The sequence below is a fragment of the Harpia harpyja genome, chromosome Z (assembly GCF_026419915.1).
Source record: "Harpia harpyja isolate bHarHar1 chromosome Z, bHarHar1 primary haplotype, whole genome shotgun sequence".
Lineage (NCBI taxonomy): Eukaryota > Metazoa > Chordata > Aves > Accipitriformes > Accipitridae > Harpia > Harpia harpyja.
Window position 1 is genome coordinate 90,122,958 of NC_068969.1, and position 112,215 is coordinate 90,235,172.

At 39.9% G+C, this 112,215-nt stretch overlaps 2 protein-coding genes across 4 annotated transcripts; one reads left to right on the plus strand and one right to left on the minus strand.

The window, feature by feature from the left end:
* Positions 1–798: 798 nt before the first annotated feature.
* On the plus strand, positions 799–79,854 carry PDE8B (phosphodiesterase 8B). Its single transcript, XM_052775844.1, has 22 exons — positions 799–1,181; positions 36,205–36,264; positions 41,098–41,288; positions 42,607–42,666; positions 44,408–44,465; positions 49,508–49,596; positions 53,435–53,513; positions 53,935–54,075; positions 55,803–55,891; positions 56,552–56,612; positions 61,360–61,402; positions 64,241–64,318; positions 65,224–65,300; positions 66,538–66,702; positions 67,508–67,553; positions 67,993–68,128; positions 69,795–69,993; positions 70,955–71,172; positions 72,184–72,319; positions 75,337–75,504; positions 77,091–77,220; positions 77,736–79,854. The coding sequence occupies exons 1-22, from the start codon at positions 870–872 to the stop codon at positions 77,849–77,851; spliced, it is 2,652 nt and encodes an 883-aa protein (XP_052631804.1). The 5' UTR covers positions 799–869; the 3' UTR covers positions 77,852–79,854.
* WDR41 (WD repeat domain 41) lies at positions 79,686–106,912 on the minus strand. Of its 3 annotated transcripts, XR_008233348.1 has the most exons (15): positions 106,795–106,912; positions 102,789–102,904; positions 99,182–99,262; positions 98,689–98,737; positions 96,711–96,842; positions 96,309–96,371; positions 95,651–95,762; positions 94,203–94,265; positions 92,862–92,972; positions 91,350–91,534; positions 88,244–88,365; positions 87,169–87,257; positions 85,355–85,488; positions 84,356–84,793; positions 82,755–82,937 (listed from the first exon to the last, which is right to left on the minus strand). XR_008233348.1 is itself a non-coding variant. In XM_052775841.1 (14 exons), exons 1-14 carry the CDS (start codon positions 106,843–106,845, stop codon positions 82,785–82,787), a joined length of 1,461 nt encoding a protein of 486 aa, XP_052631801.1. In that variant the 5' UTR covers positions 106,846–106,912; the 3' UTR covers positions 79,686–82,784. The 3 variants fall into 3 exon arrangements, 2 of the variants coding, with proteins under 2 accessions (XP_052631801.1, XP_052631802.1); XM_052775841.1 differs by lacking the exon at positions 84,356–84,793 and having other exon boundaries at positions 79,686–82,937; XM_052775842.1 differs by lacking the exons at positions 84,356–84,793; positions 99,182–99,262 and having other exon boundaries at positions 79,686–82,937.
* Between the last annotated feature and the right edge of the window lie 5,303 nt (positions 106,913–112,215).

Sequence of the window (112,215 nt, forward strand, 5' to 3'; positions counted from 1 at the left end):
ACTAAAATCTTGCAAAGACTTAAAAACCGCATGTTTAGCTTTACACCTCATAGGTAGTTTAACTGAGGTCAATGAAACTATTCACTGTGGAATGCTAAGAAGGTGTGTAAATCTCTGCAGCATTAAACATTTTGCTTGATTATCTCCCCAGGGACTGGAAACAGGGATTGGCAGCTGTCAGACATATAGGCTAAAACAGCAGTTTGTGTCTTTGAATACTGGCCTAATTGAAAAACAGCATTAAAAACTGTGGAATAATCCTGACCTTTTTTTCCTAACTTGCAGCGGGTGCCGTCCGGCTCCGAACTCCTCCCTGCAGTTCCCCCCAAACAATTGAGATTTGCTCACTCGTGGCTAAGAAAAGTGGGCTCGTTTTGACTGTCAAAATAAGTTTTTTAAACTGCTTTTTAAAAAAAAGGGGGGGGGGGAGAGAATTTGGCACAGCTGGGGGGTGTCGTGTACGTGCAGAAGGCTTGAGAGCAGACCCTCTGCCCGGCTCGGGAGGGGGCTGCACCGCCGATGATGCTGCTGCCGCTTCTCCTCCTCCTTCTCCTCCTCCCCGCCGGCTGAAGGACCCGGTGGCCGCAGGCACCTCGTAAGACGCTGCCGAGGAGGGGAAGGGGCTTAGCAGGTCCGGGGTCCCTGGAGGCGGCGCGGGGGGATGGGCGGGGGTGCCGGGGAGGCGCCGCATGGGCGGGAGCGGCCGGGGCAGCGCCACCGGCGGGGGGTGGTGCCGGTGCCGGTGCCGGAGCCGGCGCCGCCGCGGGGTGCGCGGCGCAGGGGCGGCGGCCCCGCAGCCCGGGCGGGCGGCAGGTGGGAGCGGAGCGGGCCGGCCCGCCGGCGGTGTAGCGGGGTGGGGAAGGGAAGGGATGGGCTGCGCCCCCAGCATCCACGTCTCGCAGAGCGGCGTGATTTACTGCCGGGACTCGGACGAGTCCAATTCCCCCCACCAGACCACCACCATCTCGCAGGGCACCGCCACCCTGCACGGCCTCTTCATCAAGACAGACGCGGCCGACTCCATCCCCTCCGTCCTCGCCTACCAGAGCCGGCAGCAGCCGCCGCCCTCCGCCGGCCCCCGCCGCAAGGAGCGCAGGGAGCCCGGCGTCTCCGCCCGGGCCAGGGCGACCCGCTGCTGCGGCGTCGAGGCGGAGACCCAGACCAGCAAGGCCAGCGTCAAGGTAAACCGCGGCCGCTGCGGAGCGGCTCCCCGGAGGGGCTGGTGTGGGTTCCCCGCCGGCCGCGGCCGAGGGAGGACGGAGCCGGAGCGTTGTCGTCCCCGTCCCCCCCCCCTCCGCCTACCGCGGGGGAGGGAGATGGAGATGATGCTTCGGCAGGCGGGATGCAGCTGCGAGGAGCGGTTGCCCTGGTGCCCACTGACTCACCGCAGCTGCGGCGGCCGGGCCGGGCCGGACTGGCACTGCTGCGGGGGGGCCGCCACGCCTGCAGCCCCCCCCGGGGGCGGGCGCCGGCCGCCGGCCGCCGGGCCCTTCGGGGTCCCTCCGCCCCGCGCCCGCAGCCCTGGGGTGGCTCCGGCGTGCCCCTGCGCTCAGATCGCTCTTGGAGTCCCAGCTGCGGGGGGAAAGGGTTTGTTCCGACCTGCGTGGCTGAGGGCAGGGAGCGGGCGTCTGGGAGAGGCGTTAACATGCCGGGGTAAAATCTCGCCCCCCCCCCCCCGCTCAATTCTCAACAGCAAAAAGCCCGTACTTGCTGTTGGGTTTTCTTCACCCCTTTTTCTCCCGCCCCCCGTATCTGGTTAATATGAACTGCTGCTGCTAGGCGTGGATGTTCAGCTGAGAACCGAACCACTGTGGTTTGCACACGTAGGCAAACACACCTTGCCGGTGTAGGGCTAGGGGATACCCCCGGCAGGGGCGGGCCGGGGCTGTGCCTGTAGGGTCATCTCACTCCAAATCTGGAGGCTTGGGTCCTCCTCTCAGTGGCTGAGGCAGGCACTGCTGTACCCTGCTCGTCAACACCTTCCCTTAAAGTTTAGCCGTTAAGAGAGAGATGATCGCGCTGGGTTTCTCTCTCTCTTTTTAGTATCAGAGTAGATTGTTCATTAATTTCCCTGAAAGTTTTCCAAGAATTAAATTTTGCTTTGTTGCCTCATTCCAAAGTTTATTATCAAAACAAATGCTGTCATGATCCCAGCTGCACCTTAAGTCACCTTTCTGCTGTACTACTAAAGGAGGGTATCATGTCATAAAGTAATTCCATGGGCTTAAATAGATCCTGGTATTTTGTTAGACTATAATTAAGAAAATAAAAGATTACATGATCTTCTTCTATAATTTAAAAAAATCCAGAAATCATATAAGGTAGACATAAGTGAGAGAGACCACACAGAAGAAACCCCTACCACGACAACCCATAGCCAGTTTGTTTGTTCAAATGCTGAGAAACTTGCAGAATTGTCTGTGATTACATCGGCTGTTTTACGCACTCAGAAGCAGAACCTGCATAATCAGTGATAGGGACAAAGTCTGAGCAGGACTGGAGTAAAAAAATTACTACATTTCTTGGATTTGAGGATTCTTTTTTACATTTCAAAGTGGAATACTTAAGACGAAATACAAGGGTTTTTTTTAATGTAGAAGAGAGCAAAATAGAAATTCTTGCACAATTCTTTGAGATTTGAAAAAAAGATTTTTTTTTTAAAGTGGTAATGCCCTTTTCTGTTCTTATGAATTGTTTATTATTTGTTATTACATCATGTGCTCTTATAAACAAATATATTTGTCAACTTCCTGGTTATTAAAAGTCAATGTATTTCAGATGTTTTTGAACTTTATAATTGACACTAATATTATTTTTTGATAGTTTCTGTTCTTTTGACAGTTTTAGAGTCACCAGCACCTAAGGAAAATGATGGGGGAAGTTTAATGAAAAACTGCTTCAGTGATATAGTAGAAATGTTTCCATTCTTACAAGAATTAAGATCTGTAAAATACTTTATATAATTTTTAAACTTAGTTAGAGCCTTCATTCTTGCTGCTACTTGGGGCACGGTTTCCTACAGGTTAATATCATACTTGAGTATTTGTCTGACCAAAGCAAGGTTGGAATATTACAGAACTATCATAAAGGCAAAATAGTACTTGGTACCTAATGAGCTATAAGAAGTGGAAAAGTAGGGAAAGATGGTTCTCCAATAGTACATGATAACAAGATTTATTTCCACAGAAGTTCAAAAATGAAGAAAAATATTAGTTATTTTGGTACAGAAAAAGTGTCTAGTAGTACCACATGGTTTTAACTGCTGTAGTGCTTGGTTGCACGTATTAGCTGCGTTGAAACCTCATCTAACTGTATTTAGGGGACAAAACAAATACACAGGTCAAATGGCTATTAGCACTATTGTATATTAATATAATATTCCAGTTGTGTAACTGCTCAACCAACTTAAACCATGCTTCTTTGTTTGTCTTCATTTTCTGTTCTAAACTATTCTTTAGTTCTTTACACAATCAAATATTGCATTATTTACATTTGACCGTATCTTTATACAATGTTTTAAAACTTATCCATACCATAATATTAAACTGGCATTAAAAGAAATCAACCTATAATGATTTCAACCTGACACAATTCAAATAAAAGAACAAAAACGATCCCATGTCACTTAAAATATATGGCTTACCTAAACCTTACTTTTTAAGTCCATCTAATCTGTGTATTCATTAGGGTGAGGTCAGTGTTACAAAGACATTTTTTTTGTTTCCTTTTCTTCTCCTTTCCTTAAGAAAAAGTTCTGACTTGTTCAGAGCATTCAGATGTGTTGTTCGCATCCTGCTCACACTGGTTATGAGTAATCATTCAGCAGTTCTAGTGTGTGTGTGTTTCTTTGTGGATCTCAAAAGCGTGGTAACAAATATCTACAGGTTACCTGATAAAGATCTTAAGTGGACTTGTCAAGTATTATAAGATGCGTCTGCGCCCTAATTTGGAATAAGACCCACAATTTCTAGTGGCCAGCCATATGCTGTGTTACTAAGGTGCTTGGGCAGAAACACTCGAGTAAAAACCAGACATTCCTGGCCCACATTCCCTCCTTAATAAAACCAAACAGTATCACAACAGTAAACAGTATTAATATCTCAAATTCTACACCAGCTTTACATAAAGATACAAGGCATTTAGCTTACATCACTGAAACATAACATTGAACATGAGATGATACTGAGTTTATAACAGCTGCTTGACCCATTGCTCAACTACTGCTAGTTCTGAAGTGCAACAGTACCAGCTGTTCAGCAAGAAGTAAACAGCTTCTTGAACACTTCCTTGGAGATTTGAAAAAATAATAAAAGTTTAACTTATTTATGATTACAAATACATCGTTTAATTATGGCCAAATACAAATCTTAAGCAAAAGTGCACGCATAGATACACTTCTCTTGAACATCTTCATACTTAAGCATTAGCCAAACTTAAAGACTACAAGAACAAACAAGTTTTAAGGCTCCTGTTGCTAACATATAGCCTAGTGGGAAGAAAAAAAAGCCCTCTGCAGTATTCTATTGATTATCTTATTTTTCTTCTTGAAATGACAAGAACAGCAGGTGTAACGGTTTGGTTCTTATTATGCTGTGTTCTTTATGAAAGAGAAAAACCTGTTTATGAACTTTTCTTCAAAGTCAGTCACACTAGGAACAGGTTTTGGCAGTTTTCAGGCTTTTCTATAGCAAAATAATTATTAGAAGCAAAGCTCAGAAATAAGAAGAAATACAATTGGACAGTATCTCTTACCACTGTTGGACTGTGTTAAATTCCAAGGTGGGAGCATTGAAGAGAAGGATGCACCCCAATATGTCAAGCACCTAGCTTTTACTTTTTTTTTTTTAAATCTGGAGGAATAGGGAAAAGGATGCAGCTGCCAAATAAAAATACAAAGTGCTATGGAGAGCATTGAGAAATCCAGGTACTGAGAGAGTTGCATCAGATCCACGGGTCCTCGAGAAATGCAACCGTAAGCGTTGCCTTGATTTCAAATACAATTCTTCTCTTTAAAGCAGTACAATGTATAAGAAAAGCCACTGTACTTCTGGCACTTCTTGTTTTGTTTGAAGTGTACTGCTGTTTAACTGGCTGCTAATATGTTCTGTAGAACATGGAATGTACCAGATTTAGGGTAAACTTGGAAAATAAACCTCCCAACTCTGTAACTTAGTGTGATGAAGGTCCATTTCACAACTCCATAGGACAGCTAAGACATCAGAGTTCTCTTGAACATACTCTGAGGCTGCAAAGCTGGCAGAAAAACTTTAGGGCAGGCCAAAAAGTGTTGAACTGTGTTACAGTGCAGAGTCTTTTTAATTTAGGCTAGCTGTTCTCTGAGAGGTGCTGACCTGAATAACTCTTACCATAAAGAAAATTGCTAGTATAGAAGTGCTTTTCTTGGACTAAGCCCAGACTTCCTAAATGAAGACACTAAAAGAACTTTTGCAAAGATTTGCTGCTCCATATCTGACCTTTCCATTCCTCCTTCAAATGGTACAGGTAAACTTCAACAAGCACTGTGGTTGTGCTCTTAAGCAATGCTAGCCAGGGGAAGTGTTACAGAATGGAGAAAACCATTTCTTCAGAATATAATAAACCACTTGACAAAGGAAACAGAGCAGCCTGGTAGATTAAACTTACTTGGTATTGAGTCACACAACATTCTGGACTTCCAAAACTGTTCTGGGTGATAGGCATTTATATCATTAAATGTAAAATGCATCCTTCCTCCACCACCACCACCACCACCACCACCCCTCCACCCACCCCCCCCACCTTAGTTTGTATAGGAAAAGAGAAGTGTTGGGAGTTGGAAGCTTGTAAAAGAACAATGAGCCTCAACCATTTAGGCATTGAGAGTCAACAGGAGTCTCAAGACCCCTGCACCCCTCTAAGTCCTCCAGTAAAAAGTTATTTTGGAACATTTGCTTTCAGTGCCCAAAATACCAGTTTTAGGTAAACTGAGCATTAGTAGCATCTGTTTTCTACTTTGTACTATTTGCTGTGCACAAAATGAGACTCTGAGGTTTTACCTTCTAAGGAGCTTAATGTGGATCTTGTGACAATTTATAATACTCCATGATCGTGCTGAATGCAGAGCAGAGGGATTTCAAATAAAACTGACCACATGGCTGAAAGACATAATGCAAGCTGCAAAGTTGTGCCATATACCCTGGAGAATAGTGCATGCTGTTAGGATGCACAGAGAGATTTCAATTCCTGCAGCTGAGAACGCTCAATGATCACTAGGGTGTGATAGAGAAAATGGGCACACAGTTTCCCATTCCTTTACTTCAGGTGAGGAATAATCTAGTCATCTATCGTACTTTACGTAGTGGTGTAGACAGCAGAGTAACCGAGCAGGTTTAGGTTGTGAAACTAAACATCACACCTGCTCTGCGGGTAGTCTAAGAGAGAGGCAAGGCTACCAAACATCTCTTGTAGACATTTCCTTTCAGCTGGCTTGAGTGCCCCCTCTGCACCTTGGACACCTGTCGCATTGAGATGATGGGATTGCCCTATTTGCTGTAATGAGCATTTAAGCACCTGACTCACAAAAATGTTTCCTGTTCCTGGTGGGGGGTACTTCAGTTTCTCCAGGAGTTTGTTATTTCAGCCAGGTTGCTGTACCTCTTCTATGTCCATGAGTTCCTAGATCAGGTAGTTGTACCAGGGTGGATCATACAGCACAGGCATTCCTGAAGTAAGGAGTAATGGAAGTGCATATTTTCAATAACTTGGGAATGTTCTGTGAAGTAGTCCTGAATTTTGTGTAATGATATGTGAAGCCTGTAGAAGTTAAAAGGAGTATTGTTTCTAGATCCTAGTGATTTCTGAAATGCTGTGTGCTCATGGGTAAGCTTGTCAGATTAATGCAACCAGAGATGGAGACATTCATAAGCCCTAGTCCTATATGCAAAAAAAAGAAGCAAAGTTGGGAGTTTCATTTGCTGTTTTGTTTTGTTTTTTTAATTAAAATCTTCACAGTACAAGGCAGACGGGCTATTTGCGTGACTACTCTATTCTCATTTTGAATTATCTGTGTGTTCCCTCAAAAGTGTTGTTGCTTGAAAATTCAATCCAGGAGAGTAAGATTTGCTGAAAGTGTAAGTAGTGGTGTGAAGGGAAACCAGAGATGGAAAAGAAACCGTGCTTTGGGTTAAATTTTCCTCTTGCACCAGCTGCATTTCTGCCAGATCTCAGGGTACTTTACTTACCATGTAGAACATTCCCTGACTGTATTTCCTGTCTGCATGTTGGTCACTCCTCTTATTTTTTTGAAAGGTTCAAGTCTGTCTCAGTTACAGGGTTTTTCAGTGTAGCCCAAAGTGAAAGATGGATGGTGTATATGAAATTTGTAGAATTATCTTTAATGTACATGTAACTTTTCTAAAATTGTCTTTAGCAAAGGCTGTACATACCTATGTGGTTGGCAGGAAACAGCATGTGACCTGTTATGGTGTAGCAGGGTTTAACTCTTTGGGGGGAGTGTTGTCATGGTAACCAAACAGTATTTTCTGGACTTCAAGGTAAGTCAATGGTAGCAGGATTATGGCTTCAGAAAATCATCAGTCACCTTTACCAATGTAAAGGCTGTGGAATGCAGCATGTGTGTTTGAAATGTATCATTTTGTGGTTGAGGGCACGAGCTTACAGTAACGACTGCCGCCTGATGATCTCTTGCGTAGTACCGTCTCCCTCTGGCCCAGTTTAGTAGGTGCATTTCTAGCCCAGTAAGTCACCAACCTTGCAGGGCAGCAACAGCTGACTGTCCCCTTGCTTCTCTGAGAGCATCTTCTTTGGGGCAATTCTCACAGGCCATAAAGTACGATGAGCTCATTCGGTGGGAGCTCCCATGACTCCCCCAAAACACTGGTGCTTTTGGCTTCTGAAACTTGAGTTACCCTTCCTTTTGTGTGAGGAAGAAGTGCTGTCCAGAGATACATTATTAGTTCTGAGTAAGATGGCACGCTGCACAGCCTTCTGCAGATAACTTTCTTCGCTTGAAAGGACCATTAGTCCATTTGCTCATGAGCTTTATTTTTCCCTTGCAGGTCAACCATTTGTGCCAACCACTGCCCCAGCCTTCAGCTTCCAATTATTTATAAATGTCTTTCTCACCTGTATTGTCAGCTATAAAAGAACAAAATGTATTAGAGACATTCTGTTCCTTTAGACTGACTCTGTGAATAGATAGTTACTCTGGAGAATTGTTAAAAAAAATCCCTGTACATCTCTACCCACTGATTTGGACAGCCAGTGCCAAATATTTCGTATCTTGAATACAAAAAGGGTAGAGCTTAGGTTTATTAGTCTCAATATTAAGCTCTTAATACTGTGAGTTACTCACTTTGAAAATACAGAACTAATTTTGATGTAGATTTACAATTTGTTGATCTCTTGCCCTAGATTCATACTGCATCTGAAGAGGCAGTTTGCTTTCTAAAAGGATGGAAAAACTGGGCTCGTGTCAGTTGGTTTCATAGCATGGAAGAGTGGAGCCGGATTTGCAAAGATCTGGGCCGCCTGGACTCCAGCACACAGAATTCACAGAAAATGCAGTCAAGTGTGAGCGTGTGTATAGATGCTGTGAAATTGTGCTTAAATAAGAAATCCAGAGAAACAACAGTTAGCTGAGAGACTTTGCATTAGTAGGGTCAGTAATGTCCACTGCAAGGTAAGGCAATGAGCTGAAATGGGCAGAATGGAGTTTTGAAGCAATGTAGCTATTGGAAAACAAGCTATTCAACAGCTATTTATAAGCCTAGGATAAACTTTGCTCACAGCCAGTTTGCATGTAGTGCTGTAACTTGTTAGATTTAATTACAATTTATTTGTCTATATTTGGAGGGGTGAAGTCTGTTTCCTTTCTCATTTTATGCATGTTTTAATCAAAATAGTGATATACTTACCAGCGGCATACATTTTAGTGCTATAAAAAAAAAAAAATCAGCTTAATTAAATGTGGAATTGGGCACGAGGTCTCTGAAGTTAACTTTGGAGCTGCTTCCAGCATTCCATTTTCCCTTTGCTCTTACATCAGCCATTTTCCCACGGGGACAGCAAAAGAGGCTTTCTTTTTCCCCCTTTGCAGATTTGGAAGGCTGTCTGAAGGCACTGTGAACTTGAATGTTGTCAATGATCGTCATTTTCCTGCAGTTATGTTTAATAATCATTGTGTCCATTTATGAAAAGCAACTTATAAAGCCATTGTGCTAGCCAGAAAACCAAGAAATCTCTTTTAGAAAAGGAGGGGGGAAATAAGGCTTTAACTTTTGTGTGTGTTCATTTCCAAAGTGAATCAAATTTCTTTTGAAACTCAGAGACCCTAGGGTAGGTGGTAATATGGTGGCTAGGGTGTTTTCTGGGGAGGAGACACCCAAGTTCAGTTCCCTGTTTTGAAAGAGTCTGAAGAGGTTCTTCCATGTGAGTTCACTGCCTCCTGTCTCCTGGACTGTTGGCTATTGTGGTTTTCTCTTCCTCTTGGCTCTGAGACCGCTTCCCTGAAATCCATCCATTCCAAAGAGTCCCACCCTGATGAATCGCTACTTCCTCCTGTCGCAAAGAAAGCCACTTCCTAAACAGCTGTTTAATTATATTGGGAAATAACACAAGCTGTCAGGAAAAGGTGGTATGCTCCATTTCAGAATAAAACCATTCACATGTATTAAATGGTTCAAGCTGTGCTTTTGTGCCAGACAGTGTTGTGACTTGTGGAAGAGCTGAGTAACTGCCATGTCAAACACCTTGCTGCGGCTTTGTTTCAAGCTGCTTCCCTTTGTCTTAGATTGCAAAGTGAGGGAAGCCAGGATAGCAAGACATCTCAAAAGTTTTGATTTCTTATGTTCTCGTGGATGTGGTCAGTGGGTCATGGACATGGTGCAATGGGCTGCAGCTGCTGGACAGCGCTTCTGTCCCCATGGAGATCTGGACAGCTGCAACAGTGCACTGGTGGAAACCTGGGAAATCTTTGGCTACCTTTGTTCTGGAGGTTTTTGGAGACATAAAAAAGGTCATCTAGAGTACTATGAGGGTGCAGTGGATGGTTAGAGAAGAGATGGATGAAGTGAAGAGCTGAGATGGGCTAAGCAGAGTGAGACATCATTGTTCAAGTGAAAAGAAAGTAATCAATCTAGCCTAAGTTGGGGTTGTTGTGGAAGGAGCATCTGTTATGGGCTGGAGGAGGCCAGGACAGAAACTTAAGCCAAAGGGAGTGGGGCTGAAGGGGCGTGTGGGTAGAGAGGTGTTTTTGGGAAAAAAAAGATTTGTCTTGATGGCACAGGATGCCGATGACACTTGGAAGTCTTGAGGAAATGTGATGTCTGAACCTAGTGATTTCTGTCCAGATCTTATAGTTACACAACAAAAATGTAGCTTGCAACTCAGTGCTAAGAAATTTTGTGGATTGTAGCAATCATCTTGAACATGCTATTTCTGGAGTTTATTTGTGGTACTCTTAATGAGCTTCTAAAACAATTCAATCATACATTGGTTTCACTGCAACAGGAAATGCATAGATGGTGTTCTGTGTTCCAAAGTTGTAGTAATGTATCCATTGCTGCCTAAAGTCACCTAATAGTCTTTGCTTTTCTGTGGTTTTATTTCCCAACTGTCATGGGTTAACCCCAGCCAGTAACTAAGCACCATGCAGCCGCTTACTCACCCCGCCGCCCCCACAGTGGGATGGGGGAGAGAGCTGGGGGAAAAAAAAGTAAAACTTGTGGGTTGAGATAAGAACAGTTTAATACAACAAAAAGGAAGAAACTAATAATGATAGTAACAACAATAATAAAATGACAATAATAAAAGCATTGGAATTTACAAAACAAGTGATGCACAATGCAATTACTCACCACCCGCCGACTGGTGTCCAGTTAGTTCCTGATGCACCCCCCCCGGCCAACTCCCCCCAGTTTATATACTAGCCATGACGTCACATGGTATGGAATACCCCTTTGACCAGTTTGGGTCAGCTGTCCTGGCTGTGTCCCCTCCCAACTTCTTGTGCCCCTCCAGCCTTCTTGCTGGCTGGGCATGAGAAGCTGAAAAATCCTTGACTTAGTCTAAACATTACTTGGTAACAACTGAAAACATCAGTGTTAACAACACTCTTCCCATACTGAACCCAAAACGTAACACTATACCAGCTACTAGAAAGAAAGTTAACTCTATCCCAGCTGAAACCAGGACACCAAACCATCACAACAGCAGAGGACTCCTTCTAAATGTCTGTAATTTAATATCTGAGAGCAAGAGAGAAGTATCTAATGTTTATCTAGACAAATTGAAGACTACTAACCAGTCTGTTTGCCAGTGCAAGCTCTATACTCTTGAAAGGAGAAAAATTCTTAGCTTCACACATTTTTTCTCCTTGTCTGGAGTACTGCTCCAGACAAACCATGCTGGTTTGTGTGGTTTCGTGACAGTTGGGGAAGAACTCTGGTAGCTAAATCAGTGCTTTTACTACAAGACAGGAAAAAGAGCTTGCTGGGAGGGTCTTGTCCTGAAGGGAGCTTTGACAAAAGGGGGGAAAAGAACTGCCCCCCGCCCCAAACCACAAACAGACCAAAACCACCCCCAAACCAAAAAAAAAATCCATGAAAACAAAACCCCACCAAAACAAAACAACAGCAACAAAAACCCCCAAACCACCAAGCAGGGCGTAACAATCACAGTTGTTGTAATATGGAGATAATTCTGGTACAACTTTGTGAAATGACAGCATACGCTCCTATATTCCAGGCCCAGATAGGATTTTGCCAGGAGAGGACTCACACAGTGTATTAGCTCTGTGGGTCTGGTGCATGGGAATAAATTTAATCTTCATGGAAGTTTTTTTCTTTCAAAAGTGACTTTGTATAAATGTTGTCACTTTATTTGGTGCAACAGTGCATTCTGGCATTCTTCCTTGTTTCAATGTGACAGAGCTACTACTCTGGTCCTTCAGATGGGCTTGGAGTGAGCAACAGAACTTGTTTGTTTCTCACACCATTAATAGACTGAAAATCGTGTGTTTGATAGATATTACTAAAGACTCAAGCTCAAGACAAGAGTTGTGCCAGTCTTTAAAATATATATATTTAAAATTTCATCATTTTAATTTAGATTCTGTGCATCCTTGTGTTAGAGATATCAGACTTTTTCTTTCAGGTATGAAGCCAGCTGTTTAAGAAAGTGAAATATCATAAAATTATCAATAACATAAAAACTAGTGGGACTGATCAGTGTTACACTCAACCAAAAACGTGAGTATATTGTATGACCTCTGGTAAGATCCTGCAGTGAATTAGATCTATATGATTCTCTGTGGGGTTTGGGCCCTCACAAATGTATGCGGAACAAAATCTTGTATTTCGGTGTGTTGCTGGGTTTTATCCTAATACTTACCATTTTGTCCCAACACATGCTTACAGAGTTCAGGAAGAAAAACTGGCAGGTGGTGAGAAACTCTCTTAAAAAATAGTTCAAACCAGTAGTTTTAGACTTTGGGCTTACATTTGTTTGTTTCTTTCCTACCCTATCAACTTGGAAGGTTCCTTTGTTGTCTGTTTGCAGATATGCATTAACTAGAACAGCCGATGCACATACAGATCTTTTTTGGCCCTCTGGCATTTCGGTGGCTTAGGGACCATCCATACAGTTCAAAGAGTTCAGTAATGAATCATCTTCAAAGAAGGGAATCGTTTTCATGGGTTCCACCAGATTTATACAAGAGGCTATTTTTAGATCAAGGATTTTTTTTTCCCCTTAGAGCTGTAAGACATCTGTGGCCTTGCCTTAGATTTGAAAGATTTTTCTGCTGTGCTGAAAGTAACTCCTTTAGGGCCGTGCTTTCATGTTCACTTTATTGTTATTTTTCATTCGATTGCAAATAGTCTGCAGATAGCTTAAAATCAAAAAGGGCTCTGTACTTCTGTAGCTCACATGTAAAGTCTTATCAGAGAATGCTGTTTCCTTCATGGTTAATGCAGACGGTTGCCTGTGAAATGATGACCCTTAATTACCACGCTCACGCTTATTCTCTGGTTTCAATACGTAATGCAGTTTACCTATCCAAGTCTGAGGTATGTGTATGTTTACAAATTGGTATTTTATGATACACATACATCTTTGGTGTAGAGCATGTTAAACAGTAATTGAGTAGAGAATGTCTTCAACATACCCTTGTTTTATTTGGGAACTCATGTAGTATAGCTGCACAGGGTCCACTGGAACAAAATGAAGGAAAATGGAGGCAACTTACTCACAGTGGCAAGGTGTTTCAGTTTGTGTTACTGATGTTGTAAAATGGATACTAGACATACATGCAACATATATGTACTGTTTTGCACTTCCAGCCCCAGTGCAGAAATGTGCAATTCATACATGTAGTCTGGTAAAAATGGCCAAATTCAGAAGTCACCACTCCATATGTCAGGATGAAAATCTTGCTCCTGGAAAGACTCCACTGACATCAGTAAGAAGAAGATTTGGCTTTTTTCGGATAGGAAGACAGCAATGGGCAAAAGGCTATTCAAATTTTCTGAAAATTTCCCCATGTTTTATTCTTAATTCAATAGAAATAAATGATTGGGGCCTGAAATCTCCTCTTCTGGTTAATGGGCTGTCAGGGACTAAAACAGCTGGCAGCATGTCTCCCACACAGGCCTTAGCTATTTCAGCTGTAGCTAGTAGTTGGGCTGGGCAGTGCTGCTTCTTCAAATGCCTCACTCCTAACTTATCAGGGTAAGTATTCAACATTCCTTGATGAGTGAAGGAGGTAGTGGGATGGCATAGGTGCAACATACCAGATTTGCATCACTTGGAGATGTTGGCAGTGCTTCTTGCCACCACTCCCTTTTGTTGATCTGCCACTCTCTCTCTTACAGGATTTTTATTTTTCACTCATCCTTTCAGCATAGAATCACTGAAGGGTATAGTCTACCTTCTTTGGATGATGGGCGATCCTTTTGTATGTTTGTATGCAGACTTGGTGTATGCTTGTCTGCAGGTTGGGTGAGTCATCTTCTGGTGTCTCCCCTCTAGTTTTGATTGTTGGTTGGGTTTTTTTTTCCCATTTGACCAGTTGCAGAGGTGTTGCCATTGCTGAGAATGGGATCAAAGCAGGATACATTTCAACGTGTGGACTTCTTGGTCTTTTTGGTCACAGTTCACATCCTGTGTCTACCAGCTGCCAAGTCTCTTTATTCATTCTTTGATGATCAGTTACGTTCTTACTCACTCTGGAGGAGAGCAGTTCTATCTGCCTATTCCAAGTATTGTCAACACTGATGTGTATCTGACAACAGTAGGCATATCTTCTGCTACCGTGTATGCCATGGACAGAAAAAAATCATGGCACAGTTGTGTGACTTAAAACAGTACTTTCATTGCTTCCTGTCACAGGATTAAGCATAAAACAGGAAAGATAGTCTTCTGTGCATCCTCTCTAAACTCCTTCCAAACTTTTGCTGCTTCTCTGCTCAGACATTTGCTTGGCAACTGACTTGTATGCTGATGGGAAGTTAGTGGGAATTGGATTTCCTGCTGATTTGGAAATGTCACTTCAACAAGAGAAATATTTCAAAGATATAATTCTGGAAAAAATGTTTCAAGTCAATCAGAACTTACTATAGTCTACCTCAGATTCTGGTTATGTTTTGATAAAAATGTCCACCTGATTTACTGCTTCTTCAAAAGGCTTTACTTCTAATAAATGAAAATTTTCTGGTGGCTGGGAAGATCCAGCTGGAAAATATCTAACTGTCTGGCAATGCTAACTTCGATAACTTCATTTCATGCTGCAGTTGGGAGGTCTAAAGATATGTTACCATGGAGATACCCACAGTAGTTTTAAAACAACTTTAAATTACTATAGCTTGAGGGCTAATGATTACAGCAACATCAGCTGTAAAACACACACTTGGAGGCCGGATACATGCTTCAGCAGCTGGCTGCACTGACTACATGTAACTACAGCCCAATGATGTATGCTTTTGAGATTGGAAGCATAGGACCAAGATCTCATAGTTCCTGCCATGACACAACCAGCCTTGTACTAAGGGATCGGACCAGATACCTAAACACCACAGTTGTGCCACTATTGCAAACGACAAGTAGGTAGCCTTGGACAACTGGATCAGATCTACAAAGGCCCAGGGACTCCACAAATGGGATTGCAGTGCTTGCTGCTGCTCTTCCTCCTCATTTGGTAACTGACTTGATTTTTTTTTTACTTTTTGCAATGATGTTTTTTGCACCTTTGGTAGAATTTGCACTGTTAGATCAAAATTCAGGGTGAAAAAATAAAATGAGTGATTGTTGACTCTTCTTACCATCAGCCATAACATGATTTGTATTGTTACAGATTTGGCTTCACTGTCTGTTTAATGCTTGCAGATGTGTTTAGTAGGCACATATGGAAATGGAAAATCGTTCCCTTTGAAGGAAAAGATGAAGTGGAGCACTAAGGTGAAGAATTTAGCAAGCTATCTTTACATAAATATGGTTTCAGACTTAGTTTGCATATGAGTCCAAATCAGTCAAAAGAAGCCAAGCAAGGTTTTAAATTGGACTAGTAGGCTGTTACTTGATCTGTTGTCATTATGTTTCTTTTCATGGAGCACCTAGCCATATGAGGAAGCATATGAATGAAATGCTTACCCGATATTACTGTCAGCAACAGAAAGGTAAAGTGAATGACAGTCAATTGTGTGTGTTCTGCTGTACATAAAAATTCATGGAGACTTCTGTACTGCTTCATGCTGTACACATTTCAGTGATAAGTAATAATCTCAGATGGAAATGTCTGCAGTCTACCTTTCAACAGCAGCATAGACACTATTAAACCAAGCCATCTTAAATAAGATAGACGCTCTTGCAGCTGTTTCATTTTCTCTCAATTAACCTTTTCACTAGAGCTCATTTATAAATCCTTGCCAAGTAGTGTGTATTTATTCTATTTCTGTACACAGTTGCAGCATCTTCACTAGTCTTCCAAGGATAATAAAACAATTTTTGGTGGGTACCAGAGAAATTACTGTGTTCATAGTATAATCTAGTTACTTGAACCTGAGTAAAATTTCATTGCAATTTATAGCAAGTCTCTTATGCAACACAGAAAAACTGAATTAAAGTAACTGGCATGCATGAGAAATGGAGGAATAGTTCTTATTTTCTGTGAACATAGGTTAAGTTTTCTATTCTAACATATTTTCACTTTCTTAATCTGATAACAAGATCAATAGCTACAAAATCGTAAGTTTTATTACATGTAGAAATAGGGTAAACATTTTTCTGATCTGATATAGGCAAAGTCAGTTTCAGACTTCTGTGTCCCAAGTTCTGAGATGGCCTGATGTCTTTAATGCTGTGGCTTTTGCCTCCCCTGAGATGGCTGGCTGCAGAGAGAGTTCCTGCTTTGCAATCAGGATTCCTGCACCACCACAGATGTTGTCCCAGTGTCACCAAGTGGGAGCAAGCTCCTAGCTGACTCCTCCATGGCTGGAAGGATAGTTCCCAATCCAGAGATGAAGATGCCACTCTGGAGAAAAATGGGAACTGTGTGTAGGGTTGCTTTTAGTTATCCTCTGAAAAATTCCAAATATATATTCCTTAGCTGGCTTCATGGTAAGTGTTTTGAGGCCATCATATTTTAAATGTGGTAAGAGTGACTGAATAATTTAAAAATATTTCTGCATACATCATGATTGAAATTAAAAATATTAGGGAATTACTTTTTTTAATTTTTATTTTTAATGGCAAAGGATATTTGTTTGAGCTGTTTCATAAAGTAAAATATAAAAATGCCAGTTAATGCAAATGTATTTCATTAGAACTTACAGGAAGAACTGTATGTGCAAATATATATACCTCTCTACTGGAAGCTGCAAGAGGAATTAAAACACAAGAAACTTCTAAAACATGAAATATTAAGCATAACCCAGCACTCAGACTTTTAGGGGAGAATGGCAATTTTTCAGCATTTTGTATGTGTTCATTGCACATTTTTTTGAAAATTGATGCTGAAATGGGTCAACAACGCACGCTTCTATAAAGTCCCTACAGTTCCCATCACTAGCAAAATGACTTCTCACCTTCTTTCTCATCTTACTGCTAACTTTTTGGGGGGCTCCTTTCCTAAGGTCTTCCTAAAAACAAATTATCCTAATTTGGATCTGAGAAGCAGCATCCTCAGTTTCTGTAGGGAAGAAAAATCATTGGACAGGATGCACGTAGGTGGTATATCAAGGCCAATTTTCTTTTAGAGTACATGAGGCAAACTCCCATTTCAGAACATATCTCTCTGCAAGATGAGTTCACCATGCTGACTGTTAAATTGCTTTAAAGGCTATCAGAGCTGTTGTCTCAGACCTACTGTAGATTCAGGGATATGTTGATTCACACTAACTTTGAAAATAGGACTTTATCTACTTTGAGGACTTAAAAATGGCTTTGCTTTATTTTTAATGAAAGTTTTCTGAGTAATCTGTACCTGATATTCGGCAGCTTCTGTGAAAAACATAATGACTGCAAATTACAGAATGTGTCAGACTGTGCCTTGCTTTACAGCTATATATACAAAAAGGAGGTAGTGTTCCATGGAGCACGTAACATGAGTTCACCAGGACACTGAAAAAATAAGTGAAAGAGAGATCTCTTGAGAACTAATAAATCAAAAGTGACGTCTGTGGTTTTCGGAAATCTCTGAGGCCTGTGGTGGGCAGTGGATGCAGTCAGTATCATACATGCTTGCCCTGGTCTTGTATGTGTTATCCAGTGTGGACCATTCTCAAGAGACATGATGTTAGTTTGGTGGCTTGATCTGACCCAGTGCACCTGTTGTTATGTGTTTGCAATCCTGGCCTCCATTGAAGCCTGACTTAGCAAAATATTTAAGTGCACGAGTAGAACCATCCAGCTTGACTGGAAAAACCACAGCACCAGTCTGACTTCACATTTCCACAGGGTCATTGCACTCAGAAGAAGTCTAAAACAGCCTTGGGGTGGTTATAACCTGTGTCTGGCAGCTAATTATAGAACAGTTGGTTAGCTCTGTGTCGCTACAAAGATCTAAAAAGGAAAAGTGGTATTTCCCCAAGAAGAACTGCATATGTGAAAATTTCTTGTTCCCATAATGTTAGGTGGGTCTGAAGACTTGGGGCCTAAATTCTGTAAGGAGGAGTGCTAATGTATTTGCAGTGCCATAACTGCATCAGTGATGCTCCTGTTTTACTCAGTGCAGAGGCTCCAGCTATCTGTACTGTGTTATCACTTCATCACAAAGTTTCTGCAGATGGGACCAGTTAGCTAGTCAGACTGTTTTATGTGTGCCCAGTAATGGGCTTTTCATGTTCAACAACTGTAACAATTACAGACATTTCATTACAGATGTATTTTGTTAGGAGGCCTCCCAGCCAGACGTCTCTCATTTACTTTTGGAGAAGCATTTAAACTTTGATGGTAACTTGCTATGTGAAGTAAAATGCAATTTCTGGAGAGGACTTTTGGGTCAGAGAGCTGGCCCCTGCAATTACAAGAAGCCACCTTCTATAACCCTTTTAATTTCATCAAAGCCTTGAAAAAGTTTGCTTCTGGTCCTCTCTCACTTTACTGACAGGAGTCCTAAGCTGTCATCTCTGCTTTTTCTGTTGTATTCAGCTAAGAAGCTTCTAACATATAGCAACATGTATAACTACACAGTGTGGCACTTCATATTGTTTGAATTTCAGCCCATTTCTCTGACTCCTGCCCTCAAGGTTCTCTGCTACCCTATCTACCTTGCAGCTCTTTTATTCACCCCATTTTCTGCAGCTTTTTTAACAGCTTTGCCTGTGGCATCCCAAAAAATGCCTTTCAGCAGCCTTGAACAGGACAGGTTTATTAAATTTCCTTTCTCTAGAAGATCACTTTTATTGTTTTATACTTTTTTATCAGTGGTCATATTAGGGTGACCCAGTAAGTTTTGGTATATTTAGTTGCATCTTCTGTTCAATATAACTTGATGTTGTTATTCTGTCCATATTCTTCCAACTCTGGCACAGATTTTTAACATGAGTGCCAGTATGATGGGCCTATGATTGCCCAGATCACTTTCCCTGCTTTCTTGGCAGCTCCTTTCCCCCAGCATATGTCAATCAAGTATTTCTCAACTTCTTTGAAAACTGAATGTGACTCAGCAAGAAATTTATAGAAGTTACTGTTTTCTATATTCTGACATGCACTTGTGAAAAAATACAATATTAAGAGGAAATACAACATATTTCTCTGCAGAGCCCATCCAAAGACAGTTGTAAAATAAAGAGCTATATAAGAGAGGTATATAACAGAGAACTCCGGCAATATATTTTTCTGTTGTAATTGCATGGACTGTAGTGTTAGATTGTGAATAATTTATGCATAACTGTGGAGCTGTATGTGATACTGAGTCTAATCCACTAAAATGAAGAAATCATGCCTTATAAAATCTTTGTTGTGAAAATTTTGTCAGTGAATTGGAACTAAAATCTTTTATGACTTTCAGGGGCAGGATTTCTAGACAAAGGTGGTTGGAAAGTGTCAGTGTTGAACTGTCCATGTGATCTCTTGGAGAGGAGATTAATATTCTCCTACAGTTTATGATATGTATATAGCTCCTGTTGCTTAATAGTTGCTTAATTCTTTAAAATGCTGAGCATTTGGGCCGTGATACCTTTAACTGTACAAGAAGCCCTTTTTGCCTCCAGTGATATTGCTCATAAAATAAAATTAAACAGATCGCTGAGCGGAGGCAGTGGTACACAGAATTTAGCTTCTGCAATATAAGGTGCATTGAAAGTAGGCAGCTGTAACTATTCTTTGGGGAGAGAAGGTGTGGCAGTTAACTGCATTCAGAGGCCAGAACTTCTGCTTTTAATTCTTCAGTGTGGAAGTTCATACTGTGCACGTGCAGAAGCCATGGGAGATCGGTTGCGGAGACATTTGCAGGAGAGTTTTGTTTCACTATCTGTGGAGAATGTAACTGTAATTTTTTTATCCTCTCAGTATTGTGTTAGTAGTGAGTTGCATAATGCATCCTAATGATGGACAATCCTAATGGTGGACTAAAATGACTATATTCTCTTCAAATAGATGTCAGTACATAAAAACTGGAGTAGCAGTAAGAGCTCCCTGTAGAACATTGGCATGACTCTTGTAATGCTGGGTCTAGAAAGTGGCACTTAAATTTGGTGGTGCTTCTCCTTGTTAAGACTGGAATAAATGTCCAAAAAAGAGTCTTTTTTCCAGAAAGCTTTTAATGATTTCCCCCCACACTGTGGAAATAGTGATGAGTAATACCAAAATGATTATTGCTTATTGCGTAAGTAATAATTTGCTCCGGTGCAGCAGGCCAGCTGAAGGACTATGCAATGCCTTCTTTCCATACTTTTGCAGAGCTTATTTGGATTGCAGCTGTATACAAAAGTTAAACCCTAACATAAGTTGCTGATCGTACCAGCATTTACATGAGTGAAGTAAGGGCAGTGAAATCAACATGGCTGCATTCAAGTTTGTAAGACTGGGTAATGAAGTTTCCAGGGGCAATTCTTATTTTGTGAGGTATGAATACTTCAGGTACATCTAACACCCACTACTCTGTTTGTCTGGGTCAGAGCTTCTCCTTCCTCTGACCACTTCATGTGTGCCACTATTCCACCTTGTATAAATACTGCTTCTACTCTTCATCTGTATTTGGGTAGGTCTTATAGGATCAGTCAGCCCTTATGCCCTATTATACCAGGTACTATAAAAGTGAGAGGTGGTCTTTGCCACTGAGATTTATAACCTAAATAGATAAGGCAAGCTTCTTAAACACTTCAGTGTTGAATGACAAAATATAGAGGGTCAAAATGCTGGGTTTGGGTAACATCCAGGTGGCTCGGTTAGTGACTCACCAGTGGGCAAGGCACTGTGCACGTCCCAGAAGATGATATCCAGGTGTCAGTATTAGAGTCTTAGATTCACACACTACTGCTGCTGTCTGGATTATCTGCAGTGGCTTTGTCAAAAGTAAAACAGAAACTTAAACTGAATTATATGTGATCAAGAATTATTCAGTCAGCATGAGAGCCTCTGAGTTGTTTATTTTGATGAGAATTTGGGTATGATTTTTGTTGTCTGCACAATTTTTAGTGTGAAACATGGCACAGACTTCCACATTGATAATTTGTAGCTGCACAATAACAGGTGGTGTTGAGCTGGAGGCTTTGTTACTGGAGGCAGCATCACTCCTGATACTTGAGATGGTAGGGTCTGCTCTGGGAATAATTCTTTTATCTGTGGGTTTCTGATAAAAGGATCAACAGCAAAATAGTTAATTTTGACATATTTAAACGTTATTTTTTGATTTTAGAGTCAATATTAGATGGTAATGGAAAAACCGCACGTATGTATCTGTTATCCTGAAAACTTGGGAGGATTTACTTCTTGTTTTATTGGTGGTTGTACTGTGCATTTGCAATTTGGAGTAGTTGTTAGGTTTTGGTTGGTTTTGTTTTTTTTTTTTAATGGAGTTTCTAGGTATAATTCTAAGACACATCTTGTGGGTGCTAAAATTTTAATTAAAAAGCCAAACTAGTTGGCTTCAGCTGCCTGTCCCCAGACTCGAACAATCAAGACAGAAGAACTACAAAGCAAACACTGTCAGGCAGTGTGAAGGAGCCCAGGAGAGAGAATATTGTCTTCGAAGAAAGTAAGGAATACCCTATTCTTTACTAGAGCTTATTTTGGTATTTTTGTAAAATGTAGATCAAAGTTCACAGCTGAGCTTTTTCTAAGTACAAGACAATTCAGAAAACTTCAATGATTAGCACTCATCAGAACATCTTTGTTCTGTTTTGTTTTGTTTTGTTTTTCTGTGTTCAGCAAGAGGAATACAGTGTTGGTTTTAGGCTGAGATAGTATGTGGGTGCCTTACAGTAGCTGGAAAAGGAAGATATAAGCAGACCTTGTTGAACCAGGAAGAAATTCTTTCCAGCTATGCCCAAATGGGATAAGAAATAAGAAGAGGTGATACTAAGCCAAAGCTCTGATCGTGGCATCCAACATGCGTCTCTGAAGAAGCAGCCTGCTAACCACTCCAGCTTAAGGTTGATATTGATAGCTAGTAGTATCTGCGTTGAGTAATGTTGGAAAAATAGGAGACTAAAAATATAGTGCATGCCTTGGGTCAAAAAGTTGTCTTCCTTTTAACCCTTGGTGTAGAGTCCGTAATGCCTGTGTGCGCAGTTGCAAACCGGTATTTGAGGTGCTGCTTCCAACTGCTCTCGGACTATTGAGGGTCATAATCTTAGTGGTTTTGAAGGCAAGAGAGAATCTGTGAGTTCAGCTCAATCTTAATTTGTTCACTTTCAGTAAAACACTGTATAGTTTATGTTAGATAAACTGTGGAAGCCAAGGCAACTAAAATTTTTTCCTTCAGTAAGAAACCGGGTAGTTCATCTACTACTGCAACAGCAGTGTTAAAATAATTGAGAACACCCTTTCTTGTCAAAATCTCCCTGAACTAAAATAATCCTCCAACAAGCAGCAGCCAAAGCCAGTAATACATTGAATGAAGAGTAAGGAGACAGATTCCCCTTTTCTAGTAAAATTAGACTTGTGGAAAATGCCTGAATATTCAAGTATTAAAATATTTAACTTCTTCCCTTGCTAATTTCCAGGAGGAATTTCAAATATGATAACTGTCTTCCAGCAAACTCTTACTGACGTCACAGAGCCCTGGAAGTATGCCCCCCACAACCCAACACAGAAGTTGGACTTGAAATTTGTTTTGGCAGTACCTTCTGTGTGAGGTGGAGGGAACTGAACAGTCTCTAGAGCAAATGCTGAGCTGGCAGCCCCTCAGGTGTATGCAGACAACCTCCAGATGTTTTTTATTAGTCAGTCTTTGGAAGGCAAAGTTAATTTTACATTTTAAAATTATTGTTTGATTGCAGACTAACAGTATGCTTCATAAGTTATGAGTATTTAGCTAGACCAAGAGCTGATGGAGGAAGATCAGGATTATTTAGCTAACTGCTTGCTGCAAATTAATGTTCTAGCTGTTTCCATTCATACTTATATGAGCATATTACCTGAATATTTGAGTATTGAAAATCACTTCTTATCTTTTTGTATCAATATTAATAGCCATGCCCAAGAATTGATCTGCTATATTGAACCATAGGTCTACCAGCCCATTATCTTGTCTTGGGCAAGAGCAAAGAGCCTTACGCAACAGACAGAAAAAAGGGCAGATGGAGCGGGATCTCTCCCTGGGCCTCTCTCAACCTACAACTATGGGGCTTCTGAGTTCAGGTTATGTTCCTACTGATGTGTTTCACAGCAACACAGGGGCCTACCTTTAGTAAATTTTGTTCAACTACTTTTTGAAAAGCACCCCTTCCAGTGGCCTGATAATTTAAGTGAAAGCATCATATTTCTTGTATTGTGAAGACAATTGATGAGTCATTCTTCATTCATCTCTACACCATTCATGATTTCATAGATGCCTATTCTGTTCCTTAGTTACCTCTCTTCCTCACAGAAGCAGTCCTTTTAGTTCTCCGAAGATGTCTTGGAACATCTATGATTATTCTTGTTGCTTTCTCTTTATTTTTTTAGTTTTGGTTAACTTGTCTCAAGGAAAACAAAAGATGATGTACAGCACTGAAGGTGTGAGTTCATCATAAATTTACATGGCAGCATAAAGTTGTTTTGTTTGGCTCTTTGTTCCTATCCTCACATTGGTTGCTTTTTTGACTAGCTGAACATACAGAGATAAAAATAAGATTAATTTTTAAATCTTTCTGTGTCCATAGTTTTGGATTTTGCTGTCTCCTAAGCACCAGTGCATGTATTTCTGAAACAGTTCAGGCCTAGTTGCTGTGCTTTTCCCTAAGATTGATGTAAGGAGATTTGACTGGATTCTCCAGTAATGTATGTGACTCATGCTCTTACAAAGCTGAGAATGGACAGTAATGACACATGGATTTACAGAAAAAGGTCTCGCGATGCCAAGATCCACAAGTCTTGGGCAGATTCTGCTTACTTTGACAGATGTTTGGAAAAGTTTGTTTTTCCTATGCCTCTTTACACTGCAAGGACATTAACATAACTTACCTTCCATGCGTATTTAGTGAAGGGAAATGTGTGCGCTAAGAAAATAAATACACTTTCAGAGAAACTTCTGTTGACAAAGTCAATATTCAAAATAAACCCGATGTCACTGGAGGCTGCATTCTGTAGTTGGTTTTCTTTCCACAAGTCTAAAAATGTTGCTGTTTGTGACACGAGTCTATCTCTTTACTGTCTGTGTGCTGCTGGATTAAAATGTGGATGTGTACTTTTCTTAAATAAGTCCTCATTTTTGAACTTGCCACAATAGTTATACTAAGAGCTACTGAAGTTTCATGTCTTTGGAGGAGTCCATGGGGTCTGTTCAATGTTCACTTTTAAAAGTATTTCAAAGTAAAATTTGTTTGTCTGTTTTCAAAAAAAAATGTGCCAATTTAGTCTGAATTTACTCAATATTACAAGTAGGAGAAAGGAGTGAAATAAAACAGGGCTACTTTATGATAGCAGGTATTTCTCTTACACAGTAGTTCAGAAGTTAAAGCACTTGGCTAGTCTATGGATTTTAATTCCTTTCTTGTCAGTACAGGCTGGGAGGTGATTGCCTGAGCAGCAACCATACTGAAAAGGGGTAGGCAAAGGCATGGTTGACCTGATCTAGCATTGCGATAGCACCACTTGGATGGACTAGATCACCTTCAGGGGTCCCTTCAAGCCAACAGTTTTGTGATTCTTTACTCATTGGTGTTTCGCTGAGCATCTCTAGATGTTAGTCAGGGCCTTCTTCCTATTCAGGTTCTGAGTACCTGGGGGAAGGGGAGGAAGTTGTCTACTGCTGTAGACCCTGAGGCACTGTAGATAGTGGAGAAAGGTATGCTCTTAATTTATGTCTCATGCTGCTTTGTGAGCAGGAATACCTAGTAAAAATACTACTGAAAATCGATGCATTAGTTTTTTGCCATGACTTAACCCCCTAATTAGGAAAAAATGCTGCAGGGTTTTTTTGCTTTTTGGATGTTTTGTAGATTTCTTTCCTTTTTGAACAAATTAACAGCATCTGTGGATAAGGAGCTGTTGTCTTGAAAAGATACCTTGTCACAGCCAATTTGGTTTCTCAAATTTTTTATTCCTATGGTATAGAAATCCAGCCAATTCTAAGCAAATATACCTCTAAACTTCTACATAAACACAAGAATAAGGAACCTGTAATACCTAAGAGTAGCTTAATTTAAAAAGGAATAAATACTTACCTTTAGCTTTCTCATCAAAACGTAGGAAATAAGCTAACTATGCTGTATTTTTCTTGTTTCTGTAGACTTGCATGGAAAACATTAAGCAGAAAACCCATTAAGGAATTATTTTTTTCCTTAAAATCAATACTGAATTTAGAGTGAGAAAGATAGGATGCGTCAAAGATAGAATTTCTTGAAAGAAAAATGTTTGTTATTAGACTGTGATGCAGCATTTTGTAATTTGATGTCTTCCTGGTGTATATTTTACTTATTAAAATTAATTTATAACATTTTTGTTATACTTAAATTTTTTTATGTCATTGGCATAAAAGCTTCACTGACAGCGAGTACACCGATAATGATAACTGTATCGTTTGAGACTGTGCCCTTCTCAAGCAACGTGAATAGCTGACAAGTCATCTGAACCATGTCTCTGGGAATTGTGCTCTTGAACAAGAGACACGTGTGGTAGTAGATTTGGGCATGTGGGCCATTTATTGGTCTGCTGTAGAGAGGAGGTAAAGGAGAAGGAAAGATTGCTAGGACCCAGTAGGTATATTGATCCAGGAGTTCATACGAAACATAAATCTGAAATTGCTGAACTACTAACTAAGGTGTGTCACCTGTTCTTTAAACTGATCTCAGTGTCAGAGGAGCAAAAATAAGGTAACGACACGTTAGTCTTCCTTAGAGGGTACCAAAGATCATCTAGGAACTACATTCTGTTTCCATACTGGGTAAGGCACTATGTCTAGAGATAAAACATAGCACAAGTAGATGTGGTAAGTAATTGGATAATATGACGTGCTGGAGAAGAATTAGCATAGCTTTTTCTGTAAGGAAAGCATAAGCTGAGATGAGCTATCAACATTGAGCTTAGGTGGTGTAAGGAACAGTGTCCCCCTGTGCTTGCCCTGTTTTTGCATTCTTCAGTTTGTCATCTGCTTTTGGCCACTTCTGGAGACAGGGTGTTGGGCCAAGATTGCTTGGTCTGACCAAATTTTAGTTGTTCTTCACAGAGGTTCTAAAAAGGACATGGGAATGCATTTAGAAACCTCTTCAGAGATTTGTGGGTTTTTATTGAGGGACATCCTAATCAACTGTGTTCAACCAACTGTAACTTGAACACAAATCTATTTTGTGCTAAGATCAAGAACCAGAATCATAGTACTGGTCTTAGTAAGATCAATGTGCAGATCATGAGCCTTGAATCCACTTAAGAAAAACGGGGGGGGGATTGTGTGTACAAACCTGCAGGATTGCTTCCAGATTCTGTTGGAAGCCTTAATCTGTGAGTTATAGGAATAAAAGGGAAGTGATCTACTTTTTATGGATTGTGGGCTTTTTGTGGCCTATCTTCCCTTGACAAGTCTCAGAGGAGCTGCTGCTATGAGCAGAATTGAGGACTGATTGACATGGTAGTTTGTATGCCAAATTTAACAAAATAATGGCCAAACTAATGTCTTTTCTATTGATTTTTCTACTTCCTATTATGATAATGTATTCATAAGGAAGCCGCTACCAAAATGTGAACAGAATGCAAAAAGTCCTAATATAATATTCTGTCTTCAGTTATCATTTTGTATCAGGCATACATTTATTATATTAGAGCTCACAGAATTATTTTACAAGTGTCAGCTTGCTTGTTCAAGAGGTTGCCTGAAATTGCTAGCCAGTTGAGATGGGTACATTTTGTCTTTCTCAATTATTTTTCTCTTAAGGATGATCCAATTTTTGTGACCTGTTTGTGCTAGCTGCCCTTTGTTCCCCACTCTGTTCCCCATGACTTTCAGAGGTTTACCTGCATCCCATTGGTTTGTTTTTCTTCCCTTACCACTGATTTTAGATTGAAACAACAAGATTATACTATCACTACTGTCTGTAATTGCTTAAAAATAGATGAATTATGTTGCAGGGGGGAAAAGAGTGAGAAAGAGAGAAAAACCAAAGCTGTGTTTTTGAATACTTAGTTTTCTAATTTCTAATTTGAAATGCAAGCCAAGAAACCATGTAGAGTGGAATGAGGATGAAGGAAGAAAGATAGAAATCTTAACATCAGTTCCTGAAGCTGACTCTGATCAGACAGATCTTTAGCTTTGCGCAGAAGCAGTTATAGGAGCAGACTCTGAGAACCAAACTCAAAAAATAAGCATCCAATATATTACTAACTGTGTAATTCACAGAAATTCAACTTTAGCCATTTGGTCCTTAGACTGTGAAGTGTTTATGAGGACTTCTGCTTATCTCCAGAACTGCTGCCAGTGTTAGCTTTACTACGATATGCGGTCTTGGCACACACATCACACTGAAGAATATGTGGAGTTCACAGCCAGAGACACTTCTATGGCAGGTCCCCTGAAGGACCCAGTCAGGGTGGTATTCTCAGAGCACATGGGAAATGCAGGGACAACATTGGGCTGGTGCATCTGGTATATGATAGTCCATGCCCAGCCAAGCTTGGTTTCAAATGCTTCTCTCCCAGGTGAGTGCTCCCCCAGCAGCTGAAAGCAAGGTTGATGGGGAAGAGGGAGGTGGGAAAGGAAGTTAGACAGTGCTTAAAGCTCCTTTTCAGGCACAGGTCACTGCAAAAAGGAGTGCAAGGGTCATGGGTGAGGGAGAGAGTATGCAACAGGAGCCTGACTTCATCACCCAGAGGTGAGCGTGGTCATGGAAGGGAAGGCTCTTCTTCCCCTTGACTTTCTCCCTCTCCCTAACAAATTTTAAATTCCCTTGTGTGCAGTGACATAGCTTTAACTGGAGGCATTGAGAGGGTCTCATCCCAAGTCTGCTTGCTTTTGGGAAGCAGAAGAACCAGTTGCAGGTTTGTGAACTCTACCCTTGAGCTAGGTGCATGAAAGTACAGCAGAGCCTGCCAAACCTACGTGTCTTTGTGAATTTGGGTCCAGTTTATTGCCTCTGTGTGTAGTGTTTTCGTGCTACGTGCCTGAGGGTGTGTTGTCCTGAGCTGAGGATTTGGCCCAGTTGAGTAGTTGTATGTGTGATAGCTACATAAGTAGAAGACTGTTTTTTTTCCCCAAGGGAATTTTGAAGTTTATTGCTTGTCAACAAAATCGCATATAGTATCTGGAAGAGGAGAACCCATTACAATCATGAATTTTGCTTACACATGTGGGAAGAATACACTCAAAACTACACAATAAAATTTTCCTGACATATAGATAAGCTTTAAGTGATTAAATCATTAGACTGGGGAAATGCTACACTGCATGAGTTAAAACTAAGATGCAAATATATCGCAGACCTCCTAAATGAGTGCTAAATTAATATATTAAGGAAAAAAACCTATGCTTATCTTAGACTTTCATAGTGAAACTGTTTAAAACTCTTTTTATGGAGTATGCTTTAAAAATGGTTTTGATTTGGGGTTTTTTATAGCATTAACTTATTTGAGGTGCCACATTTTAAATAACACTTTCTTAAAAACAGAAAGCATTCTGAAGTTAAACTGAAAGTTTTGCAAAACAAAAAGACCTGAATTCCAAACAGTCAGATCACACTTGCTTCAATCTGAAGTTGTACAATTATGGAGAGGAGATTGTTTTCAAAACATTCCAAATTCCTTTAAGGAGAGCTTGGCTCTAATTGTATTTTCTACAGTAATAAGAGATGGACTGATTCCTAAAAATGTGGGAAAATACCACTTATTTGCGAGGTTTATAAAAATTTAGGGCTGTACATTTAGTATATCAATATTCTGAAAAATTTTGGTTCTACTTTCCATCCTATCTTAAAAAAATTTTCTAATCTAATGCTTTATGCAAAGTATGTGTGGATGGTTTTTTTGTTCCTTTTTTTGCTTTTATTTAAGATAGACATTTCATTATGGTTTTTTCTGCCCAAGGAAATGTTAAAGTGAGATAATAATTCTTAGTCAAGAATCCAAATATGCAGATACTATTTGAAACAATAAACCTATAAAATAATAAAAAGTACTAGCTTTTTTTGAATATGCTGGCCCTGGGTGTGTTTGCTTTTCAACAAAGCGCAAAAACCACATCCATGACTATTGCTTAAAAGACCAGGACACCACTGTGGAAGGGCTGCCTTAGAGCAGCCTGTAGCTGTTAATGGAGTATTAACAGGGACACAGATGAGAGGAGTAAGAGTATTGTAAGAGTGACACCGTCATATCTACAAACCATCTAAACACTTGAGGGCATGGCTTTTGGGATTACTTTTTGTTGTTGTTTGTCAGCATTGCAAAAATGCAGGGATCTTGAAAACTTGGAAACCTGAAAACTCAGCTGCACAGCCTGACATCCCAGACAAAGGGAGTGAGGATAATTCACATAGGGGTAAGAAATAGGCTGAGAAGAGAGAAGACACATTTATTTACAGCCCTCTTATTTTGTTTTCTCTTTTGCTTTCATCTGCAGAGAAGATTTTATCTGTGCTTTCTTCATCCTTCTGCAAGTTGAATGTAAACTTGGCAGGTTTTCCTACATCACAGCTAAAGAGAATGATGCTGTAATAATTTGCAGGCAAGATAAGAGAGCTGGATGAAAAGACTGCAGGTGGTTGTGAAGGAAAGGTCACATTTTATAGATAATGTAGAATAAGCAAGATTTAGAAAGAGCCAGGGTTGGAGGACTTAAGAGAAGCTCAAGCGGATGATGACTTACAGATTGTGGGTGTGAGCAGAAGTAGGTTGGTGGCAGTACTCACAGCGACTGAGAGAAGGTTGCAGATAGAGGTTGATGGGGCAGACACTGATCTGGAAGGGAGGTTTACCTGAAATGACAGCTAGACACATGCATAGAGAAAAGCTGAGATTTCTGTTGCTGAAAGTGGAAAGAGGTCTGGAGTATAGAGGTATAGATGCAAGTCCTTAGTGCAGCTGTGTTTCTGGAGCAAATAATTTGTTTCTTGTGATCAAGAAAAAGAAGAAAAGAACAGAAGAAAATCTGGGTTTCCTATTCCAGGTAAATGGAATAGGAAAGGTTGGTATTTCTAAGTCAGTGATACATGTGGAGGGAAAAACAACTCAAGATCTTTGCCACAGTTAGAGGATGTTCTATGGAGGACCTTCTGAAGGTGTGAAGAGAGAAGTAGACAAGGTCTTAGGGTGGAGGAAATTTCTGAAAGCCAGTCAGACTAGATTTCAAACAATAAAATGTCAGTGGTGTGAAAGGCAGCTGGTGGGGGCATGGAAGAGGACTGTGGAGTACTGCTGAGCTTTGACTCTAAAGAGAGACATTTAGAGACTTCTATTTGGCTGGAGTGCAAAGCGAACGTGAGTTCAAAATAGTTAAGGAAGGAAAGGCATGAGACTCATCTCAGGCTGAAACTGAAGCCTGGTTACTTTTGTGGTCTCCTCAGTAGATGGCACACAGCTGGTTATTTCCATGTTGTTACCACAAGTGGAAGCCTGTGTAAAGGTTACTGATGCATTGAGGGTCTGCATTGGTCCTGGTTTCTTGGTTGCAAACACACCAGTTGCTGGTTTTGAAAATATTTGGGATTTATACAAAGCTTATGTCATACATGTCATGAATAGGCTAGCTCTTCAAAATGCATATGCATCTTTTTTTACCAGTTTGTATGTATCTGATGGGTCAGGCTTCTTTTATGGATGCTTGCAGAGTTTGCAGTGGCTAAGTCAACAACGACAAAGCCTTATTTCTTCTAAATGGTATGTGTGTTCGACCATTATTTTCAGTTAATAAACCAGCATGACCTTACATTAACCTTAGAGTTGAACTATCCAACTCTTTCAGGCTCCCCTGGGCTCCCTGGGAAGGTGGCAGCTGGCTGGTGTGAGGGGAGCAGCTTGTAGAGCAGAGCGAGTTGACAGCCCTCTACTGGGAGCCAGGGAAATGCAGGGCATGAGCAGCTGGGACAGCAGCAGCACAGGTCAACTGGAAGGCACAGCAAGGGGATAATAACAAAAAAAACCAGAACTTGACAGCAGAGGTGGCAGAGCGCGGTGCTCCCTGAAAGGGAGTTGGGACAGTAGCTGTACTGGTGGCTGGAGAGGATGAACAGAGGCAGCCGGTCAAAGGAATGAATCGAGGAAGGATGGTGTCTGGAAAAGCCATGAAGGTCAGGCCAAAAGCCATCTAGCTCAGGACCAAGTCTCCAGCAGGAGCAATGTGTAGTGATCTATCCCATTTATCCTCCCAGCCTTTGCCAGCTTGTCATTTAGGGGCTTCTTGAGTCAGAGGTGGCATCTTTGTGAAAAGACCTCTTCATTTTTCTCATGTAAATTTGTCCCTTCTTTAATGCACACAAATTGCTAGACAGGTCAAGTGATATTCCCTGTAACGGTTGAAGCTGGCAAAGAAGCATGGGGAGACTCCAAACAGAGAAAGAGCGGCCAAGTGTTAAACTGTAGAAAAATGCCCGTGGATGGGAGTTGAATGGATCAGAAGTGTTAAAAAAGTAAAAGAGGAGGAGAAAGACTGGGATATAGTTCTGCTAAGAAAGACAAAACAAAGAAAAGAAGGGGAAGAAGAAAGGGACAAAATGTTGCTGAACAGTGGAAGAGGAGCTGGACACCCTGGTCAGGTGTGTTGTAGCATGAAGAGGAGCAGGACAACAGCTCCAGGACAGGGATGTTGGAGAACAGCTGTGGGCCTTGCATCTCATAAGGGAGTTTAAGCAGGGCTAAGACCAGTGTTGAGGTCACACATGGTTGTAATCCTTTTCAGGACCGCAGTTTGGCCAGGAAAAAAAGGGAAGGGATTTGAGGTTGAAAATAGTGGTATAATTGAATATGGAAATGGTACTAGGCAAATGATGGGCTGAGGTATCAACCCTCACCAGCGCTGTAGATGGGGAAAGTTGCACTGGAAAGAAATGAAAATGAGCCCTAGGAAAGATGGGGAGATGGAGCCAGGGGAACACAGAGGTGCAGTGAGAGCTGGGTCAAAAAGACAGTCCTGTTACCCACTTACAAAATAAAAGGGACAAAGGTCTGAAAACATACTACAAAGGTGAGGGAAGGGAAGCATCAGTGTGGGAGTGACTAAAGTGGAAAGAAGATATAGCGGGTAGGGAGAAGGAGCCTTTAGAGAAAAAGGTGTCCTTAGGGACCTTGGCATCTGTGCAATGCTTCTCAACTGGCACATCTATCCTGAGCCTTTCTAGGAGGCTGAACTCACCAACGCCTTTGCTTCACTGCTTAGTTGGCTCTAGTTGCTGGTGTTGCTCTGGAGCAATGAAGAATTATTAAAGAAGATTTTGCTGTACTAATTAGTCATTATTTTTACAGCCATTGTGTTACTAATTATTGATGATACACACATTGCAGGGGCTGTAAGTCTGCAGGCATATGGGGGGGTAAAGATTTTTGTATTGGTGATTTAAAAGGGTGGAACTTTAATGAAGTGTTAAGTACATTTTGCTTAATGGTACTGCTATGATAGTGAGGTAATTGATGATCACCGATTTACATAAAAACATACAATTTAAAAAAGTACCATTGACATTGTCTTTAATTCTTCAATTACTATCTGATTCCTGTGGAGACTGCCTAGGTTAGAATGATACTGGAAATAATACTCAAATGTTTAAAATGTTAAAACATTTCTTCACTGTTTTTAAGCTTTTGCTATTCCCAGATGGTTAGTTTATTTACGATTCCTTTGCTTCCAACCCTGTGTCTGTTCCTCTGCTCACTGAAATCAGGGATTTTCTCACTGACCTCTTTGGAACCAGGCTTGTCTCCACATGTCCAGAAAAGTTTGTCATAAGCTACTATATTAATTGATTTAGGTTTCAGATCTATTAGCAGTCCTTCCTGAACACTCAATCAAGTAATGAGAGATTTATTTAAATTGGAAATCATCAGCAATCAGATCATAGAATCATTTAAGTTGGGAAGGACCTTTAAGATCGAGTCCAACTGTCAACCCAACACCACCACGCCCACTAAACCATGTCCTGAGGTGCCACATCTATGCGTTTTTGAACACCTCTGGGGATGGTGACTCCACCACTTCCCTGGGCAGCCTGTTCCAATGCCTGACAACCCTTTCAGTAAAGAATTTTTTTCTAATATCCAACCTAATCCTTCCCTGCTGCAACTTGAGGCCATTTTCTCTTATCCTATCAAGATACTCACTTAAGCCAGGAAATGAGCAGAGGTATGGTCGTGGTATCACTAATATGCAATGTCCACATGGTCAGATTCTTCTGGGAGTTAGGAAGATGTTGAATTAGTTCCTTCAGGCCAAGGAGAGATCTGTCAGACATTTGTGAAGATCAGGCACTCATGTCATTATTCTTGCTGCCTCCTCGAGCTGTGTTTTGAAAGGGAAAAGTGAGACAGTCACTTGTACCCAGAGGAATTTGGGCATATGAATCCAAGGGACTGATTCAGCTTGTAAAACAACACTCAGAACTCCAAGTCCAGAAAGGAGCATTTCAGACATACTTTTTGCTGTATCTGATGAGATTGTTTATTAATCATTCCTATGCTCAAGTTCGTTATGAGACTTAATTTGAGGGTCCCATCTGTTTTTGTGCATTTGTATGAGTAATGAAGTTGAGCAACTTAGGGACTTAAAGGTTATACATGGCAATCTTTCAGATATAGCAGCACCTTTTCTGCATCCCTGTATGGTTCTGACCCCTATCGTGTCTGCATAGAGCAGGTTGGGGACAAGTTCACCTACACCGGGGCTCTTGCTTTTTCTAATCCTCCTGAAGCTTTCCTACTATTACCAAAGGCAGGAACACCCTGAAACTGAGAGGGGAGAAGAGGGAGAGACCCTGATTTATAGGTCTTTCTATTCAGGTCTTTTCTATTCATGAGGCTAACACAGAAGCAGTGGGGTCACAGTTGTGTGGATTTGTTGCTGTTTTAAAATACCCAGGCTAAGAGAAGTGGCTACCCTATAAAGGAATCCCTGTAAAGGGACTGATAGACTTGCCTGCATCGATCTATGTCTTAGACACAGTTATTCCATCTTGGACAAAACAGCGTAATTAAAGCTGGATGTCCTCTGAAGTGGTAGAAAAGTGGAAGGCATTCATTTACAATGTCAGTTCCCTAGTAGCATTAATAAATGGATAATAAAATAAATATCTGTGTCCTAACTGTCTTTTGTGAAGGATCCCAGTCTCTTGATCAATACATTCTGGGACATTTGGAGCTGCGCATTGTAAAAAAAGAAGCTTTTGCACTGATACTGACCCAAGTCTGTGTTTGTATTCTTACAGATTTATCTAATGAGACTACTTTAAAACTTTTTTTTTTAAATCAAAGGGAATAATGATAAAAAATATATTTAAGATTTTCCTATATAATACTATCATGGTGTGAATGTGCTGTTTTTCTTCTTTGGTGAGGGGGAAGAGAGGTTGGGAGCTTTCAGAGGACTGTTTCTCTAACTTTACTCATAAGTCATGGTTGACGATGGGTGCTAACTTTCATTTCTATTTTGATACGCTTACTGGCATTGTTACATTCTGCTATGGCAGGAGCTCAAGTGGGAAGTGAAGATTTTGTGTGAGAAAAGGAGAGGTTAACTGCACTTACATTGGGGGCAGTTTTTGCTTTGGAAAACAGTGGCAGGCTTTGTAGTTTAATCTTTTGGAGTACTGCCTGTTACCACCTTCTGACGTACATTGTTGGGCTGAGAAGAATCGATGCTCAGTGGTGCATGAAAGTCCAACATGTCAGTTGTAGCTATACATAATACCACTGTCTCTCATGCAGGCAAGGCTGTTAATACTTAACACAGTATTGTATTCTCTAAGGAAAAAAGCTGAATATCGGTAACTTAATCCATTTTGAATGTTTATACACATTTCTTTGATAAATACTAAATTTAAGAATAAGGTAATACCTGGACAAAAGGCTCAAACTAATGAGCACCGCAGAGCAAAATGCTGCAGAAGTAGAGCACCAGGATTTCTGGAGGTGTGTCGAGGAATGGTCCTGGGAATCTGCCTACATTAGGGTTTTGTTCAAATTACGAGTCTTGCAGGGCGATTGCTTTAACTTGCCTACACCAGGCACATGGGATAACTGGTAGCAGGAAAGCAGAGAATCTGCCCTTTTGGAGATGCTAACTTGCAAATAATCCTCCATACGCATGAGGGGAACAATATTTTAAGGGTTCAGAGACGCTTTTCCTTAAGTACATGCATCTGTGGGAGGACATGTGTTTGTATTCATTCAACAGTTCAGTTGCTTAACAACCTTCTGTGGCTAATGGTCTGAAGTGAAACAAATCAGTAGTGTGCAAAAGTGTATTGAAATGTATCAAGACACAGAAAGTATTAAGATAGTCCAACTCCTAGGAAATAGGGCAACAAAGCAGCCACAGCCAACGTCTGCTGGGTTTCTTGCAGTAGCTTTAAATTATGATGTGCTCTCATGCCTTCTGCAAATGTCATGGCTCACATGGTAGCAATGTTTTTTTCCTGAAAACTAAAGGCTATGGGTTCTGGAAAACAATTTTAAATCTGCAATCCAAACAAGTTCTCTTGTCTAAAAAGTCACTTTTTTCCTAACCAAACCAATTAAAATATTATTATTGAATATATGTCACAAGACCTTTAATACAAGTTCTGTATTACATTCAAATGAATAAGGAAATTTTTGGCCAGAAAAAATAGCTTTCTGTAGTCTTAGGCAAAACACAAGTCCTTCCATGTAACAAAGGTACTCTGTTGGGGAAAAGGGGGAAAGGAAGTGGTGTTTCTTGTTTCCTTATTTAAAACCCTACAATTTTTAACTTACAGGCAAATAAAACAAAATTAGGAGTTTGGTAAAATATGTTCATAAATGATACACTTCAAAGCAACTAAATTAAGGCTGCTAGTCATATGCCTGCCTGCCTTTGAGAGTCTTTCATGGTTCTGTTTGATCTTTCATTCTTGCATGTAAAATGCTATCTTGTTAAGAACCAGACTGGAAAAAAATATCTGTGTTACTCTTCTTTAGCAGGCTTCAACTACAGAAGTACAAATTGGGCCCATGAGACTGACACAAGATCCAATTCAGGTAAGATGCTCCTTCAGTTTCTTGATACAGTCAAGTCAGTGTTAATGGGTGAATAAATTAAGGTTCAACCCCTATAGTTAAGTATAATGTTTTCATTTTACTTGTGCAAGGACTGTGAGATGGATAATTGGTGTTTTGGTTTATCTGATTGCTTGAGAAGAGATCTACAAGTAAATTAACTTGGTGAACAAGGTGCTTAGATTTCCATTAGCATCACATCATTCCTTTTATATATCCTGTCAATAGGAGTGTGTGTGTATATGTGTTAGCAGGGGAAAGAGCTGCCCCTCTGGATGTTAAAAACTGTTCAGTTCTGATATACCAAAGCAGAGAGCTCCATTAGAAAGTTTAGGTACTTGTCAAGTTTTGCTGGGTTTTGTACAACAGGACAGACACCTGTGCTCTTACAGGTCACCAGTCCAAGAAACCACACCACTTCCAACAAGACAGGTCAAACTTCAGCTTAACTAGCAACAGCTCTCACACGTACTTGCTTCTGTTTCTGTACATTTTGTTCCTGTGCCAGTAAACAGATGCCAAGTGTTATTTTTTTAACTTATGGTGGGTGTTAGAGCTCTCAGATGATAGCAAATTAGTCTTAACATTGCTCTAGTGATACAGCATTCATTTGAATTAACTTTTTGGGTCACTTAACTCTGTAAAATACATAGACATTTAGTCACCAGTCACCTTTTCTGTTTTGTCTGGGGGTTTTTTTGCCCCTATCTGGCTATGAGAGGGAAAACCTACATGTGGAAGAAATGCTGTTCTCAAGGAAAATAAATCAAGTATATGCATCATAAAGCTTTACATTTTTATTTCTGTATTAAGCTTTCAGTCTTAATGATGACTTGATCTGATGAAACTATTTGTTTATATTATAATAAGACTGTGGAACAGTGGCTTCAGCAGTAGACCGGTCTTCAGTTTTGCAAGGAATTTCAACATAAAATTGTGGAACTCTTCACAGAAAAATGTTCTTTAGACCGTGATCATCTTCAGAAAGGTGGTCAAGCATATACTTAACAAATAAAAGTACTGTCAGTGCTTATGTCAGGATTTTACTTTGTAGAAATTGGATTTGCCAAAATATCATAGTACCAGTGTTAGCTGTTATAAGTGAAGATTTTTCATATAAGAGGGGAAAGTGGGTTTTTTTATTGTTTTTTACAGTGTTTAACGTTCTTGGTATCTTGTCAGGTGTGACTGTTATTTTGTCCCTACATTACACAAGTGAGAATCTATGGCGCTACCACAGAAAACCTTAAGTAAAGCAGAAAGCAGACCTTAAGTAAAACTATTAACTGAAGAGTTTTCCATTAAGACATTGCCATACACTAACTTATTTACAGTAAAGGAAAAACACTTTCTGTAAACCCACCTCCTTTGTTTGTGGAACAAGCCACATTACCTCAGCTAATTTGGCAAGTATTGCACACATCCACGCATTTAAAAAACTTGTGTTAATCTTTTATTCCACCTCAACAATGGAGTTATGTGTTTCTCTGTGTGGTGCAAACAGCTACTGAATATCACATTTTAAATGTCTATTTGTGGCTGCTTAATCATGTTCACAATTGTCTGATAAGTCAATTCAGTTTGTTAAAACAATTGCCACTGGGGCTTTTCTTAGTGACGTTCATTTTATTCTGGTGTGTGTTTTATGCTGTCATGGGACACCTGTGCCAACCTCAAAATGGCCCATATTTTTTGTCTGAGAGGTGACCTTACTTGTGGCTGTGACCTGCCATAAGCCATTTAATAGATTCCTCACTGGACTTTGTGACCGTCTGTGTTGGAGGACAAATCTGGTTTGTTCTCTACTAGATCATGACCCAGGTGCTGCTGGCATTAAGGGGCAAGGGGAAGAGTCCCAAGCAAACCTACCAGCTCCAACCCTCCAAACACCCTCCACATACGCAGCTTGCACGTCTGCCCCGACTTTGTACCAAGGCTTGCAAATAGGCATGGTTTGGTTCTGAGACCTTAGAATTGACCATGATAAATGTGCTTTCTCCAGAAGACACAGGAGAAACGTGGTTTTTATAAATGTTTAGTGCACATTAAAAAGCTGTCTCATCCTTTTGCAGAAGTGTTTACCAGGGCTGATAAAACTTTGGATGTGTCTCCAATTCAAATATTACATTTTCTCACCTCTTAGGACATTCATTGGCCATCATCTCTTTCACAGCATTGACATCAAACTCCATTTCTGTTCTGATGATGGTCATCTACTCTGTTGAGCTGCAAACAAAACATGATGATGCACAGCATTTTACTGTTCCCCCATGTTAATTTGTGGTGTAACAAGAGCTCCTTTCCAACTTAATTCAGAGCCACTATGTGTTTCCACCTTAAAACTCTTTTGCAGGGATACAATAACATAAAAATAATTAAGTAACTTTATTTTTACTTCTGAAGTTGCTGTTTGCAATTTTCTCAGTTTCATTGTGGTACCCTATGTGTCTGTACTCAGCTGGTGTCTCTTGTTTTATTTTGAGCTCTTTAAAGCAAATCTCTGTCTGTTTTCTGTATTTGTATGACAAACTGGGAACAAGACATGCAATAGTTGTGCAAAGCAAATACTTAGAAAGATGGTAAAAATTCCAATACATCACCAAAAAATGTAAAGGTCTCCACAGGAGAAGTCCACAGTGCTCCTAAACCAGGGCAGCAGTCAGTAAAATGATCTTTTTTACAGTAACACTGACAAATTATACACCAAAAAATAGCTACATCGGGGTTTTGCCAGGAAACACAGGTTGAATTCAAGCTTTTCCTTGATGGTGTTGTTTATATGGATTGTTATATTTTTATGTTGACTTTGAGAGCGTATCTCACAATATACTTATAGTTACATTATGTTTTGATGGTTTATAGTAAGCTTCATACAAATGTTAATGAAAAAGCATGGTAGTAATACTTTAAAAAAAACTTTTAAAGTTAATATTCTCAGAAGGATTCACACACTGGTAATTAGCTACCAGTGGGAGATGGTGTGGTTTAATTAAGCTCCATTATTTTACAGCTGGTAAATGATTGCATTTTGCAATCCTTTATTTCCAAACTGGGAATCTTGCAAAAAGATATCAAAAATGTGCCACAAAAAACCAGTTTTCTGAACCATATTGTACCGATCAAACTAGGAATGAAATAAAACTAATAGCAGCTGGAACCAAACAGAAGATTGTATCAGAGTAGCGACTTTACCTGAGTATCCACAGACAAAGTCTGCAGCTCAACCATGTCAAAGCTTTCCAACACTTCTATGGCTGGAAAAAAATCAGGGATTAGGTAGAGTGACAACAGTTACCTTGGATGTTAAGTGTCAGTAACCCAAATCTGCTTATTGTTAACTGCAATTAAAAATACTCTAATAAATTGAAACTTAAGTTATTTCTTAATATTTATAGAACTTCTGAGCATATAATTTTCTTCCGCTGTTTAATGAAACTTCAGCTGGTTATCCTGCCACAGTCACATTAATTGATTTGTTTATTGTTTAGAATTCTACAATCCAGACAGCTCAATGTAAGAGAAAATTTATGGTCACCTTTTCTAGCTTCCAGACTGATGGTGTTGAATTTCATGTGGTGACAGCACAGCTGCATAGAGGAGGACAGATGAAAGGTCATTGACCTTTTTTTATGGGCATTTGGGGCAAAACTTTGCATATTTTGCTCAGACAGGTTGTTTCAGTGAAGTCAGGAGATGACTTTTATTTGTGAAATGAACAGGATTTTGCTTTATACATAGGTCATTCTCTGGCTGCTGCCTTTCTGTGCAATTTGAATAGCTGTGGATAAACTTTTGACTTTCTGAGGCCTTCCTTTTTCACAGCATAGTTGCACTAAATTAACCTTTTTCTTCATCTGTCACAAAGGGTGGCATAGTTAGTGATCAGTTGCTATGGTAAATATGTCCAAATTGTGAAGGGGATTTTCTACATGACTTGTGTTCCTAGCTGTGTAATTTGTATGCTGATAATAATAATGTATTATAGGGCAAGGATGAAAAATTTGCTCTCTCCTAAAAGCACTCTTTCTTTCACACAAGAAGCACGAAAATACAGCTCTTTTCAGCCTGTATTCTGTGTGTCAGTTAGCAAGCAGACTTCCTACAGCATCAATTTGATTTTCAGAACAGCGCCTCAGCACACATCCTACCTGATCTTGTGTGAGCGGTTCCTTAAGTGTTCAGTTGAAATTGTCAAAACTACCTCATATATTTACATAATTAGGGACAATTTATTGGGTAAAAATTGTGATGTTTGAATCAGTTTTTTTCCTCTACCCAGCCCTGTCCATACCTCCTTGTCTGTTGTTCTTTTCACTTTTGAAAGAATATGGGTTAACTCAATTTTGTTTTATGCCAAAGGAGAAATAATGAATAAAACTGTGTTATGTTAATTGTTTGTCCCTGAAGAGCAATAATTGAGGCAGTTGCATTTCAGACGGTTCATTACAATTAAAAGTGTGTGTAGCTGGGGTGGCCTGATGAGAGTGGCAGTGATATTTGAACACCTACCCACCAGCTCTGGGTGGCTGCTGATTCAATTTGAAAATGAGTTAGAAGAGACTTCATCATCTGGCAGCTGGTTTTGTCCTAAATATCAGTCATACACAGTTAACTATTGGTTATCTATTGATAATCACTCAATCTATTAAGAAAGTTGTGCTACTGCATCAGCGGTTTTACAGTCTGTAGTTCGATCTTCCCACTTTCAAAGTAGACTCAATCTTTCATACAGCAGAAGTCTTTGTTACAATTTGCCCTATGCAGAAAACTATTTTATATGTTTAATGTGATGCCGCTGTTTTGCATGCTTTGCAGGTTTTGCTGATCTTTGCAAAAGAAGACAACCAAAGTGATGGTTTCTGGTGGGCTTGTGACAGAGCTGGATACAGGTGCAATATTGCCCGGACTCCAGAGTCAGCACTTGAATGTTTTCTTGATAAGCACCAGGAAATAATTGTTATAGATCACCGGAACTCCAGATATTTTGATGCGGAAGATATCTGCAGGTAACCTAAAGAACCTTATGCTTCTTTTGAACTTCAGAATATATTGTACAAAAGCAAACCTCCTAATTAAAAAAAAAACAACAAAAAAACACAAACAAACAACCAAAAAATAAACCACCAAAACTATAGTAAAATGGAAGTTTGGGGATTGAGGCCAGGAGGTTTGCCTACATCTGCAAAGGGAGAACAATAGAAAAAATACACTTTTGGTGAAGCTGAATCATAGAATTGTCTCTTTAGGTCATGGGCTCTACCAGAGCATAAGCCAGAGCTGTTGTGAAACTATTCCCTGCTGTCTGTGCCTGCTTCTTTCCTGGGTTACTGCTGCAGCAAAGTCTGAAGGTGCAGGGCTTCAAAGGAATGTGTGTGCTTGTCCACTGGGTCAGGCACTGACAGCTCTTCACAGAAGTTCACATCACTCTTCTGGTTCTGTGTTAGCATCTTTGAGGTTGCAAGCACTTAGTATTGGGACTTTTTGCTAAAATACAGTGTTTCAACTGAAGCATACATTTTGTACCGTACACCATGCTGTGCTTCTCAGTCCATCACGAGCTGGAATTTGCCATGTTTGTGACAATGAGCATTTTAAAGCCTAAATACTTGTGCTGATGGAAGTTCTTCTAAAAGGCCGAACAGATAAATAAAGACTGTTTATTCAGGACAGTGTGACATGATTGAAAAAAGTTACCCTTAGCTAGTAAAAGGTGAACGGAGTGTTCTTTTGATAGTTGGCCATATTGTTTTCAGTTTCTCAATAATATGTAAAGTGGTAAAATTTTGTTTATTCAGCATTTCATAAATTATAGTTGATCATATACATTTGCTATACCGTCTGTTCTTAATTGCATGCCCCAAAAGCATTTCCCACCCTCTAAAGAAAATTTTACAATATCTAGTAGGACAATGGTAAATATGGGAGAAGGTAGTGGAGATTCTTGTTTAAAGTAGCAAATGGCTATTGAAAATGCACTGTATAGCTGACCTTTCTCAATCCATGCATTCAGGGCAGTCTGCTCCAAATAAGCTAACAGGGCAAACTTTTGCTAGGTTATAAGAGTGGATTTGAAGAGCTGCTGTTCATGCCCTGTGTTTTTGGAGCTCTTGCTTCTTCACTGTGTTGAGCAAAATCCGAGGAATCTGGTAGCAAAATGGAAATGGATTTTCTAAGTGGGGATAGGTAGGTTTTGGCAGTGTGATATCCTATTTCCTAGCCTCAATGCTGTCTTTCAGTCCTTGTTTTCATTTATATTTTCTGTTAAGATACTCAGAGTAACATTGAGAAAGCATGTGGTGTAACTGAGAAATTTTTTTTCCTCAGGTCTATTCGTGCCACAAAACCATCAGAGCACACTGTAATACTTGCTGTGGTTCCACACGCGTAAGTATTACTGTTTTGTGAAATATTTTTATTTTATTTTATAAGAATGTTATGTATAATAGTTATCTAAAAACAGAAAGTTTCTTACTAGCAAACCTTACAGAGTAAGCTTAATATTACTTTACCTGAAAGGGGTTAGTCATGTGTTATGTGGCCTGTTTAATTATTTGATAACTTTCCATTTATGTAGACTAGTACTATCCCTATCACCTTCAGAGGATCATAATGTAATGGCTTGTATACTAAAAAAAATTAGAAAGCTATGTGTTGGTTTCTAAAAGAAAAAAATAGAAAGCTGTCTATTACTTTCTAAGTGAAATAACTAGATCAAATAACACACTGTGGTTATTAGGGAACTGGGTAATGGAGTAATCTTCAATCCTGTTGGCACTAAACTCACCAGAATGTTGTCCTGAGATCCTTATTCAGTAATTCATACCACATGTATTCAGGTAAAATTCTTATTGACTTAAATACATTTTTATCAAATACCTTCAAAAAAGAGACCTTTCCTGTCTTTGTTAAAACTCCTGCACACTACTGAATCCACTCAATTTTATTAATTTCCTAGCTGAATTAAAATATTAGGAAATAAAGTGGCAGGAAAAGAACTATTCCTGCCAAGATTAGAAAATAGACTAAGTTTGCTGCTGAGCAAGACTTTACAACTTGCATCACCTTTTACTTAATAACAATTTTTTAGATTCTTTCTCATAGAATTCCACAGGATGTCTTTTATCCTCTTTATGCTTTCATTTTGGAATGCCCTTGTGTGTCTGTGAAGAGACACAGGACTTCCGTAGAGTATCTGTCAGGTTTCCTGCAGGAATAACTATGAGGTTGCAGTAGTAGCTGCAAATACCTATAAAAGAAAACTATAGTATCAACTTCTGTACTAGTATAATTTTATGCATATATTTTATGCAAGAGTGTTCTCACTGCATTCATTATGTTTAGGTAACTATGTCAAATTGGTACCACCTAATTCTTAAATGTTGTGTGACCATACAACACACCAATTTTGTTTAATATCTTTACCAATGATCTGGACAAGGGGATCGAGTGCACCCTCAGTAAGTTTGCAGATGACACCAAGTTGGGAGGGAGGGTTGATCTGCATGAGGGCAGGAAGGCTCTACAGAGGGATCTGGACAGGCTGGATCGATGGGCCAAGGCCAACTGTATGAGGTTCAACAAGGCCAAGTAGGTGCCGGGTCCTGCACTTGGGTCACAACAACCCCATGCAATGCTACAGGCTTGGGGAAGAGTGGCTGGAAAGCTGCCTGGTGGAAAAGGATCTGGGGGTGCTGGTTGACAGCCGGCTGAGTATGAGCCAGCAGTGTGCCCAGGTGGCCAAGAAGGCCAACGGCATCCCGGCCTGTATCAGAAATAGTGTGGCCAGCAGGAGCAGGGAGGTGATCGTCCCCCTGTACTGGGCATTGGTGAGGCCACACCTCGAGTACTGTGTTCAGTTTTGGGCCCCTCAAGAAAGACATTGAGGTGCCGGAGCGTGTCCAGAGAAGGGCAACCAAGCTGGTGAGCTGTCAAGCATTGGAACAGGCTGCCCAGGGAAGTGGTTGTGTCACCGTCCCTGGAGGTATTTAAAAGATGTGTAGATGTGGCACTTAGGGACATGGTTTAGCGGTAGGCTTGGCAGTGTTAGGTTAATGGTTGGACTTGATGATCTTAAGGGTCTTTTCCAGCCTAAACGATTCTATGATTCTATGATTTTGTTTTGTAGATCTGCTGACCAAGAAGAGACTTCTGTTCTTCCCCTTCTTAATGCAGGCTTTGATAGGGTATGTATAAATTACATATTTAATATAGTAACCATGATTGCTTCATAAATCACAGCCACTTCTACTTCCTCAAATTGAAAACTGTACATTTGCTTCTGTCAAAAATTTATTGATGAGAAACCAGTGGCAGTTGTTTGGGTATTCTCTTCTTTTCAACAGTGCATCCAAGAAGCATATGAAGTAAGAGAATCTGTGATCTAGCTAATCCTTCCAGAATAAGCAGGAATACTGAGATTAACTTCTTGCCATCTGGGTGGGTGGTGGGTGAGTGGGTTTTGTTTATGACTGCATTAAAAAAACGATTATGGGGGACCCTGATTAATGTATGCTGCATATTGCAGCATGCTAACTAGTCACCCAGCCATCTCTGTGTGCCTCAGACTGCTGGGATTCCTATTCTAAAGGGACTACAAGCCTAGTCCATCTCCTCCTGATGTGAAGAAGATTTTTTTTTTTTTTCCCATGAGGTCTGTTGTGTTGGCTTGCACCTGTTCTTCTCAAGACAGCATTAGACGCTCTCCTGTACAGGCAGCAGAAGGGAAGAGAATTGTTCATACTGTTTCTCAAAATAGCTTTGTAGGAGAAAGCAGAAATGCAGGAGTTCTCAGCTCTGAAAATCTAGGTTCAGTCGCTTACCCTCTTCCAGCCTTTGTGTGAGTAGCTTTGGATGGATATTAATGTTACGTTAATGTAATATGAATCAGCTGTAATATTGAAGTTAGCTGTTCATAAGGAAGGTTTTGTATTGAAGAGGTAGAAGAACATCAGTGGACACTGTAGTTAGGGAGAATGAACTAAATGTAGTTAGGACAATTAACTGTAGGAAGGAAAACCAGAGAAGGAAGGGAGTTAACCCAGGCAGAATCTCATGCTAATATGCTCATACTGAGTCCAGTGTCTGAGCTAGCTCATATTTAGCCTGAGTTTCTTTACAAAGCAGAACATGTACCAGAGTCACCATTTGTAGATCATCTCCAAAAAGAGGTAATAGATCTCGCCTCTCCGGCAAGGGTACTATGGGAGCAAAAGCATTAAAGGCAAACGCATTTCTGAAGCACTTAGGTGCTCCGAAAATTGGAAAAGTTGAGACTAAAAGAAAGGTCAGCCCAAGAATGCCAGTGCTTTCTTAGTGTAGTTTTCTCCATCTCTCTCTCTCTCAAAAAAAAAAAGTTTAATATTTTTCAAAGAAATCTTTATTTCTTCTCAGGTCTGGTGTTTCATTTAAAAACAATGCAGGGCAATATGTTTTGTGGGGTAATTATAACTGTAGGTGTAGTACTGAGTAGAGACAGAGGAGACACTGTGCAGCTCTGAGACACATTTCAGTGGCACACTGTCTGCCTAGGAAAGTAAAATCTCTTTGCACCTACCTGACAGCTGCTTTAACCATTCCCTCTAGCTGTCCCAAATTTATTAGAGAGCTTTCATGATATAATAATACCCTACTGGAATTATTTTCAAGCCTTTAAAACACATCTGATGTCAAAGATCCTTTTTTCACAGTGGGGTGGACATAGGAATTATTTCTGCTTGGATGGGGTCAGTAGGGACTAAATCCATTAACAGAAAAAAAACACACACACACAAAGATTTCAAAATACCCTTCTTCAAATAGAGAGACAGTATTTGCAGGGAATCTCTTCCTCAGCAGCAAAATGAAGTTTATTTTTGGAAAATCATATCTGTTCAAATTGTAAGTTTCTCTTCACTGTTTTTATTTTTACAGTTCGGCCTTTCTGGTAGCTTTATTTTGCATTATCACTATTCATCGTATCGGCATTTGTCCTATTTTTGCTCATCATCTTCCTCCTCTTCCTTGACAAAACACTGAATGCAATCACTCCGTCTGGTGACGGCTCTCTTCTAAATGCATCTCTAACTTGATTAGTAAAGAGTCTGAGCTTCTAGCCAATTCATCTGTTACCTTTTTGTAGAGTTTTGTAGACAAAACCAGACTTTTTACATCGGGTTTAGATCTAAAGATTCCAAAGAACTCCTTTAATCCTTTTGGGGGGCGATACTCTTGCAAATAACCATAAATTTTTTTTGTGCAGTGAATACCTGATTATTCTGCTTTAAAATATTCTGTTGCCTTCATGTGTACTTATGTTAGAGTAATATCTTTCTATGTTTATATGTGCCTATACTATATATTGTAAGCAGTCCTAAAGAAATCACTTTTCATTTCTTCTAATGAAATCAGTGCTGACTGATCACTCTCCACATCTGGATCACTATGATCACTAAAAGATCTTACAAACAGAGAGATTTCAGGACTCTTTTCTGTTAATTCTATACATCCCTTTGGCATTTTTCTTTATGCTGAGTTATTTCTGTTTTTTCTTCCTCCTTCTCAAAAAAGGCTGTTTTATTATATCTTCTGATTTTTTTTCCCTGTATCATTAACAGCTTTTGTATTTGTGTATTAATGGTGGTGTTAATGCAGTACATTTATTATGCTGATTTTTTTTCCCCTCAGCCTCATGAATCTAATAGTGATGGCCTACTTAGGATGGACTAATTTAAATAACTGATTTGGCTTCCTGACTGATTTTTAACTATGATTTAAATTAGACAACAGGGGACCTTAATGTTTGCAGTTACTCAATTACAATCTTGTCTTGCTTTTGAATTTTACTTCTTTTCCTAAACAAACGTTGATTCTCATTGACCAGTTACTATTAAAACTTTCCGGTTTGCAGCAAAATAAATCTTTAATATTAAACCTAGTAATTCTTGCTAAGCAAGAAGAATGATGCATTCCTACTAGCTGATGACTCTTGTGGCTTGTGTCAAGTTCTGTACAGGATGACAGTGGAATCCAATTATAAAGAAGTAAAATGTAATTTAAGAATATATGTTAGTTAAATCAAAATGTACTGTATAAATACTAAACTTTTTTAAAAGAAAGTATTGCTATCTGCCTTCTAATATTTGAGAGTTAATAGATCTTTATCTTCTTGTGCCTCATTTAGATGCACAGATTAGAAAAAGGAAATGTTTCCTACTTTTTTCAGGTCCCAATTGATTTCTCAGCTCTGAGTGGGCCAGTGAATGAATGGCATTAGTACTATAAACTTAAATAAAGATATTCTGTGCATCTGCAGAAGACTATGCAACAGTTAAGAGCAGGTTTAGCCCTTCAACAAGCTGCAATTCTTGGTTCTTAGCCAAAGATTTGTGCTGAGATAGTAGTTGATTTTTGTCAGTAAACAGTAGTGGTTAAATTTTGTCAGTAAACAGCACTACTTTAAAATTCAGTTTACAAAGAGCTTTAGTATGTTCTAGTAAGTTCAGTTTGTAAAATGCGTTGCCATCATTGCTAAATTGTATATTATTGATAGATTTGGTTTTATATTGTTTTAAATTTACCACGAGCATATATGAATATTTAAAAGAGCACCCTAAAACTGAAAACCTAAATCTACAGTGCTGTAGAAGACAAGTTTGTTTGCAGACAGTTTGTTATGCAAAAACACAACATCACTTGCACCTTTGGTTCTGCCAACTTGATATTGTGTCTTCTGGTTTTCCATGCATTCACTTAGTGCGTGAAATAGGAGTTACAGAAATATTTTAAGATCTTAACATTAAGGAGTGGAGCAGACCCATGTCAGCAGTTATTTTTAATTTTACTTTTTTACATTTTGCTGACAATTTAGGATTAAGCCATTGGTCCCCAAAACACAATTTTTCATGCAGTGGAGAGGTGTAGATTTCTTTAAAACCGTTCTTTGTTCCTTGGAGGTTTGAGTGCTGCCTCTGACTCTGCATGTGGCTGTGCTGTGAGAACTAATGACAACACAGGGTGTTTTCTGTAAAAACTAGAGTCAGTGCATGTATTTCTAAAGGAGTGTTTTAGCTCTTCATAGCAGAAGTTTACTCATGAGCAGTAAACTTTAACTGAAGTCAGAGAATCTACTTCTTTTGTATCAACACAAAGTTTCTGATTTCAGCAGGACCAAGCACAAGACCTTTCGGCTTACTACCTTTGCCTAAAAAAGAGAGGACATTCTCTCTCATCTGGAGTATATAATAGTTTGGTTTCTGCACTTCTGAATTCACAGTGACAGCTCAGTGAGATTACTTGTGGAGCAAAGTTAATTCACCTTCTGAGCTTCAGCTGCAATATTTGCTTGAAAACAAATGAAATGCCAAATATCATTAATTATATTTTTTTTCTTTTTTTTTAGCATGAATGTTTTATGTCTCTATGGTATTCCATTTCCATTCGGAATTAATGATAGATGTTCGAAATGAAACATCAAGGCAATACTTCATGGTTTTGTGTGAGACTGTGTTTGGGTTTTTTTAGATTATCTGTTTCTAACTGGGTTGCTAAAACCAAATGGGAAAATTCACAGTTGAGGTTTTAGCATATTTTCATACTTGCTTTGTATTTAGATAGCCATGTTTTCTTAAGAACTAGAAAATCATTCCTGGGGAAAAGATGATTACTGAACACAAAAGGTACCACTACAGCTTTTTATTTCTACAGAATTACAGGATGGTTGAGGTTGGAAGGGACCTCTGGAGGTCATCTTGCCCAACCTCCCTGCTCAAGCAGGGCCACCTAGAGCAGGTTGCCCAGGACCATGCCCACACAACTTTTGAAGATCTCCAAGGATGGAGACTCCACAATCCCTCTGTGCAACCTATGCCAGTGGTCAGCCACCCTCACAGTAAAAGAAAGAAGTGTTTACTGATGTTCAGAGGGAACCTCCTGTGTTTCAGTTTGTGCCCATTGCCTCTGGTCCTGTCACTGGGCACCACTGGAAAGAGGCTGGCTCTGTCTTCTTACACTCTCTCTTCAGATATTTATATACCTTGATGAGATTCCCTCTTGAGCCTTCTCTTCTCCAGGCTGAGCAGTCCCAGCTCTCTCAGCCTTTCCTCACAGGAAGGATGCTTAATCACCTTCATGGCCCTTTGCTGGACTCACGCCAGCTCTCTTTATAAGGTTAGAGTTTTAGGTGCAGGAACAGAAATAACAGTTTAAAACCATTCCAATCTATTTCATGCACTCTTGATTTGTCTTCCAGCAATTCATGGAGAATAGCAGCATAACTGCTTGTTACAATGAACTGGTTCAAATAGAACATGGGGAAGTGCGATCTCAGTTCAAATTACGGTATGTAGAAGTGTAAGAAATGCAAACAACAACCACTTGGTCTACATAATTGTATCAGGTTACTTTCTGCTTCTTCCCAGCTACGCATATATGTGCTTTGCATCTGTATGTTAACTAATATACTATACCCTTATTTCCTTCTTCTGTTATTTTGTAAAGGACAAATTTAAGTGCCTTAGTAACTGGTACCCTGAGAAAGCTTGGTCTGTGTATGTTTCATTCACTGGTGGTTTAAATGACTGCTTTCCTTAAAGTAAAATGCAGTACATGTCCTTTATTCTGATGCTTGCTTGTGTCCCATATGTCTTGAAGTGCCCATATTGAGTTTGGCAATGTTCTAGCAGCCATTACTACCAGCATTACAGTCAGGGCAAGATCCCTTAGCAGAAATATTGCAGAACGATGACTTCAGCTGCAAATTTACATGATGGTAAAACTTCACGAAGTCATTCTTGATCTCATGCATGTGAGATTTCATATTTGATAGCTTGAGCTGAACACAATCTTGATCCAGCTCTTCATACCCTGAGTTTTTATTTTCTTGCTTGGGCAAGACTTGGTGGACCACGAGCACAGTTTTTTATCTTGGTGAGAAATTAAATTACTTTCATTCCCTTATCGCTTTTTCTTTAATGTGACTAATTTTGTATAACTGTAATACAGGTGCTTATACATGCATGTAAATATGTTTGCAATACAACTATATGGAAAAAAAACACTTGAAGTTGAGTGTCATGCAGAGAAATTGTAGTTCCCTGGGTGTCATAAATTAATTCCAGTTCCATCTACAGAAAATACTATCACTTCTTTACAGGTTTCAGTGTCTCTGTTTAAGAAGTAGATTTTTCTAAGGTTTTCTTTGCAAACTGATTGCAAAGTGACTTCATGTTCAAGTGACTATGTGTTTGTGCATGCAGAATGCAACCACAGTAAAATTTCCAGAGAAAAAAAAAATAGAATTTGGGCTCGCACAATTTTTAATAGGTGTTTTCCAAAACTCAGCAGGAAAATAAAGCAGCTATGAAATTTTAGAAGTTAATTAGGTGTTACGGTAGTTCTGTCTTGGTTTGTTGTTCAGTTATAAATGTAACATGACAAGAGTGACTTCTGAATTAAGTCAGCATAGATCAGAAACATCAGTGTTACATAGAAAGATTAAACTGTCATTCATACACACAATGCTTGCAGTTTATGTTTCATTTCAAGAACAAAATGCAAATATAGTTTGAACACCTCTACATGAGTAGTATCAATTATGAATGCAGATAATTAAAACTCCAACACAGTGAGCATGATTCATATTGGCTACCACATTTTTCTGCAACTTTATTTATAGCCATCACCAAAAAAATCGTAAAATTCATTAAAATTGGAAGGAAACAATGTCAGTCCCCAGCAGCACTTCATCTACTGACAGTTCTTTTATCCCTATTGTTTATGGAAAAAGCAGTGTACCACCCACTTGTAATTCTGCTTGCTTTTGCTCTATTGAATGCAGTTACATAAACTGTGAGCCTACTTCCTTTTAATTTATGTAAATAATAACGTTATCTAAAATTTATCCTGTGTTATCATGTCTTTTGTATATTGATAATACACATTATATATATTTATGTGTGTATATATATTCACATCACCTCTGAACATGACTGTTTTGGGAACTCTTGGCAGCATTGCAAAATACTATGAAAAAAAAGGGTGGTATTTTGGGGTTTTCTACCGCCACTGCCGGGTGCAGTCCCAGAATATCTAAGTAGTTTAAAGAGTTTAATAGATGCAGTCCCAAAATAGTTAAGTAAAGAGTTTAATAGATGCAGGCCCAGGATAGTTACATAATTAAATACTCCTTGTCATGTAATAAACACATGTAGCGCTTACAAGCAACATTTGTACTAACATCTGGGTGCATGAAATAGCCTTTTAAAAGATAAACTTTCTGAAGAGGCATATTTGTAACTTGGAGAAGCTGATGTCTTGCGACAGAGGATTTCCCCCTACCTTTGCCTAATTAGGCAGGTGCTCTAAATGAATTTTCCATTAAAAACTGAACAGAACTAGTGTTTGGTAATGTTCTTTGGTTATAGTTTGTTTTCATCATGTGGTTTAATTAAGTGGGGAAAAAGGTGTTGCACTGTATGTCTATCCCAGTGGGTCTCTGATCTTTTTGCTGTCTCAGTAGGTCTTCTATACAGCTTTGTAAAAGTGAAAGGGAAGAGAGAATATTTTCAGAAAGTTAGTCAATGGAATTAAAACCAGGATATTTCAGGTGTTCAGATACAAGAGAAACGTGGTGAAAAAGTAGGACCAGCCCAGGAAAGCAGTATATAAGGTCATGTCAGTGGTCAGAAGTGTCTTTCTATTCCAAGCGGGGACTCCACTTCTCCGTGTACCTGCTTCTGGTTTGAAGCTTGGTTGGACATCTGTGGGAGGTGTGTATTAATCAAAAAGGATATGGGCCATTTAAGCTTGTAATCTTGCTGGCTTGGTTGCCAGATCAAATGAAAATACTAAGGTTTGAATAGTGCAAACATAGCTGTGTGTTTTCTTGCAGAAAGTTTATGTAATGACATTTGTTAGCAGCTGGTGTACCAGACAGGCATCTATCACTGAGATAAATTAGCTGTTTCACACAGCACAAAATCACACTTTGGAGCTGGCTTGGACTGCTAGAAAATCACTTGTAAAATTACATTGGAAGCTCCTTTTATTGTACAAGCTGAAATACTGCTTTCGTCTTCTGTACACAAGACTTTTCCTACAAATCTTAATCCACTTGGCTGTGTGTCTATGTCTCTGTGTATATCTCTTGGTGTATCCTATTTGTTTTTGAGTTACTTCCATGATGAGCAGAACTAGCAATGTCCCGTACTTCTTAATTCTCTAGTCATCGATATTAATTCAAACCCCACTATGCAGACTAGGAGCAAGATGTTCATTTTAAGTAATAACTGTATACAAGAATGTTCATGCATGGTGCATTTATGCTCCCTGCAATGAGAGGTACGTAGAGGATAATTAGTTTGTGTTTAGTCCAAATCAAAGATGAAGTACTGACATCTATCAAAGCAAGTATGCCTGAGTTGTTTCTTTTAGTATGCACTCTCTCTATATATAATTTTTTTTTTCTTTATAGTATTAGGAGCCTGTATTAATGTTAATCCCACCCTGTGTAAATCATAATTTAAGCAATTTAAACTTTGTAGCAAGAAGGTAAGGTTTTTGTTTTCCTGCATTAGTTCAAGGACAGCCCTGAAAAAAATGGGAAACAAAGATCATTTTGGCCCTTAACAAAGATCGGGTTGTATGGAAATCAAGTCACTGCATTATTATTTGGAATCAGGAAATTTGATATTTTTCTGACTAGGACTTTGAGAGGGCTTAAATTGTTTCCTTTAATTATGTTGTATTACAACTTCTTTCATAATGCCGATCTATTTGCTGTATTGAAAACTTTGTATATACCTGCTGTGGTGATTTTTGTGTTCCCTGTCTTTAATGATCACAAAACTTTCTATTCTGACGTAACAGCCATTTGTTATTTTTACTGCTAATTATTAGTTCCTGCTGTCTAGAGCATGTTTGGAGAAGGAAGTATACTATTAAGGTGCTACAATATCCATGAGCAATTTTACAATGTGATCTGCAGTAAAAACACGTTAACAGGGACATCTGAAGCTGAATATCCTGAAAAAAGTCATAATGGAGATAATGACATAGTTTAGTCAAAACAACGTGCTACTTTGTGATTCATCTACCGATAAGTACAATATAATAATGTATTTTTAGTGAGCAAAATGTTCTAACAATAAAACTAATGTGAATCATTTGCTAATTTCAGGGCTTGTAATGCAGTCTTCACGGCATTAGAGCATTGTCAGGAAGCTATAGAAATAACCAGTGAAGATCATGTCATTCAGGTAGGGGTGGGGAGGGGAAGTTAACTATTTTGTAGAACTTGGAGAGAGGAACTCCAAGGACATCTTTGCTCAGTAGTTTCTGTTCTATTTCAGTATTTTAGTTTTCAGTGAAGTAATGTTGCTTTTGGTAAAACCAGCATGAAATCTGTAGCAGAACTATATAACTAGTACAGTAAAGAGGTTTGCTCTCTTTCTGTGCCTTCTGATAACAGTTTACATACCACCTTCTGGGTTCAGCTTCTTACTTGAATAAAATGTTTCACCATTACATAGTATTTTTATCTGAAAACCACTGAATGGTAGAGATGTGTGGTTATGTCTTTAGATGTATAACTTGTAACACTTTGATAGTTGTATGTGAGTAATTATCCTTTAAGTATGTTCTTTTTCATATTATCCTAAAGTACTTTTGTTTTGGCAGTATGTTAATCCAGCCTTTGAACGGATGATGGGGTATCACAAGGGAGAGCTTATTGGCAAGGAACTTACTGAACTACCAAAAAGCGATAAAAACTGTGCGGACCTTTTAGACACCATCAACACATTTATTAAAAAAGGAAAGGTAAGCAAATAAAATAAACTCTTGCAAAATTGCTTCAGATTTCTATTCTGCTTTATTTTTAATGCTCTAGGTTTAAGAACACAAGGTGCGGTTTTCATGAGTGCACATATAAGACCGGAATTCTGCTCCTCAGATGTCTTAAGAGCACAACAGCCCATGCCTCAGACAAGTGACTACAGATTTCTTTAGCTTTGCTTTTAGGATCTGACTGAACTCCTCTACCTATCTGTTGGCTTAAGATCAATATAAGAACGTTTTCTGTGTTTCTGTTTTGCTTAGAGACCATGGAGCTTTTGTTAGTTGGAACATAACAATTTGTCCCTCAGACAGTCTCTCAGGTGGCTGCATCATCCAACCAAAAGGTTTAACGTTCTTGTCATAACTGCAGAGCCTTTATTGACTGCATGCTTTAAGCACCAAAATATATCAGCACCCAGTGGGATTTGTTTTTCTAACTATAGTTAGAATATCTGCAGTGCACTGTGAACTCCTGTCATGGTGGTGACAGGCCACAAAAGCGCTACATGTTCCTGGCGATGTGTTCCCCTAATACATGCAACAGTCTCTTATCCCATCTCCCGTGGGTCGCAGAAGTACCTCTCACCCTTCCCTGTCTCACCCTCTGTTTCATGAATTTTGTGGAAGGTTCTTGAACCTTTGAGTAATTTCTAGAAATTATCTGAGCTCTGGGAGTCACTGTCTGGAGTTGTTTGCAGGTTCACCTTGGTTCATTAGCAGTGCCTGCAGGTCACTTTTGCTTTGCTCCTCCTCATTTATATAGGCTGCCCAGCTGCTAGCACTGCATGGTCAAAGACCCTGTGTGTCTTCTGCATCTGTGTGTCTTTGTGACAGAGACAGTGTCTTCCACCCATTTTTCAGCTTCGTCCTACCCTGCTGCCATGTAGTTCCCTCCTTAAAATCTCTCTTCTTTGAGGTGGTAAGGAAAGAGAAGCCTTCTGCTTTATCTTCCTTTCTTCTCCAATCCATACTGGAGGATATCTTTTATCTCTGCATCAGTGGACTGCTTAAGCATGGTGCATATGTGGCTTTTGGTTAGCCTGCAGTCCTCTCGATGCTTTCTTGTAGCAGTGGGGTCAGAGCAAAATTTAGTGGCTGGTCAGAGAAATGGGCATTTGCATGGGAGAACAGGATAAAAGAAGCCATGAAGAAATTATTTCTTCCTTTTGCTGATCTAGAGTGTCTCAGATATCCAAGGCCATGCAAAAACAGTCATGGAGTGAGAATAGGCTGTTCGTTACTTGAGGTTAGTTGAAGGACATCCTTAGGTCAAGGGCTTCTGAAATTTAGCATATATATATATTGCTTAATGACTGACAACTTCAAAGCTGAATGGTGCTCAGCACAGAGTTTTGTTCTGCTGCTCCCAAGGGAGATATTCTCTGGATGTGTTGCAGCCACCACTGCTTACGATGGTACCTAGCAAGAATGTTTTTAACCCCTCAAAGTAGATGATTCCTAAAGTTCTTTGTAAAAATTGTATACTCTCTCAAAAGCAAAACAAGTTTACACTCTCCTTACCTTTGCAAATGCCTGTTAAACATGCTACTCTGTATTAATAAATTTTACACTATTTTAAAAAACACAACCATGAAATAATATGTAATTATTTACTACGTAAGGACTATGTAATAATGAATGAATATTTGACTGCAAGCTATGCATTCTTAGATGCTGTCTCTGTTGTGTGTGTTTGTGTGTTTGCTTAGGAATGGCAAGGTGTTTACTACGCAAGAAGAAAATCAGGAGACAGTATCCAGCAGCATGTGAAGATAACACCTGTGATCGGTCAAGGAGGGTAACTAACTTGTCCAGAACATAATTACTTTCTGGTTTTTAGGGCCTTCTCTCTGCTTTCCCCATCTGTAAGTTTGACATGAACCTCCATGTATTTAGTAGCAGGGTGTTGATGTAACTGCAGACTTCAAGCAATGTGGAAAGAATAAGCAAAGTTGAGAAGGTCATGTTCTTTGCTGATGTTTGTCCATTTTGGTCCCGTCATATGCTGGCTAAAAGAACTGTAAAGTCATAACCATTAATAGTGTCACTGTTACACCTGCAATTCGAAGTTTAGGTTCATGTTACCATGCATTTCTTTATGAAGTTAATCTACAGAATCCAAACTGTTACCTGCTCAGCTGGAAGGATCAGCAGCTGGGTGATACCCTTGTTTGTGTGCATGCTTGTATGTGCTTGCACCTTTGCAGTGTAGTATGGGCACGTTGCCAGATTCTGCTCCCAGACTGTGCAGATGATTTCCTGCAGGAGCAAAAGGATCAGGTGTCCTGGAACAAAAACATAGCTGGAACGCTGAAGGAGCGCGTCGTCTGTTTGGCGTTGGGTTTGGTATCTTGTTTCCTGAGGGCGTGGAGACCTCTGCTTTAGAAAACAGCGGTGTATTACTTTGCTTTTGTCTTTACCATTTGATATGGTAACAAGTTATTATTTCTGTTGCTAGGAAAATAAGACATGTTGTGTCCCTCAAAAGGCTGCATGATGCCAATGAAAACAACAAACAGGTATCGTATGTCTTTCATACCATAATTTTCATAGCTTTTAGTAAGCTGATATCTTTTGGTTTAGAAATTGGTATTTTTCCAAGAAGATGTGATCTGTATTGTCAATGAGATTCTCATTGATTGTTGGAACAAACAAGAAAACTTCAGCATTTGCATCGGCTAATCTCCTTTTGTAGGACTACTGAGCAGAGAAAGAAAGGCTTTAATTTTCTGGACCATGGATGTGACAGTTAAGTCCATGATACTGTGGAGCAACACAGACCATACTCCAAAGGGAGTTCAGGGGCTTTTTTCTAGAGCTGCTCTTGCCAGTCTGATCTGGTATACTTATGTCTAATAATGACCTATGCTCAGCTGTCACAAGGTTTGCCAATGTGAGGTACTTGAATGAACTGTAGCCTTCATGCAGGGCCTGAGACATTGCCTGCACATCAGAACATGTGTTGTGGAAGGGTGTAATCCAAGCCATCACCCAAGTAAACCAGCAGTAGCAGTTGACCCCGGTCTCTGCAGTCCAGACACATGGCCACTCGAGCAGGTCCTGCAACAAAGCTCTTTGCTGTCATCTGCTACTGGTCCCCTCCCTTTGGAAGTGCCTGAAGCAAATGATCATATCCCATGCTTTGCCTCAAAAATACTCTAGTACATGGCCTGCAGAGTAAAGAAGTTTGGACTTTTGTGAGCAAAGGAGTGAAATCTATCTTTAGCCTGTAGGGGTGAGATAGAAAGTGGGAAGCATAGCAAGTAGCTGGCAACATTTTAGACTGGGGGTGTGCTTGGGAAACATGGTATGTTTCCATGTTCTTTAGGGGACAGGGTTATGTGTCTTGTTTTATTTAGAATTTTAATGTGCTTTTTTATCCATGATGTGGGTAAAGACACTTTAAGAGGTATTCTAAAAGGTATTTAGAAGGTCACTACTACTTCTAGTTTCCCCTTCTTCAGTATAACAATACTGAATATTAACACATTATTGGAAACCCTCTACTATTAGAAGAAATTCATAGCTGGTATTCTGTAAAATTTAACTGTTGAAACCATCCCCCTTGCAGAATTGGGTGGGGTTTTTTGGGGGGGGGGGTAGTAACAGGTCAAGGGAGAAATCTGCACAACTTTTGGAAGAACTTTGAAGGATTATCACTGAAAAACAAGGCTCAAAATGTTCTAAACTGACCTCATCTTTGAACTAAAACATGGATTTTAGTATTAGCAACAAAGTATCATTTACAGTAGCAGGATGTTTTGAACTGCTCGCTAGAGTGCAAGAGAGTTTTGTAACAGAAGCAGTGCTAAAGTTACATGTATTTCTTTTTAATTCATTATTTAAACCTCGTTATTGTTCCATTTATAGCTGCTTTTACGTTGATTTGAAAGTGATACACAATCTGATGTTTTTTCTATAATATACACACAACTGAAAGACTGGTACAGGGAAGTGTAGGTATGGTACTTAGTGCAAGATAGTGAGTACAAAACAATTACAAACCTGCAGCCATCTGTAAAAAGCAGCTGTAGGAATATGGATAAAAGTCCTTTTCTGTTTTTCTTTGCCCCGTTCATTGGGCTGTCTAAGCCAGTAAAAGAAACAAATTTTAGTTAGGGACTTGTGTCCAAGGCCACTTTCATATTCTCTGTACTACTGTACACTGTTGGAAAGCACATCAATTCACGTTTTTTAGTATTGGTTCGTGAGTGGTTATCGGTAAATAAAACACTAGTGCGACACGCTATAGGTCTGGGGAGCTTTACACATTTGATGAGCCCGGGGAATATGGCCTTCGAAGGGTTCTCCACAGATACAGAAATCTACCACAAAGGTTAAAGACCACAGCCTAACAGAAAGCACGGTCTGTGGAGATTTAAGGTCCATTGGGGAAAAAACAAGGTGCGTCCAACAGAACTAGGTAATTACCTTGTTCCACTTCTGTGGTGGAAATATCTCCTGCCTGTAGTAGAGCACTAGGTGCTCTGGCGTTGCATGAAAAATTCAAACGGTGCCCTGGAATTTTGGGGGTTTGGGTGTGGTTTTGGTTTTGGGTTGGCTTTTTCATTGAAGATGGGCAGTGATGGTGACATATAGGAATATCTGTATTATATTCATAAGACTTTTTAGAGTTATTTTTGTAGCAATACTAATGTGATGGTATCAATCCTGATCAACATTTGGACACTGCAGTTTTCCTAAAATCCATGCCTGAATACTTGCAGCAGTAGAACTTTTCTCTACCCTAAAAAAAATATTAGGTTTCTTTTCAAGCCACAGATAATTCTTTATGGAACGATAAAAGGAAATCAAACAAACTATTTATTCAGTTACAGAGCAGTAAAAGCTGTCATGATTCAAATTTTGATGCCAATATCTAATGTTTCACTATATCAACATAATTATAAATGGCTTGAACTCAGCATTCAGACGCCGTATCCAGAGTTAGAAACTTCCTTACATTATTATGCATTGTTTCACCTTAAAAAATGTAGATCTGTTCTTTGTCATTACCAACTGCCTCCATAAGGGATACCACAGTATGATTAGAGATCACTGTGTAGGAACCTTCATGGATTTCTGTGCCAGATTTATCACACACAAAAATTAAGCATGTTAGATTTATGCACTGGAAAAAAAATACATTTAAGAGTGTATTAAGTATTCTTACAGTGAAGATTTACAAATGGGGGTTGACTTTCATGTGACTATTCCCATGTACCGAAGCCTACCTAGGTAATGATTAATGCTACCTTTGTCAATTTGAGACCTGACAGGATGGAGTCCAGTGTTTGCACATTCATAGATTTACAGCAGAGGTGGTGTTTCTCCTCTTAGGAATGTATTGGCCCAAGATTAACTGTGTAACTGCCCTCATAACTTACATCACATGGCTCTTTCAGGTCATGCCTGCAGAAGGGCTAAGAGGAGTATTCAGAACTGAAATGTGGTTTCTTTTATTTTTTTAGTAAAGCATTTAGAGGACTGTGACAATGTTTTCTGCCAGTTGTGCAGTAGACAGAGCTATATCCATGGGCTCTGAGAGAAGCTCCAGTTTGGGACCAGAATGAGCAGTTCAGATGCTTTGTGTCACTGTACCATATCTGATGAGCTTCCTTGATCCTACTCTGTTTGAATGAGATGATTTCTCTGAGAGTTCCTGCATGATTACAAAAGAGGTGTTCAAACTTTTAAAACCAGTTTTCTGGAGGAAGAGTTGTTCCTTACACTCCTTTGAACAAGATTTATATGGAGCATGAATGCAGGATTCCCCCCCCTTTTTTTTTTCCTTCCTTTTCATGACAGAAAGCCACCCCTGAATTTTGGGTTTTTTTCCTTTCCATTCTCTTCTCTTTCCCTTTCACTGTCTTCCCCTCCTCCCCTCAATAGCAAAAAAGAAAAAAAGATGGAAGGTGTGCAAGAATGATGGAAGAGAGAATTTGTATCATTCCTTTCCTTTCTTTCCTAAATAAACCCTGTGAGGACCCTGCAGTGTGCACTGTCACAAACTGATACAGATGCTAAGAGCACAAAACTGCAATCTTGCTGTGCTCTCCTTTTAACTCACAGGTTGCAACCATGGATTTCATACTTCCACGCAATCTAGTGCTTTGCTATAGGCAGGTGATGGTTTTAGTCAGAGGAACCAATCACCATAGATTAGATGACAGTACTGGACTCCTAAATGTGATGTGTAATGAATATGTGGAAGTGCAGTGTCAAGCACTGAAGTTTATTCATCTGAAGTAGAGGGTATGTATGTCTTCTCCAGTGACTACAGTAAAAAAAGTAGTGCATTATTTTTATTCCTTTTCAATGTCTCTGTTAGCTATATGTAATACATCATGTACGAATTTTAGAGGGAAGACTTGAGGAACTGAAAGTTCTGCTCAGTTTTCCTATGAACAGCAAAATACTTTCTTGTAACCATGTAACAAAGGAACTGGGTGAAGTGATTAGCAGATATTAAACTGTCAGGTATTGGACAGACTGTGCTTTTGTTTCTGAGCAGGATGGAAAAGCAGAGGATCATTTAATCTGTGTTATTGTAGACCAAGCAATAGCTGTAAACTTTAAGATGATGGAAAAATCACATTTAAATTCTAAGAAAGTTTGAAATATCTATTGGTGGAGCCACCCAAGATGTTTCAGGAGCACAAATAATTAAGATCTTGTGTTTAACTTTTTCATTCATGAGAATGATTAAAAATTACTTGGAAATAAAGTTCTGATGGATGACACTTACCTCTACCCTTCAGCGGCTGGAGACTTGTTTTTGTAACTGAGTTTTTTGAAGTCTGGTTTATCAGCGACCCATGAAAGGATGCATGCACAATTAGATTAGATAGTACTAAGAAAATGGTTTTTAAATTACCGTATAGGAGGCAAAAATGAACATTTTAGGATTTTTTTTTTCTTTTTGTGTTTTATTCCTGGAATCTTTCAGATTCATATGCAATTTGCACTTAAAACACTATCTAAAAATGAATGTCAGTTCTCTGGCAGACACAGGCATTAAGCAGGAACTTAATACCTAAAAGCACTATTGTATGTGTCATTTTTTGCATTGCATATCTGTTTACTTTCATATTATTTCTCTACATCTAATTACACCTAAAAAAGAGTCTTTGCCAAACACTTTTTAAATAACTGAACAGAAAATGTTGGATAAGGACAGTGTTGAATGTAGACCTTTTAAAATCCTTTTCTATTCTTTTTCCTTACATATGTATCTTATTCTTGGTGCATCTTTGGCTCTACAAGAGTTACCATGATGAGAAGTACACAGGAGACAATTATCAGTCAGGTTAGAATACTTTCATTTACCTTTATATACCACTGTGCTTGAAGTCATGGCTGGATTCTTTGCTGGTATGAAATGTTGTCTCTTCCCTCTGTTGAGTCCGTGGTCAGAGCAGATGGCCAATGATAGATGCCAGCTGCTCTGATGTTGCACCACGAATTGGATTTGTAGCCATCATTAATAATTCAATCTCCTGTGCAGAGCTCCCGCCGAGCATTCAGAGTTAAGGTGCATTGCTCTTCGTTGTATTAAAACACCATGTCTGATCCTGAAGCTGGTGTACCTTGGCACCCCTTTGTGTTTGAAATTAATGTGGAACTGCTCTGATTTTTGCCAGCAGATCTGCCCTAATGTTTTCAAGTTCAGGACCTGTCAGCAGGCCGTTGGTTTGGCCACAGCACAGGGCTAAGACAGTTGTCTGTAGTGTCCAGGCTACAGTTAATCATGTCCTGTCAGGGCTGAGTTGTTGCAGCGTGGCTGCACAACCTTTGCCCTGTGTCTCAGGCAGGTTTGCTTACTTGCACACAGCACGTTCAAGCTCTCAGTAACTTCTGCAGATAGCTTTTGGCTAAAAGTGTGGAGTATAAGGGGATAATCTCTTCTTCCAATGCTGTGTAATGTTTGGAGTAACAATTTTCCCTTAGGAAGGATGCACTAAAGGCCAATTTTAAACTTGTGATTCTAGTGATCTGAGCCAGATGCAGCACTGCTGTCCTATTCTGAGTGAACAGGTTCTTGTGCTCTGTTACCTTCTGGTACCTGAGGCCCTTCCCACTATGAAACACTGGACAACGTTGCTGCACAATGTCAAGCAGCTTCTGATTTTCACATGGGAGGAGTATATAACATACCAAGAGCATGGGAAGTGACTGCTTGACATGCCCTACATTTTCTGCTCTCATTAGCATTACTGCCATCAGAACTGATCCACGGTGTGTTAAACTGCTTGCTTCTCTGACCCTGTAATAAATGCAGTTTTTCTTTCTCACTGTTTCTTTCCTGCAAACAGGAAGGTGAGAACACACATGAATTAAGCTGAAGAACACTTCTTACTAGTTAACACATTGTTACTAGTTCACTAATGTGTTTTACAGATTATGTGGGGCATTTAGGTTTGCTCATTATTGTGACAGATTTCAGCAAGACTGGGAAGCCACATCCCACGAAGCCATGTTGATGACAGTGGTGCAGTGAAAACAGGCAACCTTAGAGTCACATGTATGTGATGTAGGTTCCTTCTCTGCGGTCCATGGTTGTGGTCCAAGAATAAATTCCCAGAGCCATGGGCATATACCAGTATGTGACGAATGTAGAAAAATAATCCATATGTATTGTGCTGTTTGCAGTGGTGTAATTTGTAACAAATCTAGATGGGGAGACATTCCACTCAACAGGTGAAGGAAAATTTTTTATTTAGGCATTTAAATATTTTCAGCTGAAATTGTAGTGTGGCATAGTAGCTTTTAAGCACCTGTAACTCTCTAGGTGGCACTAGCAAAGTTTCCAGCTTGCTAGCTGGTATTTAACACAAGGAGAGTTGCCCTGTCAGCTACTGCCACTCGCAGCTATGTTTATGTGTTAATGTTCGATCCCATTGACATGCCATATGTTAAACTCCTCCAAATGTTAATGCAGGAAAGGGTTTTGAAAGAGGAGTCCTATCAAATAAATAAATAAAATAATTTAACGTGCATCAGTTATGCCCCACTCTTAGGTGTCGACAGAGGAAAATGCTTCCAATTTCTCCAGTCTGGACTACAACAAAATAAGAAGACCCAAGTTGTCTTGTAAAGACAGGCTGTGGTAAAGAAAAGAATTAAGACAGAAACTGTATTTCAGTAATTTTTAAGATGGATATATTTTTAATTCTGGGGAATTGTATATTAACATTTTATTTTTGCTAAGGACAGGCTGCATATATCCTGCCTTGTAACACCGTTATGCAAATTGGTCCTTATGTTGGGAATATCAGTTTTATGATATTTCTGATACTTTCAGATACTCTGGGAATAGGTACTATAGAGACTCTTGCAAGGAGGTTCATAGATGCACGGGTGCTGTTTTTAAACACAAGGCAGAGTGCAGACTGTAATGTTTTGGAGGAAAATGAAACTTTACCAGCTCTTTTTTTTTCTTTTTTTGAGGCTCTTTCCAGGCATTTTATCCAGCTTTTGCATTTGTCTGGATGTGACAATTTCTTTTGCTTTAGCAAATGACAGTTTCAAGAATGACAGCTTGGTGCATGGTTAATTTTCACAACAACTGAATTGATTGTTTATAATCATTCTCAGTGTGTTGGATTCTTCTTAAACACGGGGTACAAAAAATTATTGCAATTAAAAGCAAAAGCTGTCTGAGTCTGAATTGTGCTTGGACTGGAAGAGTGTAGACTGAGATGGGATTTTTCTCACTTGGCTAAACTTCTAGGCAGTTAAACTCAGGCTTGTTCAGTGGTTGGTGGAGAGCAAAAGGGACTTGCAGGAGGGGTTCAACCTGCCTGCCTGAGACATCTCTCTTAAAGCACGATCTTTAGATCTGTCTTAGAGAAAGACAGCCTGAAAGACTGCTGCTTTTAGGGAGCTAAAGTTAGGTGAAGCAAGTCTTCTGTTTCATAAGGCATCTTGACTTCCTTGCAAAACAGCTTTCCAGGTGACTTTAGACAAGTTGCTGTAAATTGATAGACACCAAGTACCTTGTTCTGATGTGCACAGATTACAATATTTCCCCTACTTATGTGATATTGTTAAGATCATTTAATTAAATGTCCAGAATTTTACATGGAGGCAAGTCTGTAGAGGTCTTACTTGATGCATTTTAAAGGCTTTTGGTTTGTATTTACAGAATCCCATTCCTTCAAATGCAAGAATAGACGGAAAGACTCAATTGATGTTAAGTCAATAACATCTCAAAGTAGTGATGGTAAGAAAGTAAATTGTCAAGAATGATGTTGTAAATAAAGAACAGACTTGCCTTAGGCAATAAAAATGGAGAATGAAAGAGGAACCAGACAGATTCACAGCTGATTAAATTCCAGTTTTTTACAACTGCTATAAAATTTCTTTATTCTGATTTGCAAAACAGTGCCTCAGCATCACTATACAATGCATAGCAGCATGCGGTGCCTTCACAGAGAGGAGGAGTGGCTGTGCCATGGGATGGGGGCAGCCTGCTAAAGAGTGCATGGTGAAGGGTTAGTTCCACCTCTCTTGGAAAGCTGCAGCTTGTGCTCCTGAACCAGTATTTTGGTTTCATTAGTATGGGACATGAAGGGATCTACTGCTGCTGGTTACTTGAGAGCAGTACTTCTGCTCCTGATCCCATTTATGACTGCTTGCTGGGGCTGGGATGGTAGTGGCAGAGATTTCTTTCTGCCCCAGTATGTAGTGAAAGAAGCACAGCTTATGGAGATGAGGAACAGGTTCCATTAGAGCAGATGCATCACTGAGACAAGGGACACACACACATACATACTCTCACAGGAGGAGCCGTGTCTGACAGAGATCCATCACAAACAAAGGGACAGTGGCAGGTACTGGGCATGAAGCATAATATAGCTTAAGTATAGCTCCACTTCAGTATAGCTGAAGTGAAGGATGGACAGAAAAACTGACAGCAGAAGTGAGGGGTGGCTGCAAAGGAGGTAGTGAACAGTGCAAGAAATGAAGCAGTAAAACAAGAACTTGCAGGAGGGGAGACACAGGAGAAATAGGAGATGAGGCTGGATTCTGTCATGCTGTTTCCCAGTGACAGCATTCTGCACTCTTTAAATGCTGTCATTTGATTTCCGCTCTGTGGCATGTAAACAGTGCTATCTGTAATGGCAGCTCCAGGTTTACAGACCCGACGGTACTCTTCCATGGCAAGGATCCACTCGATGACAATAGAAGCTCCTATCACAAAGGTGAGTTCTGAGTACCACCTTTTCCACAAACTCAGAGTTTGGAGTTGCTCTCATAGGGAAGTATGTAGTTTGTGGCAGGACAGCCAGGGGTTTCCTGCACCTTGTATTTAACAGAATAATTTAAATAATTTATTTTTTTTTTCTTACCACTTACTGCATCTCATTGTGTCATCCTAAATCCTAGTCATAAGGAAGAATATTAAAAGGGGGAAAGGATGTCCTTGCCAGATGCACTGCTTGTGGCAGGAAGGGGACCCTGCTCTGTTGAGCCATGCATTTGTAGGAGGACATGTTCTTCCCATCTCACCTTTGCTTTTACCATTGATATTTGTAAGATAGCATGCAGAGAAGGGAGCACCTGCCCCATATTCTGTCCCCCCACTTGCCTGCAGTCTTTTCTTCACTATCCGTGTTATATACTCTGCTCTTACAAACCAGCTGCACAATCACTTGTCTTGCAAACTAGGGTGCCTGCCATCTCCCACCCTCAAACCATTTTTTCCTCTCTCCCCATCTTCTCTCTTCCTATCATTAAGGTCTTCACTTCCTAGCACCACCATGCCTGTTAGAGCAGCTGACTCCTTCCCTTTTCCTTCTCCCCAAGCACACCCGCAGAGAGGCCTGTAGTGCCCCTGCTTCTGGTTGCTGGAGAAGACAGCACTGGGGCTTTCTCCCTCTCAGTCCTGGCAGTGCCAGGAGCAGTCCTTAGTATTGCTGCATTCCCAGATTGCAGCTGAGGCACAAGGTGGGAGGCAAAGAAGAGCCATACTCTTCTCCTTTAACCATGGCCCACCTGTTTCTGCTCTCTGCCGTTCATTTTCACATTGAGAAAACTAAGGCTTTGCAACAAATATCAGGATATCTGAGTCACATCCAGGAGTTTGTTCATTTCTTTTTTTCCCTCTAGGGACTGAATGATTGCTTCTGAGCAGCCTGGCTATGCTGAAGGACTGGGACATGGCTAGTTTTTGGTCTACCCACCTGCAACTATTTCAGATATTTCAGACCCTTCTGCTTTCACTTCCCAGGAGTTTGCCAGTTATAAATAGCAGATGGATACCAGGGAATCTGAGCACAAATTTACATTTTCAGAGTTGCACTTCAAGGGTTGGGGGGAATTACATGGCATTTGCTAAATGGGAAGTAGCATAATCAAGCCAAGAATAAAGATTTTGTAATAAGAAAAGACAAAAGTGCCATTCACTCTTCCTCACCTGTCTCCTTAATCTGCTTTCAGGTTATTAACATCATTAATGCTGCCCAGGAAAACAGCCCCATCACAGTAGCAGAAGCCTTGGACAGAGTTCTGGAAATCCTGCGGACAACAGAACTTTACTCCCCTCAGCTAGGTACCAAAGATGAAGATCCTCACACAAATGATCTTGTTGGAGGTCTTATGACTGTGAGTAAAATTAGCAAAGATGAAACTACTGTTACCAATGTCCTACATCACAGTTCAGGGCCCTGCTGTGCTAAAATTTCACAAGCAATGGGAAGGGGACTCGTAATTCATGACCATTTCACTTAAGTATTTTCACCTCTCTACCAACAGCAGGCACCAAGATGTAGTAAGATATGGCCACATCTCAGTACATTGGGTGCATTAATCCTCATATATAAGTGAAGATGGTTGCCACTAGAAACTATATCATCCAATCTGATTTGTCTCAAGGAGATACTTTATAGAAACCCTAGAATCTTAGATGGGATTAGAGGGATTGTTCTACAGATGGTCCAGTGTAAGAGCGAAGTTACTTTAATCAGGTTCTGACTTTGGTCCTGTAACAGCAGAAACACTGTCTTCCAGAGACAGACCACTTAGATTTCATCATGGATTACCTCATTTTTTAACACACACTGACCTAATCCTTGTCAAAATAATATTAAAAAAGAAAGAATAATAAAAGATAGTGGTTAATTTGAATTATGAAATCCTGCAGCTGCCAATGAAAGGGTCAAGAAGGGGAATACACTTTATAGTTAATAACATCCTTTCTGGAGATCTCATACTAGTTGTTGGATTCCTTGGATCCTTTCATGTCTGTTTTGAAAGACCTTAAAACAAGGATGGTGCTTATAATGCTACAATAGGAGCAGAGCTTTTAGTAGCCAGGAATAGTATCTAATGAGAAAGTGCATGTAGTGTTTTTGCAATTAATGATGCATGGTTACTCTGCCTAAAACTTAGGATAAACTTCCTTTTTCAGGATGGCTTGAGAAGACTGTCAGGAAACGAGTATGTGTTTTCTAAGAGTAAGCCCTCATTTTAAACTTCCCTTTGCATGTGTGACTTCTTTTGTAGATGCTAATGACACAGAGCTCCAAGCTAATTTGCAGTGGGATGTATGTCTTTGGAAATGGTTGTCTAAGTGACTGCAGAGCAAGTGGTAGACTGCCTCCATTTTGGAGTTGAAGCAGGTTCTAATAATTAAAATAATGCATTTCAAAATGTAGAAAAACAGACTAGGAAAATACTAACTTGTCACTCAAAGAAATGTTCACTGGTCTTTTTGGTTTATGTCCAAATCATCTGTAATAATATAAACCATATACATTATAGGCTTTTACAGACTTTTTCATGTAAATAAAAGAGTTGTTTTTCTTGAAAAAGAGTTGTTTTCTAAATGGAGTTCTGCATGTGGGGGGGGAAATAATCCAGGAATGTTGTAACTCCCAAATTCCATTTCAACAGATATGAACCTGAGCCATAGTCACCTTTCAGTGCCAAACACCATCAATGATGTTCCACCCTGTATTGCACAGCTGCTAGATAATGAGGAAAGCTGGGACTTCAATATTTTTGAGTTGGAAGCTGTTACAAATAAAAGGTACTTGACTCCTTTCCCTGGATGCCCGCAGAAAGGTTTTTGAGGAACTGTAACAGAAAGCAGTTTGCTCTGGACAGACTGAAGCAAGACACAGCAAATCTGTGAGAGCTGTCTTTCTTCTTGTGTGTGTGTGTTTGATACCACTTGTCCCATTTAACAAGCCAGGAACACACCATGGTCAAGATGTGTGCACAGACCATGGTGAGCCCTGTACAGACTGTTGTCTTCCCTGACAGCATCTGCAGCCCTCCAGGATTGTCTTCTGTTCAACTTTTACCTTGCTTGACTCCCATCCACTCTGTCCAGGTGACACTGTTTGGCACAGCCTGGTGGTGTTACATGCTGGATGTCCCACAGATGCCTCATTTTCCTGCTCATGTGCAAATGGTCATGCTGGAAAAAGCAAGCCTCTCCCCTCCCTCACCTAACCACCCTATGATTTAGGAAGCTCTGAGGCAACTGTGGCTTTTGGTTATAGGGATAAAAAAACTGGGCTGGAGGATAAACCAGTGATAGGATCAAAAGCCTGAGATTTTAAAGCTAATAATGAAAGAAGATGCCAGTAGTTTTGAGGTCAGGCAGACCACAAAAATAAACATGACATCCACAGAGAAAAGTGATTTTCATTCCAAGATGCAAAGAATTGGAGAGACTACCAGGTTTCTTGTACTCTGTTTGAAGAAAATGGCCATTTGGGGAATTCGTATTTGCCTGATTTTAATTTGCAGGTGTTGGCTTTTGGTTATACCTTTCTTAGCTCAGGAGCCCTGTATATCATCTTGCAGGAGTGAAACATGTGACTGATAGGTTGGACTCTGTCACAGGCAACACAGAGTAAATGACAAGCCAGAGTGGATTTGGATTTAAGAACCAACAAGATTAGATATTTTACTCTATTTACTGTTTCACACACAGGCACATCGCTGTACTCTCCAGCATTACATTCACCAGACTTCAAATTCCCTCTCCAGCCAGGAGACACACAGACACATACACACAGAGTTATCCGCTGCCTGTGTTGAAATATAAGGCAGGGGAGGTGGGGTGGTTACCGATGGCAGGCTCCTGCCTCAGCTCTAGAAAGTGATCCAGCCCTCCTAAAGCTAGAAGAGTTCACATGAAATAACCTGATACAAAGAGCTGCTCTGAGAAGCATTAATACACTTTGCCTATTGCCAACTTCAAATAGTCAGGAAGCAGAAATCTGAACCCCCTGAAGTCACCTGTTTATTTGAAACAGTAAACATTTGACCTTTTTTGTCTTAGGGCTTTTTAGCCTTTGGGATGTGCCCATGTCATGTTCAAAGTCTGCTTTTTGTTGTCGGGAAAAAAGTGTATTTTTTATTGACTGACAGATACAAAAACACAAAAGACCTGAGCTTTTAAGAATTTTTTCTGAAGACACAAGAATTGGTGAAACTCTAGTGGAACTGCACCATTTCTACAAAACATATCAAAATAATGTCTGAAAGGATGGTAGATGTAGTAATTTGTAACCTTGGCCAGGCTTTTGAGAGGTTATAGATGTGCAATACAAAAATGTTTAACATTTCCCCCCACCTTTTATTCTTAAGGTCTTATTGGTTTCTTTGTCAAAACTATTGCTCTTTAGAACATCAGAAGTTCCTATTTTACAATGGTGCTTTTTTCTTTTATTGTTTTTCAGGCCATTAGTGCATTTGGGCTTAAAAGTTTTTGCCCGATTTGGGGTTTCTGAGTTTTTAAACTGTTCGGAAGCAACACTGCGAGCGTGGCTGCAGGTCATTGAAGCCAATTACCACTCCTCCAACTCATACCACAACTCCACGCACGCAGCGGATGTCCTGCATGCTACTGCCTTCTTTCTTGGGAAGGAGAGAGTTAAGGTATAACCATCACCTAGGAGTACTTTGGGCTAGGATTTTGGTGTGTTTACCATTACTTAAGTAATGGTCCTGGCTTCATAAAGTCTCTTTGCCCTTTAAGTCTTCCTGTGATGCCTGCAGGCCCACAGAGTTTCTTTTTACATGAGTAAGGAATTTACATTTTTAAGTAGCAATAATAGGGGGGGGAAACCTGGGTTTTTTCTATCTCTTGGTAACTGGCTTTTTACTTAGTAACAGCTCTTAATAAAGCTTTGCAAAAGCTTTGGAGAGGGAGGTGCTGATCTCTTCTCCCTGGGATCCCCTGTTAGGATGTGTGGGAATGGTTCAAAGCTGCACCAGGGGAGGTTTAGACTGGATGTTGGGAAGCATTTCTTTACGAAGAGGGTGATCAAACACTGGAACAGGCTTCCTGGAGAGGTGGTCGATGCCCCAGGCCTGTCAGTGCTTAAGAGGCATTTGGACAACGCCCTTACGCCTTAATTTCTGGTCAGCCCGGAATTGGTCAGGCAGTTGGACTAGGTGATCATTGTAGGTCCCTTCCGACTGAAATATCCTATCCTATCCTATCCTATCCTATCCTATCCCATCCCATCCCATCCTATCCTATCCTAAAACACACAAGCTGTGTAGGATCAGAATCAGGACAGAGGCATTCGGGCAAGCACACAAAGTGGAATGACACCACTAGAGGATCCATCCACCATTAGAGGATTTAATGCAAAGATATTGCTTAGGTGACAGCATAGTAAAAAGCTTCATTAAGGAAGGAGGGTTTGGGTAAGGGTGGGAGGGGGAGTTTTGGAGTAGGTAACCTGTGGGCTCAGTGAGTGGAAAATGATTCCAAGGAGGTAGGATCACTGCACTGAAGCTTACACTTGCATATTTGTGGGTACCTGGAAATGGTCAGAAATTATTTACTGTAATTTTTGTGCAACATCATAATTTTTCTCTCTTCTTGTAGGGAAGTCTTGACCATTTAGATGAGGTGGCTGCATTAATAGCTGCTACCATTCATGACGTAGACCACCCTGGACGGACCAACTCTTTCCTGTGCAATGCAGGCAGTGAATTAGCTGTCCTTTACAATGATACGGCTGTATTAGAGAGTCATCACACAGCACTGGCATTTCAGCTTACAACTAAAGACAGCAAGTGCAACATTTTCAAGAATATTGATAGGTGTGTCTGCTGAAGAAGGGCAGTGTGCATGTGTGGATTGCTTGTTTGGTGATTTTAGTTCAGGGCAGACTGAGAGCTTACCTTCTAAACCAGAAAATATAATTTAAATAGGCACATTAATATTTAACCTCTTCCAGAATCCTATGTAGACATGATTTTTTAAAAAGGCTTTAATTCCCCCCCCGCCCTCCCCCCATCCTCCAATTTGTATTTTTTGGAAGCTTATAGAGATGCTTGATAATCTTTTATGGATTATATTGGCATGGTCCAGCTGGCAGCCTCACGGCTGCATCTTGACCCACTGCCTTTTCATTGCAGGAGCCTGGAAACAACGGGTTTGGGCCACGTGTTTCCACCCAAGCAGCCAGATGCTGCGTGCTATGTCTGCACGTGGGCCCATGTTTGCTGGCACTGCTGCATTCACATGGCAGAGAAAGGGGTGGTGGTGAAGGAAGCTAAAGCTCTGGGAGAGTTGGAGGCATGCTGCTGCTGGGCATGCACATAGCCTGGGAGTTCCCATTGCATCAGCCTAGCTTTTGCAGGGACAGGGTGGGAGAGAAAGGGATCTGAAAGGGAAAGGGAAAGGACCATTACCAAACAGGTAATGAATTTGTTTAGCCCCCATAACACTGTTGTTTTTTGAAAAACTTGAGATTTGTGTTCCAAGCTAACATACAGTGAGACGGAAATGTGTTGGTGCCATTCCTGGAGAAGTTGTCTTAGTGTTACAGCATTATGAAATTGAATTGTAAATTTATATTGACTTCAGGGGATTGGTTTTCATTAGGTAAAAATAACATTAAAAAGGCGATACAGGAATTCAGAGTGGAGGAATCTTGAGAGGCGTGATCTAGTCCATTCCTCCAACCCTAGACTGTTCTTAACTCTGAATGTGCCAGCTCATGTGGCTGAGCCACCAAGCAGTGTTTTGCAGCACTGTCTGGGCAGGGACGAGGAAAGGGTGGAGCTCTGTCCGGGCGGCTGCTGAGCAGGAACTATTTTTTTTCCTAGAAATCACTACCGGACATTGCGCCAGGCCATTATCGATATGGTTTTGGCAACGGAGATGACGAAGCACTTTGAGCACGTGAACAAATTTGTGAACAGCATTAACAAGCCAATGGCATCTGAGGAGACCAGCTCACATGTAAGTGCTTGCAGGACTTAGGCCTTTAGGCATTTCAGTGAAGTTCTTCTATGACAACTTTAAGTATCATTTTCATTCACATTGTATTAATTTGCACTGTGGTAATGCCCAAAAGACACAATTGGATTTGTGACCTGACACCTCAAAGTGTGAAACAATACTTTTATTTTCTTGTTTTCTATGTCTGCCCTGCCCTTAGCTCATTTAAACACTTCATTTTACAAGCCTTGCCTTCAAAGCCATCTTGTGTTCAGAAAACATGTGGGTGGGTGCTTTTGTACATGCAAATTCTGTGCATGGAGCCAGGTCAGCAGTTGTGCCTACAGTCCTGCCTCCAAACAGTGGGATTTGCCTAAGCCTGGGGTTGTAAGTGAGGAACCTGCCCTGGCAGTTTTGTGTCTATGTAATCTGGAGACTTCAAGCCATGAGGAATAACTCCATTGCTCCCTGAGACGTCTCCACCCCATCCCCATTCCTGATTATACCAAGACATGTCCAGGCCTTTATGCCTATCAGTTATACACCCCAATGCTTCATCACCAGCCAGGGTGTATTCCATAAGATGCCTCCGAGTTTCCCAGCCCAGGCCCCTCTTTGCCTTCTCTTGTTGCCTCTTGAGGCTGAGCGCTCAGTGCCTGACAGGGTTCTCCAGGGCAGTGTTACTCACCTAAGCAAAGATCATCTTACCACAGCTCAGTGAAAACAGTGCTTTATTAGAGACATAGAAAAAAAAAAAAATCAGACCAAACTGAAGGTTAGTGATATTAAAAATAAATAAATGTAGCTTCTGTCTGTTCTCCACAACTGGACTTTTTGCACTGTAGACTGTCCTCGTTGCAGAAACCAGTAAGGACCAGTGGAGTTTACAGCTTCAGTGACAGCTTTATGTCAGTTGAACTGACCTGCTTCTAGGGATCACTGAGCTCTGTTCTCCCAACAGTTTGAGCTGGAAATCACAAATGCTGCTAAACTTCACTGGCTCTGTGGATGCTTTGCACTGTCGTCCCCAGCACTTCCAAGCTCTGGAGGGCTCACTGATTGTGGCACTGGGTCTGAATTAGCCTGATCATCTTCAGTGTCAGAAGTCCCACAGCACAGGGGCATGTGGTTTGGGCACCGCCAGGGGCCCCTATCACTGTTTCTGCACTGTGCTCCCAGCACATCACCTGGGGCTGCGTTTCATGGCTTTCCCCTCCTGGCACGGGCTAAGCCAGGACAGTGGGGATCCCACTTTAGATCAAAGCTCAGAGGAAAGGAAGGTCCACATCAGTGGGTGGCATGGAATTACCCGTTCTCAGGTTTCTCGGCACTTACATGTGGACCAGATAGCAGCTTGCTCCCCCAATTTCTAAAAAAGCCCTCTGAGGCGTCACTGGGAAATGTGGCTTCTCACAGTGCTTCCTTTCTCCCTCTGACAGCTTAAGTGTTTTTCTGAAATGTTTCCTCCATCTCCACCCTTTTAAAATCTCTTTAGTTTTCTGCCATTCCCACGTTGGCCTGTAGCATTTAGATTCACAAGCCTGTCTGAAACCACAGTGTTTCCATCCTCTGAACACGTTTCTGGGAAATCTTCCTTTTATCCCATGAATGCATTTGTTCCAGCACTTCCTAAAGAGCTTTTAAATGCTCTCCATACATTCTACTGCAATCAGCTTTTCTAACCTATAGAAAACGTTTTATTTGACTCACTCTCCTTTATCTTACCAGTTTATAGCAGAGGCTATTTTAAAATGTACAAGAGTTGGAGAGCAATAAAAGTGGAGCACAGAACTACTTCTATTACAGACTCGTTTTTTTCTCCAGTATTAGGTTGTTCTGTTCCTTATTGTTAACGGTGGCTTTTCCTATTTTTGATCTTGAACAGCAGTTAAGGAGCAGGGTTAATCTGGCAGCACTTTGCTGGACTACCCATGCTGAAAAAAAATTAACTGCTAAACATAAAGTTAGAAGATTAATGCCTGAATTGGCAACTGTCACTGCAAAATATCTCCCCCTAAACCACAAAGACATTAATTTAGCCGTGGTGGTAAAAAGTATTTACGTTCAGTTTTTGACTCAAGAGTTGAATTTAGCAGTGAAGGGAGGCCATAATTACACAAATATATTATTTTGAGAATAGCGTTAATGCCATGGTGAGCTGAAGTGAAGGTTTTTATTACTCAGTAAGGAACATAATATACCTATGCCCTTCTAAATTGTTCAAGACCCAGAAGATGATGCCACAGCAGACTTGTAACAACCACTCTGTCCCCTCCACCTGCTCTCCAGAGCAGTCAATAAGCAGTTTGGTATTTTACTGCCTAGCAAGCAGAGACTTTCTGCAGTCAGTCTGCTACTCCTGCATTTTCGTAGTGTTAATCTCATAGATTGAGACTTCATCCTAGCTGGTAACTAAGACCAAAAAGTATTCCAGGCCAAGGGTTCAGAATCCAGCACAAAGGTGGCAGTCTTATTTGCAAACACACTGGAACTGAACAACACAGACCTGCTTTTCTGCCTGTAAAAGGAACAGTTGTGCAAGTCAGTTCACCCCTCTGTGCCTGCCTCAGTTTTCCCATCTAGGAATGAAAACCAAACTCTAGAAACTCCCCTAAATAAAGCAGCTCCCTACCATCACTGGCCCCACATTTAAACACTCAGCAGTGAGTATAGTTTATCAGCTTGCAGTTGGCAGCTGCGTCCCCTGTCCTGGTCCTGTTCCAAGAGGGCAAGGCTGGGACATGGAGAAGGGTAACCCACCCTACCTGATGAAGAGCCTGTGACTCCTTTATTTCACAAACTTTGCTATTAATTCTGAGAATCTTCCACAACTGTCATATGTACTGGGGCTATCATTAGCAAGGCTGCGTTTCTCAGACATCACTTTCTCCTCCAAGTTCCTGGTGCTCTGCATGAAATTGGAAGGCATCAGGCTGGGTGCCCACCTACTGCCTAAGTGCAAGAACTGATAATGATGCCCTCGCTCCTGCTAGCAGGGATGCTGGCCACTGGTTCCTGTAACCAATTCTCTTTTACAGAGCGAAGGCGGCAACTGTGAATGTACAGCCAATGTAAAGAATTTTCCAGATAACCAGACACTGATCAAGCGCATGATGATTAAATGTGCGGATGTAGCAAATCCATGTCGCCCCCTAGAGCTATGTATTGAATGGGCAGGGAGGATTTCAGAGGAGTATTTTGCACAGGTACGTATATTTTTATAATTTGACTATTATGTTATGTGACAAAGTGCACATCAGCTGGTCTGCTGTTCCACACGGGGTCTGCCTGGCATCACAATGGAGTCCAGATGTATGCTTTTTGTCCCCAGCCAGAACTGGCCCGTCGATTTCATGCACAATTCACTCCAGCCAAAGTTAGCTATTTTGCCTACCATGAAGCTTGCAGTACAGAGTGGTGGAAAGGAGGTTTTACACTTTCAGCTTTCTCCATCTGGCCAAAACAAAATTATTTGATTAGCCTTAGTCAATTTAATTTGCTGAAATTCAAGACCGTCACCATTCTAGCTTCTAGTCCCAATACCTTCCCTGAAAAGAGCATGAAGATCGATGCCTGATGAAGCCCTCAACTGAATCATCGGGCTGGCCCTTTCTCTTCTAAGATGGCACCTGAACTATTGTCACGGTAGGCAGATGATGTAGTAGGCCAGTACTGCAGGCATGTGGGCAGTGTAAAGGCTTACCACATGGGATTGCTCCAGACAGAACTGGAAGCTCAACTTCCTTTCTTAATATTCAGCTTTTCTAACACAAATGCACCAGCTTCCTGAAAGTGGAACACTCTTCTAGTTCTTTATTTGAACACCTGCTAGAGTCTTAGCTTTCATTTGCCGCTAATGGTGCAGAAATCAGCAGCTATGACTGGAGAGACAGAAAAATGGGCATGCCTACCATCCAAATTCAGATCATACATGTGATAGTTAGTTACTACTGAAGAAAATTGTAGGTAATGCCTGGGACGTGTGAATTTCATTTTAATGACAGTGAATAAATTTGATCACTTCCTAAGTAAGATCAAGGATCACTTAGGCTGTATCTCCCTAGCAGTCAAGGTATCGTGAGCTAGCTTTAAACTGCCAATCTTAGGCACTAGCCTACTAGCAATGCAAGGTGCTGAGAACTGCTCTGCTCTTCATTCACTTTTTCTGGTAATTTTGGGGACTGCTCTGCTGCCAATTCCAGCATTAGGTGCTGCCTACACTACTCAAAATGTTTTTTTGTAATTAAATTCCAAGACTGTTGAGGTGATTGGCTCCTCCACCATACCGAGTGCAACAAAACCAGCCCTCTTCCAGTCGTGGACACAGAGTCAAAGGGCATACCCTTACTTCTATTCATCTTATAACCCAATACACACAGAGAAAGTAGCGACAGCAACATCCCTCTTACCTGAAGGACAAATGGTTTGAAACAGCCACTAGAGATGTGGAAAAAAGGAGAGCTCAGACTTGTTGTCTGCTAAAGGACTCTTCAACCCCATTTTCCGTTTTTAGCTGGTGCGCCCTAATCACCAGATTAGAGAGTGTTCTGTCTCGCCGGAGTTAAGAGCAATTGCAGCACTACAGTAATAAAGTACTTGTGAAAGGGAAGCGATGTTGATTTCAGCCCCTGTTCCAGATGAAAAAACCACATGAAACTAAGGCAATTTGCCTCTAGGGTTCTAAGGTTTGTCTCAAATCTCCTACTGCAATTCATCTAATCCCCTGGCCTTTGCTACACTAGCATGAAAGCCAGCAAAGCTCTAAGGGCTAACTGGAGTTTTGTTTTCTTAGACTGATGAAGAGAAGAGACAGGGGCTGCCTGTTGTAATGCCAGTATTTGATAGAAACACCTGCAGCATCCCCAAGTCTCAAATTTCCTTCATTGATTATTTTATAACAGATATGTTCGATGCATGGGATGGTAAGTACTTCTGCTTTTTTTCTTCCTTGCTCTAAGGCAGAGGTTTCTACAGAGTAAAACGAATAATCTCAAGCTGGCCTCGAGTCCAATTTTTTTCAGGGGCAGTACCTGTATATAAGCAGTATAGCACAGGATCTAAGCAATGATGCTGCTGAAGCCCATTTCACTGCACACACCACTAGCTTTATGAAAGCTGAGCACTTACCAGACAATCTCTGTAAAGAAGGAAGGAGTAATGGTTTAGAACTAAGCTTTTTTTCATCTAGGTCTTTTTTCCTTTAGCAATGTATTTCTGAGCAGCAGAAACTGAGACCACAGTGGTTGCATGTTAGCATAATTTAATAAGTCACTGTACATTATGAAAGGGACTTACTTGAAAGAGAAACAAATCTGTCCGCTTTTAGCATTAGCTTACAGCTGAAGGAACAGAAGAGTAGGAGAATTTCAGATGAGGTTGGGCTGTTCTTCTGCCCAGTCTGTATACATAGTACAACTCTTTCTCCTGTTCATTTCAGCATTTGCACATCTGCCTGTTTTGATGCAACATTTGGCTAATAACTACAAACACTGGAAAACACTGGATGAGTTAAAGTGCAAGAGTCTCAGGCTCCCATCGGAAAACAACAACTAACACTAAGGCAAGAAGAACAGACCTCTTGATCTACCAGTTTCACTGTGAATCACTTACTGACTTGGCTACAAGAGGGATGGTGTTTCCTTTCCAGTGAAATTCAGACTGCGTGGCAAGAAGGAAATAGTTTATTCATCACTTTTAAGCTTCTTTGAATCCTACACAAAAATGTTTTCAAAAAGGCTACATAATCCACAGATTAATAAGTGCTCTTTGGAAATAACATTTTGTGGCAGAAAATGTACTTCTGAAACTAATTTCTAATACTGAATATGTGTTTGTCAAATCTTGTAATTGATAGAACTGTATTCATTAATTCATTCACACATCTGTTTCTTAGAGGGGTAATCTAGTCACCTGTAGAGTAAGAATAGGTTGACAAATAAGCATAAAAACTTCCCACTTATCTAGCATAAATTTGCTCCAATTCCATCAATGTTCTTCAGCTCTCTGAATCATAATTCTAAAGAGAACATGCACAGTAGAACAAGTAAACCTCAATAAATTGGATACAGTAAAGAACAAATACTGCATAAGTTAAAACAACCTTCTTCTTACAGAGACCATCTCTGAGCACTGCGTGTTCTCTCTTCTTTCTTTTCCATATAAAATTGTGGTAGGAATCAAATTCCCTTAAAATTAGCCATACAATGGAGGAAAATAAGCATGTTCTGTATAATTGGTGCCATCCACATGTTCCTCTGCCATCTTAAGAGATGTTATGATGCAATGTTTCATCAAATTTTACACAAAAAACATGTGGCACTTGATCAACATCCTTTTTTATAAAGTGGTGTTTGTACACATGGTCATCAATTTTTTTAAACCAATCTAAATTTTATGAGAAGTCCATATATTGTGCTACTTAGTTCTAGGATGAGCCTGTTGCTTTTTAAAAAAAGTTTCCAGGTTACAATTTGTAACAGCATTGTAATTTGAACTGCTTTTTCCCTCGTAATAAAATGCTGGTTTGTTTTGTGATGTAAAAAGTATTTCAAAAGATGTAAATAAGTTAAAATCAAACAAAGTTTTTCATTAGTTTTAAGATACAAAATTTATGCTAAAGCTTCCACAGCACAAAGGCATATTTTTGTACATCTCATTTTAATCACATGCAGAACATGAACATGAGTTCAAATTTTAGACTATTGTCAGACTATTCAATTAATAAATACTAGCAGAACTGCTGATTTTTAACACTGTGCACTCCATGCTGCACCCAAAAGCATCAAAGCCACAGCTGCAGTTGAAGCAGTCCACTACTCGTTAAAAGGAAACATCTCACCTGACACATAATCTTTACCTCCCCTATGCTTTATCAAGAACTGAACCCAGTAAACAGAAAAAAAAACCAACAAAATCAAGTTTAGATTGCTGTGGAAGAAAAGTGACAATGATTGTGGTTTACTGCAGGTAGCTTACATAACGTGCCAACCTTTTTTGTATGTTTTGTACCAAGTTCTGAAACGAAAGGAAACATTCATAAAATGTATGTGCAGAGAAATATATATAAGCTATATTTTTGTTAGAATTGTAATAGAACCTTACTTCTGTCATAGCTAAGGCAGGTTGCTGTGTATTAAAATGCTGCATTGTGTATATTTGAAGAATGGTGTTTCTGGTGAAGTACGTTTATTCATTTTCTTATTATCTATTGCAACATTCTTCAATGGATTTTTATTCAGATAAGTCAAACCTCTGGTTTTTTATACTGTAAACTGTTTGCTTTTACCATTCCTTTATTTAGAACTAGTGCTCTCAGTGGTTGTATCTTAACTATTCTGATGACCGAACACTCACTGTAGCTTGCATTAGAGAAAAAAATTTCACAAGATTCAAAGCTTTGTCATCTTAATTTAATTTGTTAAATACAGCAACACTGTAAGACCACATCCATGTAAAACATTTCAATTCATTATTTTTGTCACACTTCTGTCACAAGGAAGAAAATGTGAATGGTGGAAGGAACCTAAGAAATAAAGTTCAGCCTCAGTTCTGGTTCATGAGTTAAGGTGTTAATGTGGAATCAGTATATTTGTTGCAAGATCCTGTGTTTCTTCCCACAGTTAGAGACTAAGCAAAAAAAGTAATTTGTGTGAAGATATGTCCTCTTTAATCATCTGCCAGCTGTGTCAGATCTCCTAAACTCTAACCTGTCCAGTTAACTAACAGCTGCTTGTTTCATGCTATTGTCAGTGCACACAGCCACCTCAGAATGGTACAAGTAAGAAGGGTAGATCTGATAAAGATATTTACTTTCATGATGTGAACATACAGAATTCTGCACTACTGTGAGGTGGAAAAAGCAATTTAAAAGGACATAAGGTAGAAGTAAAAATTCTCATCTGGTCACCCTAATTCTGCTCACTGCATTTCCCAGCAGCAAGTGACAAACTCTTACTTACTAGGAGTAGGCTAGTATAGCCTTACTGTGTTCACTGTTACGCTTAAAAGTTCATTTGTAAAACAAAGAACTCAATTTAATGCTTTCAACTCAACCATCTTTGAAGGAAGAGACCCTTGGGAGATCTATTACCAAGGGAGTGTATCTGAGAACCACGGCACTTCTGATAGATATAAATATTTATACATGCATGTAGGACTCTTTAAGGCTGAATTACATCCTGTAAAATGCACAGGGAGTTTTGTGACTAGAACTGTTCAGTTAAATAGGTCTGTTTCTCTACCAGGTATTCACTTAAAAGCAGTCACATAAAAATGAAATAGTCGTTCTCATGGTATAGGAAGAAGAGATAATAAAAAGATAATGGTCCTTCTGTCTAGTTGTAACTGATGGTAGCAGTACCCTCTCCAAAACAACTAAGTTTTATAAGCTTTTGCTGTAAAGTTTTGGTAACAATGTGTAAACACACACTTTATATACAGCTAAACAGTTATTTCTCAATTGAAACAAGGGAAACAGAGCCAAAGAGAACCTGATCTCCCCAGCTTGTACTGGGGTAGCCAAAAATGCAACACTTGCTGATGAAGACAGGCTGAAAACAGTGCAGACTGACAGGCAGAAAAGCTTAACATGCCTTCCTCCTCCAAGTTCAATACCATACACCCAAAGGTATGTTATCATTAGCTGCAATGCAAACACTTTTCCTATGCTGGTCTATTGAATAGCCACACAGAGCAAAGAACATGCAGCTCAAGATTTAACACTGACTTAACCTTCCTGGATTGAAGGGAGAGGGTAATTTAACAACTCTCCATCTCTTCTGTGTTTTTCAAAGACGGCATTTTGAGCTCTACACTCAAATAAGATTAGTTGTACAAGTTGACTGAAATGGGGAAAAAAATATAACTCAAAATTTTACTGTTCCTCTGCCCTGCCTTCCAGGGAAGATTATGGTCAGACTCAAGAGGCAAAGCTTGGCTTCTGTGTGGTAGGGGCAAGGCAAGTGCCCACAGGGGCTGGGGGAAGCAAGTCTAAAAGGCTCCTTGGTTTCTTCCAGGAAGCTTGAGCTTCCTCCTTTTGCTTCTGCTCTTGTCAGGATCTGCTTAGTCCTTTGTTTTAATAGCACTTAACTGCAGCCACTGGTTCCTAAATCTGGAATTACAGCCCTGTAGTCCCCTGTACTGGAAACAGTTCTCTGATTCAAAGGGAAGAGATGGCACTGAAAAGTTGCATGACACTTACTCCTAACTGTTTAAGTGCTGGATCTTCTGAGTAGACCTAAGGACAGCAGCACCGGGGCTTCTACATGGCTTTACAACCACTAAGTTCCCAAACTCCCCGCTTCCCTAGCTCTCCTCTGTTGGAATGGTAACTTAGCACTCATTATCTTATCGTCCCTCTCACTTTCTTTGTATCAGTTCCGGGTTTAACTTTGCCTTTTTTTTTTTCTTCTGGGTTTTTGTTGCTTTGGTTTGCAGTTTTTGTTTCAGTTTGGGGTTATTTTCCTACTCCTGTTTAGCTTGCAGATTACTGCTGCTATCTGCAGCTTGAAAAAGGCATTGTGTACTTAGAGACTTCTTACTTTTAAACTCTAAAATACTATTTATCCTTACAAACTTGGTGCAGATTCCTCTGCAGTCAAACTTCAGCTAATAATTTAGTACTCATCCGACACAAGTGTTTTGCTAGTATTGAACACAACTGCTCCTGCTTAAGAAAGTATTTTACATCCTGAAAATCCATGGTAAGGCCAGCACTTTTTATTAGATACAAATTCATTTGATGAATGCATTATGGAAAAGACTAAGCTAAATCAATCACACTTCATGCTAGACATGGTAATGGTGCTGTATAAACTCCAGCAGTGCAGGTTAACCCACAGTAAAACTGCAACTACTGCAAGCAAGGAGTATCTATATAACTTGTTTTGCCAAAAATTAAAACCTGACAGACCGGTGTTGCCTACTTTGCTTTCTTACTCTTACCCTTGGTGCAGGATAGAATTTTTGCATTTGAAGTCACTATTTGAGAACTGTTTCTTTTGGGTTTTTTTGTAGATACATAAATCTGAGCCATCAGCAACTACAGTTTAGCTTCAAGAAACAAGTTACATAAAGCAGGAAGCCTCAGGGTTTTTTTCTATGCCTCATTTCTGCACGTAACACTGTGGAATGCCCCCAACTGCTTTAGTTATGATCTGTCTAAGGATTTTCACAGATCTTGATTTTGACATCCACCCATGATATTTTTAAACATTAGGAATAATATTAGAAACTATTTAATGAGTTGATCATTATCTTCAGGCTTTCAAGAGAACACCACTTCTGCTGACAGAGTAAGCCAAGTAAGTTTCAACAAGCAAAATTCTCCTTTGAGAACAGTAGTAGCAATTAATAAAAAATCCAATATAATACGTGACATTAAGCGTAAACCTTACTAGTTGTCCCACTCCCAGTAGCTCAGACTTTCCTTTACACTCACATTTAACACACATCCAGGTTACACGTATGTAGCCTGTATTTGAGCAATTTAAAATTTGACCTGCAAATCACCATTTTGCGCCAATTTTTGAAACAGTGTTAAACTGCGGAGTCCAGATTCTCGTTCACCATCCTTCCACAAGATAACGAGGTGGTCAGCAGAGCATGTAGCCAGTCCCAGTTCACCAAAGTACAGGAACATCTGCAATGAAACAACTACTATTACCATGATGCTCACATGAGATTGTCAGCTTGCTTAAATATTCAGTGTACAGCTGGACTAAACAAATACATGTGTCTGAAATGATTCTGCTTGAACATAGGTATGCAAAATTACAATGTATACTTTCTATGTGTTTGAGATGTCATACAATCCCTACATGAAAAGAACTCTTTAAAACAGCACTTCACACAGGAAGATCTCAGTTTAGAAAGAGCAGTAAAGCCTTACAGATAGGGAAGTTAAGGTACAGAATATTGAAGAAACTTGTTCTAAGTCAGCAGTAGAAGAGTGAGTGACTTGTGTGAACTCTGATCTCCTGATTTCTTAGGAATAGAAACCACTGTTCTGTTCACTTGGGTACACTGTCCCCTTCCCACACAGCACCACAGGCTACCATCACCAGGCCTGGAAGGATCAAGAGTAATCAGCATGTACCTGGTCACACATAGGAAGCCAAATCAGCAAGAACTGCAACAAAGAAGAAAAGTACAGCAGCACTGAAGGGCTTATGTGAGAGCAATGGAGCTGACAAGCCATGTAGTCATTCCTGACTTCAGAGGCCTCCACAAGGCTGCCTAAAACTAGCCACTAATTGCAGTTCAACACAACAGCCAATGGAAGCAGGTCACATGATGCCACTATGGCATGCTTGCAGTGTCCTGACTCTTCACCTTGTTGAAGGGATCTGCCCAGGGCAAGCATTCAGGCGAAAGACTGTGCTACAGCCAACCTGCTCTGTGAACAGCCACTTACTAGCTATGTGGCTCTGGCCAAGCCCACATCTTTGACCATCACATTTCATCACTTCTCAACATTTCCAGCCTCAACTGCTCCACTCTGCCCAGAGTTTAAAAATGGAATTTTCCGTACATAGAACATTGCCAGAAATCACATCCACCATCATCTCAGTTACTCCTTGGCTCTGCAGCATCCCAGCAAAGCCCCTACATATGCATCTCACCTTCTTTCCTGTGTCTCTTGCTGAATTACACACTATGTCCTCTTTCTTAGAGAGCAACTCTCCATATTGATAATAGGGCCTCTTTCAACAGTTGTTCAGAAAGAAAGATAGTAGAGAAGGGCAGAAAGCCTTGCAGAAATCCCTGTAGCAGAAAGGTTCACCTTAGCTACTAGTAAAAAGCTTTCAGCTTTTGGCAGTAGCAGTTCTGAAATCCAGTCAGTCTCATGAATACCTGTGAGCAAAACTACTGCAGAACCATACCGCTCCTCTCTACCTGCCCTTCCCCCTGCTCCTGCCAAGAATGTGTATAAAAGTCCACTGTAAAAAAGTGATTTGTTATTCCAACAGGTTTGTCAAATGCAAAAAGGTATGGAGGGAAAATGCCATTTAAAACAAAAACATACGCTATTAGGCCGACAGAAGCATGGAATGGTACCTGATTGTCGTGGTTTAACCCCAGCCAGCAACTAAGCACCATGCAGCCACTCACTTATTCCCTCCCACCCAGTGGGATGGGGGAGAGAGTCGGGGAAAAAAAAAGGAAAACTCGTGGGTTGAGATAAGAACAGTTTAATAGAACAGAAAAGGAAGAAACTAATAATGATAATAACAACAATAATAAAATTACAATAATAATAATAAAGGATTGGAATATTCAAGTGATGCACAATGCAATTGCTTACCACCTGCCAACCAACGCCCAGTGAATTCCTGAGCAGTGATCCCCCTAGCCACACTCCCCCCAGTTTATATACTGGACATGATGTCACATGGTATGGAATACCCCTTGGCCAGTTCGGGTCAGTTGTCCTGGCTGTGTCCCCTCCCAACTTCTTGTGCCCCTCCAGCCTTCTTGCTGGCTGGGCATGAGAAGCTGAAAAATCCTTGACTTAGTTTAAACATTACTTAGCAACAACTGAAAACATCAATTTTCACACTGAACCCAAAACACAGCACTATACCAGCTACTAGGAAGACAATTAACTCTATCCTAGCTGAAACCAGGACACTGATCTAAAATTAAAAGACCTCCTTAAGGCCCACAGCACAGGTGGCTAAGAAATTCCTGAATGTGTTGTTTTATATGAGCCCTTGTTTAGATTGCAAACTTAAGATGAAATCTGGAACAAACAGACAGTTCCCAGCTCTGTTTGCAGTCTATAAGGAAACCCAATACCCCACCAGATTATCTGTAGCATGTATGTATATACATAAACACACAATCCTCCAGCATCAGTGAGTGTTTGAGTTCTCATTAGAACATCAAGTCAGTATGTATTGTTGTTTTCACACTGCACTAAATATACCACACAGTCAGTGTGTTCCCAGCCTCCAGAGCCAGAGTCAAAAGTTAAAACTGTTTAAGAAACACTGCCAAAATTACATTAGTAAGTGAAATTCACTTTTTTTCTTATTCTTACTAAAGCTGACCTACCTGCACAGCTGATGAGTGACCAATCAAATCACCAACCAGCTCCAAGAAATACACAGGTGTATTCTCCTGCATCTTCTTTGCAGCTTGGTTTGCCTGTTTGTTTGCCCTTCCAAATCCCCACATGTTGAAAAACCCTGGAAAAAAAAAATAAATCTTTTATTTTGGCAAAAATCACAAATACAATTTATTTCCTCTAGCTAAAGAGAGAACTACAGGAGTAACTTGAAATCTAAAAGGACAGTCTGCATGAAAAATGACACAAGCATTGTACTGCACCGTATTTCTACATCTAGATTATTCATCCTGAGGGGAAGGAAACATAGCTACTTTCTCTTTTATCCTTACTAGAGGTAATTTAGCAAACATGTTGAATTACTCACCTGGATGAGACAACACACAGATTTAGCAAGAAATCCAAGGACTGCCTAAATGAACTAACTGAACAAATGTAGATGCAGGACAGTGATGTTTACCTTTGCTCTGTCCTCCTAAACTGTTACTTGTGCAAAGAGAAGAGAAATGAGGTGCCAGTCCCTGAGTGTCCCGCACTAAGGCATTAGAGTGCTGGCATGCAGGTAACAAGCAAGTTTCTGATGCTGAATTGCCTGGGTTTATACTGCCCACTGGCTTTCTCCTTCAGATTTAAAACTATCAGCCAAACTGGAGTATAAACATATTACTCCACATGTTCCATTTAGATAGCAAGAAAATACACATCTGTGCCACAGCCTCCAGAAGAACTGTGTAATAATACTGACAGAAGTAAGAAAGTTGGGTTCTGTACACAATGCAGTTCAGACTTTCTTCCTGACCTTTTCCTCAGCCCTGTCAGCACACAAAACAAGAATTGTGCTAGACCATGGCCCTGGTGCAAGGGAGATAACTGGAGAGATGAACACCTACTCAGGGGATTCCTCAGAATAAAAACAGAGCAAGTCAGCAGCAGTCCACCTATCTCACTGTTGCATATGGTTTCTTCCAAATGTCTCCAATCATAGAAGTTATAAATTTCCAATGTGAAACCAAATACCACTTGTCACAATAAGAAGCAGAACTGTGTAAATCAGCTGTCACCAGCAATACTGAAGACAGAACATTCCTGAAAAAAAGTGTTTCTAAATCAACCCAGCCTGCTCGCTGGTGGGGTGGTATGAGAAGCAGAAAAGGCCTTGACTCTTGTGTAAGCACTGCTTAGCAATAACTAAGACATCCCTGAATTATCAACACTGTTTCCAGCACAAATCCAAAACATAGCCCCATACTAGCTACTATGAAGAAAATTAACTCTATCCCAGCCAAAACCAGCACACATCCAGAGGTAGCATGTAAGTGAGGTTAGATACAGCCTCAAAGTGAGTACCAAAGTCATTCCAATTTCAAGGAGGAGATGTGGAAAACACATTTTTTGTGCCAGATGCTCATCTGCAAGCTTCTCTTTAGCTTTCTTCACAAGGTCCTGCAACTATTTACTCTTGCATGGTAGAGGATCCAGCACTATTCAGTACAAGAAGTGGATCAAGGTTTGTCAGGAGAGGTCATAATTTTTGTTAAACAAGCTGACACAACTGTAAACTCTAAATAAGCTTTATGGCACAGAACTGCTTCAGCTGGACCTTCTAACTTCCCATATCAGATCTTGGAGGGCTCATATATCCATGTCTTCAATTTCCCTCCCACACCTGTTATCAGCTGGTTGAACACGAGACATTATCTCTTCTTACAAAGCCTGTAAACCTCTCTATTCCTATATAGTGAATACAGGGTTTCCCGTTATCCTTTTTAAATGTTCTTTTCACCCCCCAGTAATAGCAAACCTGTTGGAACTGGTTCAGCTGGCAGCTGCTGCTTTTCTCGCAGCTCCCAAATGCGCACACTGCCATCTTCTGAACAGGAGATCAGCTGCCTGTAAAAACAGTTGATAAGCAACACTAGCATGGATATTTATCTGCGCAAGTTGCTGTGTGTTGCTTCCATAAAAGAGACAGCAAGTGCCTCAGGTTCTGCACGAGTTTGCTAGAACTCTCAAATGTAGCAGGAAATCCAGATGTTCCATGCAAAACAAGGTGCATTTGTAGCAGGACAAACTGTAATGGACTTACAAGATAGGTGGGAAAAAAACCCATATTTTCAATCCCATTTTAAAAGCATACAACTCCATAAACACAAAAAATAGACTTTGCAAACACTGTTCCACTAACTGGCTTCTGTAAGCTTACTTTCATTAAGGAAAAACATATTTATGAAAACCAAATTTTTTCTTATGAAAAAAATGAAAGATACTCCTTTTCATTACATGTTTAGAACTGTACATGCAATTACAAGATCAAGGCCCTAATTTTTACCTTCTGACAGACTTTTGCTCTATTGAACAAGAGTATAAAGGAATCTAACAACACAACTATTAGGTTATATATATATGTAGCAAATTGTCCAACTTGGCTGTCAAAATAAGTTCCAGCTAGAAATTTAGCACTAATGAACAAGGCTGGAAGTTACTATTTTTTGTTAAGACAGTTCAACAGTTACCAAATATTTAGTGAAAAATTTACCGAATATGCCATAGGCCTTTGCTTTATAGAAGTAAAATGTCATTAAGCTATATTTTCACAACATAGACAAAAGTGCTTTATCAAGTCTGATTTTGAAAATAGCCAAGATATTTTACTCTGAGCCTGTGCATCAAGCATACTGGATTACAGTTTCTTCACACTGAATTACAATGATGCATTTTCAAAAACCAGATCAACAAGCTCTATCTAATAAAAGCAGATCAAACTAAAGATCGAGTCCCTGCCCTAGAAATTAGATGTAGCTTTGCAGACTGTCTCTAGCCACCCTCCAAGTTCTGCATTTTTTTACTGCGTTAACAAAATGTACCATGACTTGTACCTGTTTGGAAGCTTCTCAATGTGTAGTACAGAGGATTCATGAGCAGTTCTCTGGCAGGCAATCACACGCTTCATTTGAAGATTATATACATATATGCCTTTCCCAACAGCAGCAAACACACACTGGAAAGAAAATTCAATGGAACAACTTACAGGAACAGATATTGAAGGATCACCCTGCGTGGATTTCCAGCAGTACTATGATGTCATCTCGCCCATATTATCTAGCTTGTTTCTGTCCTCATGTTACTGCTTTATCCCAAATATATGGAATCAGCAAGTTATTAAAAAAATATGGATTTTTTGGAGGAAATGAGAGATATCCTCCAATACTCTAAGCAGTTGTTTCATTTCTGTATTTTCATCCTGTACCTTACAGTCTAAGCAGAAACCAAGCATACCAACAATCAACACATTTCTGCAATTAAACATTTATGTTCTTACACTAAAATAACGTTCTGTGTTTTGACAAACTCTTGTTTTATCAAGAAAGACTGACAATACAGGAAGCTCTTTTGCATTTTTGCCTTTTTTTTAAATTTAACTGAAAGTGCGCAAAGGGGTCTTGCCCAAGAAATTGGGCTCTACTGAGTGCAGAAAAGGAACTCTCTCACAGAAAGGTATTACACAATACTGCAAAGGTCTGGAACCAATTTTGCATTCAGTGCTCTTCAGAAGAGTGCAGGGATTCTGTCTCATAACCATCACGGCCCTAAGACGCCACAAGCAGTTTAAAAGTCATTGGACCTGGACCCTTTCATGACTTAATGATTTTAGAGAGGACAAACACACAATCGTGTGTACGTACACACGATAAATATTTGGTACCAGAGCAGTGTAAAATGCTTCCATTCAGTACATATTTGGGTATTTGAACACACCTTGTTCAGGTGATGGTATGCTGGATCTTCTCCTTGAATGGCCTGCTTCCATCTACACAGCCCAAACATTAATGTCTCATAAGCAGTTCACACTACACACTTGTCAACATTTTGTAAAACTGATAACCCAGTGTCTTTGACTAAGATTTCCTATCTATATTCAATGGTGTTTTGACACTGTTCAAAACTTTGTCCAGGTTTTTGTTGGGTTTTGTTTCAGTTTGGGTTTGTTAGGTTTTTTCTTTTCTTATGCACACCTGTGGTTGGAGTTCCCATAGCTCTGAAACTAAGCTCACACAGCACTCTACCAAATCAAGGAAAAAATACTGAGCCCATTTTTATTATTTTCCTAGTTTTGTGTGAGGCTCAATCTGATGGCCTTCCACATCACTCTTCCACTCCTATATCTCAGCCTTTTCTCCCTTACAGTCTTCCCCTTGAGACAGGTCTTGAGTTTCATATAGTCTTACAGCTTTGCTAAAGATGCTCTTCACAGATCACACTTTTTAAAAAAAAACAAACAACAAAAAAACCCACAAAAACCCACAAGCCCTGGCAAAACCCTGGTCATCTCAAACCATCCCAAAAAGAACAAATGATGAAGCATAAAATTGTACACCTATCTTAACCAGCAAGTTAAAGACACACTCACACTTGTCAGGACAGCAGATGCACACCTTAGCACTGTTTCCTAGTATTGCTGAACCTTTACCATCCCATTTGTTTCTGAATGACATTTTGCCTACAAACTCGGTGTCAAACTAGACAAGTGCATCTTCTCCAATTACCTAACTACCAAGCCTGTTGACAAAGTTTCTAACAGAGAAAACACCAATTTTTTTTTTTTTTTTTAACATGAAGAACAGTATTCTGCTTTTAGATAGCAGGTAATAAAGTAATTCATTAAAGGAATACATTTCTTCACCACTTTAAGTAGGAACTTTACAATACAGACAGCTCTGCCCTAAAAGCTCCTTCTATTGCAGGACACACTGCTAGAACCACCTTTTCTTCCCACCATTCAGAAGTCTCACAATAAATAAAATTCTGCAACAATTCATTTAGTTCAATTCCACGAATGGAAGAAAGTCCTCAGCAGCCTCAGATTCAACATTCAGTGTTTTAACTACTTCTGAACTTCCCAGAATTCTTTTCCCCTCCCTTAAAACACATCTTGTATAGCTTTCAAGCGGGGAACCAAAATATTCTGAAGCCAAATTATAGAACTTCTCCTGAAGAGGACTGGCTTTTTGGTCCTTCTAGAACTAAGCAGCCACAACAAAACCACTGGAAATCCTACCTTTAGGGACAACTACATCTCTTTCCCCCCACCCCAATGTTTCTCTCTCCAGTGTTTTAGGAATGCTCTTTTCACAAACAGAAAAATGCATCAGGTGACTACCTGGCCCTCAGCCTACATTCAGGCTTCTCCACAGATTTTATTTTGTTATAGCTCATCTCTCTGAAACAATTTCCAGGAATCCCTTTCTTAATCATTCCCCAGCAATGGGCCTACAGACCCCAAAACAAAATCTCACTGTATCCCAACCATGAAATATCTTTTCTTTTGCCACTAACAGTTCGTAACATTTCACAAAAGTAAGTAACAGCCTGAGGATTTTTAGTGTTTCCGGAACAATAACTGGGTTCTGTCTGAGCATTCTGACCAAGAACTCTTAGATTATCTCCAAAGCACGATAATAGTAGACTGGATTTTGGACCCGTATATGTGCTCTTTACAAATGAGTATAGCCCATGTGTACAGAAGCAGCAATATTTATTTACTACTATGCACAAACATATGCCTATTCTTTAATTCACTTCATTGTACCCTCAGCTATAACTGTTCAAGAGGCACATTATTGTGGAAACTGCATTTCCAGAACTAGGGAATATGAAAGACGTATGCCATCAAAACACACACCTCCTGTTTACTTTTCTCTAGTGGTACTATAAACAACTAATAAATCTTCGTCAGTCAAAAAGAAATGCTGTTGTGACAGTCCATTATGTTAGCTCCCATACCATCGGCATATTACAACCTTCAGTTAGCTCAGTGACCAAAATTTTACATGAAAATTGTTGACTGTGTAACAGTAGCTGTGCAAATTTTAAAGCAGCCTCTCATATTAAAACAAGCTAACTGAAAACACAAAACACTTGGCCTTCTGTGATAAGGTCATGCTAGCTCACTTTAAGTAGTTTACTCTGTTTAAAGCTTTTTACCTCCTCATCAGATGTTAAGTGTTGAACTGAAGTTTCATTTGGGCTTTGGGATAACTTTATTTCTGGCTGTACATCTGGATGGACAGAGGAATCCCAGAAGTTGCACTCAGATGCCTGCTTTGTCCAGTCAAGCGCATCCCAAACTATTAACTCACCCACATGAGAACCAGTCACAAAAGTCAAGTCTAGAGTGCAAAAAAAAAGACAACCAATCCCACACAGAAATCACGATATAAAAAAACCCACTTCACACAAAGTTACAACCCTAGAAAGTTGAGAGATCCCATTTTTGAGTGAAACTATGTAGAATTTGCAGTACATAACCAACTGGATAAAAACCTCTCCCTTCAAGTAAGTGTTCATTTGATTACCTAGCATAGGTCAGATGAGCAAAAGGAGATGAGCTCTCTCTTGTAAAATTAAAACTAGGAAGGAGAATGTTCACCAGCCACAGTGCACAGTACAGTATAGCAAAGGCAAGGAATACCACCAAAAGTATGTACAAGTATTTGAAGTTCATTTGTTGCCTACGTACAAAACTGTTCTATTCCCTGGACAAGTAGGTATATCAGCACCCCTCAGAGACAGCAAAGTGTGTCTTTGCCATAAGCAGAAATACTGATCACAAATTAAATGGATGAGTTAATGGCAAGATTGAAGTAGCTGCTCATGAATTTGTTAATCACACGTGGAAAGGAACTGCTTCAACAATACTTAATACAGGTAGCATATTGTCTTTTTAAGCCAAATGTTGCTTCATCTTCATAATCAAAAAGGAGAAAATAATGGCCACAGGAAGCCCCAGAAACAACTATCATAGAATCCAAGTTTTCTTCTTTCCAGCTTCTTGTTACCTCTGTACCATAACACCTTTGCGTCAATCAGGCTGACACAAATAAGCCCATGGACAAATACACGCTCCCTATCACACCAGGAATAACTTGTCCTGGGCTCTGGGGGTGCTCTATAAAAAGAGTCAGGGAAGAACAAAGTAGAAGGGGTTGACACCTGCAGCAGAGAAGACAGAATTTGAGGTAATAGCTCAGTATTGCCCTAATAAGCAGCAGAGATTGCATCATCTTCCAGAGCCTCTAAATAATGGATCTACATGCAGGCCCACATCTGCACACCCAGAACTTGCAGTTACCTTGGGACTACAACTTCAAAGGATGTGGCACTGTATATTCCATTTTAAGAATCAGAAGGAACAAGAAAAAATAGCATTTTAAACTTTCCCAACACAAAGAAAATCCAGAGTTCCATTCCCATCAATGACATTGCCTCTTTTGTGCCTTTTGTATATCGTAACCTGCCTGGTTTCATTTCACTCTTAATCAATAAATAAAGCCATTATATTTTCACATTTCACTACCTTTGCAGCTACACAGGAAGGCACATCTACTAGTTATTAAGTTTCACTCCAGTTAGAAGTTTGGTCCCAATAAAAACTCCATAGCTGAAATATCCCACTGGTAACTAACAAAATTAGTAACATTATAAAGCGACTCTTACCATTGACACTGACTAATGACAAAATGTAATCCTGGTGGTCAACAAGGCGTTTTACTTCAAGGACTTTCCAACCTTCAGACCCATCATCAGAAGTAATCAACCTAAAAATTACTTCAAAGATAAGAGACAGAAATTGTCTAAATAAACTTTATCATTCAGAATAAAATGTAGCTATGCGTAAGTAAAATGTATCATTTTTGGAAAGACACAAACTAAAACATATTGAGACAGTACAAGATGTGCAAAGCCACTTATGACCACTCATAACACCAAAAAAATGGGAATAAAATATTTCAGTGTTATTATTAAGGCCTCTTACTACAGCAGCTATAGGATAAAACATTTCAGCCTAGTAACTCTGAAATTCAGAGAATCAGTCAACATCAGAAGCTGCAGAAAGCCAAAGTGAAAAGTATTAGACATCTTTGTGGATAAGTAAACTAAAAGCAAAACATCTTTCTTAAGGGCTCATCTGACTGAAAACTATTATTCAAAAGGATGCAATATTCTCTAGTAAGGCAATCAAGATCACCAGGAATTAAGACTTTATTTTAACCAGTCTTGGAATTTTTTTTATGATCTCTCAAGAGCACTACAAAAGAACTATGGGAGTTCAGATGGAATTTTACATTGCACACCAATGTCTGAACACAAGAAGATGATTTTTAATTTGCTCCTGATTCTTTGATCAGAATATCAGATTGCTATTTTTCAGTTAAGTTTTTAATCATATTCAGCAAAGTCTGTTTTGCTGATTCAGTGCTCTACTTTTTCTCTTCGATTTTTTTCCATATTTTGAAATGTCAGTAATTTTATAAAACACTCTTACTTAAAAGACTTTCCACCAACAGCTAGCCGATGATTTACAGTTTGCATACATAGAAAACCCTGTCTCCAACTGAGCAACAGAAACCATCACATTGTCTCTTTATAGCTTTGGACAGTATAATGAGATCAGCAGTATCTCACACTGCTGATCTTGGGATAAGGAGGCTCTAGAGAAGCCTAGTATCTGACAGCTCAGATAATGAGTTCCAGATCTTCTCCAGAAGGACAAATTTAGATCACCACAATCAGATCTGGACAGGTGGCAATAACTGTAATAACAATAATAAAGAATATAGAAAAGTTTTGTCATACAGATCTCAACAAAATTCCTGAATGAGATTAGTATTGTCTGCCTCTTTGTCAAATAAGGGAAAAAGGAAGAAGGTTACTAATTACACCCTAATACCATTTATTTTTCCTATACAATTCCAGCAGCATGCAATTTACACATATCTCAGATAAGCAGCTGTTACAGAGGAACGTGAACATTCAACAGAAATGCAACATACTTACTTAGCTCTTTACCAACAGCTGCTGCAACACAATTTTTAGGCAATTCAACCAAAGCACTGATACCTTTGAAAAAAATACAGGAAGTAAGGGAGAAAAGGATATTCATTGGCCACAAGAAAACACAGCAAACTCAATTCCTTATTAATAAATTTCTTCATAATCTTCCTTCCACTTAAAAGTTATTATTAAAATAAAAGCATATTACCAGAACTGAAAGTTAAATGGCATTGGAAGTGAACAGATTACCTCAGATGGAGGTAGAGTCAGGATTTTTTGTCCTGAATCCAGCAGAATTCTGAACGTCAAACTTGAGGTGAAGCTGAGAGTCAGTAATCTTTTCATTTTAAATACAGTTAAGATGTTTCTGTCTTAATACTGGACAATATTACAGACACTGGGGTAATTATTGAGACCCTAAACATATGCAGTACCAAAGTTATTAGACACTGATACTACCACAGCACACATGATACTAGAATATTGTGCAGAGCCAGCTGAAGAGAATAGGGTACAAGATAAAATGTCCAGCTTGCTGTTACTCTGCCTTCCTCCTGCACAGAATTCCCCCAGTCTGTGCTGCCACACCATTAAAAGAAAATTCCCCAAGTAATAAGCAATCTATCTCTTTCCCCACAAAGGAAGCAGGGGATTAGGAGGAAAGGGAGGGCCCATGCTGCATATCACATTGACCCCTAGTACAAAAATTTCAATAGCACCTCATGCTAAGCACTACACCACCACTTCCAACTAGCATTTGGCACGATATTTTGTACTGAACCAAAACAAGTATTAATACCCTCAAAGATTCAGAAGGTTTTGCCTACCACTACTCCGTTCTGTGACAAAAATAAGGAAAATATTGGTTCCAACTTTGAATCTGATTCCAAAGGTACCTACGAAGCTGTGAAAGTATGGCAATAACTTGTCACAATTTTCTTCACATGGACAGATTATATATAAGCTTACTAATAGAAAACCATGACTGACATTGAGATCTGATTACATTTACTGTATTTCTATCAAAACCTGCATTTTCTACATCAAAAGTACTGATCCTTAATAATAAAAAGAAATCTTTACTGCTCTACTACTACAAAGCTTTACTTAGGACTAAAAAAACTCCCGCTTGTTCCCAGAGAAAGCCAGCCAAAGGATCCACATTACAGCAAACACGTATAAATCAGCATCCAAGGTCTAGCCCTGTAAGTCCAAGCTAATGTACAGTTACTGAGATTTCACATATTCTAAAATTCACACAGCACAGATTAAAAGTGGTCTTAATTCTAAATCGATTCTGACATTAAAAAAAAAAAAAAAAAAAGAGAGTGTCTCTAATACATGATGTTATCATTGGAATTAAAGAGAATTTGCCAAGTTGGTTTTGCATCATTATACAGATCCATTTTACTTACACTTTAACAGTTATAATGAGTCATTTACATTTTTACCTGCATCAGTAAGATGACTGGTCTTACACAAGAGATCTAATTTTCGGTTCCAAACACAAAGATCACTCCCTCCAGACAACCATACATCCAGTCTTTGAAGAACTGTCAAACACTGCAGAACAAAAATCAGATATATGTCCCCTGCAAAACTTCTACAGGGAATTTCTCAGTGAAATGATCATGAGCTTTAGCTAAAGCTGTAAGTACTACGAAACACAGTATTAAGGTGTCACTACCCTGAGAAATATAGATTTAATTACACACTATATGTTACATTTTTCCATCAACAATGCAAAAAACTGATTTTTTAGTGATTTTTTTTCTACTATTAACATTCAAGAACTAGTTTGACTGAAGGTTGCCTTTTCCGACACAGTAACAAAACCAAGCCATAACATTACCTTTGTTCTACATCCTGTCAAAAAAAAAAAAAAAAAACAAACAAACTCAAAAAAACCCACCACAAACCCTGAGGTATTAAGAGTTCCAAGACCAAATTAAGATTGTGCCCACTTCTCAGCCACTCATTATGTACCTGTTCCTAAACGAAACATTGTTGTTCATTTTAACACACCTGCCCATATGGCCCATGAGCCATACATAATAGATTCTCATATACAACAAAACAACAGACATCCCTAGCGTTTCGTCAGCTTACCTTTACAGTGGAATGGAAACATGACACTTTCTGAACTTGTCTGCCACTAGTGCAGTCCCAAACCTGACTTAATTCATTAAGGAAACTGAAAGGTTTTTGTATATTATAAATGTAACTGCTGTGTTTGTAACTAAATGACAGATTGGGAAATAGGTATGCAGAGACTCAAGTCTTATTGGCCAAAAAGACTTATTAATAAAGGTCTGTTATGGATTCATTTTTGTAGCAAGGATTGCGTCTACTTCTGAGCAACAACTAGTAAAATCCTAGTGTAATCCAATTATACCTACTGGATCAACCAATAAATTTAAACAACCTGCAGCCTGTCTCAATGCTACCTCTAAAAGTAACAACCAACAAAAAGCCCATAGAAATTTGAATCCTCTCCAGAGCTAAGGATACAATAACTGTTCTATCAGCTGATGCTGTTAAAATCAAATGTTTTTTTTCTTCAGAAGCATCTGATGAAGAAAACGGTGCTATAGCTGTAATTTTGTGTGTGTGTCCATGAAGTTCAAAAAGTTTTTCTCCAGTCTGAAAAATAAAAACATGGAAAACTAAGGGTAAAATTTGGAAAATGCCTACTATAGCATATGACGTAGGTACCAAGTGACTTTTGAAAGCAAGAATTTCTAAGAGTCTAAAAATCTCCCTTTCTAAAGTAATTTATGGATTTACTTCTTACTATCTTCAATATTGTTCAAGATCTTACTCGGAATTAAATAACCTATTAAGTGTAAAGGTGTAGTATATAATATAAATTACTCTAAGAGTAAAAAAAAAAACACCTAACCTCTAAGAACCATTAAAAACTAAGTTCTCATTTCATTTTAATGCAAATATTGGCCATTCACCCTTTTTAACAGATACTACAGTAATTCAGATTTGTTGACAAACCCTCTCTTTAAAAAGTAATCTTTTTTATTTTAATTATTAGAAAAACTTGACCTATCTTTATGGCAAACACAGTACTGCCAATTTCCTGACAGCTTTATTTAGTATGTACATTATCAGTAGCTTCAATCTGGTGGTTTAGATAGGGCAGCAGTAGCTGCAGTTGTTTAATTAGATGGCAAAACCCTACAAACAAACATGCAGAACTGGCATTTTAAACATGCCATTAAAATATAGGGTACTTATAACTGTAAATTTCTTTACACTTGTGGGTTAAGTTTTTAAATTAAAACTACAAATGATTTGCTTTAACAAAACCATAATAAAAATCCTACAGAAGTAGAAAATGGAACTCAGTTCCTAAGCTGGGTATCTAAATGAGGTTCACATTCACAAACTGCTCAGAACACTGAGTATATATAGTCACATACATGGTTCTGAATATTCAAAACACTGTTTCCTTTTCCAAATCATAGAATTATAAAAGGCCTTCAACAACAGCAAAGCACTAACTGCAACTGCTCAAAAGAGAGGAAAATTTTCCAGTTCCCCCTTCTGTATTTTAAAATTACACCATCATAAATGTCACATGAATTTTTCAGAAGGTTTCTAAAAAGTTAAGAGTCTGAGATTTCTTTCTTCCTTAATTGGAATGTTTGATACTCACAGTTTAGACATCACAGTATGTGTCCCTTTTAGACTTCCTATTGAACAACCTAACTTATATACTAGCCCTCCTTAACACAGGTGTAATGTGCATCCCTCCGCTATAATTCTGTCAATGATATGGAGACAGAAAGCAGAAGAGCAGAACAGTGGGTATCACACAGAACACTATTTCCATGATAAAACTAATGTCTTAGTGAGGTTTTCAAAAGTTATAAGAAGATTTTTATCACAGCAAGCAATTAAGTGTTCTTGCACTGCATGACATGTTTAAACTTCTGCTGACTTTGCTGTCTTTCCAATACAGTTTTGTGTTAGCTCTCCATTTAGTCTAACCAGTTATACCACAAAAAGATATTGCTAACAGAGCCACTGAAATGTACTTAAAACTTAAGTATATATATACATCTTGGCAGGATTGGCACCTTGCTACATATTTGTTGAGTTACTAGTCAACACTTCAGTGTTCATAGCAAATGCTGAATGTATTTTAAAAGAAGAATTAAAGCCACAGGTTCATATACACTTCTGCTTTTCACGTCACCATTTCATCTCAAATCTGTCTAAAATCACTATGTTTTCCCAAAACATTCTAACTTTTAAAACTTACTGTTCTCTTGGGTTCATACAACTTCTACTTCCCTAGCTCTCCTTTGTAAACTAAGATTTGACAGCCCCCCTCCACTTACACATTTTCAAACAGTAGCTCTGCAACAATTCTTTCTTACTTTGCTTTTTTGCTACTAGACATTGCTAACTCCTCTCCCCAGCTTCTATCCTCTCCAGAGCACACAAGCTAGGCCCCCAAAAAAGAGCTAACCTGAGCATTCCACAGAAATATGATTCCATCATCTCCTGCAGATGCAAACCTGAAAAAAAAAAAAAAAAAAGAAGAAAGAAAAAAAGCAAGCTGTGAAAACTTCAATACAGGATAATGTAATGGAAAAGCAGTAAAGACTTATGTAAGAAAAATATTTACAAGATATATCAGACTCTGGCTTTAAAGAATAAACAGGTATTCATAAATCCCAATTACAGTTTATAAACTGAAGTCAGTACATTTAAATAGGTGTTTATCAACATATACTTAATATAAGAACAAGGCTTAAGAATTCCAATACAAGTTATTATAAATAGAATCCCACATTACAGAACCAATTCTCTTGTTTAAAAATATGAGATCTTATACACCAAATAACAGCAAACTCTAAAACCAAATACTATTAGTCAGAGCCAACTGACTGCAAGACATCTAACAAGTTACAAACCACTCATCTGAGTTCAGCCCAGGAGTAGAGGTACCCAGTACTTACCATGATACTTTACACTGTGGCTTAAAAGAACTCCCAAAGGGAGTGCATTTAAGGTAGTAAATTTGACTTCTAAAAATCCAGCTGGAAGGCATACCATATGAGGAAAAAACAGGTTCATATTAGCGTGTTAATCTCATATTAACAAAGTCTGACCTAAATTCAACCTTCTTCCCTATGCTAGAGTGAATATCTAACCATCCGCCTACATTCGCACCTTATCACCACCACAGCTACAGTGTAGCTGGAGCACACATCCCAGGTACCCCAGCAAAGGCATACTATGAGCTGAGAAAGCCTAGAACAGAAGCAAGACCTTCCATAGAAAATTGAATTCAGCTGTTACTTGCAAATATACTTGCCTTCTGATTTTTAACTTTTGTTTTAAGCCTTCACCAAGGGCTAAACAATTAATATTTAGAGAACTAACTAAGATTTGTACTGTGTACAAGAAAGTCATGAAGAAGAGAGGTTACATCACTTCTGAATTTTTTTTGTTACCAGCTGTGAATGGTTTCATTAACTATAGACATGTCCTTTCTTTTAGACTCTGCAGTTACAATGTTTGTGAAACTTGCTAACAGAGTAAATTTTCAGGCATAAAGCCATAGGGGGTTTTCGCCACCCTCTTTCTTCCACATATCCTCCTGGTTTGTTCTATTATAGTGTAAAAAAAAACCTGTAAGCTGTACTTTCTTTATATCTTTCATTATTTTATATCCAATTTAAAAAGATTAGAGCAAAAAACAACCTTCCATGCACACCTCTGATAACATTAATTTCTTACCTTTTGTTGCCTTTAGCGCTATTGTACCTTGTTTTGTCACAATGTCAAGAACTTAAAAGAGCAATACTCTCACAATTCAGCAATAACCCTTTAAATTCTAGTTCCTTTCTTGAGTAATACTGGAGCTGTGTGCCACTTGAACAAAATTCTGGGAAGAAAACTGGTGTTTGAAAGAAGGCATGAGAGTAATTCATCAACACAGAAGTTTCAATAGAGTGCTGCTTTGTGTATTTTACTCCTCATCTTCTAACCAGGATTTCTGTTTAAATATAAAGGTATATTGTAGAGTCAGTTACCCTACAGTTATGTTCTGTTCACCAAAGCGGAGATTCATGGGTCACCTGATTCTTTTCCAGTCATGATCACCATCATCTATAACCTTGTCTGTTTCCTGAAGGAGCAAGGAATGGTCAAATGAGCAACAAAAAAAAGCTATTCTTAAAATGTGTTATGAAGTCTGTTTAGTTTAATGTGTCAAATGCTAGAATATTACATGTAATTTTATTTCAGTCCATTTTTTGGAAGACTTTTGCTGTGGCTTAGCCTTCTTTAGTGATCTTCCAATCAATATGACCCTTACTTCATGTTCAAAAAGTACAAGAGAAAAGAAGGAAAAAAAACCCAAAAAACAGCTTTCTGTTACATTTATACAGGATTTATTTAGTATCTTCAAAAACCAATCTGAGAAAATTTTCCACTCACTGGTTTTAGCTGAGCCACTGAGAAAACAAGAAAATCCTTCTGCAAAATTCTCAATAAGATGATATTATCCAAAGACCTGAAGCGTGAAACCTGGCTTACAATAGTTGACAAAAAGCACACAATGGAATAGCTACAGAAACTAAGTAAAAGCATTTCAGAAGCTGAGTAACAATACTAATTTTACTGAAAAAAATCAAGTGAAAAAATATTATCAGCTGTTTAACAATCCAGAAACTACCATATTCTTGATAAATAAAACCTCTGAATTACTGTCCAGTGAAGCGACTCTATTAAACTCCTCAAACTCTCAGATTATTAACCAGCTATATAACTTACACCTTATCCATATGCTATTTTATAACTTGTCTTCATGCGGTCATCCAGGCTTTAGTTTTACACTGATTACCATTAGTTTAGCTTCAATAATCTACCTGCCACCATACAATGAAGCCCCAAATGGTAAAAAATTTCTTTGCATGAGACAGTGCAAGCAATCTAAGACTATTCTGGTATTTCTACAAAGACCAATTACTTTTATTGAGTATGTGTTTTGGAAAAAATGTACTCTGAGGAAAGGTTATTTTAATAACTTGTCTGGGGAAAAAAAGGACTGAAAAAAAGGCAGAAGATTCTTCTATTTTTATATGAATCTTCTGGTGGATTACTACAATGTAGAAAAATAAATTTTATGGTAATGCATGTAACTTTTTTGATATATATATTTATGACATTACGAATGAAAACTGGCAAGCTAAAAATTCTCCATGGAGTCTTCTGTGAAATTTACTTTTTTCTTTACACAAAATTGTTAGAAAAAAAGATTCTGCAGGCATCCAAATTTTGAAGATACCACCTGCCCAATCGTGAGGAAGGACAGAACTTTCCTTCACAAAATACCTGCAAGGATATAAACCAAACTCTTACCCATGTTAACTAGGTAGTGTTTTGATGAATATATTAGAAATCCCCTTCTGTGCCTAATCCATAAAAGATACAGATTACTACAGCTCCTTAACAGAGAGACTCTTGCCTATTACTAATGTTCTTAGTTCTAAAGGTTTTCTACTTAATTGTCCACATCAGCCAAGAGTCACTACACTTATTATTGACTAAAGGCTTCACAACCTTCCTTTTAAGGCAGATAAATATTTCCTCTCTTGCAGGATTAAGTTAAATTAGAGAACACACAAGGCTAATTTAGACAACGCTAGGACAGAAACCAGGTCGTAATGTAAAACTAGCGTAATTCATTCTCTCAGTCACACTTCCAAAGTGACAATTGGAACTAAGAAGAGAAAAGATAAAGATTATCAAGGAAGATACAAAAAAAGTGCACAAAGCTAAAAATTGGACAAGAGAAACAAAGGAACTGTCAGGTTTCAAAGAAGTACAGCAAGTTGAACAAGATCAAATTGGAGGAGATACATAACACAGAGATTAGGCATATGTTAAATTTTGCTAAGTAGTCATTCTGAATAAAGTGGTGAAAATTTCAAAATTTGAGAACTTCAGAAAAAAGTTCATTAACTGAAGCTCAAGTGAATTAAGCACTAAGAGTATCAGAAGAAAGAGTAACAAAAGATTGGAAAGAAAGGAACAGCAACATTCAATAGTTAAGAATGTCATGTTCAGTTGCTACGGTGTATCTGTAGGAGTCTATTACATTCTTTTGTAGAACCAAAAGGTGAAATAACAGCTGTCCTCAATTAAAAAACATAAAACATATGCATTCACTCAGAACAGAAGCAGATACTACTGCATATTGTCCTGAGAGAAAGTGTGTGTTTGCATGCACAGAACATTCCACCCAGGAACAGCCTGAAAAAGAAGGGCTGAATTAGCTAAAGGCATTTCTTTCAAACAAATGAATTTGTACCAAGAAACATAAATCCACCACCACTATTTTCTCATGAAAGTATAACTTACAAGAGAAGCCAAAAAATGTAGTAACATACAAAGAAAAGGGAGTGTTCACCCCTTGCCTTTTTTAACTCCAGGCTTTTCCTGCCCTCCCCCACCAAAAATAAAAAGAGAGGATTAAAAATATTACTACATTTTCATAAATATTCTCTAAAGTATTGCCAAGGATGCTGTGAAACAATTTGAAATGCAATTTCATACCTGCAATCATCTATTTGCACTAGAAATCGTACTATATCTTGATGACCTTTCAACACAAGGAGCTCTGTGTAAGGATTCTGTATTTGTTCTTCACCAATTGTCTGTACAGATGATTTCTAAAATTCATTAAAAAAGAATAAAATTTATATTGTACTGACATAATTATTTTCATCAGGTCTTTGCAATGTCTGACAATCTACATATAGACTCATGTGTGAAAGTATAGTTATACTTTAAGTTAAATTAAGTTTCTGAAATATTATTTTGCCTTAATGAAGATCATTACAAAAAAATCATTTCTTATTATTTCAAGTAAATATCTTTCCATAGCATGTACTTTATAATATAGCATTTTCTGTTTAACAAAAACATTTTGTACTGCTTTATACACCAAGATGAAAACACACCAGTTTAGTCATGAGCTGTCATGTGGAGCCAGCTTCATGACTCAATTCACCATACATTCAGTTTTTCATTAAATTACACCTCTTCCAAGAGGTCTGAGAAGCTCTCATATCTTTCATCTACCGTTCAATTTTAAAATCCTATATAAAGATGACATATTTAAAATAAATAAGAATAAATGCTGTTCTGTTACATAATATATAAATCATCCGTTGGGACTCACAAAAGCAAACCACTTAAAAAAACATAGAGAATGATTAATCATTTTATAGAACAGCATCTGCAATTACCCCCAACTAGACTATTAATTAAAAGAACAATCAATCACTCAGAGCAAGCTGATCACCAGGCAGGGTCAATAAAATATCACATAGGACTGCAGTATCATCAGTTTGTTTCAATAGAAGACAACTTTTTTTGTATATAAGGTCTTCCACATTCTGGAACAACTTGCTACTAGACATCATTAAAAAAAAAATTTAAATAGCTCAGTAGTAACGCAGTGACAGCACTCTCCTCCTTCTAGATTTATTTTACATGACAGTCAACATCATCTTACTTCCAGGACTGTCTCCTCTTTGAGGACTTCAATAGAACCTACACTGTAAAACTGTAATTACTGAACACTGTACGACACGCAGCACACATGACAGGTAATCCTACATGAAAGACAAACATATGATCCTCAGAAACTTCAACAGTTTCTTGCAGGAATAATAAATTATTTTCTATTACTTCGGTATTGGTACTATGATACTATTCTTCAGAAGTTAAGAATGGCTAAGTTAATAAATAGGGAAAGAAATCTGTGTTTATTTCTAAAATTAAGAGGTTGTCAAAATGCTAGTTCTTGTGATTTTATCTTGGTTTTGTGCTATCTGATGCATTTCATGAAGCAACTGTTCCTCATTTTATGCAATTATGTGAGAATAGCAGTTCCCATTTAAAATAACACAAGCAGAGTCTGCATGGTTATAAAGAAAAGTTAGACAAACATGGAAAGTTGGAGTTCAGCTATCAAAAGCTAATCAAAACATTCCTTTAAAAAAATTGAGTCTTCTAAAAATCCTAAGCAAATCTCAGCATCACTCGATGACATTAGCAATACTGTAGTCAGGAGATTTCCATTTTTATTTACCAATAGACACATACATTCACAAAACAATTGTAACACTGCTTGGAAAAAGTCAGAATCTGTAACATTAACATCCCAACTCTATATTCTGTTATTAGTTCCTATTCAGTACAAAACAGTGGTACTTCTTTTGAACAATGTGTCTTATCTTATTTTTTCTTAATTCTAAGAATGCCTGTGAATATTGAAAGGTACAGTGCTGATGAAGTACTATAGATAACAACAAAATAACAGTTTTCCCCCCGGTACTGTCATACAACAAGCTATGCTCTCTTGAGATCTTCATTAATATTTACCTAAGTGTTGAGTTACATGTGCATTCTTCCTCTGATGAAATACATTTTGATATAAGCTATTAATTGAACTCTCTTGTAGGAACACTACGGTTTTAGAAGAGAAAGTTAGACACTGATGCTAATGGAATCCATTCCCAACTCGCATGTCTTTATGCAGGACCTGTAAGCATCACTACAATAATCAGTGAAAACAACACAACATTCATCTCTGCTTCAGAACTTCCTACAACCCCTGTGATTTGAATTTAAAAGCAGGACTTTCAAAAGCAATTCACCAAAAATATGGATACAAGAGTATACAGACATACTTATGTATGTATCGTGGTGCACGATAAATTAGTTTATATGGACCATGATGCTACTGCAGTTAGACTGCTCCCATTACCAGAGCCAACCTGCTTACGACATACACTATGGCCATCAGTTGAAGAGATTCAGGAGCTTAAGTCTGAATGATTTTCAATTGCATAGTAAAAAAAAGAAATGGGTAAGGAGAAATTTATATTTCATTACTTTAGGACAGCTTTGCCAGAGGCTTTCTCTATTCACCCAGTGCAATGTCACTCTTAATACACTGGCCTCTTCATGACTGGCTGAAGCCATAGCACATGAAACAAACACTCTAAGTCCATAGCCCACACACTGCTATGCGCCTCCTTATCTATTTAAGAAGATTACAGAGAGAATTAATGGTTATGAAGATGATCTTTAGATGAAACAGTATTACATAATGCAGGAAAAAAAGAACAAAAAGCATTTACGCACTAACCCTTGTCAATATTTGTTATTCAGTTTTTCCACAGAGAAGCAAAATGATCGCCATCATTCAGCACACCAGTGGTAGCAATGGGAACAGAAGTCCTGTGGACTGGGTTTAACCAAGCTACGAATGGCAGAATGGAAGAACTGGACCACACCTTGACTCATGCTCATGCTTAATTAAATCACAGTATAACTAAACCATAGCCAGAGATTAAACTTTGGAGAGGGACACACTCCAACGTCGTTTTCTAGCACACCTTAGAAAGCTGTTGCATACTTCCCGTCTTTCTTTTAAAAACAACTGCACACAAAGCTGCTAAATATGAGTGCAATACAAGCAACATTTTGACTGAGGACAAAGGTCAGAGGCATTCCCAAACATCGTCATTCCAAACTGGTACAGACACAAATTTCCACCGAAGTAACTACTGGCATTTGAAATCAACCATGATATTGTCGTGACTTGCTCATGTACAGCAGCTAAGAAATAATTACTTCCTCATAGTTGCCTAGATTACAAAAGCACTAAGTGTAAGGAGCCCAGTAACAGCGTTAATTAACTCTTGTTAAGTCCAGGCTGAGAACTTCAGCAGACTCTTAGGGACAAGAAAATCCCAATAAACTCTCCCTCAAATCCAGTAAAACTCGTTCTGAGCAAGGCAACAGGAAGGATGTCAGTGTTCAGTGCACTGCACAGGCCTGGTTTATTTTATGGATGAGAAACTAAGACGAAATGCTAGAAGACTACTACAAACTACAACTAGGCCACATTCACGACCTAAAATTTACATTATCGACCGGGGAGTCCCGAGGGCAGGACTCCATATGCTTGCAAGCTATGCAACATAACCCCCACTTTCCCGGGACGCGCAGAGCAGGAGGAAGCCGGGACGCTCCTGACAGGGACGGGTCCCAAGCCCTTCAGCTCCTGGCCAAACTCAGCCTTGGGGTTTTGACGTTTGGTTTTATGTTTTTTTCACCTCTCCTCTTCAACGAAGCTTGTAACCCTTTCTAACAGCCGGAAAGTCTCACAGGCTGCCAGCTAGCCCTGAAGGCCCCTCGCTCCGGAGAGCCCAGCGGAGGGCCCAGTCGCGCTACCACGGGACAGCAGACCCGCCCCGCCGGAAAGGCCTCGCCCAGCGCCCCCCTTCCTCACAGCGCTCCCCCCCAGGCCTAAAGCTGCCCAGGTCCCTCCACCGGCGCCGTGCTCCGTGAGGGCGGCTGTCCCCACGGGCAGCCCCCCCCCCCCCCTCCCCGGCCCGGCCCGGCCCGGCCCGGCTAGCGGCTCCTGACTGAGGGGACAACGCTCCCCTCCCCTGCCAACGGCCCGAGCACTCCTCCTGGCCCCGCCTCCCGCCGCGAGCTGCTCTGCTCTGCTCCCTCCCGCCACACCCGCCCGCCGCCTTACCTCCGCCAGGCCCTGCGGCTCCCGACCGCCGCCGATCAGCCACCGCAGCATCGGGAGCGGCACCGGCCTCCCCGCCACGGGCGGCTCGCTACGGCAACGGGGCGGCTCGGCGGGATGGCTGCGGAAAGGCCTGCTTAATCGAGCTCCGCGCGGAGAACAGCCCTCCAGCGGGCGGGGCCGAGAGGGGCCTGAGCAATCGACCGCCGAGTGGGTGCCGCGCCGCCGCCGGTGGGGCGGTGTTCTGAGGGGGGGGGGGGGGGGGGGTGGCAGGAACCGTGAGGCGGCGGCGACGGCGGCGGGAGCTGCGGAGTGGTTCAGGTCGGCCTGTGGGAGAGTTCTGTGGTTTAACTGCCAAGCGTGTTAATTCCGTGTCACGGACAAATAAAATGCTTCCTAGCTTTTTACTTGCCGTCTTCCAATTTCGGAGGAACTTTATGCTACGACAAAAGAATTATTACTGTTTTATTGTGACCGCCTTACCTGTTTCCTGAAGTAAGCAACCACGACAATTTTCTGTATATAACAGATTTGCCTTGGCTGTGACTGTTTTCATTCTCCTTTGCTGAACCTCCTTTAGTTCTGCGATGTCCTTGTCAGGATGGAGTAACAAATACTGTACAAACACACCGCCTTCCAAATGCAGCTGCACCAACCTGCTCTTCAGCAGTCTCCCTAAATAATTTGATATCTTCTCCAAACTGGAAAGCTTTGACTCGTTTTGTTGCATTTAATTTATTGGAAAGAAGGACTGCACAGCATAACGCTACTTGCAGTTGTATGACCTGTAATCCTCAAATAAAGTGTCCATAGTGATACCTCTAAAAATGAAAAAGAGAGGGAAGACCACTTGCTACACCAGATGCAGGGACAGGGAATGCTGCTTACTCAGGCTAGCAACCTGAGTAAGGATCCTATTTCTTCTTTAATGCGGTGAGGAAAATACACAGCTTGACTTTTGCTTCTCCTTTCCTGCCATACCTCCTTATTTTAACCTATTCTGCTGTATCAAAATTCACACATCTGGAAGAGACAGGATAGAAAAAATGCAGTGTGGTACTATACCGAACAGCATCTTTGTAGATAAATATAGAGCTTTGACCTTCGTGGCAGCATCCGGAGGCTGTAGGTGTTGTACTGTCTTTGCAAAGACTGTGCTAGAATGTGTTCTTCAAAACAGGAGCTGGAAATGCACCAAGTTCCCACATGGTGAACATGGAGCCCTGCATGGCTTTGATGGTGTATTGGGTTTGTGTGGCAAGGTTTTGGTAGTGGGAAGGCTACACGGGTGGCTTCTGTGAGAAGCTGCTAGAAGCTTCCCACATGTCCGGCAGAGCCAGTGCCAGCCGGCTCCAAGACAGACCCACTGCTGGCCAAGGCCAAGCCCATCAGTGACAGTGGTAGCACCTCTGGGATAACATATTTAAGAAGGGGAAAAAAACTGCACAACTGCAGCTGGAAGAGAGGAGTGAGAATATGTGAGAGAAACAGCCCTGCAGACACCCAGGTCAGTGAAGAAGGAGGGGGAGGAGGTGCTCCAGGCACCGGAGCAGAGATTCCCCTGCAGGCCGTGGGGAAGACCATGGTGAGGCAGGCTGTCCCCCTGCAGCCCATGGAGGTCCGTGGTGGAGCAGATGCCCACCTGCAGCCCATGGAGGACCCCTCACCGGAGCAGGTGGACGCCACGGGAAGCCCACTCTGGAGCAGGCTCCTGGCAGGACCTGTGGACCCGTGGAGAGAGGAGTCCACATTGGAGCAGGTTTGCTGGCAGGACTTGTGACCCCATGGAAGGGACCCACACTGGAGCAGTTCATGAAGAACTGCAGCCCTTGGGAAGGACCCACATTGGAGAAATTTGCGGAAGACTGTCTCCCGTGGGAGGGACCCCACACTGGATCAGGGGAAAAGTGAGGAGTCCTCCCCCTGAGGAGGAAGGAGTGGCAGAGACAATATGTGATGAGCTGACTACAACCCCCATTCCCTGTCTCCCTGCGCTGCTGGGGGGGAAGAGGTAGAGAAAATCAGGAGTGAAGCTGTGCCTGGGAAGAAGGGAGGAGTTGGGGGGAAGGTGTTTTAAGATTTGGTTTTTATTTCTCATTACCCTACTCTGGTAATAAATTAAATTAGTTTCCCCAAATCAAGTCTGTTTTGCCTGTGTCGGTAATTGGTGAGTGATCTCCCCATCCTTACCTCGACCCACGAGCCTTTCATTATATTTCTCTCCCCTGTCCAGCTGAGGAGGGGGAGTGATAGAGCGGCTTTGGTGGGCATCCAGCCACGGTCAACCCATCACAGATGGACTTCAGTAGAGTGCCTTTTGTCTTGTTAATTAGACCTGACTTCAGAACTCTGCTTTTGACCACCTTCGAATTCCTTCTTTAAACTAACAACGCAGTCTGCTTCCAGCTTTTTTACTCCATTTTCCATTTCTCTACCTTTTTATGTTGTATGAATTTCTGTATACTTCCTTTTTAAATCCTTCTTGTCATCTTAAAAAAACAGTTGTTGTTGTTGTTATTCCAAACATCTAATGTATTGTATACTTCCTGGAAGCAGAAACAACTTCTCTATTTCCCAGTGTAGTTTGTACAGGTGCTATGTTTTTCATGATGTCTAGGTAAAGAGTGCTATCCACCACAGGGTTCTAGTTGCCACTGCAAGATGCAGTGTCTTCTGCAAGGTAATAGCTTGTTGCTGTCCACCATTGGCCATTGGCAAAGGGTTGCGTTAAGGCTCCTAAACAACATGGAAATGATGGGTCAGTTTGAGGATAACTGTCACTGCAGGAAATTTGCAGCACATGTCATAATTACACTTGCAAAAGGAGACTCTCTTCCACAAACATGGCATTTCTTGTCCCCTGGCCTTTGTAGCTGAATGGAGGAATGCTTTTTTTTCTAGCTTACAGCACAATGGCTTCCATTTTAACTTGCCCCAATGAGATCCTGGCCTCAGCTGTAGTGATTAGGCATAGAAGCTGTCACTGGGTTATCTCTTCCTCTCTTAACTAACATTTCTAATATGTCGCACTAATTGTATACCTCTTGCCTGGCTTCTCTTGTTACATCAACCAAATACACTAACATAAACCTCTCAAAATCCTGAGTCTTCAGAAACAGTGATTTACAGTCACCTCGTTAGGTTGATAACGCTAATGTTCCTGTGAGCTTTGCATAGTGAAAGTACTGTCCAGCAATACCATGGGGTTTGAATACTTAGCATTTGTAACTCTCCTACAAATGCTGTCACTCTTGTGTCACAGTCATAAATGGTATTTTCCTGTCATGTTATCCCTGAAGTTATCGTTAACAATAAGCTTTTCGCACCGTCATCTGCAGTCCTATAACTAAACTGCGTAATGCCTTAGTTTACTGTAGGCATCAAGACACTTAAACAAATAGACCAATTTGCTGCATGAACTTGCATGTATGTATGCATAGGTATCTATATGTATACACACACATACAAAGCACACTGGTACAGATCTGTGTAGCTAACATATATGTACATCAGAATTTAACTTTGTATGGGAGTGAGAAAAGCTGATTAATGCACTGATGTTGCTTCTCTGTTTACAAATTGCTGAAGCCTATTACAGTTTGCTCACCTTACACAATTCAAATTTTTCTATAGATTGTATTCATTGAATAGAGTAGCTAGGAACAAGTAAACAGTTTACAGTCAGTCTTAGTTTAAGAATTACTTGGAGAGATTTTTACAAAGAAGGTACTAGAAAAATGTTATTTTAAAGGTGACTTATCTAAATCAGGCTATATACCTTTGAGATGTGGTTAGTTGTGATTTAGTTTCAAAATCCATGCCTCATCCAGACAGTATTTTCCCTTGTATCTGACAAATATATCAGGTGAATAGTGCCTGCATGGATTTCACACTCTGTCAGGATCAAATACAGTCCAAAACACTTTACATATTAAAGAAACAGAGTTAGAAGCAGAGTAGTCCAGCCAACAGATGATATTTCAATGGACAGCATACCTTATACTCCTCCACGACCAGCATATGTGCCTTAAAAATCCATTCAGCTGTTCCTTATATTGAATGGTGGTTAAATCCACCCCCTTGGGAAATGGCTAACCTTGCATTCCCCAGGTCAGGTGAGTGATACAAATGCTCAGACATCCATTGTTCCTGCAGACAAGTTACCCCTTTCAATCCATAGTCCCTCTTAGAGCTACGATGTGGCCCTGGGTGATGGGGGATAACACAGCTAAGCGTCACTTGCATCATTCTGGTGCTTGAGGCCACGCTGTATAACCAGCCCACTTGGTGACTGAAGGTGATTAAAAGTCCTGAGAAAAAAACGGACCCTGTGGCTCTCACCAGCTCCAAGTCGCTGTGGTAGACCTGTAACGTGCCACCAGGGCAAGCTGGGGGCATTCCTTCAAGGATTTGATGCATTTTCTGACATCACCACCTATCTCGCACGTAACCATCAGCATGTAGAGGTTTATGAGGGGGGCAGGAGATCATCCAGCAATACCACCTGAGCACATTGAGTTCCCCCTCCTGGCCCGAGTCCAGCGTGCGCTAAACCTGGGATATTAGCTTGATTTAGGTAAGCCTGGATCTAAACTCCCCCAGGAACTTGCGAGGGAATGGAAGTTCAATCACGGGTGGTAATTAACTTGACTCTATGTATCCTGAGAGGGTCTCTGCAGCGCCAGTCATGGTGTTGTCTCTGAGACCCGAAATGTTCCCCCCCGAAGAAGGGGTCAGCTGCTTCCATCAAGAGTTGCTGGAGTTGCCCATGGGCCAAAGTGCATGGATTCGGATTCATTAATGGAAATAAATAATTTTGTATTTTAACAGATTTTTGGGGCTACAAGAAAAGGCTTTCTCACCCCTACCAGTCAATGGCTTCAGCTACCCTTGAAGCCACATTAGAAACTCATGTGTTACCCAGTTAGAGGGGATCACCTTTGCCCGCTGTCTTCTTTCTCCATTGATCAAATGATCCGTGATGTGGGCAAATACACAATAACTCTGTCCCTAGAGACAGATATCCTTCATGGTCCCCTCTGCCACAAAGACAGCCAAGTTCCCAGGTCTTTGGCCCTGGAGAAGCTCACTCAATGGAAGGATCCAACAGTAGGTACCTGAGTGCTTTAGGGTCTTATGAGTGTGATGCAGCTCATCATATAAGCTGAGATGGAGTCAGGTAGCACAGAGTTCCCGTCTGTCCCTTCCTGGAGAATTTCAAGAGACTGGGGAGAAGTGGAGAAGTGTATCACATTGCTCCTGACTGAGGGAAAACTAAATGGTGACTAGGTAAAATTCTCAAGGAAATGGGATTACCTCTCTCTCCTTGGCTTTAGATTTACCACCTAAGTGTGCAAAACGTCTATTAAGTTCTCCTGTCTGGTTTGAATCATAAAAGTTCACCAAAAGTGCAGATGAGTACTA

Bases quoted from the DNA above. Each gene is read 5' to 3' on its own strand.
- WDR41 (XM_052775841.1), bottom strand. From the start codon at position 106,845: ATGCTGCGGTGGCTGATCGGCGGCGGTCGGGAGCCGCAGGGCCTGGCG. The intron at 99,263-102,788 runs GTATGAAATTGC...TATGCCTTCCAG, and splicing joins GTGCAAATAGATGATTGCAG to CTGGATTTTTAGAAGTCAAA. The intron at 92,973-94,202 runs GTAAGTATGTTG...TTATCTTTGAAG, and splicing joins AGCTGTTGGTAAAGAGCTAA to TAATTTTTAGGTTGATTACT.
- PDE8B (XM_052775844.1), top strand. From the start codon at position 870: ATGGGCTGCGCCCCCAGCATCCACGTCTCGCAGAGCGGCGTGATTTAC. The intron at 1,182-36,204 runs GTAAACCGCGGC...ACTCTTCTTTAG, and splicing joins CCAGCAAGGCCAGCGTCAAG to CAGGCTTCAACTACAGAAGT. The intron at 66,703-67,507 runs GTGAGTAAAATT...TTCCTTTTTCAG, and splicing joins TTGTTGGAGGTCTTATGACT to GATGGCTTGAGAAGACTGTC.